At 39.4% G+C, this 144179-nt stretch overlaps 1 protein-coding gene and 1 pseudogene across 1 annotated transcript; one reads left to right on the top strand and one right to left on the bottom strand.

Annotated features, from left to right (window-relative positions):
* Positions 1–18972: 18972 nt before the first annotated feature.
* ENPEP (glutamyl aminopeptidase) lies at positions 18973–99089 on the bottom strand. The gene is made up of 20 exons (XM_087816032.1): positions 98407–99089; positions 87373–87514; positions 85303–85434; positions 71459–71579; positions 68592–68746; positions 67850–67963; positions 64977–65111; positions 62638–62703; positions 56703–56768; positions 56427–56575; positions 46892–46971; positions 38144–38280; positions 37980–38035; positions 32614–32764; positions 31557–31630; positions 31343–31447; positions 31084–31254; positions 28480–28620; positions 20775–20853; positions 18973–19762 (listed from the first exon to the last, which is right to left on the bottom strand). The coding sequence occupies exons 1-20, from the start codon at positions 99000–99002 to the stop codon at positions 19610–19612; spliced, it is 2823 nt and encodes a 940-aa protein (XP_087672158.1). The 5' UTR covers positions 99003–99089; the 3' UTR covers positions 18973–19609.
* Positions 99090–140138: 41049 nt separating this feature from the next.
* LOC148094414 (thymosin beta-4-like) lies at positions 140139–140261 on the top strand (annotated as a pseudogene).
* The last annotated feature ends 3918 nt before the right edge of the window (positions 140262–144179 follow it).

Genomic DNA, 144179 nt, shown 5'->3' on the forward strand with positions numbered 1-144179 from the left:
GACAGGGGTGACGTGGCATTTGTACATGTGTTGAAAAAAGTAACACAAGAAAGATGTAATAGATATGTTCTGCATATCCTATGTTCCTTCAAAGGGGATAAAAAGAGCAAAAGGCTAATAGAAGTTATTAGAATGATTTATAAGACTTAAAGTCAACTTGCATATAACAAAGAACAAAGAAGGTAAGCATAAATCATTTTCTCCACTGGGTATCATTTCATTATCTATTGTTTGAGGTCCATCTAGAGGGTCCATATGTGTCATACATGTAAGTGCTAAGCTTTCAATCAGCTTCACAAAGTCATGTAATTGTTGATGACAAGTTGGAAAAAGAACTGATGATTCCCAACTCTTAATTCTCAAGCTAATACTCATAATTTTGGGTCTTTTAGAGATATATTATTTTTTCTTAAATAATGAAAAAACTACACAGAAGATGAATCATTGTCCTCATCCTCAAAAATAACTTTGGAATTATTGTTAAGATAGTATTTGCAATTATAAAGACAATATATCTGCAACACTTTATTTATTAGAAATTTTTGTCTAATGCAATAATATCTCTTTAAACAGAAATGTGGAAAACAAAACCATAGTCTTTTAACAATTGTCTCTGAAGTTATAAAATAATCTTTTCTCAGTTTTACCACCTATAAATGAAGATTTATGTAGAGTATATAGGAATGTTATGCAAACATTGATTTGTTATCTATTATACTTTGAAAATGAAGAAACTATTAAGCATAATTATATTTTTTCTTTTTTTAAATATGTATTGATTGATTGATTTTAGAGTGAGAGGAAGGTGAGAGGGAGAGAGAGAGAGAGAGAGAGAGAGATGGAGAAACATTGATTTGTCATTCCACTTATTTATGCATTCATTCACTGATTTTTGTATGTGCCCTGACCGGGGATCAAACCTGCAACCTTGCTCTATGGGATGGTGTGCTAACGAACTGAGCTCCCCGGCCAGGGCTAGCATAATTATATTTTAAAAAATATTTTCATTTTTCCAATTATGACTAATCATATTTTTACTGGAATAATATATATTAAAATGTCAACCTTAAGTCTGAAGCAAACATTTTTTTTGACATTACACAGGCTCAGTGCTCTGAGCTCTTCCCCAAGAACGCCAAAGCCCATTCTTAAATTGTTTTCTTAGGAAGATCTTATGTTTAAGAATTTTTCTTATCATTGCTCCTCCAAGCTAAGCCTCCCAAGTTATTTTTCTACCATCATTATTTTTATTTTATATTACCAGTGTAGATTAAGTAGAAAAATATATAAGGCACAGTATTCATAAATACATCAACATTCAAACAAGGATACTTGCCTTTCAAAATCTTAGTTAATATGCCAAGATTTTCAGATTGTAGTTCAAAGTTCTTAAATCCTTTGCTTTCTAACTGAGGAAGAATGTCTGCTTTTTTCGCATCTTACAAAATATGTTCCCAGCCTATGAGCCTCCACCAGTCCCTGGGATCCACTGGGATTAACATTTATAAACTGCAAATACACAAAAAGCCAAGGGCCAAGGCATTCCAAATAGATATAAATTTGTTTTCCTTGTGGTGGTAAAATGAGATAATCTTAAGTATCATTAAGGGGAATAGAGAACACTTATTTTCAATGTATGTTGCAATTAAATGTCTAGAAAATGTCTAAGACAGAATATTTTTGATCATGATAGGAGTACCCACTTTTCATATTGGATGATTATTTATGTGTGACAATGTTAAATATGTAAAATACTGAAAAAATAATGTATTTAGTTCCCTTCTTAGAAAGACTGTGGGCTTTTAAATTTTAAAGCCATTGTTAAACTAGCCATGTGTGAAGATTTAGTTTTAAGGACATTATAACATAAACCAACTAAAATATTGCCACAATGTCTTTTACTACTGAGTATAATTTTTTTATTGCTATGTACTTATTTTCCATAATGGGAGGTAATCTCAGATAATTTTTTTAAAAGAAGAAAATTTTAAATGTAGAATGAATGAATTTCTATTTACCCAACTGTCTCTATAAGTTTATATGCCAGTATAAAAATATCTTATTGTTGTTGGCATGTAGAATATTTGTGAAAGTTTAATATTCTTTTTAAAGAATATTTAAAGTTTAAAGCGAGTTTTCACAGTGTTTGACTTCAAAGAAAATTAGTCCACCCTCATCTTTTGTAATCCTTAGTCCTAATATATTTCAGTTATGGTTCTTCCTTTATGGCTCTGATATTTACACTTAAATACATAGAATAGCATTTGGAATGACAACACTGCAATGATGGATATAGAGCTTCATATTTAAGAATATAATTTCATAGACACTTTGATACATTATTATGGTTTATAAAAGACTGTGATTAACCCAGGACATTATAACACTGTAGAAACAGGTACTACTTTAAATGGTGCAATAGGAAAGAAGATTCAGTGTGGAATACTCTAACCATTACCAGGGATTCGTAAGTCACCTATCCTCTCTCTTCATTCTTAAGTGAAGACAAGATCAAAACCACCAATTCAATAGCACAAATATTCAGACTACATTCTTTCGAGAAGTGTTTTAGGGAAAAGTGTTTAGAGAATGCAGTTTGGAGAACATCTGGCCCATCCACATACAAATAAATAGTAGTAAATACTTGACTTAGAGCTGCCAGAATTGACAATTTATATTCTAAACATGTGTCATATATTGGAAGACTTTAAAATTTTTCTTTAAACCCTGAGCTCCTATCATGGTTTCCCAGTGATAAATAAAAAGTAGAAACGTCACTCTTTTCAGTAAAGGATTTGAGAAAGCTTTTTAAATACATAGTTAAAAAAACACAAATGTAATTAAATTATTAGGGAAATTTTTATTTTAAAAAGATCACTAAATTGTGAACTAAAATTAGAACCTCAGCTCCTAACAGTATCCAGCGTCAGGTAGAAATTCGCTAAATATGTATTGAATGAATTATTTCATGAATAAAATAAAACTATCATTTAAAAACGTAACATCTGCCCTAGCTGGTCTGGCTCAGTGGTTAGAGCGTCGTCCCACAGACTGAAGGGTCCTGAGTTTGGTTCCTGCCAAGGGCATGTACCTCGGTTGCAGGCTCCATCCCTGGCCTTGGTCGGGCGCATGCAGGAGGCAACCAGTTGATGTGTCTCTTTCACATCGATATTTCTCTCTCTCTCCCTCCCTTGTGCTCTCTCTGAAAAGCAATGGGAAAAATATCCTCGAGTGAGGATAAAAAATAATAATAAAATTTTTAAAAATGTAGCATCTTTGGTATTAAATTTGGGGTTAATTCAATGATAATAACACAATGTTTATTTTGTTTTCAAGGGCCAAATCTATATCATTAAACATTAACATTTAACAGGTGATCAAAACTTAACCCTTTGCGACAGCATGGATGGACCTGGAGAACATATGCTAAGTGAAATAAGCCAGTCAGAGAAAGACAAGGACCATATGTGGAATTTAATGAACAAACTGAACTGCCAGGCAAAATAGAGACAGGCAGACAGCTCTGCTTTGGAGGGGAGGCGTTGGGAGGGTGGATGGATTGAGTAGAAAAAGAAAAAGAGAGAACTCATGGACATGGGCAACTGTGGATTGCGGAGGCGGGTGTTGCAGAGGGGGTGAAGGTGGAAGAGGGCATGGAGGGGATAAATAGTGATGGAAAAAGTAAAATAAAATAATACAATTAAGCACAATTGTATAAATACTATTTATTAATTCCATATTAATTTTTGCTTAAAAATATTTTTCTGGCTGAATTCTAAGTATTAAATATATCAAATAGGCTGCAAATCTAAATGAATTGCTGAGGGTAAGTCGCCAACAACTAAAAAACAGAAATGTATAGCAGAAATGTGAGTAGGTCTGAACATCTGTCCCTTATATTACTAACTAGAATAAGGGTCTTCATTCAACTGAATGTGGAGTTTATTTGCATTTGTTTCAGACACTTGGAATCTAGCTATTGTTACTGTGATTGTTGTTGAACTTTTAATAGATTAGATGCTGTGCCTGTAATTTCTTGTCTAAAAGGACAAATGTGTGAAAGTTACAATAAAATGGAAATGATGGTAGATATCCAGCTTGAGTATTACTCCCTTGAATTTAATCTATCTTATGTTTCCAAACTTTCTTTTCTTCTCAGATGCTTTAAAGAAAACCTCTGAACAAATCTTCAGTTGACACTACATCTTTGCTGAGATCTCTCTCATCAATTCTGAATGTATTTTTACTCTCAAATTATGTTAAATGTCCAGATCCAGTCTAAGACTACTAAATGTATAGAACTAAGTAAAGGAATACTAATTTACTAAGAAGAATTGCTCCCTCTAGTGAATTCACAATATTACTTCACTTTTTGGCACTGCTGCACTGAGTAATTTAATAAAGGATATAAATGATGACTATTTGGTTGATGATAGTGGTCTGGCCTACTTTTGTGATATTACATTTTAATGTTTTCTGTGCTTGAATATAGGGAAGGTTTATAATGATTGATTAGAGTGCTTGCTGGATATTTTAGAACACTACATTGAAAAACCCTGCATTGAAAAAATAATTTATTTCTAAAACTCTTCAGGTTACTTTTGAAGCCCATTTGGAACCATGTAGTTTTGAGGGCTATGGCCATGTTGACATTAGCAAAGTTAAGTGGGGGAATTAAAACAACTGTCCTAATAATTAAGTGTTATGGTGGGAATAGGTTTAACTGGAAATCTAATTCTAGATGAAATGGCTGTCTTTGCTCTGGTTACCATATACCTCAGAAAAATTAGACATTATCAGCCTTACTTCTCTTTCCTAGTCAGAAATGCTGTGCAACCTATGATACAGATATAAAAATATTTCAAGGCCTTTGGAGTTTTACTTAAATTTAAATTACTATGCCTGAATATCAAGTAAAATACTGGGGCTGCCGTGAAAGGAAGAGCATTATTTCTTAATTTGTTAATGCAGATCTGGTCTTAAAAGAATTAATTTCAAATCACAGGAAGGAGAAATTAAAATTGAGAAGTTCTGAGGGTGATTAGATTTATACAACTGATTAAATTAAATATGGCAATAATAACAGGGCAAAACAAAACAGAACCCATCAGGAGATTCATTCTTTTTCAAAGCAGGATTCCATTTTCTGTGAAATTTAAATTACCTGGATAATTATTTGTATACTGAACCACTTTGCCTCAACAGGCAAAGCCTTTTTACAATGTGATCTCAGCCAACCTAGCAGATGGCACGGGTTATCAAGCCCATCAAGTTATTGTTTTTTTCTGTACCAATAATAATAGGGTACCTCCAACCTTCCAAGTGCTCGGCAAATATTAATCCATCCCTGTAGCACTCCTAGGGGGAAGCTGAAAATTTTAATAAATAAAATAGAGTCTAGATTAATTTATTTGAAAGCACCTGTGAAAGACAAGCAGAGAAACTCACAAAAATTAAATGACTATATTAATCATGTGAAGGAGGGTCGTATTGTTTCATGAGTCACTCCCCCTTGAAGTAATTTCGGGAGGAACTCATGGGAGTCAGGGGCCCGGCAAGGTTTACAAGGTTTGGATGCCACTCTCTTTTCCCAGGTGAAGGAACAATGAGCAGTATTGCCATGGAGACGTGACTCAGTCCAGGCGAGGGACCCGCGGGCCCTTCCCGCGCGCCGCCTCTGCGCGTCCCTGGGCCACCCGCGGGTCAGCGTGGCGGGCACCGCGTCCCGAGCGCGCCCAGCTCGTCGTCGGGGTCGGGTCGCCTCCTTCCCCTGCGAGGCCGAGGGCGCCTTTGGCCGGGAAGCCTGGGGCTCGGCCCCGGTCCTCCTGCCGGGGGGTGGGGGGGCGGGGCGGCCCGGGAGGAGCGGGGAAGGTACCCTCGGCGGCCCCCGAGAGCAGCGAGGGGCGTGCGCGCTCCCCGAGGGCGCGCGGGGTCTGCGCCCGCACCAGCCCGCGCCCGTCGGACTGATGGCGCCCGGTGAAAAGTCGCGGGAGGCGAGTGCGTGTGGAACTCCCTGCAAGGCCCGTCGCTCCCACGCAGTGACTCGCCTTTTCCTCAGTCCCCAGTTGGGGTCGCAGCTCTCGGCGGCTTTCCCCAGCTCCCTAGCACTTTCCTTCGGGGAACAGCTGTCCGCCCGGGACGCTCGCCGAGCCCCCGGGTCGCTCCCGCGGACGGGCTGTGCGCGCAAACCTTCCCTCCCAGGGGCGCTCCTGAGCCTTGCTCCCCGTAACATTGCAGCAATAATTGGTGAGAAAGGACATTTTACTTATTTATTAGTCTTTAATTTCATAAGGGATCGAGAAACCAGGGGTTTGGATGAGTATGCGAGAGTTTAGAGGAAGGAGAGACGCAGGGTTATACAAGAAAATATTTATTTGGACCATTCCCAGCCTTTCTCCTGCCCTGCTGGAGAAAGGAGCCCCTTTTGGAAAGATGCGGTGAGACCCAGGTAAACTCGCTGTTTCTCAGGTGGAGGAGATATTTCTATTTTCCTCCAAGTATTTCTACTTTTGGCCACTCCTTGTTTAGATGGAGAGAAACGCCTAAGTGAGAGCTAGACTTCAGTTCCTCAAACCTGTCTGTCTCCATTTAGGTTTCTGTTGGTTGGTGTGTTTTTTTCCTTGCAATAAAATACTCACATCCTTCCCATGATTCAAGTATAGCTCATTCAGTGGATGGTCTCTGTCTACAAAGAATTTGAGGTAGTTTTTAAAACTACACATATAAAAAGGAACACAAATAAAATATAAGTATTAAGAACACTCAAGGTGTGGTGAAATTATGCATCATTGCTAAAGTCGATTAGCAGATTTGGCTCTGAGCTTCCTCAATTTCCTTGGATGAAACATACTCTCTGCTCAGAGCAAATACAGTCATGTGCTGCTTAAGGACAGGGGTCTGTTCTGAACAATGCATCAGTAGACAGGTTCATCACTGTGCAAACCTCACAGACTGCGCTTGCACAGCCTGGAAGGTGTAACCTACTGCACGCCTGGGCTCTGCGGGACGGCCCGTTGCTCCTGGGCTGCAAACCCGTACAGCGTGTTACTGTCCTGAGCACAGTGGGCAACTGTATGTATGTAACACCACGGTAAGTACTTGTGTATCTACACATAGGAAAGGTGTAGAGAAAATATGGTGTAAAAGATAAATGGTTCACCTGTATAGAGCACTTACCATGAATGGAACTTGAAGGGCTAGAAGTTGCTCTGGGTGAGTCAGTGAGTGAGCGGTGAGCGAAGGCCGAGGACATTACTGTCCACTACTGTAGGCTTTAGAAACTAAATTTATAAACTAAATTTAACACTAAATTTATAAAACAACATGAGGTTGAAACAAGCACAAGAGAAGATGATGCACTAAAGAAACGTGGTAAATGAGATATATGAGGCTGTGTGTATATATATATGCATAGCACTGCATTACTGTTTTACAGCAAGCTTTTATTTAATTTTAATGTTATTTTTAACATGTCTTTACTGATTTCAGAGAGTGGAAGGGAAAGAGAGAGAGAAACATCAAGGATGAGAAAGTCATTGATCAGCTGCCTCCTGCATGCCCCCCACTGGGGATTGAGCCCAAAACCTGGGGGGGGGGGGTGTGCCCTGACCTGGCATCAGCCCCAATCTCCTGGATCATAGGTCGATGCTCAACTGCTGAGCCACGCTGGCTGGCCCAAGCTTTTATTTTTATAAGTAGAAAGAGTAGACTCTAAAATAACAATAAAAAGTGTAGTAGCCCTGGCTGAGTAGCTCAGTTAGTTAGAGTGTCATCCTGATACACCCAGGTTTTGGGTTTGATCCTAGGTCAGGGCACATACAAGAATCCACCAATGATTACATAAATAATTGGAACAACAAATCGATGTTTCTCTCTCTCTCAAATCAATTAAAAAATATTTTCTTAAGTGTGTTAAATGGCCTGGCAGGGCATTGCTCAGAGGTTGAGCATCGACCTACGATCCAGTAGATCACAGTTCGATTCCCAGTCAGGGCACATGCCCAGGTTGTGGGCTCCATCCCCAGTTGGGGGGTGCAGGAGCCAGTGATCAATGACTCTCTCATTCATGTTTCTATCTCTTTCTCTCCCTCTCCCTTCCTCTCTCTGAAATCAATAAAGATATATTTTGAAAAATAAAAATAAAAGTGTATTAAGTGAATGGTGATTACCAGAAGAAATGGGGGGGTGAAGTGGGTAAAGGGTGTCAAATACATGGTAATGGAAGGAAACTAGATTTTGGGTGGGGAGCACACAATAAAGTACACAGATGTCAAATTATAATCTTGTACACCTGAAAATTATATCGTTATTAACCAGTGTTTCCCCCAATAAATTTAATTAAAAAATTTTTTTAGAAAGTGTAGTATTGTAAATACATAAACCTGTAACATAGTCACATTATTATCAAGTATTATGTACTGTACATAATTGTAGGTGCTATGCATTTATACGACCCACAGCACAGTAAGTTTGTTTATACCAGCATCACCACAAACACGTGAATAATGTATTGCACAATGACTTTAACACAGCTACGACATCATTAGGCGATAGGAAATATTCAGCTCTGTTATAACCTTATGGAATCACCATCATATATGTGGTCATTATGGGGCATATGACGATAGTAAAAAAAAATAAAAGGCATTTTGGTTTCTGCAAGGCCTCTTGTAAAATCCTTAACCTGCCACTAGAGGCTGCTCTTAATTCTTAATATGTGAAGGCTAATCTAGTGAAGAGTTTTTTTCCACAGTCAGTAAGGAAGGAACTGGAAATTACTTTGTAAACTGCATTGCTTTGCTATTTACGTCTTGATGATTTTTTCCTCTATTAACAGACTTTTCATTTTAAATTTTTATTATTTTTGTTTCATATTAGTCCTGTTTCATATTTTGTTAATGGTATTTAAATAGAAGATGAAGGCACACTTACTTTTGACTTACGCTTTTATATATCAGCACTGTATGTAGGGGTGTTTTTTTATTGTTGTTACTAAATTTCCTTTTTTTGCAATTAGAAATAAAACCTTTTTATTGTTTATTGAGGCCCGATTTATGACCAAAATGCATTGTCTATCACTTTTCTTATTAATCATTATAGTGAGTTAAATGGTTTTTCTCTTTTACCTATTCTTTTTTAAATAAAATAAAGGATATTCAAAAGGAACTTTTCAAATAAACAAGATAAATTATATTTCAAATAAGCAAATACTGAATGAGTAAAGGGGGAGCTGTGCTCCACTTCCTTGAAGGTAGAGTATCTACATTCATTACGTGGACTTCAACACAGGAGACTTTGTACTAACTCCTATTTATTAATTTATTTAATCATTTATTTAGATCAGTGTGACTCGTGGATATTTATTTTCTACTTTGGGTTATAATTCAATACTACTTTATTTATCAAGGCAGTCCAGCTTTGGCCATTGGAACCCTTTCAATTGTCTCCTTGTGTCCCTCTGACATACCTGCAAATCGTGAGGTTTTTGTTTTGTTTTGTTTTTCAGCACTTTCTTACTTTCTGACACTGTAAGATGCTCTGGACTCATCTTGTATATTTCCAGCCCCAGTCCTAGAATCTGTCATTTCCCCAAGGAGTCCTGGTTTAGTTTATTGGAGAACAGTCTTAGAAACAAGATATGGGTGCTAAATGTGCTCAAGACTATTGAGGTGTTATTGCTTCTAGTTTTTGTCATCTGATAGAGCAAAGAAATATACGTGTGTACACTGATCTCTCTCTATACACATCTCTATCAACATCTCTATTTGAAACCATCTGTGACTATATTAAAATATACATGAGTTCACACTGATGCCACAAACTCTAATCTATTACCACATGGATTTTTCTAGCCTCCTTCCCTTGCTTATCTCTGATCTCCCATTCCAATAGTGAAAAACCTGGCTTCCACCATCTGCCGTCCATTTGCATAATTGTTCAATTCTACCACACATGTGTAGCAGTATTAGATTTGTTAACCAGAACTTCTTTGGGAAACAACTACATCAACTACGGTACAGAGCTTATGTATTGTTTCTTCTGCCCTTAGTCTTATAGTCTCCACTAATTTTCACAGTCCCAGAGATCAGCTCCTTTTCCTCCACCCCATTCAGTGAGGTTGTAAATAGATTTATGATAACAAATTTAGTCACATTTTGTATTCTGAATGCTATGGCCCCCCTAAAGGAACTGGTAAAAAAAAAGTGCATATTAACATTTATTCTTTGTGCTGTAAAATTCTATGGGTTTTGGCAAATGCAAGAGATTGGACTTTAGATATAGAGTTTGGAGGCACCCCTATATATATGACAGATAAAGCCATGCAGGCATGGAGCCCTAGGGATAGCAGCTGGAATGAAAAACAAAAAGAAGGGGCACAAAATCCTGGGACAAACCAATATTTAAGGGTCAGGCGAAGGAAGGGGAACCAGAAAAAGAGAGTGAGGAAGAGTGGGTCACAGATGTATGAGAGGCCGCTCACACAAGAGAGACAGCCCTAAAGAAGCCAGAGGAGAAAATGTCAAGAAGGAGAATGTTAAAGGTTGAGTTGTGTTCCCTCTCCCAAGTTCACATATTGAAATCCTACCCCCCGCCCCCCATACCTCAGAATGTGACCTTATTTGGAGATAGAGTCTTTACAGAAATAATCAAGTTACAGTGAGATCATTAGGGTGGGCTCTGATCTAATATGACTGGCATCCTTATAAAGAGGGGAAATTTGGGCACAGAGACACATGCAGGGATAGTGGCATGTGAACATGAGGATAGCTGTGTGCGTCCTGAATCGAGAGCCAGACCAGATCCTTCTCCCTCAGCCCTCCGAAGTAAACAGCTCTGCAGACACCATGTCAGGCCTTCACAAATGTGAGACAGTAAATTTCTACTGTGTAAGCCACCGAGTTTGTAGTACTTTGTTATGACAGTGTTAGCAAACTAGTAGAGAAGGAGTGGTCAATTATCTTGGTTAATGGTTGTTCATTTAAGAGAAGAAATGAAAAATGGCTCATTGACTTAGTGATTAATAGGTCAATGGTATTTTAGCAAGAATGATTTCAGATGTGGAAATCATATGGTGGTGAATTGAGGAGTGAATACTTGGTGACCAAGTGAAGACTAATCATCAGTTTTGCTTTAAATAAACTTGGTGATGCAGGGGAGAAAAGCAGTGTGTCAAGGTTCTCATCACTTGAGATTTCTTGCCTATTTGTACTTGATTCTGTTGCTACTTCTATCCACCTAGCATTAAACAAATCAAATTAGTATTTCAGTCCGTATTTTCAGTATATTATTTCTCTATTCAAAGATTTTAGTAGTTCTGTTATGACTTTGTTAAATAACATTTGCTAAGTGGAGCACAGGGTGCCGGATAGCTAGTTGCAGTTCAGCAACAGATCAGAAGAGAAATGGAAATAAAGAAGTTCTTTACTCACAGGTCCTGGCAGAGGAACACCACACACCTTGAGGGGCCATAAGAGGAGGTCAAGGAAAAGACCAAGAGGAAGAGAGAATAGGGGGAAGTGGGCGGGGGGGGGGGGGGGAGAGAGGCACATCGCCTGGGGAACATGCTTTGTTAGGTTCATGGGTGGGGTGATTTGATGGTCCCAGGCTAAGGTGGATTTGGTCAATTCAAACTAAAAGAGCAGGGTTTTGGCAAGCTCCACAAGGGGAAAGTCCTGGGAGGCAGGAGAGGCTGTTGACCACAGGGCCCCTGGGAAGACATACTGGGAACTGACATTTGCTCAGGACTCTGCAGGCTGTTATCTAGAGCATGCGCTTTCTTGAGGGGGCTGGTGTCAGATTAAGGCTCTCGCGGGCCATTTAGCCAAACCAAATGCATGCCAGGGCAGCAAAACAAGGGAGTTATTAATTTAGCTAAACACTCCTGACGCTTTCCTTAACTGCCTATGAGATAAAGGCCTCAGGTAGACTTCCAAGATTTCACATATTCTGGCCCCCACGGCATCAGTTCAGGTTTGCTCTGCACCGTCCTGCTCCTGCTCCTAGTCCCCGCTGGGCAGGGGGGTTACTCCTTTATCATGGGGCCCTGGAGGACTGATGACTGGTTGCCTTTGTTTGGATCATAATGACTATTATATTGATCTTAGTAACTGGGGCAATTATTTAATTTTACCTCTCTGTTTTAAAATGGAGAAAAACATTGGGACTCCTGGAAGACAAATTAGGAGATTTCTTCTCTTCACATGCTGATATGTGACCATAATTGTGACTATTCTCTTATCTTTCCTTCCTTTTCAACTAAAGAGCTTCCTTCCTCTCTCCTTCCTCTTCCTTCCCTTTTCTCTTCCTTCTTTTCTTTGTTTTTTCCTTCCTTTCTTCTATCCAGTAACCATGGTTGACCCTTTCAATTAGCCTTAACACTTGATTTTCCATAACATGTCCCCCTAGCTACATAATTTCAGGGGCGGGGGAGGGAGAATGTGAAGAAACATTATATTGGGGCTCTTTAATGAAAGTGAGAGAAACTCAATTTAAACTGATTTAAATATAGAGAAGATTATTTATAGACACACGTATTTCAAAGATCTAGGAAATGTATATATATAGGCAGCTCGATTCAGAGGCTCAAATAATGTAGCCAGGACTCTATCCCTCTCTTAACTCTGCTTACTTCTGCTTGGCTTCTCCATGTGGAGAGATCAGCCCTGAGGATCTCCTAGGTTAGCAACCCCAGCAGAAAGAGAACTTCTCTTCTTTAACACCCATGTATCATAACCCAGTACGTTAATTTTCTCTGCTTGAGTCGACTGGTCACTCGAGCTTACCACTGTCCTCGAGCTTACCACTGGGGATGGGTACTATAGTGGGAGGGAGGGGAGGTGGGGGACATGAAGCACTGTGACTTTTAATTCAGTCAGGATCACATGGAGTCCTGGCTGATGAAACATTCAGTTTAAGAACCAGCTTCATCTTTGAATGAAAATTTAGGATCTTATGAACTAAGAGGGCAAAATTCTTGAATCTGGAAGTAGAAACAATTTTAAGGAGACAGATTTCTGCATCTTGGCAGAAGGAAAATTGTCATTAGCTATTGCAGACAATATAAGGCTTCTGCATGAGCCAGCACTAATGCTGTGCTTTTGTTTATTGAGGCTCCAAAGAACTCTTTAAATAATAGTTTTACTGAGATATAAGTCATACACCTTAAAACTCACCCCTTCAAACTATTACAACTCAGTGTTGTTGCTGTTGTTGTTTTTTGTATATTTACAGGGTTGTGCAATCGTCAGCATCGCTATCACACATGGATCATTTTCATCGCCTTGAAAAGAAGGCACTGCAGTCACTTCACATGTCCTTTTCCCAAGCCCCTGCCAACCACTTACCTGCTTTCTATCTTTGTAGAATTGCCGATTCAGGGCATTTCATATCAATAGAATGTGCAGCCTTCTAAGTGGCTACTTTCACTTAGCATGATGTTTTCAAGGTTCATCCATGTTAAAGTATGTATCATTACTTCATTCTTTTCTGTGGCCCAATAATAGTCCATTGCATAGCTCTACCACCTGTTGGTTACCCATTTGTCAGTTGATGGACGCTTGGGATATTTCCACTTTTTGATTGTTTATGAACATTAATATATAAGCCTTTTATGTGGACATGTGTTTTTACTTCTTTTGTGTATAATTTTAGGGATGGAATTACTGGGTTATTTGGTAATTCTACATTTAATGTTTGAGAGAACAGGGAAGTCAACTTTGGTTATCAATGGTGCCTCTGTATCCCAACACAGAGGGACACACTGCTCCAGTTCCTTTCCTTTTATTACAGGGAATGTGTTCCAGATACCACCTATTGTAACTCCTTCTATATTCCAAAAATTGTCAGGTCCTGAGTGGACTCTTTGAGGGTCAACCCAGTCCTTCAGTCTGTTCCAAAGGATTCAGCTTGCAGCTTTTTATACGCTAAGAAAAATGGGCAGGAAAGAAGCACAAAAATACAAAGCAAAACAAAATCTGTAGTTCCACTTTGTACCTGTCAGGGGTCAGTTCGGGAAATACACTAGATGTTCCAAGCGAAAAAGGATTTATCCAGGGAACCAGGTCCAGTGGTCCCTTGGTTTTCAAACATCTTCTTAGGCGATCATTTTGGTTTACGAACACCATAAACCTGGAAGTAAACGCTTCGGTTCTCGAACACGCCTCGGAAGTCGAACATGCCACACGGCTTCCGCTGAGGGCAGGATCCTGAGGCCCAGCTGTCGGCTGCTGATCCCTCGGTTTTCCAACATTTCAGAATGTGAAGGGTCTTCCGGAACGGATCACATTCGAAAACCGAGGGACCACTGCACTTACATGTCACGGAAAGGCCTGGAGAAGTGGAAGTGAGAGAGTGAGGGCCGGGCTTTCGGTTTCAAGGCTGCATAGCACCACTTTCCTGACCCAGATATCAGAAACCCCTCGGTACCCAGAAGTGAGGAAACTCCCAGTGTCACATCAGGGCGACCCTCACCCAGAGGCAGTGAATATACAAGAACATGGAATTCACAGGCTCCCAACTCACATCTACCCCAGAAACTGCTCTCCCTTGCCCTGTCCTCAAAAGTGCTCTTTTATAACCCTTCTCTCCTTTCCTTCCAAATCTCATTCAAGTGTGTGACGTTGGCAGAACGTAAATGGTATAAACCTAGGAAGGGCTGTTTTTAGGATCCCAGCCTGGCAACACAGGAGGACCGGGACGTAGAAGGTGGTAGAAATGATGGCCCAGTGTCAGTAGACGATGTCTAGCACATCTTTAAATCTACCTAAATTGTCATCAGGTCATACACATTTTACTCACGTATGCAGCAAATATGAATATTGATGGGCTCTGTAGGAACATCAGGTGAAAATGTTGTGAGTTGCTGGCATTAGTCCCTGCCTCCCTGCTTTCTCCTGCCCATTGGCGTCCTCCCACCTCCATTACTTCTTTGACTCAACTTTTCCAATTTTTCTATTGTCTTCTAAATTCACTCCTAAATCTAGGACAACCAGTACCTTGGCTTGTCACTCCTAAATCTAGGACAAACGAGGCTTGTCCTATAACAGATACTTTATAAATTGTAGTGATGTGAATGAATACCTTACCCAGTACTCCGTTCACTGGCATTCTTTTCCCCAAGCTTCTCTCAGCTCTTCCGTTCACATAACTCCAGGCAGAGTGCTCCCAGTCAGCAGCATCCTCCTCACCTGTCACCATAGGAGGGCTGAGTCATGCCTGCAGCATCTGTTCCCAAGTTTAAGGTTAGGCAGCGATTTCCCCTGCGGTAATTTGGCCACACAGAAGACAGTGGGCAAGGTTTGGAGACATTGTCGGTTGGGGGAGGTGCTCCTGGCAGCTAAGGATGGAGGCCAAGGGTGCTGACGAACATTCCACTGGGCGCAGGGTCGCCCCCACGACAAAGGGTCAACAGGCCCCAAGAGGCAACGGTGAGAAACCCTTACTGAGAGTGTGGATGGGGGGGGGGGGGCATGAATGTAAAATAAGAGAAGATGTGATCCAGCAGGGGTCGGCAAACGTTTTCTGTAAAAGACCCAGATAGTAAATATTTCAGGCTTTGCGGACCATATTTCTACCGAGACCACTCAGCACCGCTGCTGCAGCAGGACACTGGCCAGAATCAATACACCGATGAATGTGTGGGGCTGTGTTCCAATAAAACTTTGACACTGACATTTAAATTTCATATAATTTTCACATGCTATGAACTATTTATTTTTTTCTTTTTCTTTTTTTCAACCATTTTAAAATGTAAAAACTGTTTTGAGCCTGCAGGTCTTACAAAGGATAAGCAGGCAACGTTTGTTAACCCCTGATAGAGGAAAGCGAGGAATGAGAACTGGAAACAAACAACTACGGTAGAGCAGTTCGTTTGGGGTTTATATCCGACAAGGGAGGCTACACGGTGCTGAGGTAACAGAGAACCTCAAAAGCTCGGTGAGTTACGGTGAGGAAGGCATGTCTCACTCACCGCGCCTGTGCCCTGCGCTGGTGGCGCTCTGCTCCGTGCTGTTTGCATCCTGAGTTCAGGCTGAATGAGCAGCCTCAGCTGGAGCACTGCTGGGTCTCGGGCAGAAGGGAATGGAGAGCGTGGCAAAGCGTGCGGGGCTCTGAACATTTCTGCCTGAGATCCACATACTTCACTTTCACTATTTCACTAGCCCAAGCAGGTCACATGGCCATGCTGGACTTCAATCGGGTGACATAACGGAATCCTCTCCCAGGGAGGGGAGTGACGATTTGGGAACAATCACATCGTCTCTCCTTAGTGCCTTCCGTTGCTTAGGTTGGGTTATTCCTGAACCAAGTTTATTTTATTCTCCAAACCACTGTCTTAAGTGGGAACTGGGGGATATCATAAGAGCAACAATAACAGCACCTGTCAAACGTTCAGAAATAGCCAAAGTAAAACTGATGAACCGCCAAAGTAGTAATTAGTAAAAATTTATTGTGCACACACCAAAAAGACAGTTCGAGAACTGGGAGCACTCAAACCAAAACATGGAATGAGGCTCCGGGGTAGGTTGCTATAAAGCAGCTTATAGAGTGAGAAGGCAAGTGTCTGTTTATTTCTCAGAGTGGTGGGTTATAATATTAGAATGTTCTTACATGATAGGGAATTGGTTAGCGATTACCTCATAGCAACCTTGGAGAGCACTGTTTAGTTTATGATTTCCAGAGGTATAAACAAGAAATGACCCAGGTCAAGTTAGTCTTGAAAACGAAGGTAAATTAAGCTTTGCTTGTACAGCTAACCGGGTTTTGTCTGCTCAGGGAGTTTTCAAGGCTGGTCTCCGTTTGTTTTGATTTTAACATATCTAATGTTTATGGAATGGTCGTTTCCCACACATGCATCCCTTACATGCATTTTTGCATTTAATTTGCATAACCCACTGAGTTAGTTGTTATTTTTATCCCCACTTTATAGATGAGGAAACGGAACAATGAAGAGATTAAGGGCACTGGACTTCCAAGTAACTGAAATTCAAACCCAGATCCCTCTAATTTTAATGTGCGCATTTCTACTCTAACATAGTGGTTAAGGACATAGGTTCTGGTGATAAATGCCCTGAGTTCAAATCCTGGCTGGTGCCAGATACTACTTTAATGGCCCTGGGCAAGTTCTGTAACTTCTCTGTTTCTCCATCTGTAAATTAGGGATACTAACACTACCACCTCATGGGGTTTTTGTAATGTTTAAATATAAAAATTAATGCATATGGAGTGCTAGTGTTTAGAACAGTACCTGGTAAGTAAAAAAGTGTTTGCTATTATTATTATTATTGTTGTTGTTGTTATTTAGCAATGTTTTGGAAAACTCTATCAGTAATTCTACTCCCTTTCCTTTTGTTCCTTCCTTGTTCCTAACCTCCTTTGAGAATTACTGTTCCTGAGATTTTTGTTTCCATCTCATATTTATCTATTTTGAACTAATACTTCACCAGCACGGAAGGTAAACTGTAGGAATACCATCGCCTTCAGACCAAGCTGTATATCTCTGCTTTCCAGACCTTCCTTGCTTGTCACATTTACATTCACGGTTTATTATTTAAGCTTCTGGTTTGTTTTATGTGGTGCACAGCAATGATCTAAAACACAGGAGTAGGCTGCCTAGAGGGAAGGCAGTAACATTGGCCCTGCTTCTTGCTACATGACCTTGCCGGTCATTTTTTCCAGTTATATTTTTAAAGTTGATGGTTTTACTGTGGTTTAATTTTGGAATCAACATACTAATTTATTCCCCTGTGAAAACTGTGGCCAAACCAAGTCAGTACAGTAGCAAGTTGTGCTTGGCACAAGTCTATCTATTGGTCATCTGCCTTTTAAAAACTAGACACTGTTTGAGAAGGGCCTGATGGGCCAGTAAAGTGATTATGGCAAAGTGTGCACAACTAACCAGTTCATTCTCAGTTTTAGTGCTTAAAATAGAATAGAACAGAATGGCTTATAGACAAGTTGATATTGGTTTTACTTACCATCTTATATTTTTTCTTAAAAAATTCATTTATTACATAAAGCAAAAAGGTAAGCCATCCTAATTCCTTGAGTCTAAATCCCCATGAGCATGCTATAGTTTTCCTGACAATTTATGGTGTTGATGTGTTTTCTCTTCTGAAAAAAATTTAAAATAACATTTTTAAAGTTTTGGTCTAGAAATTTCTTCTTGTCTTTTAATTTCTTCCCAATCTTCATTTGAATATTTCAGTTTAGCTGTGTGGATTGAGAAATGGTAAGAGACAGCAGTGAGAAAGTTTAGGAAGTTTGAGAGAACTCAGTTAGGGCCTGTTATTAAATAAAGCCAAAGCTCAGATTTTGATAGTTTTTATTTGCTTCAACTACCATCAAGCCAGCCGCCAATTATCTTATACTTCTGAAGGTTCCAAATAAATTTAGATTTTCTAGAGACAGCAGATTAGAACATAGTAATTTACCATCTTTTCTGCTTATTGGACTTAAATTGTGGATCAACTAGGCATCAAGTAGCATATTAAACATAACTGATGTCTTTAATCAAGTCACGGGTATAAATTTGACCCGTGCTACTCCGTATGGATTAGGATAGGGCTTTATACGTAAATGTTCCTATAAGAAGATATATCCTCAGATATGCAGAGTCATGCTGGAGACGTCCATGGGTTTCCTCATTTTCACACTTAGATTGCTAGGTTAGGTTGAAGCTAAATTCTAATTCCATTTAGTTTTATAGCATAATCAGCCTCTGCTTCTTCCTGACCAGTTTCCAATTATTTCGCCTTTTTCCTCTAAAATCCATGGAGCAGAGTTCAGCACTATCTTCTCTCTAATTTCATAGCATATTTGAGGGAGCTTTGCAGGGAATGGAACAAGTTGGTGCAGTACAAGCATGGAAAAGCTGAGTTCTTGAACCATAGTTGCATTGCGCTGTGTTATTTGGGGGACACGGCAGTTATTATTCAAGAGTAAAGTGACACTGAAAAACAATATGCATTTTTTCAAGGTTATCATTCAGATTTATTTTGAAAAAGGAGTGGGTAGTTCTCTTATTGATTTTATAAGAGCAAAGGCAACAGTTAGCCATTTCTTTGGCTAATTCATGCAATCCTTGAGTAAAATATAAGCCCCGTTACTTTGGTAAGATTTACAAGAATAAGACATATGTGAATAAAATGGTATTAGACCTGTATAATTCTGAATCATAAAATAAAAATTAAGATGGTAATATTGGTCCCCCTCAAGTACTGTTATTCAAACTTTAAAAATCAATCAAGAGAAAAGGTTCGTGGTGTTTCTTTGGTACTAAAAATGTAAAGCTAAGACCAAACTGTTCTATTTTCACAGATTTAAGATACAAAGAATGATATTTAAAGACATTTAAAATGGCTATTAAATTCTCTTCAGTTTGTAAAGAATCTCCTATGAAGTACACTTAGAAGAAATCCCTGAGTATGTTAACTAGCCTATTAGCATCTTCCCTCATAAACAAAGGCGGACAATATAAAACTTTGCAAAACATAATACTTAGCAAAAGCAGTATCTGTGTATAAGGTTCCTTCCACAGTGCTTGTAAATTAGGTCACCAAATGCTTAATAGTAGAAACAACAGATTACAAAATTAAAATGCTACTTGAACACATTAACCATTCCGACGTAATCCCAAAAACCATTCTCTTATGCTCTCTCTATTTTGCTTTAGCCATTCAATATTGTTTTTCACGGTTTCCAGCACTTGCTCCCTCGGTTTTTCTCCTGCTCCAGCTTCTGGGTATCTTTTGAAAAAACTCTCCATCTATAAAAGAGAGGAAAATAATTTTAAAAAGTTATTTTAAGCTCAGTTACTCTAGAATTTCATTTACAGAACTGGATGTGTTTCCTCCTTCCCTGGAAATTCTGTATCACTACACAACATTGAGATGCATCTTTTGGGGCATCATTTAGATCGAGCCCATCTCTCAGCATGGCCATGATCATCCATGGCTTTCAGACACCCAACAGCATGGCAAGCCACGATATACTCTAACATATTGGGGAAGGACGGCAGCATGCTAGCAGCTGGCACGCCCATTCCTGTGTCTGTTCATTTCTCTGTGTTCTGTGCATGCCTTAGGACAGTCCTAGGAAAATCTGATCTGCAGGATGATGGCTTTGCTTAGTCTTTCATTCCAGGGGTCAGGAGCATTTAATCTACTCTCAGTTCACTTATTAAGGACTCAAAAAAAATTTTGTTAAACTTGGTTCTATCCCCCCAGTTTCCTCCAAAACTCAACCATAGTATTATTTGCTATTTACAGAAATAAGAATTATTTTTGTTTCTTAGTATAAAGAAGAATGTTAGTATTCTAATATCTAATACACAGATATTGAAAAGCCATACAATGTGTCCAACGTTAATATACATTTTTCCCTCTGGCAATTGAGATGTGTGAAACCTAAAAGATTTGGGTTAAGTTTTGAAATTCCAAAACTATGAATTCTGAAAGGAATCACGTCTTGACCAACTTATTCCAGGGTAACATTTACCAGGAAAAGAGAGACATACTGTTTGTGTGTTGCAAGCTGAGCAGTCTCATGCAGATTTTTAAAGCTCACCTTTCTCAGATTTTAAAGTTTGTTTATCTGTTTCTTGCTTATTTGATTTTTTTTTTTAGTTTAGAAAGAATAGGTATACATTTAATTAGATACAGGAATTACTCCTTTCTCCTTGTCTTCTCTGATCTGAATAGAGAAAATACCATCTGTGTTTTTTAGAAAAGTTTATTTTGTCATTTCTCAGACAAGTATAGAGAAATCATTCTGCATACCTGCCAGAGCTGGAGTTCAGTGTTGAATGGCTCCGCTATCGTGACAATCCGGCCAAGGCTTCTGTCATTGAGTGTGAATCTGAAGAGATATTTAAGGCAATAAAAGGGCATATCAGTATACAGAATGAATTGGAAGGAATAAACAGCAGATTAGAGGAAGCTGAGGATCCAATCAGTGAATTACAAGACAGGGTAGAAAAAAAATCACTGAATCAGGAAAAAGAATAAACAATTAAAAAACAGGAGGACAGTCTAAGGGAGCTAAGGGACAACATGAAATGAAAAATAACAATATCCACATCATAGGAATGACAGAGGAGGTTGAAAGTAAGCAAGGATTAGAAAACCTGTTTGAAGAAATAATGGCAGAAAACTTCCCTAACCTAGTCAAGGAAAAAGTCACACAAGTTCAGGAAACACAGAAAGTCTCAAGCAAGAAGAACCCAAAGAAGCCCACACCCAGACACATCACAATTGAAATGCCAAAAATTCAAGACAAAGAGAGAATCTTAAAGGCAGCAAGAGAAAAGCAATCTGTTACCCACAAAGGAACTCCCATAATGCTGTCAGTTGACTTCTCATCAGAAACTCTATAGGCCAGAAGGAAATGGCGTGAAGTACTCAGGGTAACGCAAAACTATCATTCAAAATAGATGGTGAAATAAAGAGCTTCCCAGACCAAAAAAGGGCTAAAGGAGTTTATCACCACCAAACCATCACTGCAGGAAATGTTAAAGGGACTGCTGTAATTAGAAGTAGAATTAGAGAGAAACATAGGCATAAAGAATTAAAATGCAATAGATAAGTGTCTATGAATAATAACCTTATATATAAATGGATTAAATGCTCCAATAAAAAGACATAGGGTGGCTGAGTGGATAAGTAAAACAAAACTCAAATACATGCTGTATACAAGGGACCCATCTCAGAACAAAAGACTCACACAGGAAATGAAAAAAAAAAGCTGGGGTATCAATACTTGTATCAGACAAAATAGAAGACCATAACAAGAAAGGTCACTACATAATACTAAAGTGATTGATCCAACAAGAGGATATAACCCTGATCAACATATATGCACCCAATACAGGAGTACCTAAATTTATAAAAAAAACTTCTAGAGGACTTTAAGGGAGAGAGCGACAGCAATACAATCAGTGGGAATTTAACACCCCACTGATTTCACTGGATAGGTCTTCTAGACAAAAAATCATCATGGAAACAGTGACCCTAAATGACACACTAGATCAGATGGATTTAATTGACATTTACAGAACATTCCACCCCAAAGTTGCAGAATATACATTCTTCTCAAGTGCACACAGGATATTCTCAAAAAGAGACTACATGTTAGGACACAAAACAAGTCTCTACAAATTCAGGAAGACTTATATCAAGCATCTTCTTGGACTACAGTGGCATAAAATTAGAAATCAACTACAATAAAAACACTAAAAAAAAATTTAAACACATGGAAGCTAAATAGCATGTTAACAATGAATGGGTTACCAAAGAGATCAAGAAAGAAATAAAAAACTTTCTGGATATAAATGAAAATGAACTCACAACAGCCCCAAATCTATGTGAGACAATGAAAGCAGTCCTGAGACAGACTCATAGATAGAGAGCAGGCAGACAGCTGGGGAGGGGGTGGAGGGCAATTGAGCAAAAAAGAAAAAGACAACAGTGTGGTGTTTGCAGGGGTGGAGGGGAATGGGTGGAGGTGGAAGAGGGTATAGAGAGAATAAATGGTGATGAAAAAATAAAATAATTAAAAATAGTAAATAAAATTAAATCGCCTGGCCGGGCGTGGCTCAGCGGTTGACTGTCAACCTAGGATCCAGGAGACAGAGGTTCGATTCCCGGTCAGGGCACATGCCTGGGTTGAGGGCTTGATCTCCAATGACTCTCTCATCATTGGTGTTTTTATCTCTCTCTCCCTCTCCTTTCCTCTCTCTGAAATCAATAAAGATATATATATATATATATAAATAAATAGAATAAATAAAATAAAAGATTAAATCAAAATTAAAATAGATAAAAGCCTACATTCCCTCAAGTTATTCCTCCTGACTGATTTATGATAAGCTGGCACCTGGCTCCCGGCCATTCCACCATGCTGGGCAATTCCAAGGTCCACATGGGTGATCGATGTAACATCTTAGCTCCTCAGTTTCTTGACCTCTTCATTTCTAGTGATATTTTTTCCTCACTACTTCAGCCACCCGTTCCCCTCGCCATACCTTTTGATCATCCATAAGTACTTTCCCACTAAAATGACTTGCTTATGCACCCTCCATGGCATAGTTTACCTTTCAGTCTCCACTCCAACCGTTCCTTCACTTTATCTGGATTTCTGGCCACTGGCCATCCTTACCCCTACTTTCTCCTGGACCATCAGCTCTTCCTTTTCTTTTGCTTATTTCCTTATACAGTTTAGATTTCACAGTCTACCATTTTCAGTAACATTTTTGCCTAAACCCTAAACTCTCTTATAATTTGTGTCTAGTGAAAACTCCAACTTTGGATGAAATCAATAGCCATTTTCTCTGTGTTTGCACCAAATGCCAAGTTCTATCAAGGGAGGTCACCCAGCTTCTCCAAAATGTCTCACTATACCTTAGCGGATATGTATCTTAAATAAGCTCTCCACTGTGACAGTCCTCCTACATTACTCTGCCCAATTAATTTTCTTCCTCTTTGAGTTGCCTTCTTGAAATGTTTTCACTCTCTTCCAACCTCCAAACACTCCTCTTCTTTCCTTCCTCCCAACAAAGATGACCTTGCCATCTGCTTCACAGAGGAAATATACAATAACTCCTATATCTTTTAGCCTGTAAATATACAAATATGCCTGTTTTCCTCCTATCACCTGTGCAGTGTTTCCTACTTTTGCCCCCTTTCTTAAAAACTCTATTTAAAAAAATATTTTTTCTGTCTTACATATTATATCTCTTTTTCTTCACTGGACCTTTCTTATCAGCTTTTAAATATATTAAACATCCTAAAATTCCATATTTTAAAATGCACCCTTTCCTTTGATCTGGCATCTCTCTCAATTTCCTTTCTCTCACCTCCCCATTTGTAGTCAAACTTTTCAAGATATTTCTCTACAGCTCTTGTCTCTATCTCCTCACTTAACTCATTCATCTTTTTTCTTTTAATCTGGGTTCTTCTCCCATAATTCCACTGAAAAACTCTTTCTAGAGTTATAATAGCTTTTATGACAATAAATGTAATGAGCATTTTTTTTAGTCTTCAATTTATTCAAACTTTAAGTAGCCTTTGATAAGGAACTATATGAAACATCTTTACTTGACATCTCAAAAGAGAATCAAAAGCATCACATAGAAGCCCTGGCCGGGTGACTCGGTTGGTTGGAGTGTCATCCCACATAGCAAAGGTTGAGGGTTCAACTCTGGTCAGGGCATATACCCAAGTTTTGAGCTCCATCCCCAGTCGGGGTGCATGTGAGAGGTAACCAGTTGACGGTTCTCTCATATCAATGTTTCTTCCTCTCTCTCTCTCCCTCTTTCTCTCTCTCTAAAATCAATAAAGACATATCCTCAGCAGAGGATTAAGAAAACGAAAGCATCATATATAACAAACCAAACTCATTATTCTCCTGCGGTCAATTTTATCTTTTCTAAAAATCTAGGCATTATCTTTGACACCTCACTTTTGTCTCTCATTTCTAATCTGCTACCCAAATCTAAATGTTGTTCTTATGTCTTTGTCTTCATCATTATATCCACAGTCTAATCTACTATTATCTTTTGCTGAAGCTACTGCAATACCTCTCTAACTGCTTTCCCAGCTTCGCTCCGGCTCCCATCTAGGCCTGTGCTTTCTCTCCCCCTTCCTGATAGTGAGCCTTCAGCCAGGGAGGCGCCCCCTCTGTTCACCTGCTTAACTCCTGCGCTTCCTTCAGAGTTCAATGCAACCATCACTTCCCCAGGGAAGCCCTTAACCTCCAGCTTCTCTTGACTTGGTCAGCTTTCCCTTTGCACCCTTTCAGTGCGCCCTGAGCCTCTTCTGTTTGTAATTATTACAATTTAAATTATCCGTGCATTTGTGTGATTCTTTAGTTAATATTGGTCTCTATCACTAAATGCTAAGATTCATGAGAACAGGGAGCCAGGTTTGATTCTCTTTATATTGTGTCTTTAATGCTAAGCATAGTGCTCAGCACATAATCGACCCTGATGGGGTTTACCGGGTGAAAGAATTATAATTAAAAATGAGATATCAGGTTTCATGTACTCAATTAGCAAGAGTATTTCAAAATGACAACACTGGCTATTGGCAAGGATTAGAAAAATAGGTCAAGTTATTAGGAAACATTTTTCTGGGTAACAATTCTATGTTACTTCTAGTATTATTTGTATCTTGAGGAAATTGTCAAGGACATTCAAAAAGAATAAAGAGATTCAGTTTCAAAGATGTCCATCAATACATTATTTATATACTGGAAAGTGTAGAACAATTCTGTTATCCAACAGATGGAGACTGACTAAATAAACTAAGATGTGCCTACATACCCCAATACAATTGAACATTAAAAATAACATTGAAAAAGGCATACTTCAAGACATGAAGAGGCATCTACAATATAGGATGATATGAAAAAAATCTTATAAAACCATTTGTATAATATGATTCTGTATCTGTAAATAAATAAATAATCAGCCATAAAAAATGACTCAAGGACAAATGATAGTGTGACAACAGAGGTTATTTCTAGGTGGTGGAATTACGGGTGATTTTCATATCCTTATTTTCACTTATCTGCATTTTGTGCGAAACAACATATACTCATAATAAGAAAATGGGGATTTAGGGGGTGGGGGTGGGGACTGGATGAAAGAAGGTGAAGAGATTAGCCAAAGAACATATATGCATAACCCATGGACACTGACCACAGTGTGGTGAAGGCCAAGGGAGAGGGGCTGGGTGGAAGTGGGTAATGGGGGAAATGGGGGGCATCTGTAATAGTGTCATAAATAAATAATAAATAAATAAATAAATAAATAGAAAAAAAAGAAAAAAAAGAAAATGGGGATTTAAAAAAGGAAACCACACTAAGTTGCCATCATGCTATTCTACAAAATAAAAGAAAGTCTGCTGATTACAGATAAGAAAACATTTTTATCAGTAACCTTCTATAATTTCAGTAATACATCTCTTGTGTTTTGTTCTTAGAAACTAAAAATTAAAGGATATGTTTGAGAACTAATGATGAATAGGTTGAATAAAAACTACAGCTACCTGTATGAATATTAGAAGTGTAAGAACAAAATATGTTCATTCCCAAGAAACCAGTATCACATAAAGTGTAGCATTTAAGGAGAAATATGTTATATATTTATCATATTGATTACCTTTAAACTAAAATAAGAATTTAATTATATCTTAAGTATTTTGAAATATATAAAAATAATCTTCTTGGACTTAGTATTTACATAAGTATTATGTTTCTCATGATTTTGATGCACACAAAACTTTTATTAAATTATTTTGCTTATGAGGTAGTGTTTAGTGCTTTTAGTCATATTCCATTGACTTAATATTTCAGCTATAGTCATAAATTAAAACCAAACTTAATCATACCACACTGTTGATTTATTGGGTTCATCCAACTTCCCAGTTTCATCTAAGAGTTTAGTGGAATAAATAAAATAAAAGAATAAATTCTGAAGTATCTTTGGAACTTTGTGGTTAAATCTTAGACTGGATAGGACATTATGGTGTGGCCATCAATTGTGATAAAAATCACATGACAAAAACTTTGGTAAAAAAAAAAAGCAGCCTATTTCAGAATGACAATAAATTGTTCATAAATGGAGGCAGTAAAACCACTCATTTTGAAGTCTGGAAAATGTTCAAGAGTTTTGAAATATTTGGATAAAACTCGGCTCATTTCTGTTTAATTTTTCCTATCCAATTTTAATGGGAAAATTTTATTTATTCAAACTAGCCATAATTAACATTGGACATTTTGTGTGTGTGTGTGTGTCTGACATGTGTTTATTATGTAACGTTATGCTTGAGGCTATTTGAAATAATAGCCAATGAGAATTAGATCACTAGACTATGAAGAAAGATTAAAAGCTTTGGGTGAGGGTTTTGGAACTAGCACTGGAAATAGTTTATCAATTTCTTTTTCTTGAAAAAAATTCAGTATTATGTCTAATAGATTTATTTTAAGGTCAGATGACAACATAACACCTGATTTTTTTCTACTTCTTAATTTTTTAAGAGGAATAACAATGAATTAATTTTTTAAAATGAAAAATTTCTTATTTGAAATAAATTACACTAGGGCTATTTAAATAGACCTTGAGAAATACTCTACTTAATAAACAATTTACAAAATTAACATTATTTACTTGTCTTTTCACAATAGTTCAAAAGTAAGCATTATTCTTCATCTACACAGGTTTCTTGCAACATATACCAAAAAAAGTTTTATAGCCTTTTCAATTAAAACAAAATACACAGTATTTCTCAGTAGGCATATATCTTTCAAAATGGAAGGTATTAACTTGCATAATATGTACTGCTACCTCCAGATAACAACATGTTCTGAATAGGTAGATTTATTAATTCTAAACCAATCATTTTCTTGAAACAACTATAAACAGATGAACAAAGCATCAGGTGCTCATGCATGTGCATCAATCAATCTTTACAGAGATGGATGGGCCATTACAATGAACCACTGCAAGAACAGAGAAGGCAAAATATTATCACAAATAGGCCAAAAGCAATGTAGTCTCGGTTGCAAGCTAGAGATTTAATCCGGATCTCAGAAGGATGAGAAATGTGAATCATCCTAATGGCACTCTGGTGAATCATAGGGTAGCAAAGAGAATATAAATCAAAGTTATCATCATAGTTAGCATTTCTGATAAGGCGGTCAATTAGGCAGGGCTGCTGGGAAGACAGAAATGACCAGAGGGGACAGCAGAGGCTATTTCCTGGTGTGGAGATTACAGATGGCCAATTTCTTTTGGTCAATGCTTTCCCATTTATTTGGGATATACAATCTATATTCTGTTTTATACTCTGTCAAAGAAATATCTTTTTAATGGAAATACGCATTAAACTTAGACATTCAGGACTAAGAATAACAATATTTCTTTTGTATGGGGCTGAAGAAATAAAAAACTGGAGAAGGCACCTCTTTGATTAATTTGCTATTTTCCATTTTTAAACTGTTATTGCCCAGGAAGTATAGTTTCCTCTTAGGAACTGTTCAGAATATCTAAAGTTTAATTATCTGGTCAAGGGAGATAAAAGTTATCATTCATGTATGCTCAGTAAGATATAGGGCTCTAATTTGAACCCAGGTCCAAGAATTCTTATTTAGTTTTCATTAAATATTAATTGAGAACTAAAGGTGTGCCTGGTATGATGTTAGGTGCTATCACAACAGGCAGAATTATATTGTTTTAAGCAAATTAAAAATAATGTGATTTAGGCATCTCTCCAGGTCTCAGAATTCTATGGACCAGATGGAAACAATACTTTCCAAAAACAAATTATGCTTCCCTGGAAAGAAAATATCAAGATCCTTTACCTCTGATAATATGCCATTTCAGATACTGAATAGATGTCAGTGAAAGTACAGTAAAGAGAAAAAGGAAGAATTGTAGATAGTATCTGACAAAGAGAACAACAAAACATTATCTGATCATCCCACCTGTTGACTAGATATTCCCAGTTGAGCTGTATCCAGTTCCAAGCCATGCTCTTCCCATAGCTGTTATATGAGATATATCGGATGACCGTAAACACATCCTGACTTTTAATAAGGTTTGAGTCCTTGAGCAAATCCAAATACCTAAGAGGAGCCAAAAATTCAAAATGAACTTTTAATGTTCACCCTTAGCTGAATTCCAATAGAACATAGCTTTCATGCCTGTAATTCAATTCTTGAGGCAACAACCAACAAAGTTAATTAAATATGACAAATAAGAAAACATAATTTAAACTTTTCTAAAATATTTCACTGTTTTTAAAAACAACCTGTGCTTTTGAGGACTAGTGAAATGTAAACTATAAGAACATTAAACTTTCAAAACATTGAAGTATTTTGAAAGTACTAAAAATTTAAAAACACAATTTTAACTATTAATTATTTGCGACAACATGGATGGATCTTGAGAATATTATGCTAAGAAAAATAATTCAGACAGAAAAAGTCAAGAACCTTATGATTTCACTCATATGTGGGATATAAAATTGAAAGCAACAAATGAACAAACAAATCAAACAAACAAAAAACTTATAGACACAAACAACAGTATAGTGGCGACCAGAGGGCAAAGGGGGTGGGATTGGGATTATAAAGGGTGAAAGGGGTCAAATACATGGTGACAGAAGATCTGACTTTGGGTGGTGGGCACACAATCCAATATGCAGATAATGTATCGTAGAAATGTACACTTGAAATCGATATAATTGTATTAACCAATGTCACTCCAATAAATAAATTTTAAAAATACAAAAAATAATTGTATCTATTGAATAGAGGCACTTTAACCCACTGACCTATTATCCCACTGAACTATTATCAAGGAGCTAGTAACTTAAGGGAAAATATTTATACTCTAATTTTCTGTGGGATAACAGTAGTCTTATTTGTTCTTTCATGGATTGTAAGAAACAGATTCCTAATGTAACCTATGTAATGTTGGATTAATTGGCTATAATTATAGTATAATGCAAATAAGTCTAAATCATTAGGTTAAGTGAGCAAACCAATAGATTTTTATTAAATTTAGGCTGCGGCTGTATCTAGAGGAACATTCTCTAGTCCACGGAACTTCCAGAAACTGCAAAGGAGTGGGGGGGCCCTGAATTGTTGTGCAATTATCTTTTACCCTTTAGTTCATAAGAGTTTAAGCATCAAAGTACTTGCTAATTTTCTCATCAGATGCAATCAGCACAATGCCATCAAAGTAATGGGTCGCCCAGCCAGGCGTGGCTCAGCGGTTAAGCATCGACCTAGGATCCAGGCAGTCAGGGTTCGATTCCCGGACAGGGCACATGCCCGGTTGCGGGCTTGATCAATGACTTTCTCCTCATTGATGTTTCTATCTCTCTCTCCCTCTCCTCTCCTCTCTCTGAAATCAATAAAGATATATTTAAAAAGAAAAAAAAAAGTAATGGGTCAATATGATGTTCTATGGACTGTCAAGATGATCAAGTTCTGGGTAGACTACCTTAGAGCAGTGAGCAGGAGAATTGACATATAGCCCTGAGGCAAGATGGTGAAGGTGTATTGTTGGCCCTGCCAGGTAAAAACAGTTTCTGGTAGTTCTTACAAATTGGTTATTGCATGGTTATTTATAATTTACATTCTGCCTCTGCCATGAACCTGTCAGTCTCTAAAGGGTAGATAGCATGCCTTATTCATTTTTAGCCCCACAATCTATATACCTATACATAGAAAGGATATCATAAGATTTGGTTAAATGAATGAAGTAAATAACTCAGAAACCATAACTAAATTTAAAAAATGAATTAAGGCAGAAGTTAGTTGACTTCTGGTATAGGTGTGGAGTAGAAGAAGATTCATAGATGAGCTTCAAGAAGTCTTTATACCTTTTGAGTGGAATATAAACACACTTTATGTATGTGTATGCATATTGTGGCAGACACTGCTCTGCTGACAGAAACCAGTTTTGTTCTGGACTTGGATCAAGGTACCCTTGATGGTAGGAAAACCAGATTCCTACCCCAGCCTTGGAGTATCATGATGGAGCCAAGTCAGCCAAAGGAATTCAAGTTCATCCTAGTCCACAAGTGATCACGTGGAAGACCCAGAGTATGACTCAGAATGATCAAGTGTGGCCCAGTCTGGATTATGAGGGGAAGCGGAGGTAACAGACCTCTTAACATAAAAAGCAGAGCCTTGTGAGGAAGAACTTTTTTGATACTGTCGTTCTTCCATTGAACATATACGTATGAAGACAAAATGTCTGGAACTCTGGAAGTCATGAGACACCCAACACGTTGAGGATGACAAAACAGAAAGAGAAAGAACCTAGGTCCTCGATTAAAACATTGAACCACTGCACACAACTGAAAACTATCTTCCTCGAGAATTTTTTCTTATGAGATTACATTTCTTTACTGTGTAAGCGACTACTACATAGATAGTCTGTTTCTTGCAGGGAAAAGCATTTTTCATAGATTTTCTTGGAAACATATCCTACTTTAATGCCATCTATAAGAGACTGTGATGCATAACCCAGCATATACCATTCAAAGAAGTAAAAAAAGAAAAGCTCCAATTTACCTTGACAAAAGAGTAATATTCTTGACTGAGGCTAATGCGTACAGCAGCTTTTCTTTTTCTTGAGCTAATGAAGTTTTCTGATATTGACTAAGAGTGTAGTTCCATGAAGTCTCATTGCCAGAATTCTGCATTCCATACCGATACACCAGAAGTCTGAGATTTACAGGAATCCTAGAAGAATAAACAGTGTTTCAGAGATCTTCATTTTTTGTTTCACAGTTTAAAGTCTTCTAGAAATGAACACATGGTGAGCAGTTACCTTACGTTCCCGGTGAGCCACAGCTGAAATAACTGGGAAGCATTGCCCAAGGCTTCGCTGTCTCCCATCTTGCAGGCAAACCCCAACACAGAGGCACGGAGTAACCTTAGAAAACAAACACACGCAAAGCAGGGCCGTAAGCATTTTCCAACACATTTTAAAACACACAAACAGACACTGAATGGATATTAGTTTTAAAAATGTAAAAAGTCACTTTGTGAGGTGGTCTCCAGAATCATTCCATGACAGAGAGTCTGCAACCGGCTTCACTTGACCTCGGAAGTACTCCTAAAATAAAAGCACCACATACAATGAGTAATAATTCATTATTTGTCAACAATCTTTCAAGTATTATCATCTGCAGCCCCCTGGTTATAACCTTTTTTCTTCCTAGTTCAGAAAACTGTGGGCCTGTCATTAGGAAAGGGATAGATTCAGTTATGATCACATTGTAATATTGCTTCAGTCCTGAAGATAAGAACATCCTGAACATTCTCTGGTGTTTTATACAATGTTGGGTAAACCTCTTTTAGCTTCTGCTTTTCACTTAACATTTGTAACAAATAGAATAACACTCGACATACTCGCTCAAGTATTGATGAAATAGTAATAATGACATTATCTCAGTATTTGTGTATTGCCTTTGGATTTACAAAGGACATTTATATTATAAAATCTTAACTATCCCATTACCATAGGCAGCCAAGTGCTGACATTCTTATTGTACAAAGAAAATTAAGACTCAAAGATATTAAACCATTTGTCCAAAGTCTTTCATTTACTAAGTGGAAGAGCCAGAGATTCGAATTTAGAATTTGTGTAAAATTACAAGTGTCTTGCCAAAGTGTTACAGAAATCACAAAGTATTTAAAATGGCTACCTCATAATAAAATCTCAATGTGGAAATAACAGCAGTTATATTTTGGGAAGAATAAATTCATTTTGACCTAGATGAATCCATTAAAAATAGGACCTAGTTAGTATATACAATTTAAAATGTTGCCTATTTTAAATGAAATATTAATTATTGTATCCCTTGTAACACTAAAATATATCTTAAAGAGGTATACTGAACCAGAAATACTGATACATTTCAAGTTGAAAAAATAAATAGCATCTCTTTGCTTTGACTAGTCAAGTCATTGTACTTTCCTTTGATTTCACTTGGCAAGGAAGCTGTTTTTGTCTCCCAGGAGCTCCTCCTCTCAGAAATTTTCCTATTCTGCTAATGACTAAGCATTTACTTTCACAAGATAAACCATTAACATTACCTCAATCACAGGGTATAGCTCTTTATCATCTTCAAACATGCTAATGATATAGGTTACAGCTGAAATGACTCTCTGCCATGGTAAAAAGTCATTTTCCGTATTGAGATACTTGGTCAAGTTCAGAGCCACTTTATAATCTAGAAGTTTAGCTCTAAGGAAGGAAAAACAAACCACAGTTAATTAAAAAGATAAATTAGTTTCCATGTAACTGAAAGAACTAATATAGGGACTATAGAATTCAAGGTTAATGAGAATCCTTCTATTACACCATTAAGAAAAATGCATGTATTGTTGAAGCCTAATCAAATAATTTTGTTCACAATGATATATTTTCAAACATTCAATACTAAAGGGGAAGACAGAACATTAAGATGTACATTCGAAAAATCCCTGCGGCAAATTTTCAGATAAAACAAAAGCCATTTAGCTATGTGGTTGATGAATAAAACTTTAAAATGTTTGGTTCAGAAGCTAATTATAATAGACAAATACGATGATAAATATCTTATTGAAATTATTTGCATTGGAAGAGGAAACATGAATAACTGTACTCACAAATCATGAATGCTTAAAACATTCCAACTGAACTTGTATTTCCCATAAAACATCTTCTTTTTAATACATTTCCCAATAATATGGCTAAATAAAAGTGAATTTTGTTCCTCCAGAAAAGTTACTATGGACATTTAGAAGTTTAAAGAATCCAATTTCTTCCTCCTTAGAAGGGATTCTGGACCCCCTGAAATCATGTTCTTAGAAATCTCTCATGCTTCAGTGTTTAGCCTAGGTTTTAGAAGGAATTTTATGGGAATCTTGTTTTTCCAAATTACATTTTGAAAGTTTAAAGAACACATTTTAAATTATTGAATTAGTGATAGTGATGCGCTGAGTGCTGTTGTACTTGAGGTCATTTTGTGAGTAGAGAATGTAATTACATCATGAATTCTCCCTAAGAGTTTGATTAGATGATGAACTAGCATTGGAGAGATAAAGAAGAATAAACATCTTCGACATCATATGATTTTTACTAATGAGAGATGATACAGAGTTTTCTTTTCAATTTGGAGAGCTGATTTCTCTTATTTTCTCAGTTCCTGAGCTGAGTTAGCAGGAGTCATATTTTGGAGCATTCAACCTCCCTAGGAAAAGTATAAATAATATTGAGAAATAGAGTGTTTTATTGAGAATGTTTGTTAAGTAAAAAAATATAGAAGTTGTGTTGACATTTGAAACTTGATAATTTTCTAATTTTAATGATTCTCTATTTTCTTCAAGGATAGAGCAACAATTAGGTCTAGTCAGTGTTTTCTTTGGATACTTCTGAAGAATAGTTGTTGCTCTAAGGATCAAATTAGCAAAGAGGCTAATGAAATTTTAGGAAGAATGGCAGATAATTTGGTCAGAAATCAAGTGGGCTGCACATTTCTGGCAGGTGAAAAGATTGGAGGGGTCTTGGTTACAAGGACCAGAAGAATTGGCTAATTGGGTATCATAAATCAAAGGAGGGAATCTGATGATCCAAAGGTGAGAGGCCCTGACTAAGCACTATGTATTCAAATGTTGAAAAATCAATATCCTGTCCTAACCTTATTTTTCCAGCACACTTGATAGCTATGAAAGCATTCCACTTTGATAGTACTTGCTTTCCTTAAGTCTAAGTCATATGGTCAGAACACTGGACTGGGAGTGAATTTTTGATGCTTGATATTACAGAAGATAATATTTTGAGAATTAAGATAATGTATTCTGCAGCTCCTCCCCATGGAATCAGTGATATCTGATACTTCAGAGGAAAAGCAATACCATTTAGAACCAAGATTCTCAAATTTGAGCATATATCAGCAACGCTGGGCAGTTGGTTAAATCACACACTCTTGGGCCCCATGCCCAGAATTTCCGATTCAGTGAGTCTGAAGTAGGGCCTAAGTATCTACATTGCTCACAGGTTGCTAGGCAATGCTGATACTGCTGGGACTACAAGTGAAGAACTATCTTTTCAGTGCAAAGGCATCTATAGTGCCCCACCCAGATCTCTTTACAACGCTGCGTTGGCTAACAGCTGCCGCCTGCTTCAGGCAACAGCCCTTGACCACATACACCTATTTTGCTTCTAAGAGGTTCTGCAACCCCTACTCCTAACCATTGATCGATCGCCTGGTTCAGGAATGCAACAAACCTGCCTGGGTCCCTCTAATTGGTCCCACTCTGTGGGACAATTCATAGCTTCCCAGTAGAATCTGGCAGAGCTAGGCTCCAGATGAGGCCATAACTTTGCTCAGCTTCCCCCGCCCCCCAGCCCCATCCTGCTTCTTGCACTCTCTACCTTGAGAGATACTCTGGTAATAACTACATGGACTAGAACCCCCATTTCAGATGCTGCTTCTGGGGAACTCCACCCAAGAGCATTCTTATTCAATTTTGAGTCTCAAGTTCCATTTCTTTTTAAACCCATAGCAAATAGCAGTTCTGAAAGACTTGATTGAGAATTTTCTTTGTTCCAAAAGCTTCCATTTAGACAGTGAGAACCAGCCGGAAGGCCTCGAATCATAGACTTTCCTGTAATTGCTAGTGTAGAAAGGATGGAGGTTATCACTTAAAGAAATTCCCACCAGACTCATGGAGAAGGAGAATGAAGGGGCCCTCCTATCTTGGGCTGGGGCAAGCAGGAAGCTCGGGAGTCTTGTAACAAAGGTTTGTTTCTGCTTCCCTGGGTGTGGCCTGGAAGGACTGCACAGTCCTCAGAGAGAAGTCCAAGTTCAGCACAGTATCCTGTTAAACACGGCTCTTCAATGGGATAGTAGAGCAACTGAGAGAGGTGCCCAGGTGGATGGGACTGACCCCATGTGCTCATGCTCAGCAAGGCCCCCAGGTGCTGTGGAGAGTCTGGGAAAGTTTCCATATATCTGGTCTCTCAGCATTAACTGGCCAATTAAATTCAGGTTTCTGTCTTAAAACAGTCTCTTTGCAATCAACTAGACCCCCTTTATCTTTTCCCATTTTCCAACTCCTCCTTAAAAAAAAAAAAAAAAAAAAAGGTGTGGGGGGGCATCCAAGAGACGTAGGAAAGTTCTTTATCTGGTTCTGTATGGTCCTCTGGTCACCTCTGCAAGCTGGTCAACTTGATGTTCACCTGGGGGTGTTTATTTGCTAGCCTGTTCCTCACCTTGCATATTGTTGGAGCCACTGGTCCTTAAAAGCTGGCTGGAATTCCGTTTGCATCATTGGCTTAGTTGGTCCTTTAAGCTGTGCTCTGTGCCATGCTTCCCTCTCCCAGACACTCCTGCTCCCACCCCTGGGCTTGTTAGGCAGCTCTCCGCTTTCCCTTATGTTAGTCTTTACCCCTCTCCTGGCTTTAGCACACAGAGGGCTGCCGAGCACAACAGAAGCGATCAAAAATGACAAACCCTCCTGCAACAGGGGTACAACAGAGGATCTTCTTGTGTCAGTTTTGGCAAGGCCCCCAAACTAGGCCCTTTGGCCTACACTCCAAAGTAAGATGCAGGCCCCCCCCCATCGGGGCTCACATGGTCAGGAACAGGTTTTGTGACCCTTTGCTAATAACCCACCATCATCCTAATAAAGAGGTTGGAGGAGCTAAGGGGGAGAGAGGGACACTGTAGACGAGGGCTCTGGGGAGTGCTGTCAGTGGACTATGAGGTTGTCCCCTCACATCAAGCCTAGGGAAGGGGCCTGTAATGGGACCACTTGGAGAATTTTATAGGTGTGTCCTGGAGCTTGGAGGCACAGTGGTCTGGTGTCTGACACTCTGAGGATTCTAAAGGAGGAGACACCGTGTCTGGCTAGTGCTCTGACCTCAGAACCAAGAGAGGGGACTGCATGGGATGGCTCGTCCTTTCTGACTTTGTTGGGGCAAAGAATAAATGAATACTTGCTAAGGACCAGAAATGGGTCAGACGTGTGCACTTGCCCCTCAAGGTAACTGCAGGAGAAACACCCTTGGTCATGGAATGGGTGTGAGCAGAAAAAAACAACACACCCCACGAAGGGAGTTTTCACCACACAAGAAGAGTCAGTGTTAAACATCGACGAGGTTGAGAGGAGCAAAAGCAGGCCCCGTGTCCCGAGTGTTCCTCTCTTCGCTGGCTCTACTCACTTGAATGCTGGGGAATCCAGAGGCAGCATGTGTGAGACGCAGAAATTCCATGCAGGGAAATGGAGGGGAAACCAAGGCACTGATTTCCCACCGCAGGTGGCCGGCCTGAAGCTGGCCGGAGTCGGAGGCTTGAAATAACTTTAAATGAAGTTGAAAACGTTGATGGTTTCATTGGACTGGGCATATAATGAACTGAGCCTGTTTGGGAGACTCAAGGGGACTGGGTGAATTTTTACTCCATTTCTTAACAAATGTGTCCAGCTTGGTATTTCATCCAGGGCAGTGAGAGAACTAGCTAGCTCCTCAGATCTGGGCACAGGGGAGTCAAGAAAACATTTCTTTTTAGATGCGCCCTTTTAGTCCTGTTTATGAAACAGGAGAGTTACACTTCTTTTTGAACACGTGAGTAGGTCTGCATAAATTCACCCAGGCACTTACTTGCCTAACTACACAGTCCTCCTTTTTTTCTTCCTAAAGTTTCACAGTGGCCTGGCCCCATCTCTAACTAAGCCTGGTGGAGTCTGCTCCTCTCCGAGTCCTGTTTTGCTCATGTGTTGCAGGAGGTTGGACTGTACCTCAATAGCTCAGGTCATATCTCAGGTATTTTCTGGATTGGTTGTTGTGTGATTCTTCATGTTTTTTAATTTTCAAATTTGTTTCAATTTCTGCCTTTCTGCAGTTCTTCAGAATGTTACGGGGCTACGGCCAAGGAGCTGAGAAAATGTGACTTGTGTGAGTTGTTGGTTTTACGCATAGATCCTCAGAGGGAACTGTTCAAGAGGTTTTCACTCCTTAAAGCACAAAGAACTGTGTGTGTTGTGTTGTGATGGGAATTAGTCTATAAAGATATTACAACATCTGTGTAATTTTTAACAGCAAAGATGCTAAGCTTTGGAAATGATCATTATGTATTCACAGGAGAGTTTTCCTGGAAAAAAAAAAATCTAAATGGTTCTATTACATTTTAAAATATTAATCATCTTTTTTCACCACTTAATTTCCCAGGTCTACGTGGCGCCCAGGCCAACACTGTAACCACTGAGAAACACCAACCAAGGATAATATCAGTATTTTGGCTATGAGGTTCATACGTACTTTAAAAAAAAAGTTAAAGAAAACAATTATGTTATAAATAGTGGCTTTGAATATTTTAAACTAAAATTCATTCTTAAATTTTGTTGTAATTCATTAAAAAAAATTCATGACAAAATCCACAGTATTTTAAGTGATCTAGTCTCATTCCAAAACCCACCTTGCCAAGGCAAAAGCATCATCAATAAGACTTGCACGATCAGCAGAAGAAAAACTCTGGAAAGAGGAAGAAAAAGAGGTAAAAAATGTGGTTCTTAAAGCAAAGTGTTAAGATGCTGTTCTTAGAACAAAAGTAAAACAATTCACAGTCATTGCTACTCTTACCTCATGGTTGGAGAAAAGATTGGTAGCGATCAGTTCCCAAGTTGGTACTTCATAATTTACACGATAAAACCCAATGTGATCTGGGTTTATTTTGAGAAAACCATTTCCACCAGGCTTAGGAGAGTTCAAAGTTATTCCTGTGGTAGTAAATAAACACTAATGAGAAACATATTTGCATATAATGTAAACACAGAAATTAGACCCAGAGGGTAAAGAAAGAAAAGAAATATTAGCTCAAAGACCTGAGTTTGATTTGGATCCTGAGCCCCAAAGCCTAATTCTTATTTAGTTGCCCAACTGTAGAATGTCACTGTAGTGCCTAAGCTGAAAAAAAAAGGAATGTAAATTAGCGTCCTGTAATTTGTGACTTATACTTTTTACTGGCAGAAGCTTGCCAAATGTGTAAAATAATTTTGTGCCTATCAATCCTTCACTAAAAGAAAACAGTGCCTAAAAATAGAGAAGTTATAATGGATTAATTAATTACACAAAAAATATTCACTGGAACAGCCTGGGGAGGCGACAAAAATGTAAACATTTAAAAGAACAGTTTGTTTATTTAAATCAACATTCAAATGGGTGGAAATGGCTATGGCTAAGCAGAATAATGACTGGAGAATCAGCAACGCTTTAAAATGTCCAGAAGGCTTGCGATAGAACTGAAATCCAAACATGACATTCTTGACTTCAAAATCCATTTCATACTTGCTCTTCCAATTTTATTTATCTTTGTAAAGTCTTCTACTTCCTTATTTCAATTGATTACATCAATGCCTTTTCATCAATGGATTTTCTGAATTAACTTTCTAAAGTAGCATCCACTATTTACATAAGGCTCTAGTAAATAGATTTTAGAAGCTCAACACTGAAGGAACAGAGGCTTATGTTTTAGGTAAAATACACCCTTAAAGTAATAGCTATGCTCCGACATGACCAGATTTGTTAGGATCATGTGTGTGTGTATAAACATGGTTTGCATGGACAAAGTACAATTTACATAAGGGTGTGGGAATACTTAGTATATTAACATATTTGAGGAATTGCAAATAGTTGGATGTAGTGACAGTGTAGGATGTGATATTGGGAAACAGGAGATGAGGCCTGAAATAAGGGCTGGGCTTCAGTGTGGAGCCACGCTAAGGAATCCATCTGCTGAGGATGGTAAGATGGTGAAGATTTTTAGCAGAAAAACAGGCTTAAGTTTGTTTTCTAGAAAGACAATTTTGATAGCGGTATGAGAGACCAATTGCAAGGAGATTCTAGAGCCCACTGCAATGATCTAGGGCAAGAGAGAGGAGGGCTTACACTAAGGCAGAGACGGTGAAAACAGAAGAGAGGCGATGTATTCAAGAGACACACCGCAGGCGAAATCAACACCGTTCTTTTTTCTGTTCTTTTTCTTTTTTAGCATTTAAAGAAGCCATTTATTGAGTTTATCGTTTTGTTTTTGCATATTACTCTTTTTTTTTTTTTTTCCTGCCGTGGAGGGTTAGGGGAGGGAAAGGCCTGCACGGTGGGACGAGCATGTCACGCTGCAGAGCAAGGAGAGGGATCCGTTTGGGAGGAAAGGCGATTTAAATTTTGGAAGTGGTTGCAAGGTTTGGAAGATATCCAGGACACGGTAGTTTCTCCTAATATATATGTGTGCCCTCTTCAACAGGACAGTATGTTTCTTTAGGACCTTTCAGAATAGACACTTGACAAATTATAAACTTTTACCTCACTCATGTAGTATTTATCTTTCTTTGTCATTCTCCCGTGGACAGGTTGTTAAAAGGAAGCTAATCTTTTGGCAACCGCACCCTCTGAATGTTTGTATCAGGAGGAGAGCCTCTGGCGAAGCACAGGGCCATGTGTTAGGGGAGAAAGAGAGTGGGCTTGCGGGGCTGACAGATGGAGGAAAAATCCTTGCTCTGTGACTTACTGGCTGTTTGATCTTGGCCAAAGCACTTGACCTCTCTGTGTTCCAGTTCACCATGAGGGAGCTAGGGATAAAATTCCCTCACAGGGCTGTTGTGAAGATTAAATAAGATAACACAGTAAAGTGTTGGTCATATAGTTATGTGTCCAACAGATGGTAGCTATCCCATTATTATGAAAGGGGATATGCCTCCAGTTCTATAAATAGCAAAGCAAATATAAATAAAGTTGAGAAGTTCCTGGCAATCCATCTAAACACTGCAGTATTTTAGTGTGCTTTATATATACCTAGTTAAGCCTGTCTAAAGTTACTGTGATTTTTCTCACTTTATAGATGAGGAAGCTGAGATCCAGGAAATTAGTAGTTAGAGACTTTCCAAGTTCATGCTTCTTTCAGAACAGTTGTCAACAGCGAAATCCTGTTGGGTTGTTTAGTTACACAATGAAGCAATTAGGAGTAAAATAGTGATGCTTATTCCAGAAGTAACATTATGTTTTTATCTTCTGTGTGTGTGTGTGTGTGTGTGTGTGTGTGTGTGTGTGTGTGTGGCTTCCACATACATGCACGTGAAAACACACAATACACAGAATGGACCCTTACTGTTTTTATGATTAGTAATCTTTTTCATTTGAAATTATATTGTAAGCACCTGCAATTTTGTTTTATATACATAAAAATGTAAATTTAATGGTCACATACTCTATTACTCAATTTATGAAATACTTTGTTTCTTTTCATGCTAATTTTGTGCACAGAAGTGTTGAATGAACTATTTCTAGGTAGGTGTTCATTCTAGAAAATTATTTTTTTTCTTTCTATTTTTCTAGATGGTATAGAAGACAAATAATTACCTTTTCAAAATTTCATGCAGAGGTTATTTAATTTCAACCCAAATAGATTTCAGTAACAGAGCACACATAACAGTTCTTTAATGTACTATTTTATATGAATAACTATAACAAACTTTAGACAACTGGACAGCTTGTGATAGCCTGAGATTCCTAGGAAAAGAAACATTTTTCTTTGGTGATAAAAATTCTGTGCTGCATTAATCCTTATGTGAATTCTTTTTCAGTGTAAAATGGGCAGCTTATATCTTATTCAATTTTGTGTGTCACTTAATAGTAAAACAGCTGAAAGATACAAGAATAGTACTTTTTTACTAATGCACACAAACTTTACTGGAGAGCTAAAAATTTCAAGCAGATTGCACTATCAGGATTTGGGGTCAAGAAGAGAATTTCAATCTCTGGAATTAAGACTAACATGAAATTTGTAAAATGGATTGCTTGTCCATTTATGATAATGTTTTCAACAAGTTACTTATTCAAGAAAGTATTAATGATTGTGCCCCTTCTCAATTTCAGCACATGGCTTAGAGAATCTCCCAGGAAAAAAAAAAAAAAAAAAAGCTGTAGTATTGCTATGTAATACATAATATGCAGGAATCTGGAAAGCTGCAACCTGACAGTGATGATGAAGGATTATCATTGGCAGTGGTTTTGGTGATGGAGAAGACCTCCTGCAAAGAAGAGTTGGATAGTGAAGGTCTGTCAGTGTGCCTCCAGCCTGCCCAAGGAAGCAGGTGCCCAAGTGAGCTGGTATATACGTGCCAGATCTTTGGACAGAGCTGCTTCTACAGAAAACAATGTATGTGGCAAAGACTTGTTAGTTATTTTGCACACTGTTCCCATTTCCTCCTGGGTGCAGTTACACTCTAATTATGAGCTTCCTTTGCAGTTAGGTGGCAATGTCTGATTGAAAACTGGCCATAAATGTGGGCAAAAGTAATAAATGCTCTTCTAGGCCTGATCCTTTCATTATCTTTCTCTGCTACCTGGCGAAATGCAAAAGATCTAGCAGGGGTGCCCCAGATGAGGGGCAGGGGGGAATGGAACCATAAGAAGAAAGAAAACAGAACTGCTAAGTCATTTAGGGGGGGAAGAGCCACCTAGGAGACATGGCATGTCAAGAACACTTTAATTGGACTGTTGCATGAACAAGAAATTTTTATTGCGTGGAGTCACTACTAATAGCCTCTAAATGCAGTGATTAGACTCCCCTGGGTAGTGGGATGTGTAAGGCTATCACAGCTTGATGACATCTCTAAAATAACTGATCTACCTTAGTTCTTTCTTTACCCTTATTAAGTACACTTTCTTCCTGGGAAGAGAAGCCTAATTACCTGAGTATTCTGGTTCACTTTGGCAAGTATATCTTTATTTGTGTAAATTAACAAATTAGTATTCTCATGTATTTGACTTATCTGAATAAATCTTCCAAGACTTGGTTGACCAGAGCTGAACTGATGAAACTGAGCTTCTCAACCTGCAAAACTGAATCCTTAATGATTCAAAGTCTAAACATGCCATGAAACTCAACTTGAAAGAATAAAGATAGTCTCTTGCTCTCTCTTTGCTATTAAATTTAAAAATATATTCCCATTATTATTTTGATATGAAATACTTATATATAACTACTATCAAATCTTAGTAATATCCTACTTATTTGATAGTTAGGATTTGGCTCTCTAAACCATCCAGAATGGATTCTCAAATTTGAAAGAATTACGAAGACAGTTATCACACGGTCATGGTGAAGGACTGTGTCCTAGATCCTCTCCTAGACCCTATGTATCTAGGGATGCCTATTTTAAAATATTATGTTTTAGCAAGATTAATTATCTGATATCACGTGATATCCTTCAATTCTTCTGGATGTTAGAAAGCAGCAGATTAAAAACAAAAAGGTGGTATGCTACTAAATGTAGATGCACTGCCAATAGCCATAATAGTGGCTAATACTAAAGATAGAGAGAGGTATGAAGTATACACAGGTAACCTCTAAAAGCACAGCAGTGGGGCAGACACGCTTCCAGTGAGCAGTGAGTTCCTAAACTCAGTGTTACCATGTGCACAGCACCCTACTGGGAACAGGGCGGGCAGGCGACAAGGAGAGTGACCTGTAGTTAGTATATTCCCAGAGCTTGTAATTTACTTAAAAAAGAAAAGTCAGAGCATATGAAACGTAAACAACAATGATGATGTTTTAAATATAAAGTAATAATACTAAGCATAAGGATTAATAAATCTGACAGCATAAACTCCATTATAGATGGCAAGAAGAGAGATTTTTTTTTTAGGGCAAGTTAGAATAACCAGAGAAGCTTCTGTGATAGAGGTTCTCTTCTTGAGTTATAGATTGCTTGTTTATTTTTTTAATGTTTAAAATATTATGTAAAACACAAATGTAAATAAAAGGCCTTGGGGGAAGTCCCAGCATTGCCTGGGAAGTTTCTAGCTGATGACTCATCAAGGAAACCTAGAGGAGGGAGGTGAGGTGGGTAACCTGAGCTGACAGCCCACTCATTGCTCTCAGGACTTGATCTCCTCTGTGCCCTGAGCCGAGAGCAGAGGAGGCCCCCAAACAGGAGACAGGAACTTAGAGCACAGCCTAAGAATGGAGCCGGCACTTTGAAGTAGGAAGAGATGTCTAGTTTGCTTCTGGCTAAGTGACCAGTCATGATTCTGAAGTTTCAGATAAAAATATGTTTTGTCACCAAAGCTCTGTGGACATTAGAGTTTATTAATTCGTTCATTGATTGGTTCATTCACCCATTCAATAAAATACTAGGTACCTGCAGGAGATACAGAACAAACACACACACACACACACACACACACAGATAAGCTCCATTTCCCCAAGGAATAATCTATGGGAAGGGGACAGACAGGTAAGTCATTAGTTATAGCCAAAAAAAAAAGTGCTAACTCTGACAGAGGGCTAGAGTCTCTGTGAGAGCCCTGCTCTCTCACTTTCATCCTAACATGCTCTGTCCAGAGCACAATTCCTGTCTCCACTTGGCCAAGGCTGTTGCCCATTTAAACTCTACCTGTAGGCCCCCTACCTCTAAGCCTAGATGCCTTCTTTAGTAATCTTTCCTGAACCCCCAAATCTGGGTCAGTGCCTCTCCAGTGAGCCCCTTTGGATATTATCACAAGAGGCACTTATGACACAATATTATATTTGCCTGCTGACCTGTCCACACCCTCCCTAGATAGTAAGTGCCACAGGATAAAGACCGTGCATTTTCCCTTTCAGTATTGTCTCCATGCCTATCCCTGTGTCTGGCACTTAGGTTGTCCTCAATAAATCCTTGCTTGAAAGAGCTAATTAATAATTTAACTAATTAAAGACGAAATTCATTATTCAAATATTCTGTCTAATATGTATATAAAACATATAAGAAAGATGTTTATTGTTGTTAACGCTTGAAATTTATTTAATGAAGCACTTGAGTAAGCTTTAGTTATCTGAGAAATTCACTTGTGTGGAAACCTCACTCCATAAAAAATGATAGGCAAATTGTGTCAGTGTAGGTGAATTATTCATGCTATTAAATTTGTAAACAGCAAGTCAAGCAGCTTCCAAGACATTTCTCCAACCTTCAATTAACCAATGGTGATCAATGGTGAAAATATGCAGTAATAGTTAAACCAAGTTCACTGAAAGCCTCCCAGTGGAATCCTGGCCTCGTTATGCCTTGAATCAGTGCTATTACACATTTTGAAAGGTGCCTTTTTCTCTGATTCTCCATTTTCCTTTGGCAAATGTGCTTCTGAGTAAGAAAATGGTCAGAAGACAGTTTAGGAAAAAATAGAGCTTGGTACTCAAACACAACATAATCATAAAATGCCGAGACAAAATTGCATTGATCGGGGAATTCTGGAAAGATTCAACAGAGTCGTTGACCACTATAATTAAATTGTTTGCATAAATGGCCAAGAAAAAGTTTTGTTGTAAAAGCAACAGAAAGGGATCTTAGCTTGGCAATTGCAAAGCTGGTAAAGATTACAGTAAAAGTAAAAATAAAAAATAAAAAATCACAAAAGAATTTATAATGAAAGTAAAAAAACCCAAAGTTGAAAAGCACCTATTGTACCCACACAGACTTGCACACAAGCGTTTATAGCAGCATTATTCACAATAGCCCAAAGGCAGCAACAGCCCAAATGCCCATCAACTGCTGGATAGATATATAAAAGGTATATTGATATGACACAAGTATAATTTGGCAATAAAAAGAAATGAAATACTAACACATGCCATGAGATGAACGAACCTTGAAAACATTATGCTACGTGAGAAATCCAGTCACAAAATACTACATATATCATTCCCTTTATATGAAATTTCCAAAGTAGGAAACTCTATGAGGATAGAAAGTAGATTAGTGGTTGCTTAGGGCTAGGGGTGTGGGAGAATAGAGGGGTTTCTTTTCGAGGTAATTAAAATGCTCTAAAATTGACTGTGTGGCCCGGCCGGGTGTGGCTCAGCTGCTGAGCGTCGACCTAGGATCCAGGGGGTCGGGGTTCGATTCCCGGGCATGGCAGGTGCCCGGTTGCGGGCTTGATCCTCGGGCCGGGGCGTGCAGGAGGCAGCCAATCAATGACTCTCTCATCACTGATGTTTCTCTCTCTCTCTCCCTCTCCCTTCCTCTCCCTGAAGTCAATAAAGATATATAAAAAAGAAATATTTTAAAAATTGACTGTGGTGATGGTTACATGTATCTAAGAATATAATAAAAACCATTGGGCTGTACACTTTAAAAGGGTGAATTGCACAGCATGCAAATCATATCTCAACAAAGCTGTTTTATATAAATAATCTACTAGAAATATGGTAAAATTTTACTTGCCAGGGGAAATAATACCTAATTAATATTTTAGAATATTTTGCAGGAGCAAATAGGCATATGCAAATAAAGAATAGGCTATCTACTTTTATGCTCAAGAAGCCGTGGTTGTAAAATTGAATGCCAAACGCTATTCTGACAGGTCCTAGTGAGGTGGGGGGAAGGAGAGTCTCTATCTCCTGTTCTGTGTCACCTGCAGGTTTGTGTTAGATAAGAAATGGTTTTTGAAACACAAAATAAGTACAATGGTAAAAGTATAATCAGCAGGATTCTTCTGGGATGGGTGCTAAAACATGCCTTACTTATTATTTTTTCAGCAATTTGGATGAGACATGTGATAAGGTCTCTTTGTTTTTATATAACTAAAATTTTTCAAGAAAGAAAAAGACAAATCAATGGAGACAGAATACAGAAATTCATTTCAAATCAATTTAAGTGAGCAGAAGACTCACAACTGAATTTTAACACAGGCAAGTGCCAAGAAATTCATTTAGGGAGATGATGGATGGATGGATGGATGGATGGATGGATGGATGGATGGATGGATGGATGGCTATAGATACAGAGAGTGCCTTGAGCTATTGATGACAACTCACGGCTCAGAAAAGATCATTTGAAGTAATTAAAGATTCTAATATGTTGATTTAGGAAAATGATAAGTCCAATTTGATGACAGTATTTTTAAAGAACAGACTTGTCACATAACACTTTAAGGAATTCAATGCCTTACTAATCTGATAAAAAGGAAAACAAGAAAGGAAGGAAGGAAGGAAAAAGAAAGGAAGGAAGGAGAGAAGGAAAGAAAGGAAGAAAATTTATTTATTGATTGATCTATTTTTTTTAGGAAGAAAATTTAGATTGATTTTTTACTTGTTGAGCATGGAACCCTTCTCCTTTGGATATGGGTATTTATTATTGTGCCAATCACGATAAATCATTAAAAAATATATTTCAAGGTAGAAAAGTTCTCATCATTGTAGATAAGGATTTGTACTCATCAATAAGTAATTTTAGAGATTCCTTTTAGCTGAAATTTGCACTGTAAGTTCCATCTTTACTGTTATTTTTTACATTTATATTAGTTTAATGAGCTATATTAATCCAAAGAAGAAATCAATCAATTGATATTTACCTCCTGTTTCTGTCCTGTTGTAGAATGAAACATTGGACACATTATCTTCACTCCATTTAACTGGAATATTCCATGTGTAACTGAAGTATTTTAAAAATAAAAATTTAACTTTTATTACTAAAAAAATTAAACATATCCAAAGTAAACATAATTAGAAAGCAATAGACAAGCATATTTTCCTTATCGGTGATCATCCAGTGTACAGAATACAATTAATATGGTCAATACAACACTCTTCAGTGATGAAGATAGGCCACATACTTGTTTTCAATTTCTATAAATCTCTAAAATTTGTAACTTTGGACTAAAAACAATAGCTGAAGATGAAGCTGAAGATTATTTCAATAGCCTTGAGGGCTTTGAAACAAAGATATTGCACAAATATAACACCTCACAGAATAATATTGAGCACTCATACACATTCTTGCACATACAGTACTCTAATAGGCTATAGTTTCTGTCAAAGAACACAAAGCATTTTTAGAACTCAGAAGACAATCTTAAAATGCTGTAAAGGAAATAACACATTTTAGAAACTACATTGAAACTGCACCAACACTATCACCTCTAAATTTCTCATGCTCTAAAATGTCTCCTATTTAGAATCTTGTGAACTAGTGTGATACAAAGGAAATATCATCAAGCAAACACGTTTCGATTTTCTTTAGCTACTTAGTATTTTCCTGTGGTGCAGAGTGAGAAGGTTAGCTTTGTATTTTGATACAATATATATTTAACATTTTAGCCTTAAATGACATCTGCACCCCTGTGTTCACTGCAGCATTATTTACAATAGCCAAGATATGGAAGTAACACAAGTGTCCATCAACAGGTAAGTAGATTAAAAAGCTGTGTGTATATACACGATGGAATATTACTCGGTCTTAAAAAAGAATGAAATCTTATCTTTTGTGAAGCATGAATGGACCTAGAGGGTATTAGGGTATTATGCTAAGTGAAATAAGCCAGTCAAAGACAAATGCCATATCATTTTACTTACCTGTGGAATCTAAAGGACAAAATAAACACATAAAATAGAAACAGGCTTGTAGATAAAAAGAACAGACTGACAGTTGTCAAGAAGGGGGAGTTTGGCCGGCTGGGTGGAAAAGGTGAAGGGACTAAGCAGTGCAAATTGGTAGTGACAGAATCGCCACAGAGATGTAGATTCCAGTACAGGTAGGGAATATAGTAAATAATACTGTAATAACTATGTATGGGGCCAGGTGAGTACTTGAAGCATCTGGGGGGCCCACTCTGTAAAGTACATGATTTTCTAACCACTTTGCTGTGCATCTGAAACTAATACAGAATAATATTCAATGTAAATTGTAATTAAAAAATAAGAACAAAACAAGAGGTCTTAAGTGTCTTTTTGATTGTTCTCATATCATCTCCTATTAGTCAGAAAATACAGGAAATCTAGAGAGAAGAAGAAATTGTTTGGGTTTCAACTCAAAGTTTGATTTTTTTTTTTTTTATTCATCTGTTCAAGCCCCTGGTAGAGAATAGGGGAATGTTATCTCCCATTTTCAATATATAATAAAATTTATGTAATTTGGGGAGAGTATATTTTGCCATCTACATGAAAAAAATTATTCTGTTTCATAAGTACTGAAATGTTTTATAAGATTGAGTTTTTCCTAGCTCTTTCTCGGAGGATTTTGTTGCAGTGGAATGTTTTTGGTTATAAGTTTCATAGGACCAATACAGAAATTGTTTCTTGGGTCCTGCAACAGATTGTCAGTGCTCCACCCTTACCGCCTTGAGTCCCTGTCATTTTTGGACACCCCAGATTCCACTGTGCTTTCCCTGCCAAATGCCAGCGCCTGGGCCTCGCTGTCAGAGGCCTGCCTCTGGCTGCCTGAGCAAGGAAAGCCAGAAGTTCCAGGGAATTTACATTCTTGGATGCGGCCCTTAGCCAATGATGGGCGGGCATGAGATTCTTGCCTCACTGTCAGGCTCTCTCCGAAGCACTGTCTTCTGTAGGACCTGACTGATATTGTACCTTTTTCTTCTTGATTTCCCACTTCCCAGTCTCCTACCCCTCTTTCCTAGAAACACTTCCTAATGAGTGGCCTTCAGGAGAATGGTCACCTCAGGGTCTGCTTTTAGGGAAGCCAACTGAAGAGTGATCCCTTGTGGCTTCTCAACAGAGAGACAAAGAAGCATTTTTAAAAATCACATCCTACCTACACATTTTGCTCTTTTACTGCTCTGCTGATTTGGTGCTGTGTATAAGCTGCTAGCATTTCAATCCTCTTTGCCTTTCTCTGATGCCAGCCTGACTGAAACAACAGAGTGCAGTGTCTGAATGTCCCATGCGCATGCTCAGGATTTCACATTTCAACTGTTCCTTCTAAAACACGATGTCTGGGACTTGCTGTGCCTAAAAGTGGGCATAAGTTATGCTACTAAGGTCATGTTTAAAAATATTGTTCTGCCCGGCCGGGCGTGGCTCAGAGGTTGAGCATCGACCTAAGATCCAGGCAGTCAGGGTTCGATTCCTGGTCAGGGCACATGCCCAGTTGAGGGCTCGATCAATGATTCTCATCATTGATGTTTCTGTCTCTCTCTCTCCCACTCCTTTCCTCTCTCTGTAATCAATAAAGATATATTAAAAAATAATAATAAAATAAAATAAAATAAATAAAAATATTGTTCTGAGGTCTGTCTGTAAGAATATCATTAAGACAAAATGAGAGAGGAATGAGGCTATATAATTGTATCGTTTTAGAATCACAGGATCTAATCTAATTAAAGCTGAGTAAAATAATAGCCTAAAGGGTACAAAATGTCAAGCGATGGAAATTACAAAAATGAAATAATAGAGTCTCCTAAATGTTATCTAGAACTCAGGAGTATCAGATTTCATTTTTTAAAGTATAATTCACTTGTCTTTATATCTAACAATATAACAGGCTCTGGCGGTATTAAATATGGCCAATTTAATTTTCACTGAGGAAACTGACTTTGATTGACCTAAGATAACACCTACTCCTCTCCTTCCTCCTTGAGTGGACTGTCACAGACATGAGCTTGCCCGACAGAGAATTCCCCGATGGAGAGGTGAAACTGGCCCATTTCTAAGAGCTGGTGGAGGCCACAGTGCTAAAACCTTAACTTGTACGTGTGGGCCATTTGGGTTGTAAAAAGTTTCTGGTCAGTAAGAATTCCCTAATCTCGGAATATTTAGGCAATGAGAAGAGGGAGGATGCCATTCAGTTTATAGTACAACTTAACCAACCACATTGTCTACCAGACAGGAATATATCTGAACAGAGAGCAGTGGACACTAGGGTTGGAGAAAGAATTCATTACTTTTTGGGGCACAAAAGAAGATATATTCAATCTAAGTTTTCAATCAAATGAAAAGTAAGGAAGAATGACTTTTGATATGTCTCTTGTCTCACTTATTTGCTCAGGAGCTATTACTGATTTTTAACAAATGTTCTCAACAGGGAAGCATCTGTTTTCTAGGTTTATTTTTCTATGCATATATAACTTTGTGGTTGTTTTTTTTTAAAGGAACAAGTGGATTGACTTTGCGATAAATGATCACTAAAAATCATGCAACTATTAATCTAAATAAAATAAAAACAGTCTCTGAAGGTAGAAACTAAAGAAAGTATTAGAGAGGAATATAAATGTTACTATAGTTTCATGTTCTAAATCTTGGTGAACGCAATTTAAAGATTTATTATGACTTAAAAAGTAATTTTAGACCCGATGATATATTTAGTTCACTTGGAAATAATTTTTCTTGCTTGTGTGGAAAAGCAAGAGCATAACCAAAGAGCAATTTTTAAAACATCCAATTCTTCTGGTTCAAAAATAGTGTTAACATGTCTTTGGCTCAAGGAATCAGTGAGCATATATGACAGAAGGGAGCAATTACTGTGATCTCTCCCATTGGAAGTTTGTTTCTCAAGAGAGAAATTATTTTTTTCATTTTAATATCCAAAGGCTATTAAATAGAAGTTTTAAATACAGCCAATCTAATTTGCTAGAACATAAAACAGTAACTATAAAATAAACAGTTTATAGTTAACAGGACAATCACAGACTTCAGGGTGTTGATTTTTGTCATTATATTACCACCTGATAACAAGTGACCTCTGTGTTTCAACTCAGTCATATATTAAGAAGGAGAAAGAGTGAAAAAAAGTTTTTGTCATCATAATTTTTGTTTTCCAAAGTAAACAAAGTATAAAGAAGTATGTACAGACACTCCCTGACTGATCTCACTTGGTCTAGGAACTAGATTTCCCTTTGTTTTGGTGAGAACTATTAATTTTCAGAGCTTGGATTACACTAAGATATCCAGTCTCTCTGAATTTCCTTTACCCTGGGAGAGCTGACTGTCTGAGATTTCAGGAGGAGAGGCTGGAACAGGCCTCCACAGGTGAGCATCCCTGGCTTCCTGGGTGTTTCTCCAGTTCAGGTACCAACCAGGACCTTGGAAGTAGCTGATTTAATAATTCTCAGTGCTCCTCGTTCTCTGAGGCCTTGGACACGAAGCACGTGGGCAATCCGAACTTTTGTAAACACTCGAGAGTGCTGTTAGTGCGACATCATCCCCAAAGCCCTGACTTGGAAGCCAGAACCCAGGCTCTGCTCCTTTCTGCATGGACCACATATCAAAGCTGGTCTACAAACATCTTTCACGTCTCTAGAAATACGGCCATGAACACTACTGAACAATATTCTAAGAGGAGATTGCTCTTTGCAGGTTCCTCCAACTCAATTGCCTGAGCATAGCCTATCCTTTAATTAGGAATCTTAGCTCAGCTCATCTTTGGAACATGGGCCTCACCCCTCCGGCATGGCCACTCTCCCAGGGCGCCGATCATTCCATTGTCTCTCCGATCTCTCCCCAGTATTGTCCTAACCCATCTCCCTGTCCCACTCTTGCCTCTGTGATTTGTCCTCCACAGTGCAGCCAGAGGGGAACTTGGAAAAATGTAAATGATCCGCCAATTCTCTCCTTAAAGTCCTCGAATGTGCACACAATCTTGAACATGGCCCGCACGCCAGGCACCTGCCTTCCTCTCCAGCCTCATCCCTCGCCCTTTCCCAGTGCCTCTCTGCCGCCCAGTTTCTCGGAGCCAGACTGCCTACCTGCATTCAAATCTACCTCCATCACCTATATGCTGTGTAACCTCGCACAGATTATCATCCTCTGCCTCCATTTCCCCATCTGATATAATAATACACCATGAAATATTTAAAACATTGCCAGCTACATAGAAAATGCTCAATGAGTGTTGCATATTATATGTATAATGCTCCTTTTAACTCTGGAGCCCTCATATATGTAGTAGTTTCTGTTTTGAATATCCCCGATGGTCAACCCCCCACACCAATTTACTCAGCTTAAATATCACTCCCTCAAGAACGCAAGTCCTCTGTAGCCCTCCCTACCCAGCACACGGCCAGGGCCCCCGGCTAACTCAGGCTCAGCCTATCAGTGGATACATCAGTGGAGAGAATGATTGCTGTGAAGCTTTCAAATGGAAGCTTGTTTCTCAAGAGAGAGATACTTTTAAATTTTAATATTTAAAGGCTCCAGCAGTATTAAATTTGGCCAACTAATTTGTTAGAACATAAAACAGTAACTCTAAAGAAAGGAGATTATAGTTATTAAATGACACACTTTCTGAGACACCTTCATATCCTATAATTCTCCTGCATGTTATCCTAATTGCTACTGAATAATTGATCTGTGGTGGTTTATATATGTGACTATAAGGCCGGTGAGACTATTGAAAAAGAGATGGGGAGGGTAGAAGTCTTTTCAGTGAAATTCAGGCAGTGGAGATTAGAGGCTGCCTGAGTGGGGTGGGTGCAAAATCCCTCTACCCAAATTGTGTTAAGAAGTTGAAAGGAGAAACAATGAGAATCAGCATGGGTGAAACCGGAGCAATGTCCATGGGGACCAATGTCACACTGTGCTGCTCCCAGGTACCCAGGAGCAGTCTAGGAGAGGCCCAGCTGGGTAATGGGGGTCTGGAGTGATAACCCCAAAGGGGCACACCCAGGGGCTGGAGGTCCTGAAATCCTGATTTTGTTCCCTTATACTCCAGAAGCATATATAAAAATAGCCATTCAGTTATTCAGAAATGGATATAGTACTAAGACTTTTGTACAAGTAGTATTTACACGAGTGATAACTTGTGAACCCATCGGCTGTGTTGACCATATTTTGTCAGCTTTTACATATTTGAATGTTTTTTAAGATCTGGAAAATTAGAGAAAATTACATATTTGATTTGTAATTTGAACTGAAATTCTTAGAATACTTTATTCTTTAATTCATAGTTGTATTTGTCTAGAAAGGTATGTAGTTCAAGGTTTGATTCTCAATATGTTGAAAAGGCCCAAGAAATTTGATATACTATATTTATAAATTTTAACTTGTTAAATTCATAAAAATGTATAGGAAGGTGTTCTGGCTTGTTTTTTTTTTAATTAGATTTATAAACCTGTGACTTTAGGTGTTTGTATTTTGAAATTATAAATGGAATTTAGCAAAATTTTAAGTAGTAATGTTCAAAAGTTTCTTATAAATGATGTATGCAAGAGAATTTGATTGAGTTTGCAATTGCTGTTTAAATGCTCAGGACAATTTTATTTGTGCAATTAGTAAGTAAAAACATCCTTAATCAAAAACTAGAAAGAGTGCTATTGAAAAGCCATAGTGCCTTTCTCCACCCTTCCTTCCTACAGGCCAGCACCTCTCAGAGGCATCCTCTGTTAAATGCTCCTGGGCTTAATTATTCTGATTTCTAGCTCTAAAACTCTTAATACTTCTACTTTTTTTTTTAAAAAAAAAGTATTTTCATTGATTTTTAGAGAGAGAGGAAGGGAGAAGGAGAAAAACATCAATGTGAGATGGGAATATCCATTGGCTGCCTCCTGCATGCCCCTCACCGGGGATCAGGCCACAGCCCCAGCATGTGCCCTGACCAGAAATCAAACCAGCAACCTTTTGGTGCATGGGACGACTCCCAACTGAATCACACCAGCCAGGGCTCAATACCTCTATTTTTTAAGGTAGTACTTATTAACACCCACGAGAGAGAGTGATTTAGTTACTTATATTTACTTTCTTTTCCATTCCCTTTAACAGTCAAAATTTAATAAAGTAAAATTATTATTATTAGACGTTTTGTAGGTTGCAATTGTTCCTTTAAATAATATACTCATTTTGATATTTTTGTTTCATAAATTTGAGTATTGAAACTCTCTCCTAACTGTAAAAGAAGGGTATCTTGCGGAGTGCTGGTAATTAATCAGCTAAGGGGGCTGGGGAGAATATAGTATTTGTTGATGTCCATAAACTGGCATTACGACCAATTATTTCAAGCTACCAGCATGATGTTACTGAGTTAGGACTGGAGCCATCTCCAGCACAAGACTGAATTAGCAACCCAACACTTTCTTCCACCTTTCTCCCTCTTCCAGCTCTTGTGTCAACTATTTTTTTTGTATGACAATGTTGACTATTTATATTTACAATCTACTCTGCCACCGTAACAAAATTTCTCTATTTGTTATCCATTGGTTGATTATAAAAAACTTAAAGCCAATAAATACCACTTATGAAATTATACTATACACATATTGACCAAGAAGTGTTGGAATTATATTTCCATCTCTATGGTTGAATTTCACAGCCCCTGAGTCACTTAGATAAAATTTCCCCCTAGCACCCTAACATAAGGGTCAAATGGACTCCTTTTTCTCAATGGTATCAGATCATTCTACCTGCCTCATACCTTTTAATCAGTTTTAACATATAGCCATTTATTTATTTATTTCCCTCATTACAGTTGATCAAACTGATGAGCTTTCACCAAGGCCTCAAGTTTTCCCATTCTCCCAATCACTCTCTTTCCTGGAGATCACCTACCTTACCCAGTCACCTGCTCTGATCACGGCACTGAACCCACTGGCTGGCTGTGAGCCTGTGTTTCCTTTCAGGGCTTTCTTAGGCTGGATGCACTGTGTCCTGGATCCCATCTCTTCCTCTTTTATTGATGTATTCATATTTTTTCTCTCTCTCCTCCAAACCCTTTGAGGGCAGCCCTAGTAACTTTCTAAGAAGTGCTGTGTGGAAAGCACTTTCTGGGGCTGTGTGTCTGAAAATGTCTTCACTGTGCTTTTTTGCATGTGGTTTAGTTTCACTGGGTAGAGAATGAGAGGTTGAAAATATTTTTTGCTTCACCATTTTAGATGATTGGTCTATTTTCTTCTTGCATCCAAGGTCGCTATGAAGAAGACTAATGTCACACTAACTCATGTATCCTTGTTTTCTAAAACTTTATGAAGTAGCTTTATGAAGATGTATGTGTGTACTCAATACAAAAACATGTGCACCCAATGGGGCCCGTTCAGCAGAATCTTTGTGTCCTTTGTTGTTTCTTTGATACAATTTGCCCCTCAAGTTTCTGTTTTCTTTTTTTGTGAGATTTCTATTAGTTTGCTGCTAGATTTTCCATATTTGTCTTCTCTTTCTTGTTTGCCAGTTCTGTGTGAGTTTGCTTTATATTTTTAGAGAATACAAAATTTATTTCTAGTTGTCTATTAATTTACAACCAAAAATTTAATCTTCCAGAGACCTTTTGTCTTCTCAGTTTATCCTTTCAAAGACATTTTTCTCTTAATGAATGGGTATAATAGTTTCTTTGATTTCTCACTCTGTTCCATAAATTCATTTTCTGTTTCCTCAATTGTGTGTCTTATAGAGACAAGTGTTTTGTTTGGTCATGTGCAATTTTACCTTTTATGCTTTTAGATTCTTTTCATATGTGTGTGTGGGGGGGTGTTTAATCTGTTTTTATTGATTTCAGAGAGAGAAAAGGAGAGGGAGAGAGAAATAGAAACATCAGTGACGAGAGTCATTGATCGGCTGCGTCCTGTACGCCCCCTACTGGGGACTGAGCCCCCAACCCGGGCATGTGCCCTGACCGGGAATCGAACCGTGATCTCCTGGATCATAGTTCAACACTCACTCTGACAGGGCTTTTCGTGTGTTTTTGGGTCCTTGATTGTTCATTTATATTTAAGAAAGAACAACCAAATTCATTATTCTTGGTGTTTTGTGTGTAATCCCACTGCTGTTGAGTTGGGAGTTCTAGGGAAAGGGAAGGTCGGCTTTCGCTTCTACAGCAAGTCTCTTTCTATTGGCTGCATCTTCTTCCATTTGTATTTTGTCAATAGATCTCCTTCTGCTTTTCTTCTAGAATTCAATGGTAGATATAACCTCTTCCCTTTATTTTCTTTACTTTTATGAGTTTATTTTTTTTCCCAGCACTTCTGTTTATTCAACAGTTTCAGGGAAGGACAGGACCTGGGTGCACGTCGAACCTGGAGACCACTGAGCTATTTTTAAATGCCTCTGTTTTCCTAAAGACACCATGCTTTTATCTGATCACCCATCAATCATGTCCTGAAGAGCAAGATCTAAGCAAATGGCCATTACTTCCATCAAATTTCTGCTTTTCTCTTGAAATGCATTATAGATCCTTACCCAAGGTCTGAATGTGGCAGAGAAGGATTAGCTCTTGGGTCCAACAGAAAGCGTTTCTGTTTGACGGTCCTGTCTTTCACATCAAGGACAGGATAGCCCATCTGTTTGGTCCAGGTGTCCATTACTTCTTTCACTGGTAGATTACTTGCCTAAGGTTTAAAAAACATGGAGGGTAACTAACAAATATGGGGAAATAAAAAGAATCAGCTAAATAAGTGATTGATAAATCATTTGTTAATAAAACAAAGAAATATTTGGGGATATACTCTTTCTTACCTCTTCAAGTGCTGCCCAAAAATCTGAAGTTTTTGCATTCTTAAATTTGTATTTTTCCAAGTAAATCTGTATGTGAAAGATAACAAGTACTTTAGAAGTCACCGTTTGCTTTTCTTATACTTCCACAACATGAGCCGAACCCCCAGATATATTGCACTCAAATGTATAATATAGCAAGTGTACCTGGAATGAAAGCCAAATGATACATTGTATGAAAAACATTTTTAAAACACTGTACAAATGCCCTAGCTGGGTTGGCCCAGTGGTTAGAGCATTGGCCCTCGGACTGAAGGGTCCTGGGTTCGATGCGAGCCAAGTGCACTTACTTTGGTTGCAGGTTCAGTCCCCAGCCCTGGGGGGAACTGAGCGGGAGGCAACTAATTGACATGTCTCTCTCAAATCAATGTTTCTCTCTCTCTCTCTCTCTCTCTCTCTCTCTCTCTCCCCCTCCCTCCTCTTTTTCTCTCTCTCTTTCCCCCATCCTCTCTCTCTGAAAAGCAATGGGAAAAGTATCTTTGGGTGATGATTTAAAAAAAAGACAAACAATGGGGGGGAAAGGGACATTTATAATACTTTCAACAATAAAGATAAATTTTAAAAAAGAGAAAGAGAGAATTTCATTTTTTCAGGACAAGTAACATAAGATACTTAAGGTGAGTCAAGTATTCAGCAAACAGTCAACAGTCCACAACATTTCTGATTCACTGTGAAGAGGAAGCCATAATTCTGTGATCTTTATTTAGTGGTGTTGACCTGTCCACTTCTGGCTGCAACCCCAGCCTTCATTTATAGTGATGTTTTCTCATCTCAGACACTATGTGACCCCATCACACACACAGGTGATTGAGGTGATACACGAACAAAACAAGTGAGCTTGGCTCTAAGTCAGGCCTCTGCAAACTTCTATAAAAATCTATATACTAAAGATTTTAAGCATTGTGGGCCACAAAATCTCCATTTCCACTACTCAACTCTGTCTCCCGAGCAGAAAAGCAAACATATTTAAGTGAATGAGCATGGCTGTCTTCCGATAAAGCCTTATTTACACACACTGATATCTGAGTTCTACATAACTTTCATGTGTCTTGAAATAATCTTCTTTAGATTTTTTTTCAGCCATTTAAATCTTTAGAAATAATTTTGTTTGCATACCTTACAAAAATGAGTGGTAGGCCAGATTTTACTCACAGACAATAGTTTACAGGCCCCTGCTCTAAAGAAATGAATATACAGCTTTTTGAGAAATGATGATGGTTGTGGTGGTGGTAGTGGTAGATAAATTGGGGAAATTATTCACCTAAAGAACAAATATTTTTTAAATGCAAATTTTTAACTAGCTGACTTCCCCTTTTGACAATTTTATTCACAAAATCGCTCTATATATGAATTTTCAGCTATCATGTGACATATCCCTAGAGAAGTTCCCGGTCTTCTCCTAATCTCATAATTGAGCACCACCAGTGAGTCTCCAGGAAGCCTCACAAAGCTCCCACTGAATCACTCCTCTGTTACTCTCTGGAGTTGTCCCATTTAAAACATGGAGTCTTTGATAGAAACAGAAGCTTCTTAAGTATTCTTTGAGCCTTCAAAGAAAATAACTAGTGGTTGACTTTGCACATATAATTTTCACTCTCAGTTGCTATAATTTTCAGGAAGCGCTGTACCAAAGTCACATTATCTTCTGAATTCCTCTTATTTTCAACTATAGAGATAAAAACAGCATTAGCTGGACTGCTCCACGAAGCCTGACAGGGCTGAGGCCAGTTTGGAATGTGGCCTTCAGATTTACTCTGCTGGTTAGTTCACCAGTCGGCACTGCCACCAGAGGGCAGGCAAAGGCAGGGAGAAGGAATGACAGGCACAGACTCCATGTCAACTTTGGGTATTCATTCCAGAGTTTGCACAAATCATTCATTCCATCTTAATAAAATAATTGGATAGTTGGAATAGTCATAATTATAATCATAGATGCCTGTTAATGACAAATTTTAGTGAATAGTAGCTTCTTAAAATTAATTTAGAGTTTATCAGTATTTTCACAATGTCTTGAGCTTAGAAATAAGCAATCTTGAAACTAGAAGAGACCTTAAATATTATTTAGTACAGCTCCCACATTTAGGGGCTGAGGGAAGGAAACTGGTGCTTAAAGAGGTAAAGAGATTTGCCTGAGATGACCTTGATGAGAATTCTGAATCCTGGACCAGTTTGTAGAGTTTTTGTCACTATAGTTATTACTATTATTATTACTTACTTATTTGAGAGAGAGAGACATCAATTTGATGTTCTTCTTATTTATGCATTCATTGGTTGCTTCTCATAAGGGCCCGGGCCGAGGATCTAACCTACAACTTTGGCGTATCGGGACAACTCTCTAAGCAACTGAGCTACCCAGCCAGGGCTGTTATTATTATTTTTTTAAAATTGCATTTTCTTGTTTCTACTGAGCTAGAGGCTAAATGGACATTTATATAAACATTATATTAAAGGTACTCATTTTAGACATACAGATGGCCTATAAACATATGAAAAGATGCTCAGTGTCACTAATTGTCAGAAAAATGTAAATTAAAACCACAGTGAGATATCAGCTCACACTTATCAGAATGGCCCCCATCAATAAATCAACCAACAGCCCAGCTGGGCGTGGCTCAGCAGTTGCGCATCGACCTAGGATCCAGGCGATCGGGGTTCGATTCCCTGTCAGGGCACAAGCCCAGTTTCGGGCTTGATCAATGACTCATCATTGATGTTTCTATCTCTCTCTCTCCCCTCCTTTCCTCTCTCTGAAATCAATAAAGATAATATTACTTGGCCATAAAAAGTGAGCTCTTACCATTTGCAACAAACAGAATGGATGACCTAGAGGATATTATGCTAAGTGAAATAAGTCAGTCAGAGAAAGACAAATACCATATGATTTCACTTATATGTGGAATCTAAAGAACAACAACAAAATGACTAAATAAAATTGAAACAGGCTCATAGACACCGAGAACAGACTGACAGTTGTGAGAGGGGAGGGAGTTTGGGGGATTGGGTGAAAAAGCTGAAGGATTAAGAACTAGAAATTGTTAGTCACAAAATAGTCCCAGGGATGTAAAGTACAGCACAGAGAATGCAGTGGGTAATACTGTAATAACTGTGTAGGGTGCCAGGTGGGTACTGGAAATATCAGGGGAACACTTTGTAAAGTATATGATCATCTAAACACTGTGCTCTACACCTGAAACTAATGCAAAATAATGGTAAATGTAAAAAAAGGTACTCATTTGATTTTGTCTAGATTTGTACTTCTGAATGTTCTATATTAAGAAATTTCCTTCTTCACCTTGAAAAATCACAATTCCAGTCAAAATTCCACAATGACCTAGGTCAACCAATAATAGTCTCTCATCAGGTGGTATCAGTGAGCACGAAAGGAAGGCGACAATGTTTCCATTACTAGTACCACAGGAAGGGAAAGAACACTTTCCAGCTGAGCCATCCCCGTCTTACCAGGGGTACTGCTGTAACCAGGAGGAAAAGGAAGGATGGATATGCTTCTCAGCCCTTATTTCATGACCATATTCTAGGAATGTCCCATTACCTATTAGGTGTTTTTGTTTTATGTACGAGCACAGCCTTAAAGATTTTCCAGTTGATGGTTTTGTTATTTCCCCCCTCATTCTGTATGTGCTTTGCTGTCTAACCTGGGCTTGGGGAAAGGTTTTGAGCATGAATGAATACAGCTGGCCATCCCTAGGTTTAGTGCCACAACTGGTTAGCTAAAGAGTCACTTTGGGCATAAAGTTAGTATTTGCAAGGGAAAGATCTTGAACTATACCACAGATTGTGATAACTCAACGAGGGATTCTGTTTGGATACTTGAACTATGTGAAGGAAATGTTCCAGTTGGTTCGAGAGCTTATTGAAGCTTATTGAGTGTGGCTTATATTGTTGATATACCAATTTCAAATACTAGCTAGTGTCTGAAAATGAAGGGAAAAGAGTTCATGGTCTGCATTTTTTGGGGTAAATTCACTATAATAGTAAGAAAAATTATCTATTCTTTCTAGTTCAGCTTCTAGCACCATCTATAGTCATAGTTAGGGTTAAGGAAGGCGGTTTTAACTTGAAAAATATTAGTTTTAGGCAGGACTGGGTTTTTAATTCATTATACCCCAGACACTGGGTTAAAGAATATGCAACAGCATTACTGAATTATTAGAATAGCTACTTACTTTTAAAGACTCTTTTGGTATTTATCTAAAACAATTAAATATGGAAAAGCATTTAATTTAAAGTCAGCTTTGAAGAGTCCAAGAATGTGTTATTCATGAATTTAATTTAGAATGAAAACCATGCAAATGGAATTATAACTTAATTTTTAAATAGGAATTGTCTGTTTATTTCTAGACTCTATATTAGTTATTATAGACCACTCATTCATTCAAGGAACATTTTTGGGATCTCCTAGCGTGTGATGCATTCTGTAGGCACTGGAGTGGATGCCAGGATCCGGATGACAGCGTTCCCCACGAGGGGTGCCTTCAGCGGGAGAAGATACGATGAAACTTGAAGTTGAAGCTCACAGAAAACTTACAAGATGTTCTAATGCGCATCTAAGAACAAACACTCAGCTTCTCCCTTTCCACCTGATGCCCACACAGACACTATCGATGCACAAAAGGAGGGAACGGTACTGATGCGCTCCCTGAATATTTCTTAATTCTTGGTCTTCTTACTTTAACAGTGGCCGGGCATTTTCGTATTGGGTCGAAGGGGGCCATTTCCTCTTGGGGCAGTGTAGGAAGCACTGACGCCCCAGAAGCGGTGGTGGTGAGAGTCAGAGGTCTGCGGGACAGGCCCGGCCCTGGGAAGCCACGGCACGCATGCTCCGCGGGAAGTGACAGGGCCACTGCTCTGACCTGCGCCCCACGTTACGGGCTGGACACCATCTGCCTAACTGCCGAGGACACCAGGGGAGACGGAGGTGGGAGGCAGACACCAGCAAGGCGGGTCCATGTCCAGGCCGCTGCGGGGCCCACTGCGGACAGGGTGAGGGCCACATTGTCGCTACTTGGTACTATAAGACCCTGAGACAACTGGCTTAGAGTCTGCTAGAAGGACAGAGTGAAACCGAAACATGTGATGGGAGAAATAAGCTTGAGTGGGATATGTGAACTGCTTCAGAAAGTCTATTGTCATTTCCATTTCCAAAGGAAGCAGGCCCTTTGTATCCACCGACTCCACCCTACTAGGAACGTTTACCTTAACCATTTTCAAATCCAGTCATAAGGAAAAAGCCTTTCTAAAACCCGTAAGAGAAGACTTTAATAGATAGGTTTATATTTTTAGGTCACGTTGCTACAGACTAACTTGTCTTCCCCAGAAATTCACACTTTGAAGTCCTAATCCTCAATGCCAATGTAACGGTAACTGGAGGTGAGGCCTTTGGGAGGGGTATTTAGGTTGAGATGGGTCAGTGTCCTCATAGGAGACACAAGCTATCTCCCTCTCTCTGCCATGTGAGGACACAGCGAGAAGGTGGCCATCTGCAAGCCAGGAAGACAGCCCGAGCCCAAATGTGAATATACGGCACTTTCATCTTCGCCCCCTGAGCCTCCAGAACTGCGAGAAAATAAGAGTCTGTTGTTCAGGCCACTCAGTCTGTGGCATTTTGCAGACCCACCCGCAGGTAAAGGAGATACAAAAAACCCAAAACAGACGAAGTCATTTGTTTAAAATACCCCATGAAACTTTTGCCACAGGGTAATTACTGTGTAGGCACTTAAGTGGATGTGAAATCACTTTTTAATGTTTTATTATTTACCCCTGAGTAAGGAAAGTAAAAGTTAAAAGGGAATTACCCTTAATTAATTATATTATCTTAACATTCATCAGCCGCATATCGATGTAGTTTACTTTTAATATCATTAAAAATAAAAAACCATACCTGACATCCTCTTTGAAATTTCTGTGGTGTTATCCAGTCTTCAATCATCCTCAGAATGGAAGCTCCCTGTGATGGAAAAGAATGAGAAATTAAACTAATAAAAGACACGTAAGGGACAAATATCAGTAATTACTGTGGTGACTAGTATTTGATGATTATATTTGTGAGACTTCTTGAAGAGGATTCTGCTAAATTACATGGTTATAGCTTTGTGACTTTAGGGAAACAATGCCCCTTGGCCCGCCCCCTGCACCTGTGCATCTGAAATAACTTACAGGTCAAGAGAAATCGAAATGGACAAAATACCCAGCATTTCAGAGACTTGAGGTTCAAGCAATTATTGCAGTTCACACAATGAACCAGCAGAGGGGGCCTTTTTAATGAAAGGGAAGGAGAGAACGTTTCAGAAATGCTGTGTTCTTTCACGAAAAAGAGAAGCGGTTTCAGGATGCAATTTTGTCTACTTATAATGTACATTTCAATACTTGAAAAAGAATTATATTTAACAGAGGGAAGTAGATATTTGAGAAACTACCTTGTCAAATAGTATAATATAGATGACAAATTGATTAATTGATAGATAGATGATAGATGGATAGATAGATAGATGATAGATAGATGATAGATGATAGATAGATAGATAGATAGATGATAGATAGATAGATAGATAGATAGATAGATAGATAGATAGATAGATAGATAGATAGATAGATGATAGATAGAGATAGATAGATATAGATAGATAGGTGATAGATGATAGATAGATGATAATAGATAGATAGATGATAGATAGATGATAGATAGATGGATAGATGATAGATAGATGATATAGATGATAGATAGATAGATAGATAGATAGATAGATAGATAGATAGATAGATGATAGATAGATGATAGATAGATGGATAGATAGATAGATAGATAGATATAGATAGATGATAGATAGATGATAGATAGATAGATAGATAGATAGATAGATAGATAGATAGATAGATAGATGATAGATAGATAGATAATTTAGGCATAAAATCCTTCCCTTCAAAAGTGTCTTATCTCGGGGTTTTCTTTAGTCTGAAGAATCTGATGAATCCCCCTGCTCTCTACATTCTTTTCACATGGTATAATATTAGCACTAAAATTTCCTATTAACAGAATTTTAAATCAATGTTCAAGTAACTAAGCAGAAAAACATTTAAGCTAGTATTTTTTTACTATAATTTATTGAGCACTATAAATTATTTTTGTACATAGAAGAATTAGAAACATCTATTTATTTCTGACCTAATATCATAAACCCATGGAGTACCCAGGACTCAGGAAAAAAACTGACTCAATTAATATAAGCTTCCTCTTGTGAGTTACTGGAATATACTCTGGACTGGAAACTTTCATTTTAACAGAAAGATGAAAAAGAATCACTGACAATGTGAAAGAAATAAAGGGAGCCTGAAAATGCCATAGGAATAGGTGAGAGAAAAAGACAAAACAGATGATGCTGTATATTTCAAATACTAGTATATAGAAGGCTTTTCTTTTACTCCAGTCAATTTTATCTAACATGCACTTTAATAATTATAATATTTTTTCTTATATAAAACTTTAGGTTATCACTCAGAATAACAAAATGTATTAGTTTTCAGTGGCTTTTGAGCAACTTAACATAGTGTGTAAACTCTAAGAAGCTGAGGTGGAAAAATCACAAAATTATGCTGCATTCAGGTCTGGACCTGTTTAGAGAGGAAGCTATAGGACGTGTTGTGGAAGAAAATGGGCAACAGAAACCTCTGGGTCACTACAGATTTTTCAGCCACTTTTCATAGAATTATAATGGATAAAACTGCCCCGTTTACAACATGTTAACAAAGTCATCATTAAATCTTATCTAAAATCAGGTAAGAGTCATTCCTCCAAACTGAGATGGATTTAAATACTTATTATAAGCACTAAAGGATTCTAGTAGAAAAGGTGTCCACATTTATGGCATTTCTTGTTGACCACGTGGGGAGAAAAAGATCTACTGCCTTTAAAAAAAATCAAATAAAACAATTTAAAACTTGAGGCTTAAAGTGTAAATGTTCAATTATCAGAATGAGAGCTGTAATAAACAAAAGTAGAAAGAGAAATTTGAAAAAATCTGCTTCAAAATCCTGAGACAGTGATCAGCATTGATCGGTTTCGCTGAAGAGTAGCTATTGAATACTTGGCACTCAGGGTAAGTCCTACAGTGTTTCCAAAGCCCATTCACATAATCTAACCCTCTTACTGTCATTTTGGGGCATTTACTGAAACAAAAGTCACTAAGCAGGAAGATATGAAAAACTATGCCATATTTTCCCCACCTTGCTGTAGGATATTCCATCAAAGGCAGATGTTATTTCATCAGGATTGGTCACGTTGACAACAATTGGGTGTGAAGACATCAAAGAATCATCCTCTTGTACAGGAAGCACATCTTCAAGCAACATCTGGTCCCGCTAAAATGACAGAAAGAGCCAAAGAAATGAAGTGCTTCCTTTACACTGTTCATATTTCAGCATCATGTATATAACACACAGTGGGGGAAATAAACATGAATGACTTCAATTATTTAAAACAAACATTAGGTGTTCAAATTAATCCTATTTTACACTAGTTGGTCTACACTGATTCTATTATCTACTCCTGTTTTTAACTCCTTTGACTTGCCTCTCTATTTCAGGCCAAGAAGACACAAGCATCTGTGAATTCTGTTTCTGGCTTTCGGACACGTGCCGAACTTTTCAAGCCCTGTTTCCATATCTGTGCAGTGGGAATATCACCTCACAGATTTGCTCTGAAAATTAAGTGAGGAAACACACTGACTTACCAAAAATTGATGTTTGGGTTTTAAAAAGAAAATTCGTCAACTAATCATTGGAATTTGGATGATATATAATTAATTGAAGAAAACATTAACTTTTGCTTTAGTTCTAATTAACAATCACCTTCTCATTCCAGTCCTGTTTTCTCACCAAAATAGAGTTGTTGAGTGGTCTAGAGCTGTAGTCAGAATTCCTCAGTTCAAAGCTCAGTTTTCCCATTTTCTCAACATGTAAGTTTAAATAAATTCCCTTACCTGTTAGATAGGGTAATGATGGCATTTAGTTTTTAGAACTGTGCAGCTGATTCAATGAGCTAATGCAGTTGGCACAGTACCTGGCATAGAAGGAAAACTTAACACAGCTGCTATTGTTATTTTGATCCTTTATCAATTAGATTCTAAAATCCAACTTTTTAAAATCACTATAATAAAAAAAAAAAAATCAAAATTTTTATTGGACTTACTGACTTAAAAATATTAGTTTACATTTTCTGATTTCGTGATTTCCTTTTATAATAGGCAAGATACTATTGTCAATCAAGGTAAACTGTGAGGAATTAAGAGAATAAACTTTTCAAATGAGGACTTAGAAGTACAGAGCTTCCAAGTGCACAGAAATATATTTCTGCCTGAGGTTACAGAATATTAGAGTGATGACTGTCAAGTGAGGACTGTCAATCAAGGTAATTATGACTTGGACTTTTTTTCTGTCCCTGTAAAACATTTAGGTAAGTAGACAGAATCCTGTTCTCAGTGTCAGAAAATTTGACTCTGGTCTTAGTTGTGCTACCAATTGTCTGTGTGACAATGGAAAGTTATATTCCCTTCCTGAGCATCGCATTTTCACCTGTAAAATGAGGCTCCACTATTGTGGTACTTACCAACCTCTCTTATGGTGCATCTTTATCTGTCCTCTCCACCCACAAGACACTAATTTGGGAACTCCTTAAGGGCAGAAATTTTTTATTCAGCTTTGGGTTCTTTATAGTGTTTACTGAATGAGGAATGGATGAAGAATGAATGAGTTGAATCATGTGATTAAATTTCATTTAAGAGCTGCTTACTAAATTCTTCTGGAATTTAATTGGTGTTTTTGAAACACTAAAATTGGAATGTTAAAATATTATGGATTATATATAACAGCATTAAAATGTTATAATTTCTTATAATATCTTGCTACAAGAAGGACATTAGGTTACTTTAAAGAAAATAAAAGACAATTGTTTTTCATTTAATAGCTTAATTTCAATAAATTATGAAATCAGCAATTTTCAGTATAGATGAGTAGTTCTCAATCAAAGGATTACATTTTTGTCCTCCAAGAGGCATCTAGAAATATGGGAAGGCATTTTTGGTTTTACAACTGGAATGGGAAGATTACTGGCATCTAGTAGATATAGTAGGTAAAGGCCCAAGATGCTGCTAAATATTCTACAAGACACAGGACAACAGCCCACAATAAAGAATTATCTGGCCTAAAATGGCAATAGTTTCATGGTTTAAAATGCTTATGTAAATTATATTTATAAAGAAACAGCTATTACAAATTAACATTCACTTTTTAAAGTACTAAGTTGTGGAAACTGTAAGGGCTTCAAGCATTTAACATTGTCTTTTTATTCTGTCCAGCAGAGGGCAGTAGTCTATACAGAACACAGCTGTAATTTCTCTCCTTGCACACATCTACAAGCTTATTCTCTCATATATACAGATAAGAATGCTTTCACTATCTAAATATAAATACAAACAGATCTAGCTTTTTGGAAAGAAGTATCTGTAGAGTTCATAGAAGCTTCTATTCCAGTCCCCTCAGGGACACACAGTATAATAATAGTAATTACATTTACAGTTTGGGAGCTTTTAAACTGAACTGACTCAGAAAGGATATGTAACTTGCTCAAGGTCACATTCCCTGTAAAGCATCTAAGAAATGATGCATCTAGGATTTGAACCTGAATTGAACTAAGTTTATGCTTTTCTCTCTTTGTCACACTATTTCAGTGACCTGTGAAAAGTCAGTCATTTGCAAAATTAGGCTTAGACATTTTTCAAAGGGTTAGCACTACAGATACTTCCTTGAACACAGGGTTGGCATTGTCTAAGCTAGCTATTTTTTCCCCACCTTGACACATGTTTTTGAGTGACTCTGTCAAGGATATACTCAGACCCTGGTGGTCAGCTGCCTTCCAGGGCCTGGCCATAGGCTCTGAGCGAGGTACAGTTGAGTATAACCATCTGGCTCCACCCCAATCTCACAATGGAATTCCCAATTCACCACTTCCTTGGCTTAGGACTCAGGGTCATAGTCCACATGCTTCCATCTGCTTTTGCATTAGAAAACTAAGATTTGGAGTTTATGTGTTTAGCACTCACCATTTGCCAATTTTTTTCTGCATGGTTTACTCCCAGGAACTCAAAGAAGGAAGCGAAGCCTTCATTTAGCCACAAGTCTTCCCACCAGTCCATGGTCACAGTGTTTCCAAACCACTGAAATGATAAGCAACAAAGTGATAGTTAAATTCTTGTGCCTTTGGTAGAGGCCTAGAAAATTTCAATACATTTATTTGCTCATGTAAATTTTGTCACTTGAGACAGAAGTGGTAGGCTTTCTTAGCACTTATCTCCTGGTTTTAAAAAGATCTTAAGCCCAGCCAGGCGTGGCTCAGCAATTGAGCATCAGCCTAGGATTTAGGCGATCGGGGTTCGATTCCCGGTCAGGGCACATGCCCGGGTTGCAGGCTGGATCAATGACTCTCTCATCATTGATGTTTCTATCTCTCTCTCTCCCTCTTCTTTCCTCTCTCTGAAATCAATAAAGATATATTAAAAAATAAATAAATAAATAAATAAAAACATCTTAAATTTTCCTGTTTCTTGCCATTATTTAGGTATTACTAGGAATATTCAAAGTTGTAGGTAGGCTTCTTGTATGTTCACTAAAGGCAAAACAATGTGTCTTAAAAGTATCTCTATGGTAAAATATTTATTAGAGCTAAGAAAGACTTTCAAGCAGGGTTTTCTGAGTTGGCTATTTTTAATTCGCTAAGCTAAAATCTATTTCAATTATTACTGTGGTCTAAACCATGTTTTAAAATTTGATGCTAAGAATCTATACCTGATGCACAAGTTCGTGGGCAACCACTGTGGCCACCCTCTGCTGGTTTGATGAGGCTGATTCCTGGGGGTCATAGAGCAGGTTTGTTTCTCTGTACGTGATGAGCCCCCAGTTCTCCATAGCTCCGGTGCCAAAGTCTGGAATAGCGATCTTATCTATGGAAAAAGAAAGAGTCCAGCGAGAAGTACATTCTTTCCATTTGTTCATAACATTTCTTAATAACCTACGTTCTCTGGATGAATGTATTTTTAAAAATCTAAAAATAACTTTTCAGTCTTCATGCACTCAAAATTTCCAGGCTCTTTTCCTGTTGGCTTCAGATATCAATGTGTCTTGTTTCTTAATGGCAGTTTTATTAATTACACATTTTGACTAATGGCTATGCTCTTTTCAAGCCCTCTGTAATTGTTCCTCTTTGTGCTTTCATTTTTATTAGCTCAAAATCATTTTCACTTAGATAATACAGAGTATCTGTTTGGTGGATAAGCTGTGAAAAATTAAGATAATAAAGTTTTCAAATGAGGACTTAGAAGAGGTTCCAAGTGCACAAAAATATATTTTTATCTAAGGTAACAGATTAGAAAATATAAATTCTACTTTTTCCCTAACTCTGTACAATTTGAGATCAACCTGATTCCTTACAAATCAAGTAATTTACCAACCACTTGTATGGATTAAGTTAGCTGGACCAAGATGGAATTGAACATATTCTCTCTAAATTCCCTTCCAGGTCTAAAATGTTGAATTCTATCATAACTTCCTATTCCTTATTTTTGTGGGGCCTATAATCTTAGACATATTATCTGACAGGAAGAGGCAGTGTTGATTAGTTCTATGTTAAGTCCAAAAACAGAAAATATTCTGCTTGATTACTGGACAGAATTCTCCAGTTAATAAACTATAATAAGAATATAATTTATTTATCATTACACAGAACTTACATGAGGCACATAAATAAAAATAAATTAAAATTTCATCTAATATATAAGAAAGGCCTTTTCTGGTTGAAATAAAGATTCTTAAAGCATTTTATAGAGGAATCAAAATGTATATATCACATATGAAGGTCAAGATTATAGCTGTAGTTTCCTTTTCATGTTATCTTCATTCTTAGGTTTGGTTATTCTTTTCATAAGAATACCACTTAAAAGCTAGAGGAGGCCCAGCTGGGCGTGGCTCAGGGGTTGAGCATCGACCTAGGATCCAGGAGATCACAGCTCGATTCCCGGTCAGGGCACATGCCTGGGGTTGTGGGCTCAATCCCCAGCCGGGCATGCGGGAGGCAGCCGATCAATGACTTTCTCATTATTGGTTTCTCTCTCTCTCTCTCTCTCTCTCTCTGTCTCTCTCTTTTCCTCTCTGTGAAATCAATAAAGACATATTAAAAAAAAAAAAGTAGAGAAGTATTTCCCACAAGGGCCAATATTTTCCATGGTATTATGGAGTATAATCTAATTTGGGGAGTATAATAAATGCAGAAGTCATCTCTAAGGAAAGTCTAAGATAGAGAATATTGAAAGGATTGAAATGCAGGTAGAAATATGAAGGCAGGGAAGGAGGAAGAGAAGTTGTAGTAGTTAGTAGAAGTTGTAGCAGTTATTATTGTAGTAGTTATAGTAGTAATAATAGTTGCAGTAGTAGCAGTACTTGCAGCAATTGTTGGAGTAGAAGTAGTGGTGGTGGTGGTGGTGGTGGTGGTGGAGAGGAAGGGACAAAGCAAGGAGAAGAGAGAAATAAATTGGTGCGATTTCCACCTCCAAGGTTTTCTTGGGTGGTACAAGTGAGATAAAGAGACTTTAAATTGATGTGCTGAACATTTTATTAAACATTATTCTGATTTTGATGGAAAGTTGTTTCTTTTCCTGTCTCCTCTATTGATAGTAGTTGCTGAGCAATCAAAAAAGAAATTGGATCCACTGCCATTGAAGAGAAAATCAGGCATCTATGAGCTTGCTTAGAGCCACAGCCATTCCCATGTAGAGAATCTGGCATCCCAGGCGCTTGGCATCGAGAATTATACCAAAATAAGGGCAGAAACAGTAAGAGAGAAGCCAAGTGTTGGTTGCTTTGTTTCCTTGTCACCTTTATTTCATCCCTACAGACATCAATGTGGGTGTTCCATTTAAAGTCTTTGCTAATACCATTCAAGCTTACTAATAAAGAATTTCTGCTATTAATGGAAGTATCATATCAATATCATTTTTTTAAATATATCTTTATTGATTTCAGAGAGAGGAAAGGAGAGGGAGAGAAACAGACAGAAACATCAATGATGAGAGAGTCATTGATCAAGCCCACAACCGGGCATGTGCCCTGACCAGGAATCGAACCCTGATTGCCTCGATTCCAGGTCGACGCTCAACCGCTGAGCCACGCCCGGCCGGGCACCATTGTTTCATTTTAAGTGCTGGAGAATCTAGAACTAGTCTTGTACAACAATAGAAAGACTGGAGGCACATGGGGCTTCGGCAGCCTCATTTATTCCTCTTATTTCCCAACTCACTGATGGTAGGGAGGCAAGTAAGCTGTTAGGATGGGTACTAATTTTGAAATTAACTGACCTAGATTGCTATTTCTGGCTCCATCATTATGAACATCTGCAGTTTTGTGCAATACCATACTTTAATTTTTATTTGGAGATAAAAGACTACATATTTATCAGGTAAGAAGAGAGTATCAACATTATTCTTGGAGGAACCCAAAACGGATTCTTTCCACACCTCCTAAGTATTAGGCACATACTGTAGGCATAAACGAAAAAGACAAGGATGAGTATTAACTAAGGACGATAGAACTGGAGGAAGGGAGTTAACTTAGGCAAAAATAAAAGCAATATTAAAAATAAGAAAATAAAAAATGATTCTCACCTAATTTAGGAAGCGCGTACTCCATAGCGAAGTATTCTTCATAATAATCAAACACACTTTGAGTTATGTTGGCAGCATATTCACCTGTGTGCTTTTGCTCTGGCTGGACATACACAGTAAGCTGTTAAACAAAACACAAACATTCCGTGAAATGACTCTTCATTTGGTAAAGCACACGAAGTAGTGGAAAGAAGGTGGGCTTTAGAGCCAAATAAACCTATATGAATCTCAGTTCTGCATGGACAAATCTCTTCACGTCGCTGAGGCTCATGTGGAAAGTGAAAAAATACTGCATAGTTCACTGAGTGATTTCAATGGCTAGAAATAATTTAAGGCAATGGTTGGCATACTGTTCAATACATTTTTTAAATGTTATTGCTTTTTTCCATTTAGAACATATATTGCCATTTTAATGTCTATGTATCTATGTATCTACCCATCTATCCATTTTCCTATCTACCTACCATCTATCTATAATCTATCAATCGATCTATCATCTATCTATCATCTCTGTGTAATTTGTCTTTGAGGAAATCAATCATGTGATCTTTCTCATCTAAAGAGCCCTTGGAGCTCGATCCCCAGTTGGGGGCGTGCAGGAGGCAGCCAATCAATGACTCTCTCATCATTGATGTTTCTCTCTCCCTCTTCCTTCCTCTCTCTGAAATCAATAAAGATATATTTAAAAAATAAAAAAATAATAAATAATAAAGAGCTCTTGGATACATGTTTACCATAGGCTCTTTAGATGAGAAAAATGACATGATTGATTTGTTCTATTAAATCAATAGAATAAATTGTTCTATTCTATCCATCACTACCCAAATGACTGTTTTGATATTTTAGCTATTCTATTCCAAGAATCTAATATATGCTGATTCAAAATTTTCTTGAGAGGGAGGCACCTTGATAAGCTACATCATTCTCTAAATCTTTAAACCAAGTATAGATACCCTCAAAACCAATTCTAAGCACTTATGACCCACAAGAGCCAACACAATGTTGAAAGAGGAAAAACAAAGTTGGAGGACTGATACTATCTGATTCCAAGATTTACTATAAAGCTCCAGTAATTAAGACAGTGAGGTATTAGCAAAAGAATACACACATAGATAAATATAACACAATAGAAAGACCAGAAATAGACCAACATAAATATAATCAACTGATCTTCGACGAGACAGCAAAGGCAATACAATGGAGCAGGACAGTTTTTTTAAAAAGCAAATAGTGCTGCCCAGCCGGTGTGGCTCAGCGGTTGAGCATCAACCTAAGATCCAGGAGATCGAGGTTCGATTCCCAGTCAGGGTACAAGCCCGGGTTGTGGGCTCGATTCCCAGCAGGGGGCATGCAGGAGGCAACAAAGACTCTCCTTCATTATTGATGTTTCTGTATCTCTCTCCCTCTCCCTCTCTCTGAAATCAATAAAAAATATATATATATTTTTAAAAGTGCCTAAACTGAACATACATGTGCAGAAAATAAAATCTTTCACAAAAATTAACTCAAATGGATATTGACCAAAATGTAGAATATGCAATTATAAAACTCCTAAAAGATAACACAGGACAAAAACTAGATGGCCTTGGATGTAAAGATGACTTCTTAGATACAACACCAAAGGCACGATCCATGAAAGAAATAATTGGCAATATGGACTTTAGTAAAAACTTCTGTCCTGTGAAAGATAATATCAAGAGAATGAAAAGACAAGCCACAGGCTGAGAGCAAATTATTTGCAAAAGACACATCTGATAAAGGTATGTTCTCCAACATATACAAAGAATCCTTAAAACTCAACAAGAAAACAACCAGATTAAAAAATGGACCAAGGACCTTAACAGATACCTCACCAAAGAAGATATACAGATGGCAAAGAATATATGAAAAGATGCTCTACATCACGTGCTATCAACGAGATGCGAATGCAAAAACGAGATACCGCTACACACCTACTAGACACTACACACCTACTAGAAGGCCGAAATCTGGAACACCGACACCACCAAGCGCTGGTGAGGAGGAACAACGGGAACTGTCACACATGCTGTCGGGAATGTAAAATTTACAGCCACTTTGGAAGACAGGACAGCAGTTCCTACAAAATATACTCTTACCGTATGATCCAGCAGTCACTCTCTTTGGTATTTACCCAAAGCAGTTCAAAAGATGTCCACACAAATACCTGCACTTGGCTGTTTACAGCAGCTTTATTCATAACTCCCCAAACTTGGGAGCAACCAAGGTTGTTTCCTAGCAGGTGAATGGATAAACTGTGGTACATCCAGTCAATGGGAAATTATTTTGTTTAAAGAGAAATAAGCTATGGAACTACGAAAAGACAGGGAGAAAACTTAAATGCCTATTACTAAATGAAAGAAGTCAATCCGGAAAGGCTACATCCTATATGATTCCAACTCAGTGACATTCTGAAAGAGACAAAACTATAGGGACGGTAGAGCGATCAGTGTTTGCCTGGGGTGGGGGGCGGGGAGGAAGGGAGGAACAGGTGAAGCACAGGATTTTAAGGGCAGCGAAAGTGCTCTGTATGATATAATTATATATGTGCGTGTGTGTGTGTGTGTATAATTGTACATTTATTGACACCCATAGAATGTATAAGCAAGAGTGAACCCTGAAGTAAACTATGGACTCATGGACTTTGGGTATTATGATGTGTCAATATAGGTTCATCCTTGGTTAAAAAAAAAAAGATACTAGTATGTGAGGGAGCAGAGGATATATGTGTAATCTTTGACCCTTCCCTTAATTTAGTTAAATCAATTTCATTGTAAACTAAACTTACACACTGCTCTAAAAATGTCTTTTTAAAATTGTTGTGAAGGCTTTAAATAAAGTATATTTGCTGAATTTAAGAAATGATTCAAAACCCTTAAGTAAAGCAAAAGATGCAGTCTTCTGGTTAGCTCCAGCCCAGATACCTAACCAAAGTAAGTGACTTATTATTTTTTTTTTTTTTAAATTATGTCTACTTTCCTTCTATATTATTTCAAATGCATCGCTACTTCTGGTTTTCGCTTAGGCACACATCTGAGCCGTCCTTTCTGGGAAGCGAAAGACAATGGCGAGGCCAATCGTCTCAAGGGCGAGTCCTGAGGGGCCACCCCCGGAGTTGCCGGCGCCAGCTCACTGTTCTCGCTTCCGCTGGGCAACTGGCACTCTGTTTTATCTGCGTAAGTGAAGATGCGATCGTCTTTATCTCCAAAGGCAACACAGCTCCCTCAATGATCATCCCAACATTCTCTGAGGCTTTTCTTTTCTTTTTAAATTTGCCGTAAGTGGTGATACATCTCCTCTCGGCCCCCCTGTCCTGCAAGGACATGCATTTTCCAAGAGGTTGAATGAAACGAAGGGTCCAGCGGGGGGCCACTGAACAGAGCAAAGGTAACTGCCCCGCATGAAACCAAAACCGTCGCGTTCGGACAGCACTGCCACGTTGCAAATGGAGCTTCTCAGAATTTTTCATCTGTGAACTAATTAGTGTGACAAAACCCCCTCCGAATTCCCACCACGTCTGTTGCTCGCCATTAAACACTTCAGGAAGGGCGGCCCCTCTGGACTCGCTCTGCTGCTGTCTACACTCTACTTCTGTGCGGCACGTAACATGTGGAGGGTGAGAGGGCTGAGAAAGGGGAGGGGGGTCACCTGAGGCCTCCCACCCCACCTGGAGCACTGTGGGGGGTGAAAGACAATGTGCTCTCTCACCCAGATCTCATTTCCCACGCCGGTGGGCTGACTCCCTTCAGCAGAATGCCGCTGAGGCCATACAATCCAGTTTCTCTGACTCTCAGCATTTCTGTCGTTGGCAGCAACAGGAACACAGAGTCCTTGAGCGGGACTGATGTAATGTAAACTCAATCAAGACAAAATAGTCCCTTTCTCTTTTGTTTCTGAGAAACACCACCCCACAGAACTATGTCCTGTCTTTGCATCACCTGTGAGCCACCACTCTTATCTTGAAGGCTCATAGATCACATCTATGACCATTGCTTTCATCAGCTGAGCGAGGCGACAGCACGATATTAACCTCGGAACGTCATTAGCGAAGCGGGCCTGGGAGTGTGTCCTCTCTGCCGTAAATCACAAGCACGCTTTTACTCTCAGGGCGCTGCCAACGTGCCAGCATTGCCTGCTCTCTGGGGCCTCACAGGAGTTTCTGCGGCATCGTTCCACAGCAGAAGGCCTGTGATGTTTGGATTTGGAGATTTCAAAAGTATCCTCTGTCCTCGTGCCTTCATTCAGCTCAGCCCTTCTGCTCTCTGACCCCGTCTTCCGCCCGGGCTCCGCCTGCACCCCCCTCTCCTCTCTGCGGGCTTCCGACGGGGGCTGGCACCCCTCCATCATCTGCTAAGCCTCAGCGCTCTGTCCGTGACAAAGATCAGAAAATTGGCCCTGAACTGCCATCGTGTTTTAGTAAGAACTGTCGTCTTTCAGTTTACACGCTTGCTCTAAGGAGAGGGCTTTTCAAACACATTCAAACGGCACAGAGAGGGGGCAGGCAGGCTCCGGGGCTCTGTTCCTTCTTACCGTCGAAAAGGGTCGTGTACGGATTATTCAAGGACTCTACCGAAGGTTACACATAAAGTTTATACAAGACTTATGACTTTATGTATACACTTTATACATAAAGATGAAGTTTGTTAGACTTCAAGAACCTAACTTGTATGCATATATTTTCAGTTCTTAAAAACAGTAAATTCCCTAAGCAAACTGGGCCATCGAGGTAGGCCCCCGCCGGACACCGTTAGTCATGCCTCAAACCACTGAACCTGCTGAGCCGGCGCTTTCTAAGGCCGTGTCCAGCTGACCGTTCTTGTGCGGGGCCTGACACGCCTGCGTTAGCATTGTTGCTGCTGCTTTTCTCTGATCGTGTTGGAACCTACGGTAAAGAATCGTTTTGGAATTCTTAATATTTTCCCTTCCGTTCAAGTGTCTCCAGGGCTTTAAGAAACCGGATGTAAGCCCTGATTCATGAACGGTCACTGTCACTCCCTTTATGTGTCCTTTTGACAATGATTAGACACACCAGATCTCCCTCGCTTAGAACAACCTAATGAAGCCATTCAATGATTATTAGGTCTCTGAAACCAAAACCAAGGAGAAAGCCCAGGAGTGTAATCAGCATGATTAATTATCAGCTTTACTGAGTACTTAAAAATTTCCAGGTAATATAGCTTTTCTCATATAGTGTCTCACTCTATATATCAATTCTATGCATCTGACATTATTATTAATAATAGAACATAGTATTTTGCATCACTGATAACTTTACCCCAATCCTTTTACTAGTCCAGCTTCTACAAGTATAAAGTTGAAAGAGCTCTGAAAATCAAAAAACTTTTTACATGTTCAAAATAAACTAATTTGGCATTATCATCTAATCCGAACTGATAGGAGTTTTTTTTAAAAATAATCTTTATTTTTCTCTCTATGAAAATATTGCTGCAGAAATATTACTGTTTGATTACAAGGTGCTGCCCCAGATCCCCCTGTAGTTAATAATAGAGTATTTTTACCATATCACTTTGCACAAATCTGAATTCCAACATTCAACTAGCCACAGGGATTTTAAATAAGGTTGTAAACGCTAATTAAAATTTGAGTTTGAAGAGTTTTAAAAATAAACTTCCTCATTGTATACATGAGAAAAATGAAGTCTAAGGCAGGCTTGTTTTTAACTATATCAAACTGCCTCTTGTCTCTATTCCCACCAAGGAAACCCGACTTCCTCTAGCTGCAAAGTGAGCTAACTACTGTGCCCATCTCACAGAACTCTTGTGAGCATCAACCACACTAATGCCTACGCAGTGCTTGGCACGTATGAGTTTCACGTGGCTTATCAAGAGCATTGGTATCATTAGAGATAATACACAGAATTATTAACCTCTGTGACTTTCTCTGTCTGTACTTCCCCATATGTTGGGGATCTCCACACTGTGGTATCCACGTTACCATTAGAAACATTAGGAGAATGCAGGGGGGAAAAGGAAAAGTTAAGTTTTTTACTTCCAAAATACACTTTTCATGCTCACACAATAAATTTGAAAACCAAAACCATTTGATTTGTAAGAGCCCATTTGGAAAGGCTTTTAGCAATAAAAACAGAAGGCCAAGAAAAATGCAAACCAAAGAATAGACTGCAAACCAAAGACAGATTGGAAATAAAATAGAGTGAAATCTAGATATAGCTTTGTCTCAAAAAAACCCCCCAAAAACAAAAAACTAGGTAAAAGTCACCTCGGCCAGGAGAGAGGTAGTAAGTACACTTGATGGCACAAGAATCTGGAAGGGGGTGTGTTAGGGTCTGAGGTGAAGGTGCCGCTGAACTTGGAAAGACCACGGGAACAGAAAGGGATCAGCTTGAACAGACTGACAGCCACCACGGCCACTGTCCCCGGTCAGCAGCCGGTCAGTGGGAGCACTGCAGGTGACAGTGCCCTGGATCCACGCCCTCCCTGTACTCTTCTGCTGAGCATCTTCTATTGGTAAAGGTGACCATCCATCCAGGCTTGCCTAGGAATGGCCCAAGTCTGTTGCTTCCCTGTTTATATCTCGTCATAATTAATAATTGATAGCACCTCATTATTTATATTTTATAGATGATAAAATGTATGGTCACTTTGCCTGTCGACAACAGCCGGCCTTTCTACTGCCCACCATCCAGCAGAATAAGAACCTGTTCCTCTGTTGAGGTTTTGCAGAGTCTCATCTGAACTGCTCCTAAGAGACACATCTCTTTAAGTGGCCTAGGATATTGCAGGACCCCTAAAACCGAAGGTGAGGGCTTTGGTGTTCAAAGGGATGGTGTAACCAGCAAAAGCTTGAAAACATGCTTGGGCGACACTACACAGTGGAGATCACCTTTGTTTCACATCTCTATTGAGCTGCATGTATCTTAGCACATTTCACTCCCTTTAGGGCTTAGTATCTTCCTTCTGCACGTAGTAGGTGCTCAGTAAAGACCAATAAAACAATCTGATGGAAGGAACAATCTGTTTCATTATCAATGCTGAGGTAGCAGGATGGGAAAGAGAAAATAATTTTATAGTTTTTAATTCCATAAATGCATATGTAAGTTACATAGTTGATATCACTGAATATGTTATCAATGTGTTTAATTTTACAAGTTTACATTCTTTGAAACATTTTTTTCAGCAGTGGGCAGAAAGTTAAAAGGGAGTAAAACTTGGTGGAAAGGAACAGTGATACATTATTTTTTTTCGGGTTTGTGACGGCCTTATCACAGGACTGTGATATCTTTTTTCTAAATTTTAATTTGCTCCTGACCCATAGACAGATCATAAATATGCAAACCTTGGCTTGATGTTTGGGTGACTAAGAACAGTTTTTCTGCTGTAACTATGAATATTGAAAACATGTTCAGAACTCAGCTGTTGTGAAGTACTGTTTGAGAAGAAACCAAGCACTGTCATTTAGGACATACAAAGCATTTCTCGGCAGCTCACTTTGTATTTGAGTCAAAATGTGTTTGATGCATGGTGATTATTATTACTGCAGTCAAATTTTTTAAAAAGCAAAAATAAACATTTAAAAAAATCTAACTTACTTCATAGAACTTGATATTATTTTTATTAATAGTTTTTTTCATTTTTAAAAAATTTAAATAAAAATCATTTGCAATCTTCTATGGCTTCCTAAATTAAACATATTCCTTTGGAGAAAATTAGAGCCCTTAATTTAGAACAAATCAGTAAAAAAAAGAATTTAAAAACTTATAAAATGTTATCAAAATCAAAATCCTTCAGGAAACAGCAAAACCATAACAAAAATATCTTTATAAAATAATACAATGAGCCTATGTTAAAGTAGCTCTGAGGGAAGTAGAAAACTGCCATTAGAACATGACAAAAGTTGCTGCAGGCAAGACGCACTGGGGCATGAGACAATGACCCATCAAAATTTTAAGGAGAAATAGGACATTTACATAGCCTTGAATTATTTCTTCCTATGTGTTTATTAATCACTGAAGAGGTTATAACCTACATCCATAAATTCTTTTATTTATTTATTGTTGACACTATTACAGTTACCCCCCATCCCTCCCCGGCCCTTACTCACCTCCTCCCAGCCCCTGCAGCTCCCCTCCCTCTGCCATCTCCACACTGTGTTCTGTGCCCATGGGTTATGCATGTATGTTCTTTGGCTCATCTCTTCACCTTCTTTCATCCAGTCCTCTCCATGCCCCTCCCCTCTGACCTCTGTCAGTCTGTTCCATGCTTCTATGCCTCTGGTTCTATTTTGTTCATCGGTTTATTTTGTTCATTACATTCCACATATAAGTGGGAGCATATATCCATAAATTCTTTGATAGTTCTCCAACGAGAAAGTGCAGCTTAATTCCCTTCCCCTTGGGTGTGTGCTGTACTTAGTGATTGCTTCTAACAAATAGAACATGGAAAAGAAAAACAGTAATTTACAGTGGAGAAACCCAGCAGACATCACCTTAACCAAGAGTTCAAAGTTAGCATCACCAGCATTGTCATCTTAATAGCATGTAACTCCTGACATATGATATATATTATACGATAAGAAGGGTACCACACTTCTGCAAAACTTTCCTCAAATCCAAACCCCAGTCTAAGCATGAGAAAACATCAGACAAAACCAAATTGCAGGATATTCTACAAAATGTCTGACCAGTGCTCTTCAAAAATGTCAAGATCATAAAAAAACAAGAGAAGAGAGAAAATGTCACAGATTGGAGGAAATTAGGAGACATGACTAAATATAATATGGTATCATCTACTGGTTCTTCAAACAGAAAAAGACCATTAGTTGGAAAAAACTGGTGAAATCCAAAAAGGCTGTAGTAGTTAATAGTTTTATACAAATATTAATTTCCTAGTTTTGATGAGTGATTGATAAATGGTTATGTAAGATTTCAATACTGGAGGAATCCAGGTGGACACTGTAAGAGAACTCTGTTGTATCTTTGCAACTCTTCTGTCAGTCTCGAAGAGTTTAAAAATATATCTGAGTATTAAAACAATCATTTTTTTCTAATAAGACTATTTTCATGTAAGGGATGCATAAATTAAAAAACCTAAAACAGCTCTAAAAAATAAAGTGTATTTAAAAACCCATGACATCCATATTTTCTGTCCTCGATCAATCTTCCCAATCCAGACAAACAATGGACTGAGACAGAAGCAAGTTAGAAGACCTAGGCAAGTAGGAAGGATTCAGTCACAGGTATAATTCTAGGTGCAACTCTTCAGGAATCATCCTGTAAGAATTTTTGGAAGAAGGCACAATATAATCTTGTCCTGATTATTAGAATTAATATGTTTATAATAGCCTAGCTAAATGGATACTTTCAACCAGCATTCTCTTAGTGAACAATTCCTCCCAACTTCCTCTCCTCATGAAAGCCAGGGGTTGACATGATCTCTAGCAAGGTAAATGCTCCTCTTAGCACATCCTTCTTTACAGAAGATACAGGTCAACTGACCCAAAGAAATTCAATACTTAATTAGAACTTCATTATTTTTCAGGAACAGAATCCCCCTTGCCATTTAACTTGTCCTGAATCTGGTTCTTAGGAGACTAGGGAGAAGTTAAAAATTCTGGCAAAGTTACTGAGGATGAAGCTCGAATGTACCTCAGATAGGATCACAAATTTAATAATTTCCCACGGTCTGGGAAAATGTATTTGCCAAGGATGTATCTGATAAGGGGCTAATTTCCAAAGTCTACAAAGAACTCATACTACTCAGCAAGAGGAAGACAAAAAATCCAATTAAAAAATGGGCAAAGGACCTGAATAGACACTTCTCCAAAGAGGACACACAGATGGCCAAGAGACATATGAAAAGACTTTCAACATTATTAACCATCAGAGAGATGCAAATTAAAACTATAATGAGGTATCACCTCACACCTGTCAGAATGGCTCCATCAACAAATCAACAAACAACTCCTGCTGGCAAAGGTGTGGAGAAAGGGGACCCTAGTACACTGCTGGTGGGAATGCAGACTGGGGCAGCCACTATGGAAAACAGTATGGAGGTTCCTCAAAAAATTAAAAATGGAGCTGCCTTTTGACCCAGCAATCCCACTTCTGGAATATATCCTAAGAATCCTGAAGCACTCATCAGAAAGAACTTATGCCCCCCTATGTTCATAGCAGCGCAGTCTACAATAGCTAAGACATGGAAACAGCCCAAGTGCCCATGAGTAGATGAGTGGATAAAAAAGCTGTGGGACATTCACACCATGGAATACTATGCAGCTGTAAAGAAGAAGAATCTCGTACCCTTTGGGACAGCATGGATGGACCTGGAGAATATTATGCTGAGTGAAATAAGCCAGGCAGAGAAAGACAAACATCACATGATCTCGCTTATACGTGGAATCTAAAGAACTTAATAAACTGATGAACAGAATAGATTCAGTGACATGGAAGCATAGATGAGACTGACGAATGTCAGAGGGAGGGAGGAGGGCGGGTGGGTGGAGGGGGAGGGAGTAACCAAAGAATTTATAGGCATATATGCACAACCCAAGGACAGGGACAATGGTGGGGAGAGGGACTGGGGAGGAGGGTGGAACGAGGTGGAATGAGTCATTGGGGGAAAAAAGGGACATCTGTAATATTTTAAACAAAAATAAATAAATTAATTAAATAAAATAATTTTACATATGGTAACACGGGGACTCTTCCTTTTCCCCATTTGCTTTTTTTCTTCCAAATTTTCTACAATGTATGTGTATTATATCTATAATTTTTAAAACTTAAAAATATATTAATAACTCACAGTGCTCTGGATTTGAAAATGGATTGCAGTATATCCCAATGGGAGACTTTGAGCTGAACTATCAAGTTAATAACATGCCCATTGGGGATTTAGTTCCCATGATATGACTCCTGCAAGAGCAAGAGAAGCACATTTTAACTTGAGTTAATTCACATAACTAAAAAATCATATAATCTCTCTACATTTTGTACAGTTCAGGGTATTTTGTTTTGGTTTCTCTGGGACAGAATTCAGTGGTTTTATTTACTTTAAAACTCTTAATCAATCAACTAAATTTGGAAAAGACTTTAGGGATAGATTTCTTGCCAATAGTTGTAAAAAAATCCATCAATGGCTGGCCTCAATTGTTGCTAAATTACTGTAAATTACTCTCCAAGTTACTCTTTTTTTTTTCAGGATTGAATCAAAATGTAATACAACTAACATTTTAAAAAGGCAAAATGCAGAGTTAAAATACTTTTGAGCTACCTTCCAAACTCAGTTACCTTTTTTCTTAATAATTTTTTAGGATTAGGTCCTCCAATATAATTTTTTCTCATGAGCAATGAAGACATTTTAACATAATGAATAGTTTGACTGCTAATATCTGCTATTTTCTCTTCAAGTAAATAATTACAAAGAACACAGGGCTTGAGTCTGTGTTTATTGATATAAAGAACTCTTGCCAGAAGGGTACACATACCCAAAAAAGTTTAATCAGGGTATTATAGATCTTTGGATTACACAGTATAAACTGATTATGAATAGGGGGTGATTAATGTACCAGAATAATACTGTAAGAAGCAGAGTGGATAAGAATACTCTTTTGATTCATGGATTTTCTACTAAAAATGTTGTATTACACAATAACTACTTATCTTCTTCTTCTTTCTAACTGGCAAGGTACTTTAGGGACTTTGGATCAAGATGGTGTAATAAATTGAAACTTCGATGTACCCCACTGCTCATACAGGAATAGCAGATGCATTGGAAATCATGTTTTTAAACTTTGAGTATTGTTTCTGATTGTTTTGTCATAGCTTTCTGTTTTTATTTTATTGTGGTCATATTTTCTTGAATCTGAGTGTAATAATTAAAGTTTGTGTGTGTAAATGTTTAATTTTGTATGTTCTTTTTACAATTATCTTTTGTTTTCTCAGTTATCACCATTTACCCCACTGTGTCTTGGGTTTCCTTTTTTACGTTGCCTGTTTTCCTCACATGCCTGCCTGGCTTGGGCTATCTGTTCAGGTCTAAGAGCCTATACTGTGTATCTGAGAACCTGGTGTGGGTTCCCTCTGATGTTACATTTAGGTGGATTTAAGTAGGGTGGGGGTGTTTTGTGTTGTATTTTGTTTTTCATAAATCTCTCTGGAGTGAGAAATTGTACTGGGAGCATTTGTGCTTAGGTGTCAGCTATAGGATTTCAATTTAGAGTGAGTGGGTAGGGAGCCAGGCAGGGAACCTCCTAAATGTCAAAGAGCTAGAATTTATGGTAAATTTTCACTCACACTAAATGCCTTGAAGTTCTCCCTTAAGGCCTGTTCAACTTTTGAGGCAAACAGCCCACAGGTTTTTTGCAGAAGGGCAAACTCTGGCTGCCTGTCATCTATGGATGGGGCACTTTCACTGAGATCTCCTGACTTGGAGTCTCTGGAAAATATCCAAAGAGAGCTTGGCTTTCTGTTCCTCTCTTATCAAACAGATGATCAGAAAGTAGCATATCTTCATTTCCCACCCAAAAGAGGAAAACTTCACCGATTAAGATAAAATGTTATGTACTCAGCTTTGAAAGAGCCATTTAAAGAAATGTTTACCACTTAAAGGGTATCTGGGGATCTTTGCCAAACTGTATTTTCCATGATGTCCTTCCAAATCCTCTATATAGTAAAAACCCATCATTACAGCTCGGCTAACTAACTTCCACAGGCTCTAAAGGCTCACCCAGCCAGTATAGCTGCACAGTAATATTATCTCTGAGCCAATGGGAGCGCTCTTTACCACATCTGAAGGCCTTATCAAAGCAACATACGTGATAAAGGAAAGACAAAAGTTGGATGAGTCATCATGATATACAACACCTTTGAAAAGGTCTTTCAAAGACCTTTGGAAAAATGGACATTGCTCCATTTGCTGTAATCTGGGTACAGAATATAGGCATCACACTGAAAACCCAGGTGCAAGATATCTCAGTACCAACCTCTACTATGCCCACACTAAGACCAATTTCCCTGGGAGCTAGTTTCCCAGGAAACAGATTCCGTCCCTCAAGTGATTGGTAAGGAGGTCAAGATATTTTCAGAATATCACACTTTGGATTCAGAAAGATTTGAGGACTCTGAATCTCCACCACTTGCCCACTGGGTGATCTTGAACAAATTACTGAAAGTCATTAAATTTTAATTCTCTCATCTTTAAAATGGGGGTGATGAGTTCTTCCTTATAAAATTGTATCAAAAAGATTATAAGAATAGGTATGATTATGTGGCACGGAGGAGGAATTACAAACTACATAAGTGTTTAGGAAATAAGCAAAATGGAGGCCTCCAAAATGAGAAAAATGATTGCATAAAAGTATTTAGTTCGTCAAAAGAAAGTTGTTGAATTAGTCACCTTGATAAAGAATAAACTTAGTATTTATATGTTCTTTAATAAAATGCTTGTTGACCCTTTGTTATTGTCCTATTTTGAATTAATTACATACAGGAATGCCACCAACGAACTCTCAGAGCTAGTCACTGGATATTGGTCTACCTCTGGCTTCCTCCGCCATCCCTGGCCCAGCTGGGACCCCACCCAAACACCTATACTCAACCGTTTTTACTAAATTGGTCATGTCCCAATACTGTGAGGATGCCCATTTCTATGTTTGTTGTGTTTATTTTTCACCTGTGTCGGTCTAGTTCACATTTTTCTATTTTGTTCAGGGTACCATCAAGCTCACAGACCTGGGTAACTAATGGGCTTTTCTGTTCTGTTGTATGAAAAAAACCAAAATTTTAAAAAGTAGAAAATGAATTACAAGTGCATAAGTGATAAATTTAAAAAACATATAGTGTGACTCACAGGTATTCCCCTCTTTGACTTTCTCTCTATGGGATGAAATTGATGCACAGCAAAGCACACCAGGTAAGTGCTCATGGGGACAGACTTCTGGAACGTTGTTCGAATCCATTTATCATCCACCGGCTCTTCTTTCTATTGAAAATCAAAGATAATCTTTTATTATCAAAAAACCAATCATGTACAAAGATAAATGATTGCTCAGAACCTGACTTTCTAGTACTTTCTAGTATTTTCAGTACTGTGAAACAGTGATTGAACTATACACTGTCTCTCGGGGAGAAACACAATTTTGACTGTGACATAAACTGGACAGGAGTTCAGTTATCTTTCTACATGAAACACAGAATCCTGCCCATAATATTTAAGGAGACACTGTGATTCCTTAACCAAGACTTAGGCTGGTGCTCAAAGCCTTGCCCAGAGGAAGAACTAAGTAGGTATTTGCTGATTTGAGTACGTGCAAGAGGGCAATGAGTTATACCGGGCAGAGTAGGATGTTATATTCTATTTTCCTTCTCTGGTTGTCTACATTGAAGACCCAAGGTGTGGTCACTAAGGTCACTGTCTGGGTTACCACGGAGAGAGAAGGATTCCATTGCTTGGTGCAGCTCCTGATCCCATCTCTCTGGGTTTCTCTCCACGCCAGCTTTGCTTCCTTACTGCCAACCACCTGTCAGACTACTCCATCTATGACTGCTTTCCCACCTCCTGCTGCCCACTGTTTACACATTCCCACATGCCCTCCAGCCACACAGTAAGTCACAGGACAGCGAGGAGCTTTAAAAAGGGATTAAGCGAGGGAGGCTGAGCCAGAAGTGATGCCCAGTTGACAGGGCAGGCGTGCGCGCACATGTGCTTGAGAGGGGGTGTTGCAGCTCCAGCGAAGACGCTCTGCAATGAAGACCTACTGGTGTTAGTTTTGATCTCCTGATGACCCAGACGGTCTCATTCTTCCAGGCCTTTCGGAAGTATACTCTGTGAAAGTTAAAGGTCCTATGGGGAGGTCTGAAGCAGAAGCTAGTAAAGGTTGCTCTTTCTCCCACCTTCCCCTTGCCCTTTCCACACCAAGACATTCCAATGGCAATTTACTCGGACCCACTTTCTCACTGGTGTCTCACACTTGAAGTTTATCCTGTCCTTTCTTCTGCAATCGAAACTCAACTGCTCAGGCGCCTGGCACCGGAAGAAAGCAAGTTGACAAACTAATTCATGTGGAGGCATAGATGGATGGTGGCAGTCACTTTTTAATCCTCTTAAGATTTCATTTTATAGTGTTCTTGGTATTTTGGAGGAATATTTATAATAAAAAGAGATGCATTTCAGGGATGATATTTCACATAGTAGATGAGAAAGATGGGATATATAATTTTGACAGGGTGTCTTTCTGATACTAGGTAGCTGAGAATTCTATCTAAGGACAGGCTTGGCCCTTTTACATGTCAAATGTTTAAGGTATAATATACCGAAACTTTGAGGTAATGACGCTTTAGTTAACTACATTACCTGTTATGGGGATGAAGAACAGAAACAGAGGAAAGGGTCTTATGTTAATAATCATACAGATAGGACTTATTGTGGTCTTTTTTTTTTTAACATTTAATAAGCATGTCAAATTCATTATGGGTATGCTGTTCCTTGGGATTGGCTTCTACATTCCAATATTTAAGTCATGATATTTTGCAGTATCTCTATTTTTAAAACTGGCTTTATATTCAAATACAAACCAAGAATAGTGACAAGGCCCTTGACTACTTTTCAGTCTGCAATTCCTTTACTTTGCCATGAATCTGTCATTCTTTCAGTTAAGCAGAGCCCAGCCGATCTATGGCTACTGTGTTCTCTCCTGCTTAGAAAGCCCAGCGTGGCTTTTTGACTGGATTGTGATCTCTTGTGTTAAAGACTTCCAGGAGTCAAAGGAAAGAGATAGCCAAAATGTATTTTGAAACCCCTAAAGTGGTTAGAGCACATTTAATTTTAGAATTCTATGGGGTTCTTTCATAGCAAATCGGATAATTTACCTGATATTTTAAACAGACTGTCTTCATAAACAAAAAGTTTGAAAATACTCACCTCCACTGGCATATTTGAAAGTGCCTTATAGTCTTTGGTGTGGATGATAGATATCGTATAAGTTGCCTTTTTGTTGGGCTCATCAAAACAAGGGAAGGATTTCCTGGCATCTGTTGGTTCATGATCAGTGGCTGCTATGCTCCTTGGAAACAAACACACAAACAAACAAAATATATGTTGTCTCTTCTGACAGCCCCTATGTTTCTATCCCTATAGAAAAACTTCAACTATGTAATTATATCCCTTACATTTCTTAAAATGAGTTTCCACCCACAAACTATCAAATAGTTGTCAAAGTCTTTTCTGGAATGTTTAGGTTTAACAGATAAATGAAAGTCCAGAGATAACTTCAGATATTTTCTATGACTACTTGGATATTTTGGTGCCATAATTAAAAATATGTGAATGATAGATGAGCAAAAATAAACCTACTTATGAGCTATCACTCTCTTCATTACAAAGTTGTCGAACAAGTAGATAATCACAAAACCAACTCAAGGGCTTGTCTCCAACTGCCTTGTGAGAGTGAGCAGCGATGTTCTGTCACAGAGCAGAGGAGCACGTCCCAGTCCCAGCTCCTGTTCCTATTGGCACATTCTTTCTTAATGTTACACCAGGGACAAAACCCAGCTTCATTTCCATGCAAAGGCAGTGCTCCGAGTAATCTCCCAGGTGAAGCAGACTTTGGCCAGGTTTAAAGCACATTTTTGAGCCGAGAGCATTTTTTATGGCTCTAACTAGGCACATGCTTATGTAAGCAAAAATGTTTATATTTAATGTTTCCATCATTTCAAAGAGGAAATACTTTTTCTGAGAAATTACTCAAAAAAACAATAATAGTGAATATATACTTTTTATGTAGTCATATCACAGTAAGATAGTATTATTATATTACTCATTAGAAGAGTAAGCCAAGTTAAAAAGATAAAAGCAAGGAAAGAAAAAAATGTTGACTTATATTCATTAATAATGTGTAAGGAAAATATTTTGTCCTTCAAGATCCTCAGAGACTAAGGAAGGTATATCACAAAGATTTCTAAGCTAAATTATTAGATCACTTATTCATTCAACAAATATTTATTGAACGCCTTCCTTCTATACACTACACACACACACACACTCTCACACATACACATTTGCTAAGCATTATTCTAGGTGCTGAGGGAATGACAACAGCGAAATAAATAGATATACAAATAGATAAAAACAAATCCATAAATGAAGAAGTAAATTAAAAAATAAGGAGCATGGTGGGAGCTCTATACAAAATAAAACAGGGGGAGTGGCAGAATAACTCAGGAAAAGTAGTGAGCAACACCAAGTAGTCAGGGACAATCTCTTAAAGTAGGGGATGGTTTGCTGAGATCTAAATGATGAGAAAAAGCCAAACAGGTGAGATGAAGGAAAATGTGTTCTAGCAGAGGGAACAGCAAGTGTACAGCCTCTAAAGTGGAAAAGAACTGCATGTGATCGAGAACCTGAAAGGTGTCCAGTGTGGCTGAGGCACAGTGAACCAAAGGGACTGGGAAAGGAGGAGTTTCGAGAGGCCAGCAGAGGCCACTATAAGAATTTGGATTTCCTTTGGGTTCAAGGGTCTTTTATATGCATTAATTTACTTAGAAAATAGTATGTCATAGCTCAATATCCATCTACAAGAAATTAAAATATTTGAATTTCTTTAAAATATCTCTCTAGATATGAAAATTACTTGTTAAAAACTCAGCCAAGAAAACTAATCTATGTTAAAAAAACACACAACTAGCCCGGCCAGGCGTGGCTCAGCAGCTGAGCATTGACCCAGGATCCAGGTGATCGGGGTTCGATTCCCAGTCAGGGCACATGCCCAGGTTGTGGGCTCCATCCCCAGTCGGGGGCGTGCAGGAGGCAGCCGATCAATGACTCTCTCTCATTATTGATGTTTCTACCTCTCTCCCCTTTCCTCTCTCTGAAATCAATAAAGTCATATTTTTTACAAAATGGTGGCAGCAATAACATTAAAAAATATATATATATATATATAAAGAAATCTGTACACTTCCCTGGGGTGTTAAGTTTTTCTAGTGAGCTATACCAAGCTCCAATCCTATGTTTTGTCAGCTGCCTTTTTCTTCTGAATTCTTCTGGCTTCTGATTTCTTCCAGAGGCAGATGAAAAGAAAAAGTCACTCTGCAAGAATGTTACAGCTTAGTCACACCTCAGAAATAAGCCAGCTAACTAATTTGGGAATATGTGTGTGTGTGAGTTTGGGGGCGTGTACATGAGCCTGTGTGTGGGAGGTGAGGGTGAGAATTGATAGGGGCACTTATAATGTCCCAAGATTGAGCACCTGAATTAATCTGAAATATAATTATATCACTTATAAATTATAGAACACATATACTTATGTGAGCAGGGATTTAAGTTTCCTTTTTCTTAAGTTTCTTTTTCCTAGGGCTTTGCACCCATACACTCCCCTTGATTCTGGAGAAAGCAATTCAGGAGGTGGCGCAGCTGTGGACAGTGTGTCCTTGAACAGCATGGTGAGGCCGACCCACCAGGAGTCAAGCTATCATCTTATGGAGACATTGCCGATGACCAAGAACAATAGCTGATGCCTGAGGACCTCCAGGGCTGCACAACAGCTGCATTCTATTCCCAGCCTCAGTTTACCCCATTTCCCTATATAACCTCAAGGCCATTCCTTAAGACAGGTTTTGGATGTTCATATGCGCTCTGTCTTCTTGGTTGGCTGGCCTCCTCAATAAACGCCTCATATGATTCAACCCTGCCTCCGCTGAATTGGGCACAGCGACAGGCAGCCTCAACATCACTGGGATTTCCCGGTAACAGAATTACATGTTCCTCAGCATAGCCAGGGGGTAGGTTTTCAATTACTCTTTTCTAGTCTCTACCTTATGCCCCAGCACCCAAGAGAGAGAAGAATTTTCAATCCTTGCCTCGTCTCTCTTTAAAACAGGTTATGTTTGAAATCTCAGAGATACTGTACTTTGGAAGTGAGTCTTTGGGTGGTGTGTTTGCTGGTCGTCAGGGAATGCTGATCACGGCAAACTCACTCAATTACAGTGATCTGGACGTACACTGGTGTAGATAAAGTGACATTCATTAACAAGAAGGGTTATAAAATGTGCATTGTTTTTTCTAAATTGTAGAGCCAATAAGATTTCATGGGGGAAATTCTCTTCTAAGAGTAAAACTTCCTAGATTGTAATTCTACTTCAGCCTCTTAAGTGTGATCTTGCACAAGTTACAAAGCCTATGATTCTTCGTGCCCTCATCTACAAAAGCTGGTTACCAGAGCACATCTGGCCTCTTCACAGGGTTGAGGGGACAGAGAAGGGGTGGGTCACAGGTAGTAATATATTTGAAACTCTCCTGAATTTACCTAATGGGATTAGGATACACCTCATTCTATTTTCTTAAATTCTACAAGGCTAACTATACTTCCTTTTTTCTTTTTTTTCTTTTTTCTTATTCACACACAGCACATGCAACTTTAATCAACCAAAGGAAAAGTCCCAAAAGTAGATGCCACTTCTTGGTGGAGACACCAACACTTCAATTCACATATCTTAAAAAAAAAAGACTATTTCTAGGATTGACAGCACTGTGAATCCTGTATTCAGACCCTGTAGGCTCCACGCAATTGAAGATGCTTTCAGCCTGCAGACCACACCAGGTGCCCAGGCCAGCCTGGAACAGCTTTACACAGCGCTCCAAAGGAAAAGCTGTAAACCAGCCCGAGATGAGGAAGCCGAGTCCTAACCAGGGAGCCACCGCAGGCCCAGGCGTAGGTGACCCTAACTGTGCTTTCTGATGTAGCACCTTCCACAAGCAACAGACTTCAAAATTCACTCATTAGACACCAGTATTTGTCCTGAAACAAAGTTAGTTTTTTAAAATTTGTGTGTAAAAACTGTAGGCAATATAACAATTAAAAAAAATAACTTATTTTTCTCATGAAGTCTTGTGTAACTCAAAAGCTCCTATTTAAATATGCTAAATTCCATCCCAAGTTTACTAACGTTTTGTAAATATGTGCAAATTTGAAAACAAGGTATTTGGGATAGCAACACAAAACAGATTGCAACTTCTTTAGAGAGGTTTTACTGGGTGGTTAACATTTTTTTCTTTTTAAAATCAGCTGAATTATGTTGTAAATTAATGGGAAAAGTCTGGCTAACAGCACAGTATGTTTAGGAGTGGCTGCAGGGTCCGTCCGGAATAATTCCCATGCCAGGCAAACTGCTGAGTAAAGCACTTTTCCCTGAGGGCCTCTCTATGCTACATTAATAAGCCCCTCTCGAGGCCCAGCACATTAAAAATATAATTCTATGTAGCTTATTAATTTTTAAAGAGCCACCCCTTTGACTTCTCTGAGTATGTCACATCAAGGTGACTTTAGAGAAAGCTGAAGAAGAGGAGGTGACGGTGCAAGTCACAGGCCAGTTCACCCAGAATCAACTTTAAAAAAAACACCAAACTACTTGATTATCTCACAAATCATCTGGCATACTATTTCCAATGAAGACTCTCAGGCTATATTCAACAATTTAATAACTTAATTCAGGAAAATAAGTAGCAAGGTCTAGGTGAAAACCTTAAACAAAAGGCTTCTGATGCGAGCGAGCGGTCACGGCGGCTCGGCGTCTGTGCAGACTAAAGCGCTGCTCCCGATTTAAGCAGGGCAGCCGGTCAGAGCGGGACAACCCTCCAGCCTGTTCCGATGCCAACATGCTTTTGGTGGTTTGAGTGAATCCGTTAATTATTTAACTTTTTTCCCCGATTGTTTTTTTTTCCTATGTAGAAGACATTCAAGGTCAAATTACTAAGGAAATTACTATGGGGAATTGCTAAGCTCCTGCAACAAGTAAACAAGACCAAAAAAATCAGTTTTTTATTGATCATGGCTACTGATAGCTCGACATATCAATCTAAGAATATAATGAACTGACATACGACTAAAATTTCAAGATCAAAACTACAAATGAGTAAACACATCCACGCTTGTGAGAACATAGCACACAACACATTTAGCACCATCCCACTTATTTCTTTTTAACCTAATCTCCACTTAACTCCTAAGTCTTTACGACAAGCTTTAACCTCGTGCTTCAGACTTATTTATCCCAGGGCCTCCTAGACGTCTCCTCCTGGGTGTCTGACAGGCATTCAACACGCCTGACACCCGACTTAGGACCTTTCCGTCCCAACCTGGCTCTTCTCTTCAATTTCCGATTGACGTGTGGCCTGTCACTCACATTTGGTGTGTGGAGCATCCTAGGCCCGTAACTTTTCCTGAAGCCTCTGCATAGCCCATCCATTTGCAAATCCCGGCTCCCTCACCTCCAAACAGTCTTCTCCACTGCGTCTTCTTCGGCCTTGAAACCACTGTCCTGCCTGACCTTCCTCTCCTCTTTCCTGGGCCACTGCACTGTCTCCCACTTACCCAGGTATGGATTTGGCTCTTTCCTTCACTATCCACATCTAAACAGTCACCAGTTAATTTTTCCTTCATAATGCCTGTCATTAGTTATTCTTCTTTTTCTCTCTCATGGGTTTTCCAGAATAATCTCCTATTTCTTTCTCCCCGCTCTGCTCTTCTGACTTGGTGCCTTTCTTTTTTACCTGCTTTTACCTTCTCATTTGCCTATTAAAATCCCACCATAATATCAAAATTCAGTGTCAACCCTACCAATGTTATAAAGAACAACCAGAAAACTCAAACTAGAAACCATCTGTCCTCCTTTTAAATTCTTATAATTTCTGTCAATTCCAATATTCTCAGTCTTTAATGTGTGGAGACTGTGTTCCTAAATTTAAAAAAAAAAAAAGATTTACCAACTCCGCTTCCCTTCAACAAGATGGACAGAAAGGAAGCCAAGGGAAATTTTCCACCTTGACTGTAGCCATGCAACCTGTCTCAGCTTGTACCAGAGGACACCGGGAGTATAAAGACCTGTTCGAAATGTTTCTATATATTCATTCAATAATATCTGAGTAATCACTGTGTGCCAGGTAGTTAATAAGAGACACTCAGCTTACTCTCAGAGACCCACCGAAGAGTCTACAGTGAGGTAAGTTTGGGAAATTGCAGCTATGGCAGTCTCTGGGAATTCATAATGGACACTGTCATATAGAAGTCTCTGAAAAGCCTCACCATTAAAAAACACAAAAAATCTTGTTGTATTTAATATTACTGCCCAAACTAATTTGGCCACAGAATCCCTCCCCTGCTTTTGTTCTGGCAAAATCTATTAATATCCCATGCAGCTAGAGCTCTGTGGAAGACTTTTGGGAAATGCTATGGAAGAGCAATTCAAATGCCGAGAAAGAAATGCTCAACCTGGGAGAGAAAAATATATTTCTATATATTTGAGATCTGAGTTGAGTCCCTGTCTGGGAAAAGAACAGCTGAAAAGAGTGTGGGGTTTTGGTGGTGTGGGCAGGGAAACATTTCAAAGGTTCCAATCCTTTAAGTGGTCTTCCTCAGACCTTAAGGAACAGACCAGAGAGTAGTAGGAAAAGTGACTTTTAAGTTTTTCAGACTTTCTTTTCCTAAGCCTCACTGCAAGTCTGTCCCCAGCAAGATGATGCGGATACTATTGATGGGAAACTCTAAGCTGGCTCCACCTTCTTCTACAACTCCCCTTTATCTCAGAATTTTGAGGGAAAGAAGCTCAGATAGTTGTCTCCCTTCTGTGAAGTTCAAGCCCTGGTTATACTGGCAGAAATCAAGTAATTTTGGTTACTACTGAGTTCAGTCCTGTTGAGTTTGCATTATGGTTGCAACAATAATATCCCAAACTGCTAATACTCAATCCTGGAGTTAAATTTTACATTAAGGCAACAAAGTCAGAGAATATAATTTTGATTGCATACTTAAAATGTATTACTGTAGTGGTATTTTAAATTGTATGAGCTTCGAATGTTACAAAGCTCACTCTATAATGTGAAAGAATGGTGCTGCTCCAGTGAATTCACCCTTGCGGTCCTTGTATGGACACTGTGATAGGAACCCCTAGAGGCATGCATTGTCCAAAGGCTTGAAAAAAATGCATTTTTCTCATATGTTTGAAATATTTCCTAACAGGCAAAACCAAAAGTATTCCATTGAGCCTAAATGAAGTTATTGAGTACGTGCCAGAACTATTCCAAAGCGTGTGTGCAGTGCAGAATTGGCAGCATCCTGTGTAATGTGAGAGCCTCGAAAGCTACCAATGAAAACAGACAAACTTGGGAAGCCCAATCTTCCCTGAGAACCTAACAGCACAGGGCTTCCTCGCCAATCTTGCTGTCGCGTACTATTTTCTGCCCAACTATTAAGACAGCTGAGTTTCCCAGCGTCAGCTCTCATATACATATTTTATGGTAAAATTAGTTGGTGTGGTAAAATGATCCAAAGAATCAGAGAAGTTTGTTTCATATTTTTTGGCCTTCCTATAGTATACAGAATTTTTATAAAACATTTTTATGGCTTTACTTGGAAGAAATTTCTATTGTTTTCACAATCTAAGAAGTAGTTTTAAAGTCTGAGAAATAATCATCTTAAAGCTCTGACTCATTTTCACTTTATACTAATGAATTTTTAGAATCTCTTGAAGGTGGATATTCTTCAGAATGTACACTTTTCTTCCACCAAAGTGAAAACAGTTAAAAAAAATTGTGTCACTGTTAGTGCAGCTCAGAGAAATAGGTACTTTCATTCATTGTTGGTGGAAATGTAATTTGGGACATACTTTTTGAAGTCAGTTTGGAGACACACACATACATACTCATGTGCATGCACATTTTATATATACATATATAACATATATATGTATATGTGTGCATACATTCATACATATGTAGCTTGGACCATCTTCCTAAAGAAATATTAGAAAATGTTATACATTATTATAGAAATGTCCATTACATTTTTATAAGTATTTATAGGTATAAAAAAAAAAAGTAGGAGTGTTATAGTGTAGTAAGAAGCTAGGAAAATTCCAGGACAAATGGAACAGGAAATCTAAAACAGATAGTTAAATAGCAGTTTGCAGCTACCCAGTAAATCCTATCTTCCCTAAACCAAGAGCACTTAAGAGTGAACAGTTTGTACTTCTCCTCCCCAAACAGAGGGCAAATAAATAGCTTAAATCACCTTACTCAGGGAGACAGATAACAAAAATCCAATTAGTGCCATTTGCCAACCACACCCAAGGACAAATTAAGAGAATAAATCTCATTTTGTTATATCAGCATAAAGTCCATGAATATTCTACTGGTTGTCCCCTAAGACTTCCCCTAAACACCTAGCCTCTAAAACGCCTGAAAATTGTAGGGTTGTAGGGTTCTGGCCCTCCAGGGAGCACACCCATGCCATTCCTTTCCCCCTCTCCTTCCCCACAGGCACATATCCCCTAATCTCTAAGGAACCCCATGAGACTTGGAACCAGGGGAGCAATGGGGCAGCGGGCTAACCCCTTGAACCTGTCTCCAAGGCCCCCTTTTCTCTGACTTCCCAGTGACCAAAGCAGCCCAGCCTGGGCTCTCCTGTTGCTTCTTCTATGTCCTTCCTAGTTTCACTGTCCTAAGTGTGCTTTTGCTGCGGTCAATAAATTCTTGCTTGCTTTTCTACACTTTGTCTCTTGATTGAAACCCTTCCTTCAAGAAGACAAGAACCAAGGTCTCAGCATCTCGCTGAGAACAGGAACAACTTAAATGCCCAAGTTTAATGGAAAAGTTGAATAAATTACACTATATTCATATAAAGAACTATCATGTATCCATTAAATCATTTATGGAAGAATAACAAATGACGTGTTAAAGTGTTGATATATCCTAAGAGTTAAAGTGTTGATATATCCTAAGAGTATGTCATGAAATGCTATGTATAATGCATATGTATAATGTCATGCTTATCTGTGTCCAGAAAAAAAATGATAGAAGAATGTTTGCCTAAATATTAATGACTATATTTGAGTGATGGACTTATAAATAGATTTTTTTCCTATAATGTTCTCTGCCTTCCAAGTTTTCTGCAGCAAATGTGTACTATTTATGAAATAAATAAACAAAATAAATGTTATAAGTTTCTGGATATATTCATACCCTTTATATCCTAACATAAGGAAATAAACAGATAGACACTTAAAGTCTTTTCTGACTTGTTTATACTAATAAAATACTGGAAGCAACTCAAATGTCCATTAGGGAATTGATTTCAAAAAATAACAGTGCATTCCTGCAGTGAAATATTGTACAATTTAAAAAATTAGACTCTTAAAAGTATTTAAGAATGGGTGGGAAATGCTTATAATATGTTAAGTTAAAAAGATATAAATATGTAAACATAATGTTATTACAATTTTGAACACCTAGAAAAATATTAGAATTACATTAACATGTGATTGGGGTTGCCACTGGATGGTGAAAGTATTCATAGGTTCTTTTGATTTTCATTTTAAATAATTTTCTATGCTTTCAACATTTGTAATTTTTATAAACAGAAAAATGTAAATAAAGAAGTTTGTTTGGCTACTAGTGATATTAAGATACACACACCATCTATAGCAGCATGATCCCTTCAAATATTTTTTTCAAACTAGCATCTCCACCCAGTGGATTAGTGTACCACACAGTAAGATGGGGATATTTAAATATTCTATTTTAGTACTTTGGTCTCTCTGACAAACAGAATTTTGACCAAAAGGTTTGCTTTGCTCTATAGGATACTTAGAACAACAGAAGAAAGGGATGTGCCATGAACTGGCCCCAGATTCACATTTCTGAGCTGTGATACTAAGGTTTCTTAATCATTTACCTGTTCAGAATCTAAGTAAGCAAAGGCCAAAGCAGCTTCAAGTTCAGTGACACCTCAGGTGTAGCCTTCCACCCTGATACAGGGGCCGCACCCACAGTGTGAAGGTTTTTTAAGATCATCGAGTTTATGCCTTTAACACAACTCTAGTAACAGCCTCTGATTGATGTTCAAGGGAAGTAACATCTTCACTGGACTCGGGAAATGAAATTGCGTCTACACACACACACTTGGAAGACTGTGGGGAGGAAAATGTTTTTATGTCCTTTATATATCTTTTAATGTCCTTAATATATCTTTTATGTTGCAAAAGTCTTAGCATTACCATGCATATTATAGCACTGTGGGCAATAAGTCCAAAGATTTATCTCTGCGCTGCCACTGACGTGTGGACTCGGTATTTATTGAAAGTTTACCTGTAAACGTTTCTGGCTAAATGAGATAAAAGGACACAGCCCTGCCTTCATTCCTGGATAGATCCACAAAGACAATTCGAATTTTTACACACTCTTTCAATGTCTTTTCTCCGGCAAAACAGTCAAAATTACAATTGGCATGTACTGACTTCTGCTTAAATGTAGTGTAATAGCATTTTAAAGGTTCAGCTTAAAATCACTGCCTTAGAGCCCAAGAATACCACCTTGTGAAATTTACCCAATACATGCATTTTAAAAATCTGAGTTAGTTTATATAAAATATTAAGGATGGGGTTCAGCACATTAGGAGTTTTCCAATGGAACAAAAGGCTTACACTGATGATAGGTGATAAATAGATGATGATAGATAGATAGATAGATAGATATAGATAGATAGATAGATAGATAGATAGATGATAGATGATACAGACAGATAGATAGAGATAGATAGATAGATAGATATAGATAGATGATAGATAATAGATGATAGATAGATAGATGATAGATAGATAGATAGATAGATAGATAGATAGATAGATAGATAGATAGATAGATAGATGATAGATATGTATATATTTTTTACACTCTGTGCAGCTCACTCAACACTTTCAAGCTTCCTGATGGGCATGAACATAAAACGGCGAGAATTTTTGCTTCCCAGAGCAACAACAGGCAGCACCGACACCAAGCAGGGATACAGAGCAGGCCAGCAAAAATAATTACAAGGTGGAAAGTGAAGAAGAAAGAAAAAGAAGCGGCAAGCAAGCGTGTGAGTTGAGGGCAAACGGAGCAAAAATAAACTAAAACATCAGCATTTACTTGACTTGGCCTTTCTCCACGTAGGTGGTCCTGTAGAAGCCCACGAGCGAGCCGTTGAGGCGGCCGGCGAAGTCCAGGCTCAGGCGGTAGAGCCCCGCGGCGCCGCCGGGCGGCAGCTCCTCCGCCGCCTCCAGCACCACGAACTCGCGCGGGCGGTACTGGAAGCAGCGGCGCACGCCCACCGGCGCCCCCGACGGCCGCGCGAGCAGCGGCGGCGCGCTCACCCTGGTCTCCCGCAGGTGCAGCCACAGGTGCCGCGTGGGCGCCGTCAGGTTGATGGCGATGCTCACCGTGCCGGTGTAGGTGTCCCGGTCCATCTCGGGCTTCACCTGCAGGTCGTAGTGCACGGGCGTGATGAAGTCCGGCAGCCTGAAGTTCCTCCAGGCTCCGCTGTCATCGTCGCTGGGGGGGCAGGGCAGAGGGCTCGCGGTGGGGGGCGCCTCGGAAGGGGCCCCTTCGGGGAGGCCGCACGACCGGGTCAAGCCCACCGACAGCCCCACTATCAACCCTACGGCCGCCACCGCCGCGCAGATGATGGCCACGTGCTTCCCTCGAATGCAGTATCTCTTAGAGCCGTCTCCCTCCGCAAAGTTCATCTTTTTCTGGTTTCCGAAGTCAAACGCTGCGCATGAAAAGCTGTTAAATGGAGCTAAGTAACGTCAGCAGGCTTCCCTGTTCCGGCTGGAAGGACTGCCCCGCTCAGGCAGCGGGATCGCGCTCGCCCCGCACCCCGCGCTGGCTCCTCGGGCCTCGGCCTCGGCGGCGCGGCTCCGCTCGCCCCCGGCACTCCCGGCCGAGAGCCCAGCAGGGGGTGGGGCGGAGGAGCGGAGCGGGGAAGAGGGGGACTGACCAGAAAGCTGTCACAGCTCCCTTATAAGCAGTGCATCCCCACCCCACCCCTCGGGCGCTGGAGGGAGTTAAATATAAAACTGGGCTTCACTTATCAGCCGGCCGGGGGAGGAGCCTTTGCCAAAGCTCTGTCAGCAGCTTTCAGAAGGAGAAGGTTTGGGGAAAGGGTGTGCTTTGCAATTAGAAAAAAAAAAAAAAAAACGCAACCTTTGTCACTGGGTCTCTGGTTTCGGCCTGCAGCGCTCACACCCTCTCTCTTAATCAAAAGGGCTCCTTGAATTTCAGCTGTTTTATCGGGTAGCTGGCCAAAGAAGCTGAGTGTTTCCTTTTCCTCGTGTTGTGTAAACATTCAGACCCTGCCTTTTGCCAAAGTCCTATCCTGGAACTGGACGCTCAGAGGGATGCGTAAATTAAAGGACCACTTAGGGATGCAGGAAGCATTTGTTGGACTGGTGGATTAGTAAAGTGTAGCCGGACAACCCGAAGCGAGCACACCGGCTGCGAGGTGAAAGAGATGGGGGAACGTGAAGGAGTTGGCCCAAGCAGCGCTGGAAAGGACTTTAAAATCAGAACTATATGGAAGGTCAATTTGTTAGATAGGTTAGATAACTGATCTAGATTAGATAAATTTATCTCTGCAATTTGCCTCCAAGCCAGATTTTCTTTAGACTTTGATGTGGTAGATCACATCTGGGAACAGATTCTGATGGGAAAGGAGACCTGCTGGGAGATTCATTAACTGTGCAAACCCATTGCTTCGGGATGACAAGGTCAAGGAGAGAAATCACAAGAACGACCCCCTTGTTTATGAGTAGCTAAAATGTAGGCACCTGAGCCATCTCTAATAGGAGCAATACAATAATAATTATTTAAAAATTTGAGAACTTTCTACCTGCCGGATACTGTGCTAAGTACCTCATAGAAGTTATTTAAATCTTCCCAACAACCCTATAAGAATGGTACTATTATGATGCCCATCTGAAAAATGGGAAGACTGGCATTTAAAAAGGTTACGTTATGCAATGCCAGGAGGGGCTCAGCGGTTGAGCATCAACCTAGGATCCAGGAGATCTCTGTTCAATTCCCCGTCAGGGCACATGCCCAGCTTGCGGGGGCTCAATCTCCAGTTGGGGGCGTGCAGGAGGCAGCCAATTAATGACTCATCATTGATGTTTCTCTCTATCTCCCTCTCTCCCTTCCTCTCTCTGAAATCAATAAAGATATATTTTTTAAAAAGTAAAATAAAATAAAAAGGTTATTCTCAAGGCCACACAGCTGGTAAATGGCAGAATTAAGGTTTGAACGCAGGTTGTCTGAATCCTAAGTCTTTAACTCACTGCCTCCATTCTCTGAAGAGGAGAAATCTTTAAAGGTTAAGTAACTATGAAAAACTTGGTCAATATTTCCCAAAGTGCAGTCTGTGGATATTAATAGATATACTTACAGAGCAGGCGATGCTGGGTTAAAAAAAAAAAAAGTTCTTTCACTGCCCTCCATTCTCTCAGAGCCTCCAGATGGTAGCACATATTGTGAATGTCCCAGACAGAATGTACTATTGAGTAGTTTCTACATTTAGTAGAAACATTTCTCAGTGTTTTTTCTATATCTGTTGATATGATCACATTGTTACCGGGGAGATGATAAGGAGACCTTGGTTCTTGTCTTCTTGAGGGAAAGATTTCAATCAAGAGACAAAGTATAAAAAAGCAAGAATTTATTGGCCACAGCAAAAATATACTTAGGACAGTAAAATATGGAAGGGCATAGAAGAAGCAACAGGAGAGGCGAGGCTGGCCTCTTTGGCTCATTGGAAAGTCAGAGAAAGGGGGCCTTGGAGACAGGTTCAGGGGGTTAGCCCGGGATGAGCTGCCACTGCCCATTGCTCCCCTGGTTGCAAGTCTCATGGGGTCCTCTCAGAAGGAAGAAGATGGCACTGGTGTGCTCCCCTGGGGGTGGGGGAGAGCTCCCACGCTGGGTCCTTTGTCTCTTTCTTGCAGGCGGGAATCTTAGGGAAGGTCTTAGGGGAGAAGCTTAATAGAATATTCATCAGCTTTCCAGGTGTGCTCTTTCAGGGTGCTGGTCTCCACTGCTTGGTCGGTGCCAAGGCAGGAGGTCACTAGTCAATGCAGCTGGCCCGGAGGCAGCACAGAGCCACTGGTCTGATTTCGCTGCTTAACTGGGCCTGGAGCTGAAATACAACTGAGGCCTCGACGTTATTTTAGGGAGGAAAAGGTTGGGGTGGCTCTAAACTGCAAGACCAGAGATATGCTGGGGGAGGATAGGTTACCCTGGGGACAAAGTTCTTGTTCTCCTAGTTTCACCCCTTGCTAGGCATCTGGGGCTTCCTGCCCTGATGAGTTTCTGTGCCCTAGCCGTGGACACAAACAAACCTGACTTTCTGTACCTGGCCCATCTAACACAAACCATTTACTCTCAAGTGCTCTTGGTTTAGGAAGATAGGATTTACTAGGTGGCTTCAAACTGCTTCAAACTATCTGTCTCAATCTCCCTATTCCACCTGTTCCACCTTTTCGTAGCTTCTTACTATGCTATAACAATATGATTTTTATTCTTTATTTTGATAATGTGGCGTATAACAATAATTGATTTGCACATATGGTACCAACTTTGCATCCTGGGAATAAACCCCACTTGATCATGGTGTAGAGTTTTTTTTAATGTTTTGTTGAATTTAATATTTTGTTGAGAGTTTTTGCCTTTATGTTCATCAATGAAATTGGCCTATAATTTTTTTTTTTTTATTTTTAGTGTCTTTTTCTGGTTTTGGCATATAGTACTGCTGGCCTCATAAAATGAGTTTGGTGGTCTTCCCTCTTTTCAATTTTTTGAAATAGGTTGAGAAGCATAGATAGGTATTAATTCTTGGAATGTTTGGTAAAACGTACCTATGAAGGCATCAGGTCCACAGCTTTTGTTTGTTGGGAGCTTTTTTGATTACCAATTCAATTTCATTAGTAGTTATAAGCCTGTTCTGATTTTATGTTTCTTCCTAATACAACATGGACAATTCTATGTTTCTAGGAATTTGTCCATTTCTTCCAGGATGTCTACTTTGTTGGCATGTAATTATTTGTACTATTTCCTTATAATCCTTTGTATTTCCTTGGCATTGGTTTTATAGCTCCTTTTCCATTTCTTATTTTATTTATTTGGGCCCTCTCTCTTTTTTTCTTGATGAGTTTCTCTATAGGTTTATAAAGTTTGTTTTTCTAATCAAAGATTTTTCTCGGTTCTTAAGATAGGCAGGTATTATTATGAATTTCTCTCTTAGAACTGCTCTGGCTGAATCCCATAGAGTTTGGGTGGTTATGTTTTTATTTTCATTTGTCTCAAGGTATCCTTTAATTTCTTTATTGTTCTTGTTGCTAACCCATGGTTTAGCAACCACGTGTTATTTAAGCATGTTATTTAGCTTCCATGGGTTTGTGCATTTTTCAGTGTTCTTATAACTGATTTCTAGTTTCATACGATTGTGATCAGAAAAGAAGCTTGATATGATTTCAGTCTTTGTAAAGTTGTTGAGACTTGTTTTGTGGCCTAACTTGTGGTCTACCCTTGAAAATATTTTATGTGCACTTGAAAATAATGTATATCTTCCTACTTTTTGGCAAAATGTCCTAAAATATCAATTAAGTTTCTGTGGTCTAATGTGTCATTTAAGGCCTTTATTTCCTTGTTGATTTTCTCTCTGGACAATCTATCCATTGATGTCAATGGGGTGTCAAAGTCCCATACTGTGAGTCCATTACTGTCCTTCACTCCTTTTATGGCCATCATTAATTTGCTTTATATATTTAGGTGATCCTATGTTGGGTGCATAAATATTTATGATAGTTATATCCTCTTGTATAATTTATTCCTTTATCATTTTGAAATGCCCTTCTTTGTTTCTTGTTATAGCCCTTGTTTTAAAGTTTATTTTGTTGATATAAGCATTGCTACCTCAGCTTTTTTTTCTTCTTTCATTTTGAACAAAATCTCTTTTCCAAATCCTTTACTTTCAGCCTGTATGTCTTTTGATCTGAAGTGGGTCTCTTGGAGGCAAAAGATGTGAGTCTTGTTTTTTTTGTTTGTTTGTTTTGTCCGCCTTATGTGTTTTAATTGGAACATTTAGTCTATTTACATATAAAGTAATTATAGGTATGTAGCTATTGCCATTTTATTAATTATTTTATGATTGTTTTGTAGTTTTTCTCTGTTCCTTTCTCACTCTCTTTCTCCTTTCTCTAGTATGTTGATGACTTTCTATAGTGCTCTGTCTGGATCCTTTCTCTGCATTTCTTTTATATCTTTTGTACATTTTGATTTATGGTTATCTTGTGCTTCCTATATACCAAGCTATGTTTATAGCAGTCTATTTTAAGTTAATAGTCACTTAAGATTGAACACATTCTGGCCAGCTGGCGTGGCTCAGCAGTTGAGCATCGACTTATGATCCAGGAGATCGCAGTTTGATTCCCAGTTGTGGGCTCGATCCCCAGCAGGGGGTGGGCAGGAGGCAGCTGATCAATGACGCTCTTTCATTATTGATGTTTCTATCTCTCTCTCCCTCTCCCTTCCTCTTTCTGAAATTTAAAAAAGATCAAACACATTCTAAAATCACTACACTCTTCCTCACCCCATCCACATTTATATTATTGTCATTATTTTTTACTTCTTGTGTATTTGTGTGTATCCCTTAATTTATTGTTATAATTAGACATAATCTTACTTTTGCCTTTTAACTTTTTTATCAGCTTTAAGGTTGGTTGATTCTCTGCTCTTATTATGTGTTTGCCTTTGTCAGGGAGAATTTTTTTTCTTGTGTTTTCTTATTCATATTTTTTATTTTTCCTTCTTAATCAGGTCCCTTTAACCTTTATTGTAATACTGGTTTAGCAGTGATGAATTCCCTTAGTTTTTTCCTTGTTTGAGAAAGTATCTCTCCTTCGATTCTAAATAATAGCTTGCCAAGCTGGGCGTGGCTCAATGGCTGAGCATTGGCCTAAGGTCCAGGAGATCGCAGTTCTATTCCAGGTCAGGGCACATGCCCAGGTTGCAGGCTCGATCCCCAGCAGGGAGGGTGCAGAAGTCAGCCGATCAATGACTCTCTCATCATTGATGTTTCTATCTCTCTTCCTCTCTCTGAAATCTATAAAGATATATTTAAAATAAATAAATGAAAAAAATAAATAAGTAAATAATAGCTTTAGTAGGTAGAGTAACCTTGGTTGTAGGTCCTTGTTTTTAATCACTTTGAATATTCCAGTCCCTTTCAGATTGCAAAGTTTCTATTGAAAAATTAGCTGACAGTTTATGGGAGCTCCCTTGTATGTAAATAACTGCCTTTCTCTTGTTACTGTTCAAATTCCCTCTTTGCCTTTCACCTTTAATATTTTAATTATGATGTGTCTTGGTGTTGTCCTCTTTGGACTCCTCTTGTTTGAGATCCCCTGTGCTTCCTGGACTTGTATGTCTATTTTCTTTGCCAAGATAAGGAAGTTTTCTATCATTATTTCTTGCAATATATTTTCAATCACTTGCTTTCTCTCTTCTCCTGGTACCCCTATGCTGTGAATGTTGGTATGCTTGATGTTGCCCCAGAGATCCTTTAAACTGCTCTAATTTTTTAAATTCTTTTCTCTTTTTGCTGTTCTGACTGGGTGTTTTTTGTTACCTTTTCTTCCAGATTGCTGATTTGACCATCTGCTCCATTGACTCTGTTGTTGATGTCCTCCAGTGTAGTCATCATTTCAGTTACTGTATTCTTCACTTTTGACAGATTTTTTTTTTTTCTATCTCCAATTTTACTTTTTCTCTCTCTGTTAAAGTTTTTGATGTCTTCATTTTTCTTTCCCGAAGTTCATGGAGCATCTTTATAGTCCGTGTTTTGAACTCTACCTCTGGTACTGAATATTGCTTGTCTCCATTTCATTTAGTTATTTTTCTGGAGTTTTTACCTGTTTTTTCATTTTGGATGTCTTTCTTTGTCTCCTCAATTTGGCTGCCTCTCTGTGATTGTTTTTATGTATTAAGTAGATCTGCCATGACTCTTGGTCTTGGCAGAGTGGCCTTATGTAGTAGGTGTCCTGTGGGGTCAATTGGTGCAGTCTCCCTGGTCACCTGAGCCAGGTATTCCAGGGGTGTCCCTCTTGTGGGTTCTGTGTGCCCTCATGTTGTAGTTGAGCTTTGATTGCTGCTGGCATGTCAGTGAGTGGGATTAGCCCTCAGGCTTACTGGCTGTGAGGAATGACCTTGACTCTAGTGGATGAGCTTTTTTACAGGGGCTGACCCTACAAAGTGGGATTCACTTTAGTGGGCTTCTGATACCTGCTGAGTCTGCCCTTTGGGTTCTTCATTTGTGGAGCTGGTTGGCTTGTGCTCTGGTGTGGTTTGAAACCAGCCACTATGAGTGTTGGTTCTAGGGCCTCTTGGAAGTGTCTGTTGTACGGACCCAGCTCATCCACTGTCTGTGTCCAGCATGAGGCCACCAGGTAAGAGCTGCAAAGTGATCTGTGGTTGGTTTCCACATGTGTTGGGCATGGGGCTGCCTGAGAGACATCAAGGTGCCTACTGACACTTGATGCCACTAGTGTCAGGTTTAATGCCTTTCCGCAAGTAGTAAGGGGCACACTTAGGTGAGCCACCGCTTGTCTGGTGTTTTTGGACCTTCAAGAGATTTTAGGAAAGTCCACAGCTTGAGCTGATGAAAGTCTCCTGAGTGGAAAACCCGCTGGAAGTAGTTCAGGTTGGGTGCGCAAGTTAGATGAAGCAGGGTTTCAGGGAATCACCAGGATGTAGCAAATGGTGTTAGCCAAGTTAATGGAGAGCTCAGAGTTGGTGTCCACATGGGCCTACAGGCTGGGTGGAGGGAAGGCTCAACAAAGAAACAATGGCACCTACCAGCACTTCTGTTCCTGGAGAGAGATGCCCCAACTTTCCCTTCTAACCCTCACCCTAAATATAGACAATTCAGCTGCTTCCCATATGTCCCTGCTGCTTTTCAAACTGTTTATTGCCCCAGGATTGAGCTCAGAGTGAGTGAGTCTGTGTATGAGTGGGCCTGTGCTTGGGCCCTTTAATACCTGCAGCAGCCAGATATCCAGCAGCCCCCCATCTTACTCAGATGTGATCCCTGCTGGTTTTCACAGCCATATGTAATGGGGACTTTTCTTCCCAGCACTGGAGCCCCAGGCTGGAGAGACCTGTGCGGAGTTAGGACTCCCTCACTCCTTAGGGGGAAACCTCCTCAGCTGAGACACCCCTCCCCTTTCTTAACCACCACGCCTGGTGGGAAACCTGTCCGCTCCCATTTTCAGCCTCCTATTAGCCTCCATGTGGCATCTTCTTTATATTCTTAGTTATAGGAATTCAGTTATAGGTGGTTCTCAATGATGGTTGTTCTATAATTTAGCTGCAATTTTGGTATAGTTGTGGGAGGAGGAGAACACAGAAGCCTAATATTTACTTTTTAACATATATACTGAACAAAAATTATAAGATAAACTAAAATGTGGGTATTAAAGAAAAATGTTAGTAAATGCTCTTATAGGCATGTATGTAAACCCCTGCTTTGCTCTTAGTATATATAGAGGTTTTGAAAGATTCAGAAAAGCAAGGAAAAGAAAATGATTCATTTTCCTATAATTTTCAACTGCTTTTTCAATGGTTCTTTCATGTGCAATAATACGTTGGGAGACAGTGGCAGGATAGAGAAACAGCAGGGGAAAAATAGCAGTGATAATGTAGTTTAGATTTCCATAGTTCTAAAGAATTTCAAAATTATCTTTTTTTTGTCAAAGTTATCTTTATAAATTTTCTCAGTGCTCTAAATTCTGAGTTACAAAATTTCTGCCCAGCCGCGTGGCTCAGTAGTTGAGTGCCGACCTATGAACCAGGAGGTCAAGGTTCAATTCCCGGTCAAGGCACATGCCGGAGTTGTGGGTTTGATCCCCAGTAGGGGACATGCAGGAGGCAGCCGATCAATGACTCTCTCATCATTGACGTTTCTCTCTCTCTCTCTTCCTCTCCCCTTCCTCTCTCTGAAATCAATAAGAACATAATTTTTTTTTTAATTTCCTAAAATGCTTAATTCACTGAACATTTCCTTTCAGCTTTTATAGTATCAAAATTCTTGGCAATATTTTCTTTTCTCTTTTCTCTCCTATCTGCAGAAGGCTGCAAATACAATGTTGGTACAGGGTGGACATCTCACCCAATGTTCTTTTATCCCATAAGGAACCCAAGTGAATTATACTAGCCTTGATGATTTTGGGTCACGTTCCCCACAAAAATTCTAATAGATACATTTTTCACATTAAGTAAAATTATTTCTTTCAGAGGAAAGGCCTGTAATTTTCCAATCTTTATTCATTAGCACTGGCTGTTTTATTTGAAAATTTCTTTATTACCACATTAATCTTAACAAATAAAGTTGTCTTTAATTTTTGTTTTCTTTGGTGATAAAGATGTTAACTGTCATACGATGATAAAAGTCATCCAAATGAGTAATAAATATGCCATTTCTTCTGTTGGTGTACTCTTTTCTTGACATCTTTTCCATTTTTTATTTATCGCTTTTTAGTATGCTTTTGTCTTAAGGTGAAAAAGGTCTTTACAGACGTGATTAAATTTAAAATCTTGAGCCCTAGCAGGTGTGGCTCAGTTAGTTGGAGCTTTGTCCCATACACTGAAGGGTCGAGGATTTGATTCCTGGTCAGGACACATGCCCAGGTTGCAGGTTCAATCTTTAGTTGGGGTGAGTGTGGAAGGCAACTGATCGATGTTCCTCTCTCACGTCAATGTTTCTCTCACTCTCTCTCCTCCTATCCCTTCCTCTCAATCTAAAATTCAGTAGAAGCATGAATCCTTGGGTGAGGATTGAAAAAACAGTAAGCCACAATCAATTGACTCACTTAAAAAATAAATAAATAAGAATCTTGAGATGGAGAGAGTATCCTGGTAGTAGAGTGAATCCTAAGCACAATCTCATGTATTGTTATAAAAGGAATGCAGAGAGAGATTTTTACACACAGACACAGGCAATGTTAAAACAGAGCAGAGGGAGATTTGAAGATGACCATCTTAAAGATTGGAGTGATGCATCCACAAACCCAGGGATGCTGGCAGCCACCAGAAGGTAGAAGAAGCAAGGAGCTGATTCTCCCCAACAGTTTCTGGCAAAAAAAAAAAAAATGTGGCCATGCTGATGCCTTAATTTTGGCAGTAATATTGATTTTGGACTTCTGGGCTTAAGAGATGTGAAAAAATAAATTTCTGTTATTTTAAGCCATGAAGCTTGTAGTAATTTATTACAGCAGTCACAGAAAACTAATACAATAGTGTTTAGGTATTCATTCAACAGACCTTTATTGAGAACCACATCTTTCTAGGTATTTCAACTGATGGAAAAGCACTAATAAAAACACAAATGAAAACAGGAGTTTTTCTCAAGTAGAAAGAGGGTCAGAATCAGGTAGAATATTGGCTTTTTACATAGTAGTGTTCTCTCTTTTTTCATTCATTTCTGATTTTCTAGAGATACACTTCAGAACAACTGTTTTTGTTGCTCAGGAAATATATAGATTTTACTCAAGGTTTATGCAGTTAATTTCCAGTTGCCTTTACCATGGGATATTTGTTAATAAGGTTTATAAATTATTTCTTCAGTGAACAGAATGTATGTTTTTCTGTATAAACATTCTGACTCCCACTGAATTTATTTACATTATATATAAAATTTATGTGTGGAGAAAAAGTTATATACACTTCTTATTTGGAAGCTTTAATTCTAGGTGCTTTTTTGTCAATGATGCCACAAATCTTTGGCAAAATAATACTATTTATTGGGGGTATAGTACTTTCCTTCTTTCTTCTGAATGCTTTGCCTCTTTTATTTCTACTCTTGTCATTGATGGTAATCTGGTGAACTTTTGACTTCTACATTTAGAAATTTTTCTTTGATGACTTGATTTCTATTAGCTTTTGAAGGGTTTTGAGATGACTCTTATTCTCGGTTTGTCTGAATGTCTTTTTTATTTGGGTCTGAGATAATTATATGCTTATCTTGCAAGGGTCTTTGCTTGATTGCTTAAAATCTCTTTACTCAGGATTCAAACATGTCTCCATGTCTAAAGCTTACCATGGGTTGGAGCATACGAAAATTTTCAGTGCCTTTTGAGAAAGGATTTGTTTTTTAATTTATGACTCAGAGATGTTTTTAGTTCCAAGTAGAAAAGACTTAGCTAACTATAGCTTAATCTATAAAGACATCTAATTATCTCCCATAACAACAAATCTAGAGGTAGGGAGTATCCTCCTGGTTTGGCCTCTCAGTGATGTCATCAAGTAAAGTTCATCATAGGAAAAACAGTCAATAATATTGTAATAACTATGTATGGTGCCAGGTGAGTACTTGAATTATTGAGGGGATCGTTTTGTAAATTATAGAATTGTCTAACCACTATGCTGTACATCTGAAACTAACATAAAATAATATTTAATGTTAACTGTAATTGAAATTTTTTTTTAAAAAAAAAGAAAAATTTAGGAAAAAGAAACAAATATGTGCTTATCTATCCATCCCACCATATTTTTGGGTGTCACTGCTCCAGTTCTGACAATCATTTTCAAAAGAAAGAAGGGAAGGGTGTGAGAAAGAGTAAAAAGTTTTTCCTTAAGATTCCTTTCCTTTGCCCGGCCGGCCGTGGCTCAGTGGTTGAGCATCAACCTAGGATCCAGGAGATTGTGTTCGATTCCCCGTCAGGGCACATGCCCGGGCTGCGGGCTCGATCCCCAGTAAAGGGCGTGCAGGAGGCAGCCGATCAATGACTCTCTCATCATTGATGTTTCTCTCTCTCTCCCTCTCCCTTCATTTCTCTGAAATCAATAAAGATATATTTACCAAAAAACAAAAAAGATTTCTTTCCTTTTATCGATGAAAAAAGAATTTCCCAGATGCCTTCAGCAGGCTTCCCTGACATTGCATTCGGGAGTCCTGACTCACAGAGTCTCTCTGTAGCTTCACCTAGTAGAGAGGAACGTGATAGAAATGACTGACCTGAAACAACTCCAACTCATCTCCAGAACAACACACATAACAAACTCAGATACTCATTAGCAAATAAGGAGGGAGAGGCTGTTGGGTTGACAAGAAAGACTGCTACACCTATCCAGGAGCACAGCTGGCCTGAACACCTCCTTCCTGTGGAGAGGAGAACGGATCTGAGGGCAGCAGAGAATCTGTGCTGCCTATTGTCTTCCACCTGCTGCCCCGTCCTCCTCAGCACCTTACCTGTCTCCTCACTCCTTCCTGAAATCGTCTTTCATGCTGCCATAGCGCTATGTGAAAATCTCCAGGGAGTCTCCTTCACCAGCTGAATCAGGCTCTTGGCATGGTACTCAAAGCCTCACTTCCATTCTCTCCAAAAAGTTCCTAACCTCTCAAAATCATTTTTCAGATTTACCCCCAAACCAGAATGGCCCACTGATTGTGTTGCAAACACCCACTGCACGGTGCTCCCACAGCACTTCGCTGGTGCTGACGCTCCTGCCCGGGCCTCCCAGTCTTCTCTTATTGCTCATTCTCAGGACCCAGCTCTTCAAGTAAACCTTCACTGATCCAGACCCACCACAATGATTAATCCTTCTCTAAGCTCCTGTAAACATTTATACATGATATTATTCATTTGCCATTTATCTTCAGACCAGCCCCAATCTGGCCAGTTATGCTGTGTATTAGTAAGGGTATTCCAACAGCCCAAACAAGCTGTACCAATATATCTGTACTACATTATTTATTTTTATTTTTATTCTTTTTTTTTTTTTAAATCCTTACCCAAGGATATTCTTTCCATTGCTTTTCAGAGAGAATGGAATTGGGGAGAGGCAGAAACATCGATGAGAGAGAGACACATCAATTGGTTGCCTCCAGCACGTGCCCCGACTGGGGCTGGGTATTGAGCCTGCAACTCAGGTATGTGCCTTTGGCCAGAATCTAACCCGGGACACTTTGGTCCACAGGCCGACACTCTAACCACTGAGCCAAACCAACTTGGGTCATTATTTATTTTTCAATAAGACAACATCTAAAGAGAATATGTTTATTAAAGAACTTTCCTAGATAGCTCTCCTCCAAGCAGTGACTCGGGGATTTAAGCTCCTTCCAGCTTGCGGTGCTGCCTTCTTCAATATATAGCTCCAAGGTTGCCTCAAAAAAAGAAGAGAGCACAAGGAACTCACACTGGATTTTTTTTTAATTTATTTTTCTTTATTTTTGAAAGTATTATAGATGTCCTCTTTCTTCCCCCATTGATCTCCTCCACCCCCCATCCATCCCACCCCCAGGCCTTCCCCATGCCAATGTCTGAGAGTCCATTATTGGTGTGTAAAAATGCCATTGATTTCTGGATGTTAATTTTGTATCCTGCTACCTTGCTGAATTCATTTATTAAATCCAGTAGTTTTTTGGTGGAGTCTTTAGGATTTTCTATGTACAATATCATGTCATCTGCAAATAACGAGTTTTACTTCCTCCTGTCCAATTTGGATGTCTTTTATGTTTTCTTGTTGTCTGATCGCTGTGGCTAGGACTTCTAGTACTATCTTGAATAAGAGTGGTGAAAGTGGACACCCCTGTCTTGTTCCTCTGTTTAGGGGAAATGGTTTTAGTTTTTGCCCATTGAGTATGATGTTGGCTATAGGTTTGTCATATATGGCCTTTATTATGTTGAGGTATGATCCTTCTATTCCCACTTTGCTGAGAGTTTTTATCAAAAATAGGTGTTAGATTTTGTCAAATGCTTTTTCTGCATCTATTGATATGATCAGGTGATTTTTGTCTTTCAGTTTGTTTGTGTGATGTATCATGTTTATTGATTTGTGAATATTGTATCAGCCTTGCATCCCTGGAATAATCCCACTTGGTGATGGTGCATGATCTTTTTACTATATTGCTGGATCTGATTTGCTAATATTTTGTTGAGAATTTTTAGCATCTATGTTCATAAGGGATATTGGCCTATAATTTTTCTTTCTTTGTAGTGTCTTTATCTAGTTTTGGAATTAGGCTAATGCTGGCCTCATAAAAAGAGCTTGAAAGTGTTCTTTCTTCTTGGATTTTTTGGAATAGTTTGAGGAGGGTAGGTGTTAGTACTTTTTTGGATGTTTGGTAAAACTCCCCTGTGAAGCCGTCTGGACCAGGGCTTTTGTGTGCTGGGAGCCCTTTGATTATTGCTTCAACTTCATCAGCAGTTATCAGCCTATTCAGGTTTTCTGACTCTTCCTGATTGAATTTTGGCAGGTTGTATTTTTCTAGGAATTTATCCATTTCATCCAGGTTGTCCAGCTTGGTGGCATATAGTTGTTCATAGTATTTTCTTACAATCCTCTGTATTTCTGTTGGGTCAGTTGTTACTTCACCTCTTTCCTTTCTGATTTTGTTTATTTGGGTCCTCTCTCTTTGTTTCTTGATGAGTCTGGCTAAAGGTTCATCAATCTTGTTTATTTTTTCAAAGAACCAGCTCTTGGTTTCTTTGATCTTTTGTATTGTTCACACTGGATTTTTAATCACCTCGGCCTAGGAGTCCCTTGCATTACTTTCACTCACCGTTGTCTAGAACTAGTCACACGAGTCCTCTTAAAAGTAAAGGGGCTGGGACATGGAGCCCACAACTCAGCCAAGTCTTTGCTGGTCCGATAGCCATGTCCACCCAGGCTGGCCTCCCCTCATTTTAGAATTTATTTTGCTGGTGTATTGCAGTGACTCAGAAGAAGGTCATAAGTAGAAAAAGAATGCTGTGCTAGTTGCTGCTAAAATGTATACAAGAGGTCATTGTATTTGCACTTCAGAATACGATAGAAACAAATGGAAGTAAAGGTAATTGCATTGAGGCGGAAGAAAAAGGAAGGAAATGGAATGACACAGGACCACCTCCATGGTCATTCTTGGGGCCAGATGTCTTCTATCTGCTGTCTTGTTGATGCATCCAGTGATGCCCTGGGTTAGTTATTATGAGCCCCAGTTGCTACTTAACTACATTTTTCTGCCTTCAAATCTAATAGAAGGAATTTAGTACTGTTTATGGGCTCATCCAAACTTCTTCATGAATAATTATCTATTTTAGTTACATTATGAGCTACATAGATCTTTGCATCTAGCCTAGACAACAAATCACATTTGTAATGTTGTTTCCAAGGAAAAATGTACTACAAGATCCAAATATAAGACTCACTTGTTTATGCGTTTGTCAGTCTTCTCAGTACCCTGGGAGAGCACCCTCCCCAACATGCTCTGAGCTGGGGCGGCTATTGCAATACTTTTTGCCCTCCAGTGCTGAAGTGTTTCCCTATTTGCTTGGGGTGTTCAGAAATTGGTCTTGTAATCTAAGCAGTGTAAGGGTTGCCTAGGTTATTAAGTAAATGATGATAAATGTTCAAATAGTGAAAGAACAGAAAAGGAGGAACAGGAAGTGCGATGCACTAATGCCATTTAACAAACTGATTGTTATTCTGTTTTTAAAATAAGTCATAGATTTGAGAACCCGAGTGAGTTACCATTTCATATGATTTGAATGAAGGCTGTTTCAATTACTTGATGCCTGCTGTTTTGTGTGCCTCAACTACAACACTACAGACGTGAAGTAACTGCACCCACACCCACATTCAGAGAATCAGTTGCATCAGTCTCCTGGGGTAACTTGGACAGCACGTTCTGCACCAATCTGTGATTTTAGTCCCAACACTTAACTTTCTGTTTTGCGGCTCTCTGAAGGCCAGCGTTGTTCTTTCCCCCCAACTGCTTATAAAGTTATTTGCATAACAAGTATGCGCCTTTCAGGACAGAACCCCTTATTCATTTCGTTACTTTCCTTTTTTTATTCTCACCCAAGGATGTTTTTTCCGTTGCTTTTCAGAGAATGGAAGAGAGAGAGAGGGAGAGAAACATTGGTGTGAGAGACACATTGATTGGGTGCCTCCTGCACGTGCCCCAGCTGGGGCCGGGGATGGGGAATTGAACCTGCAACTGAGGCACGTGCCCTTGGCCGGAACTGAACCCGAGACCCTCAGTCCACGGGCTGACGCTCTAGCCACTGAGCCAAACGGGCTAAGGCGGTTGCTGTTCTTTAGCAAATGAAACTCGATGCTGCTGCTTCTAAAGCAGTGGTGTCTGTATGTGGCAATAAGATAGGTGGAGATTCATATAACAGTTTTATCAACCTGACTCATGCAGACATTCAAACCTGATAATTAAGGACAAAGTTACACTTGAGGTCCAAGGTAACTATTTTTACTGGCAGTGGCTGACTAATTGCTCATGAAGCATATTTCTCTTTCCTCCTGGACTCACGTTTTCCAGCCTACTTCACAGTGAAAACGTGACTCCACTTTGGCTCATGGACTATGGAAAGAAGTGATATATTATCCTTAGACTTTGCCCATCAAATGCCCCTGTGTGAGCCTATGCTCTCTTCCTTTGCCTGCCAGCTAGATATTGGCACCCAGGGAAATCTGGAACACCACATATTGAAGATAAAAAAGATGGCAGGAGTCTAGGTTTCTCATGACCATATCCCCTCCCTAACTCCCCACCACCCATGGATTCTTATGTGAGCAAGATACATTCTACTTGTTATCAAAAGCTAGAGGAATTATCCTCTAGCATGACTTTAATATTATTTACCATACATATTAGTTTTATTTAATTGCTGAATTTTTACTTCAAGCCAGTAGTTGTCAATTAAGGGCAATTTGCCTCTCCTCAGGGCACATCTGGCAATATTTAACAACATCTTTGATTGTCAGGACTTGGGGAAACAAAAGGGGAAGGTATTGCTATTGGCATCTAGTGGGTAGAGATCGAAAATGCTGCTAAACACCCCACAGTGCACAGGACAGCTCCTCATATGTCATCTAGTCTAAATGTCAGTAGTGCTGAGGTTGACAAACCCTGCTTTAGGCTATATCTACATGGCAAAAATAAACATCATTAAATATTTGGTTAGTTTTATTATATGCCTAATTTAGTAATCTCCTGATCCTGTCCTTGATTAACTTAGGTTCTTGTTTCGGTGCTATGCTCGACTGATAGCCTTGATCACTAATTGTCATTTGTGCACAGTTCTGTAATCTCTGTATTTTTCTTCCCGCTTCCGTAGCCCTCTCACCCTGCCCTCCCTAACTTTATACAGTTCTCACCACCATATGTGTACTGCTATGTCTCCAGCAACTTTCACAGTACCTGACGGAGAGTGGGTGTTTTATAAACATTTGATAAATGTTTTGTGAACAAAGACGGAATGAATGTAAATAAAAGCACAGAGGAAAAAAAAGAATGACTCATTCATTCCTTGTCCTCGACTTTCCTTTCCCTTAGCTTCTAGACACCATATGGCTTTGGTTCGTCTCTCCCCATTGTCTTCTCTTGTCCATTGGATAACTCAACCATCACATCTATTTTGAGAACTCCCCAATTTCATCACCAATCTAATTTTCTCCTGGGAGTCAAGGTCAAACTTGCCAGTCTGTGTCCACTTGCTTATTCCACTATCACTTGCAATTCAGTTTGTCTAAAGCTAAATATTACCACCCCCCACGAAAGCATTGCATTTTCTCATTCCTTTCCATGTTTAATTTTTCCATCAGTTACAATTCTTCTTCCTTGGCACCAGCTAAGACTCTTCCCTCCTTCACACACTGCCAGGTGGGCCACAGGTGTCTCTTCTCTCTCCTGGGACTTCGTGCAGGTTGTCTTGTATTGCTTTAATTTGCCATTTTCCTGGGCAGATTTAAAAAATCCAAAGCAGCACTGATTAATAGAAATATAATGTGAGCCATATATGTGACACTTAATCTTCTAGTAGCCACATTAAGAAATACAAAAGAAGTAAGTAGACTAATTTTTATAATGTATTTTGTTTACCACAATATATTCAAAACATTATCACTTCATATACTCAAAGTAAAAAACCTGTATTCAATATAAAAATTAATAACATTTTACTTTCTTTCATAGTATCAAAATCTAGTGTGTTGCATGCTTATAGCAGATCTCAATCTAGACTGACCACGTCCCAGGTGATCAATGTTACATGTGGACACTGCAGCCCTGGAATTTAGGGATTTTACCTCATGCTTGTTTGTGTTCACAGTTTTTGGCACAAAGTCTGGCACGCAAACATGTTTAGCTAAAGAAGTCACCTCACTTTCACGGAATCGGCCTTTCGTTGTTCTAACATGCTGCAGAACCTATATTGCACTCTGTCTTATGCTTATTTATTTGATGCTTTGAATTGTTTTCTATTTGCTTTGCATAATATGTACCTTTTTTCCCATATAATTTTTTGAGATTAGGGACATTACTGGTGTTTTCGAATCCCTTTGTATCCCCCACATTGCATTGCATGGTGCCTAACTCATAAAAGATATACAAGTGGAATGAGTGGATAAAATGATATTGGTAACACTTAAGCTGAAAGAAAAACTCATTTTCTCTTTTGCCTATAAATTTAAAAGTTTAACTAAGTTTATAGAACAGCATTTTACCAGCTTTTCTCTCTAGTATTCAATTTTATTATGCCACTGTATTTACTGTTTTAATTACTAACCAATGTAAGCTTATCGTAGAAGAAAAAGGAAAAGCACATAAGGTAATATATGTGTACATAAACTATGCCATAAACGCAGAAAACAAAATGCTAGGCACAATACAAAACTCCTCAAAAGACTGGAAAACATAACTCAAAATGTTAAAAACAGTGGTTTTCTTTGATAACATATAGGATATAGAAATTTTTTTTGCCCTTTTGTGTTATTCTTGTTTTGTTTTACGTAGAGCATTTTCTGAAAGATATGTTACTTTAGTAGTTAGTGAGAAATAAACACACACATGTTATACTGGGTCAGGTTCATTAAAAAATCTAGATGTTTGTTAGCATCTGTTACTTCCCTGTATTTTAATGACCACCCTTTTCCAAATGTTGACCTATTAAGTTAAATAAACCAAGAAAATATGTTTACGCTGTCTCTGAAAAATACAAATCCATTTCCTGCCATCATCCCATACTTCTAGTTTATTCGGATAAGATTATTTATCTGTGTTCCCCCTTCTTACACTTCTCCATAAATCATGTTTTGCCTGCTGGCCTCTTATTTGTGCTGATATTTACATTCCATGTGTTCTCCCCTCCCCTCCAACCTTCTTCCCCCCCCCCCCCGGGACACTCCTCCGGGGTTATTAGGCCCGCTCCTTCCCTCGGAGACTTTCACAGCAGGAATTACAGAGCAGGCCAATAGCACATGCACTTTAAGCCTTTATTGAACATATCTGACCTTCGGATACACATGAAGATAAAGCAAATGCTTCACGTTTTAAAACCTGATTCAATTTGATTTTTTTAATTCTCACCCGAGCATATGTTTTCTATTAACTTTTAGAGAGAGAGGAAAGGGGAGAGAGAGACAGCAACGTGAGAGAGACTTGGACCGGTTGCCTCCCGTACCCGCCCCGACCTGGGTTCCAATCCGCAACCTAGGTCTGTGCCCTGACTGAGAATCGAACCCACAACCTTTTGGTGCATAGGACAGTGCTCCATCCAACTGAGGCAACCTGCCAGCGCTCTGATTTTATATTTTTACTAAAGAAAACTTAGCAAAATTTTTCAATATGAAGTTTAGTTTTTCCTTTCTCATTCCCAAACAATATGATATACACAGCAGCCATAGTAATTTTTAAAAAAAACAGAAATAGTATTACTTCTCTGCTTAAAATTCTCCAGGGCTTCTCAATGCAATTAAAACAACATTGAGCCTGGCCAGGCATGGCTCAGTGGTTGAGTATCAACCTAGGATCCAGGAGATCCTGATTCGATTCCAGGTCAGGGCACATGCCCGGGTTGCGGGCTCGATCCCCAGCAGGGAGCGTGCAGCAGGCAGCCAATCAATGACTCTCTCATCATTGATGTTTCTGACTCTCCCCCTCTCCCTTCCTCTCTCTGAAATCAATAAAGATATATATTAAAAAAACAAACAAAAACTTAACAACATTGAAACACTATTCTATGGCAGGCTAAAAACCTACAAAATATCTTTTCTTTTTACCCCATAGCTCCATCCTCTTGAGCTTTCTTTCTGTTCTTTGGACACTCTGAAGTCCCTTTTCTGGGCTATTAAAACACATTTCCCCAACATCTTTGCAAGGCTGCCTCCTTCTCACCATTCATACCTCATCCTGACTTCAGAGAGGACCTCGATGACTGCCCTTCGCTTCACTGTGACTGCCCTTCTCCCTCCTCCTTAGCATTTTCTATTCCACTGCATGATTTCACAGTCTTTGTAGCCTTCTCTCCATCTGAAGTTGTTCATTAATGCATATTATCTGTCTCCCCAACTAGAAGATAAGCTGCACCAAACAAGAGCTTTTTCTTGTATCCCCACTGCCTAGAAGTGTGCCAGGTACAACAGTAGGCACCAAATAAATGTCTCTTGTTTAGGAATTTAAATAAAAATTGGCTTTGAGTATGTACATTAGTTGTGCCATGTTTGCTTCTAAAATTGATGCTCAGGACGTAAGGAGTGCACCTTCCGTCTCAGAGTAAAGAAAGTCCTTTGTCCCAGTCCCTCAGCTTCTCTTTGTCACCATTCTCAACTGCCAGTGCCTTTTCAGGCCACCACCCAAAAGGCCTTGTCCTAATTCTACTTCCATCTTCTTCTTTTTTTTTTCAATCCTCGCTTGAGGAAATTGCTTTTCAGAGAGAGTGGAAGGGGGGTAGAGAGAGAGAGAGAGAGAGAGAGAGAGATCAATGTGAGAGAGACATCCATTGGTTGCCTACCACAAACACCTGGACCAGAGCCAGGGATTGAGCCTGCAACTGAGGCACATGCCCTTGGCCAGAATCGAACCCAGGGCTCTTCAGTCCAAGAGCTGGTGCTCTAACCACTGAACAAAATTGGTTAGGGCCACTTCCATCTTCTGACTTTCACCAAGTCCCTGGAGAGATTCCAGTTAGTTTCTGTAATGGAAAATAGCCTCAATCAATGAGGCTCATTGTTGTCCTTTGATCTACAAAGGTGAAACTATGATTGGAATATCAGTAGGGCTTTCCCTTTCAGTTGAACTGTCACTTATCAATCACACCCATGCCCTCACCTTGAGTCAGAGCGTTCTTCTGCAAAGTTGGTCAGTAGGACTTGGTATGAGTCTGTTGTAGAGCTTAGGTCAAAATGGGAATTATAGCATAGTTTCATAGCAACACAGCCCAACCAATTTTTCTAATCAATTCTAAAATGTTATTCAACCATAACTGCTTATACCTCCACTGATTTAAAAATTAAAATAAATTTGTCTTTTATAAGAACATGGAAATTTAAAGCTGTAATGCAATTTAGATATAATCTAGTTTACAGGTAAAAAGACTAAAACCCAAGGTGAGGCAAAGTAACCTTCCAAAGGTCCCTAAGCCAGGGGAAGGCAGAGCCAAGTTTTGACACCTAGCCCAAAGCTTTTTCCACTCTGTCTAATGAAAATCAATGTTTATTAATTATAAGATTAACTCTGTGGCAATATTTAATCATTTTTTCCCTGGCACAGTGCCTGGCCCCTAGAAGGCAATCAATTGGCAATACCTGAATGAGCAGTGAACATGAAGTTTTTAAAAAACATTTTTGAGGTTAGAGATTTGGCTTCAGTTTGAAATAGTGATTATAATATCTTGGTACTTCTCATTTATCATTCACTTTTGAGGATGTAAAACTCAAGCATGCTTCATACACACAATGACTTATACAGTATTAGTTACATGGTTATCTGACTTTCACTTCCTGGTCACCCTGAGGTGTAGATCCGTCTCAAGATTCATAATGCAGCGCACATACTCCCACTTCTGATGTGAACGGTGCAATGATGCTGTTTCACTTATTCATTGGTAATTATTCCTAAACGGAAAGTAAATTAGGATGGAATTCCTGAGTTCAATTATCAAGAGTTGTTCTTCATGCAGAAATAGTTTTAAAAATACTTGATTGGCATGGGAGTAAAAACAATAATTTAGCTTTAGAGTTAGAAAAACGTTTGTGAGTCCTCTCTTCATGCACTTACGGTATTTGAAAACGTAAATGATAAACTCACAGCATGATGAGAAAAAAAGCCAATTTGACATTGAAGGTCAGATATGGCAGGAAGTAGGAAATGAAATGATGACTTCTTGAAATTTTCCTCTGAAAAGTAATTACTATAATGGTGAATACAATTTTATAAAATAAAATGTCAAACATTACCTAAGATGTCTTGAAATTATGCTTCAGATTTTGGATGACACAGTTCAGCCCAGTCAGGAAAGAGTTTCAGAGCCCAAGGGGCAGTTTTCTGTCCCTTGCAGCCAGGCCAGGCGGGGCCCACCCCCTGCCTTCTCTCTGCAGTGGCCACTCTGCGCCCCTCTCCCCTCCTGGCTTCATGGAGCTTTCTTCAACTTGCCCTCATTTGCCTTTGCTCTGAAGGAAAGGCCGCAGCTTTATAGTTTTCTTCTTCGTGGGTCTGTGTTCGTTCGCCCATGAGTCTTACTTTCACTAGCTCGGTTTAATCTCCCGATGGATGCCCAGGCTCCTGCTGTCCCGTGTCCTGCAGGAAGGAGAAGCCGCGGACGCTGCGCTGCACTGCGGGCAGCTCCTGGGCAGCAGCTCTGTCAGCACCCAGCCGACAAGATGCTTGAACACACAGCGGCAAACCGATCCTGCCACTCTGACGTGAGCATGCCCCGCGGTCCCGAAACAGCCCTGTGTCTTGTGCACGCGTGGCGTTCCCTGACTCAGGCAAGGGTCCGAGTCAGGAGCGGTCCCTCGCGCTGTTAAGCTCTCAGTGAACCGGGCCTGCAGTGCGTGCGGCTCCCTTCCACCCCGCCCAGGTGAGTGGAGGCCGCTTTGCCGGGGGCCGCAGCTGGAAACCCAGGAGCGGTTAAATGAATGTCTCTGGGATGTAATGGTTTAGAGTTTTTATTGTGGGGGATTCTAAATTTTATAATTCTGCCAACCTCCCTTTCTTGAAACTTTCCTTTACCTCTGAAGGTGATTCTGTGAAATGAAAGTTATATGGAAAGGAATCATAATGAATCCTAGGAGAAGAAATTCAAAACCTGTTCATTGAAATTTTATCAAAAACAACACAAGTCCCATTTCTTCTTTTTTTTTTCTTCAATTCTCACCCGAAGATACTTTTTCCATGGCTTTTCAGAGAGAGTGAATGGGAGAGAGAGACAGAGAGAGACAGAGACAGAGAGACAGGAACATCTATGTGAGAGACACATCGGCTGGTTGCTTCCCGCACCCGCCCTGACCGGGGCCAGGGATGGAGCTGCAACCGAGGTGCATGCCCTTCGCTGGAATCGAACCCCGGACCCTTCAGTCCACAGGCCAGTGCTCAAATCACGGAGCCCAACTGGCTAGGGCGCAAGTCCCACTTCTGCCATGAGACCCTGTTAAGCCATCCCAGCTGGTGATTGTCCATCCTCTAAACTGAAAAATACTGTTATTTTTTCTACCACTTATGTAATAACCCACGACCTTTCCTCTATTGGCTCTTTAAGTTGTTCCGTGCCTGTTTGCCTCGCCTTCCCTTGTGCTGCCTTTAAATAAACACATGACTTTCCCTACTAGGTGACAGGCCCTTCCATGCAGGACACTTCTATATTCCTCTCAGCGCCTAAAGCTGTCATTTTTGTGAAATTATTTTAAAGATTAAAAAGATGAATTAGCCCAGCAGGGCGTGGCTCAGCGGCTGAGCATCGACCTAGGATCCAAGAGATCGGGGTTCGATTCCCGGTCAGGGCACATGCCCGGGTTGCGGGCTGCAGCAGATCAATGACTCTTTTATCTTTGATGTTTCTAGCTCTCTCTCTTTCCCTCTCCCTTCCTCTCTTTGAAATCAATAAAGATATATTTTAAATAAATATATAAATAATAAAATAAAAAGATGAATTAATTTCTATGTGGTTGCATGTAAGCTTGTGAAAAATACCTCTGCTTTAGAGGCACCAGGAGCAGTAGTCTTTTTAAAAATTTTTGAACTTTTAAATTTTATTTTCATTAACAGCTGACATTCCATATTATTCTGTATTAGTTTCAGGTGCACAGCATAGTGGTTAGACAGTCATATACTTTACAAAGTGATCCCTCTGATATTTCCAGTACCCACCTGGCACCATACATAGTTATTACAATATTATTGACTATATTCCCTATGCTGTACTTTACATCCTTATGACTATTTGTAATTACCAATTTGTATTTCTTAATCCCTTCACCTTTTTCACTCAGTTCCTCAAGCCCCCTCCCCTCTGGCAACCATCAGTCTGTTCAGTAGTGTTTGCAAAAACTCAGCTGGGGAAGGGAGCTCCTGTGCTCCCCACACTGTATTCTCTTGTACATTCCATTCCAGATCAACAAGGGAATGGCCAGATGATGCAAAGTTCCAGAGCAAAAGCACTTGTTGGGTTTTTCATGGTCTGCTAGGCATTCTCCTTCCCATGGGTTAAGTTGTTGAGAGGAAGTGAGTAGAATTTTAATTCTCTGTGGGAAAATCTTTTCAGATAAGGTGTTTAAACCTGCTGTCAAGATTTAGGACAGATTTGTATAAGAATCCCAAGAGCTTTATTGGTAGAAAAGAGATTGGGACCCCAACCCAGTGGCAGCACCAAGAGCAGGCTTAGCCCCTCCCCATAATCTCCCACATTCTTTGATATAATGTGGATTTTTATCAATATTATGTAAAGTACTATGTGAACAACTTTAAGTTCCTTCTTCCAATAAGATGGCCACCTCTAAACTTCTCTTATGTAGGTATTCTCAAAGCACCACTTCTTCCCCCCAAGATGGAAAATTATTGAAGTCTGTCTGATATTCATTATTTGGGTGGATTTATACTTCCAGCCAAAGCTGAGTATCAGGGATCAGATTTATCCTACCATCTCAAACTACAAAAAAATTGGGGGAGAATGTATAAAATACACGGTTTCAGCACCCCAGACATCAGGCAATATAAGACAGTCATCCTTAAAGACACAAAACCAATTAGATGAGTTTGCCACAGTTTACCACTTTAAAAGTGTTTCCAGCCTGTGGTGCGAAGAGTGGAACACAGGAGGAGCCTAGCAGACTCCCTGGGCTGAGTCGATGGAGTTGAGAATCCAGGGAGACCAAGCCGGCTAGTGTTCACAGGACAGAGCACCACAGAGGAGAGAGGAACCCAGAGAGCTATCGTGTCCCCCTAACTATGCAGTGGCGTACTCATCGGTGCTTGTATGTGAGGAAACTACCAGAGGCAAAGGGAAAAAATCACTTACAAGGGCCAGAGGGAACTGCATGAGCACTCACAGAGGGCTGGGTACAGTTCCTGCTCCCACCAACCACACTGGAAGACCTCAACATTCACCGAGCATTGAATTGGGGGTTCAGAAGGTTTAGCCTCAGCAGCGGGGAATAATTAGCCAAAGGCTAAACATGGCTCTGGTCCCACCTAGCAAATCTAAAAAGCAACACTCAAAAGGATCCAACTGTTTTCTACCAGCTTAAACTGTATCCCAGAACAAAGCTCAAGAATATTGAATATAGCCCGGCTGGGCGTGGCTCAGCGGTTGAGCATCGACCTAGGATCCAGGAGCTCGGGGTTCGATTCCTGGTCAGGGCACATGCCCGGGTTGCAGGCTAGGCAGCCGATCAATGACTCTCTCATCAGTGATGTTTCTGTCTCTCTCTCTCCCTCTCCTTTCCTCTCTCTGAAGTCAATAAAGATATGTTTAAAAAAAAAAAAGAATATTGAATACAAAAATATCCAGCACTCAACATGATAAAATTTACAGTGTCTGGCATCCAATCAGAGATTACCAGGCATGCAAAGAAGCAGGAAAATAGGATCTTCATACAGATTTTAAAAACTATCAATTGAAACCAGAATTGACACACGTTAGAATTAGCAGGCAAAAGACTGAAAACACTAAGACAATTACTATAACTTATTATAAATTATTTTGAACGTATTCTTTACATTCAAAAAGTTAAATAGATACAGAAAGAATAAAAAGTGCCAAACTGAACTTGTAGAGATGAAAACTACAAAACACACTGGGTGGCATTAATGGTAGCTTAGACATTGCAGAAGAAAAAATTAGTGAACTTGAAGGGACAAAAATAAAAACTATCCAGAAATTAATGGACCCAGGTACTCTACTAGGTCAGGGAAGGGCATGGAACTTCCCGAGGAAAAACGTTTCCGTGAGGGTAGAAAGAGACAGAATTGGGGAGCTGAGCCTGTTCCGTGTAGTCAAAGGGAACTGTGGACTTGGGCCCATGGGAAGGCAGACACTAGAACTACTCCCAAATTAGCCACCCAGCTTAGGGAGCGGGGCTGAGGCCTTTGCACTTTGAGAGTGGTGATCTGAGTGACATTGGCAACTGCCACACTGGAAGCTCAGACCAGTTTTGATGCTGACATTCGTGGCCATGGTAATGACTGTCCTTCCTCGCACCTTGAGGAACCGCTGTGGTGACTGCAGCAGCCATCGCCATGAAGGCAGGGGTAACATGACCTCGCATTGGCTGTGACGAATGGAGGCTTTCCTTGGACTGCACAGATTTCAGCTGTATTGGCAGACGCAGGGTAGCGTGTTCTGGACACCCAGCTTCCCATAGCATTTGTGGAGCTCATCGTTCTCAGGCGGGGAGCAATCTGAGTCTGGTTTCAGCAGCAAGCCAAAGGGAAACATGACTGGTCTTTCACAACAAGTAAGCATTCTGAGGAATTCTAGGACATAAACGGCAGGGAGAACATAGTGGGGAAGAGAATATGATCTTCCTGTTAATGTGGGCATGAGTGATACACTTTGGATTGCTCTTGGGACATAGTTATTACATGGCAAGTTGAAATGTAGAAGCTCCAGTTATGTAGAGGTCGAAGATGTGTTTCTTATCTCTTTATATGCTAAAAATCTCTAAGCATCAAAATAAAACAAGAGTAGTCCTAGAATATTTTTGGAAATTCTTCCCAGTTTAAACTTCACCTTAAGATTCCACTAAACTTCATGTATTATTTTGCTTTGTATTGAGTGTCAAAGGAGAAAGCTATTAAAATGAGTATGTAACCAGTTCTATAAACCCTTTTGTCTACTACCACAATTCTGAATGGTTTTATCTTGTACATATATGGATTTTAATGTGTCAAGTACTGTTCCCATCAACTTAACTCACTAAATGCAGCTCACTTAAAAGTCTCAAATCTAGCCCTCTCTATGCATAAAAATCATTAAAATGTGAAACATTCCCTATGGAAAAAATATGAGGTGTAGTAAAAATAAATGCTGTCTGTACAAGACTTAACTTGATGTGGAATTAAAATTGCTGAGTTGAAGATTTCATGGGATGAAACTTTATTTGGATTGTCTTTTGCAAAAACCTTATTCAGACACACAGACAGGCTTACACTCGAATGTAATGATTTAGGGTCTACTACACAAAGATAGTTATAACTACATGTAAAGCCATTAACAAAATAGATCTATAAAAAAGCTTTCTCTGAAGTGTACATGAAAGGAATGAGACCACGAGGGAGTGCTGGGAAGGGGCTGCACCCATCTGAGCAAACCACAAGGACTCCAACAGTTCATTCTCAAGTAAGTCGCTTTCCCGATAGGCAGTCTCTTCTGCTTCTTTATAATGAAAATTGTTTCCAACCATTTTGTAAACTTAAAAAAATTCCCAAACTCCCTAATTATGATTTATGTAACTTTATATAATGCAAAGCAAAATGTCAACTATACTTGCTTTCATTTGTTTTTTAAAAATACCATTATCAATGTTTCTTTTGTATTCAAGGAATAGCTTTCTGTATGAATAATTCCAAAGCATAAGAACTAAAACCACAACACCTTAGCAAATATACTAATGTTTGAGAATGAATAGGTTTGGGTTCTTTGTGAGTTGCATTTTTAAAAGAAAGACCTCTTCAGTGGGTGTTCTCCAATTCTTACTTAAAATACCAAGTGTGTTTTATTTTCATAAAACACTGTAGAATTGGAAGTAACTTCTAAAAGTATTTTAACTCAAAAAATAATTCTTAAGTAATTGTATACTTTACCTATCACTAGTCTTTCTACAAATATGGATCATGTTTAAAAAATCAGGAAATATAGTATTTAAGATATAAGGGAAAACTAAGTATTCAATTCTGCATGTTTTCTTATAGTCCTCCACAGGGCCAGAACCCATTGGTTAGAAAGATTACGTAATAAGTAAAAAGATAAATCATGATATGAGGTATATTCACTCCTTTAGTTCACTTACTAAGATTCAACTCTAATGTAATAAGTGAAGCTATCTTTGTCTGAAAAGTGTATGTAACATTAGGAGAAATAAAAAAGCTAATTTTGCCCTGAGAAATAGCTTATCCACTCATGAAAATATGACCAAGAAAACAAAAACCACAGTTATACTTGTCAATCATCTTTACTTTTAAAATGCGAAGACAAACTATTCCAAGAAGTTATGTTTTAATCTCTAGGGAAAATAACATATTGAAAATCACACTGAGGCAGGAAATTGTACTAAACAGGCAGTTCCCCAAATGAAGTATTCCAAGTTTCAATATAAAAAGAAATTTTTTAGACTATCAAGGTAAAAATCAGTGTAATGTTTTTCATGAAAGTAATTTCCCCCCTGTATATGGAAATATCATTTATCAGAATGAGAATCACCAGAAAAATACTTTTTTAAAAAACTTGCTATTTGAATAATATGAGCAATAACATTAGTTACATGGGAGTTTGGTGCCCAGGCATTGACCCTGTTTACACAAACATGCCGAACACTGCTAGGTTCTGAAATTATTCTTGCAGGGTCCTCAGCTTAAATTTAATGGCACTCACAGCTTTTTGAACTTATCTCAGAGAGTCACAAGACTGAGCACCAGGAGCTCAGACGGGTCAGGAGTCTATTTACATCTGGATTGAATTACCTCTTGAAGAAAAGTTCATCCTAAGGGAAGCCAGTAGGAGCCTCGAGTGCATTCTAGACCCGAGCTCAGCATCAGCAGGAGGAGGACTTCTGAAGAGGGCAGTGCCTGTCACTTGGCTCGGCCTGCCCACCTGGACCTTTGCCTGAGGCTGTGGGGTGGGAGAGAGACAGAGCAGCCTGGCTCAGCCCAGCACCCCTGCTGGCAGCTGTGACATCCGCTGGCAACGGAAGAGTTTGCCAGCACTGGCAACACTGGCCCTGCTGGGTGTTAGCGGGCACATCTGGGCCAGCAGGCTCAGCAGGGCAAGGGGGACCATGGGCCGGACAGGGCAGCCACGGGTAGAACACCTTCAACAGCCAGTGCCTTCACAAGGCTTGGCTGACTCAGGGGTCATAGCCGTGGGGAACCAGCCCACGGCAGGGATGTTAGAGAAAATGCTGGATATACCATAGCAGCTAAGAGTGCTCTGTGCGGGGGACACACCCTGCAAAATCCTCGTGTGACGAGGGGACTTTGAAAGGGCCTGGAGGAACCCACACAGCGAGTGGTGTGGAGTAGGCTGTGAGAAGCAGCTGAGACTGTAGAAACAGGCTGTCTGGGCTTAAGTCCTGCCTCCACTGCTTGTCAGCCATGTCAGCAACCTAATTTCTCAGTTTCCTCGTTAGCAGTATTTATTACCTCATCTGGCTGTTATCAAGAGGATGAAGCAGACTCTTTCTGCACAGGAAACTGTTTCACGACTTTGCTTCTTTAGGACTGCGCTATACGCAGCCAACTGTGCTAGTGAATCAGAATAGGACATTCTCACCATCGATATCCCTTCGTAAGCACACATTATTTTTTCTCAAGCTGTTTTACTAAAATTTACTTTAATCTGAGCATTGCAAAGACTTTGACTGTAAGCTAGATCTAAAATAGAGGCTTTGTTTTCAATAACTCCTTTTACTTCTGTCTCCTCTTTAACGTATCTTTTGCTACTAAGTATTTTGGTAAGAATAAAAAAATTAAAATGATCTAAATGTGTACCTTTGTCTACGCACACATCTGCATCCACACCCACACTCTCCGGGCTCTGTGCGCACCGACTCCCGCGTGCCCTGGGAAGCAGAGCCCCCGGCTTAGCAGAGGCCCTGCAGGGATAGCACTGAGCTCGCCCTCACGGGACGCTCAGCACCATGCTCTCAACACCTTACATTCCTTCCCGTTTTCTAATAAATTTCAAACTTGCCAATAATGTCCTGAGATTAAACAAAACCTCTTTTCTGGGATTTCCCTCCATGTTGTTCCTTTTCATGAGCACTTTTCCTCAGCTTAGGAGATCACTCAGTGTTCCTAGCACCCACTACATTCTCTTTTATTTCCGTGCCTCCACTCCTGCCTTTTTCATGGCCCTGGAATTCCTTGCTTTTCATGTTTGCTTATCCCTCAAACTTACTGGTTCTTCAGAGCTCAGCTCAGAGCGCACCTATTCCGTGAGGCCTCCCCCGGCGCTCCCTCCCCGAGCTGGAAACCACCTCTTTCTCCGAATTGCCAGCCTTGGCCTTGCTTCCCCGGCTTCCACCTGACTCTCCTGACTTGGACGACTTCTGTTTCCAGGCACGCGCCTTTATCGCCTCTGCCAGATTAGGGGCAAGACGAGAATGACATCCGCATTTAAGTCATCACTGTGTCCCCCGCAGCACTGAGCGCCGAGCCTTGCCCTTACAGGTGTGCCGGGTTATTGGAATCGATGTGGAATCGCTCCCCCCCCGGCCCCCCTCGCAGGAGAAGCTGAGGAACACGTTTCCCAGCCTCGTGTCGCAAGGAGAGGCAGCCCCCGTTTTAGAAGAGAAGGGAGCCATTATTTCCTGGAGGCAGCTGAGGCAGGTGACCGAGCAGGTGTGAGGCTGGTTCTAAGCAGCTTCCAGGCAAGCTCCCTGAAAATCACCTGCACTTACTCCTGCAGCCTGGGGGGTCACAGGGAGCCTCCCAGAGCTACTTGATATTTGGGAGCATTTGGGGCTGCAAGCTCTTGAGGAGCGTGTGGTGCTACAGGCTTGGTTCTTGCTGACAGCATCCCTGGCCTTGGCTTCCCTACACTTCCCACCGTTCCGTCGGCCTCTCATTCCTGGCATTAAAAATATTCATACTTAAAATACATTAAGTGGTGTCTGTTTTCATGCCTAAACCCAGACTGACTTGTTTGATAAATATTTGCAGAAGGAATAAAAAACAATTATATTACATTGAAAATCAGTAGATATTTCATTTCTATTTATTGTTCAAAGGGGAAAAATTACCATCTACTGTGACTTGATTATGTGGCAGACAATTTTCAGTGTATTATTTCCCACCTCCAATAACCCTGAGACATCGTTATTATTGTCACCATTTTGTACCCATGGACGTGGCAATATGAGAGCCAACCAGACGCTCTGATTCACAGAGCAGTACTTTTTTCACTCTGCGATGTTGCTTTAGTGCATGTCAGCTGGTGGAAGGAATGTCCTTCTGAAAAATCACGAACAATTTCAAGAACAATTTGGACACCAACATCAGCCAATTTTTGCAAGGCAGTTTTTTCCCCCCAGAGCAACAAATCCAAAGTTTTCTCTCAATTATCCTACTGAATGGGCTGCCTATAATTAATGGATTTGACTTAAATATCTGAATCAATTTTCCTTCAATTATTTAGATAGCCCATGCTTACAGGCTGCTAAAAATGAGCATGTTTCATGGTGTAAAAAGGCAACGTTAGAAAGAATTTTTTAAAAATATCTGAAATTTGAGGTAAGGTGGGTTTATATATCTAAAAAGAAAAAGGAAGGAATTTGTACAATAAAGACCAACCAATATACTTTATTAGTTATGGTTTAATTGCCCACCAATATCTGTTGAGATCTTTTGGAGCTTATCCAATAACTACTTCATGACCTTATGGAAATACTGAAGACTTTGATCTTAAGTGCAATCACCTGAAATGTTTTTCACAGATATATTGTCCATTGTAAATTATACAGAATATTTTAGAGTATGCAATTAGATGTGTCCTTATAAACATTATAGTCATACCATAAACATATGCTCAACAATAAAATTGACTTATGTGCTTGGTTTAAAACATGAAGATACAATTACCAAAATTATAATGGTAGAAAATATGTAAAGAGAATTAATGTTCAGAAGTTAATATTTAACATTTTGCTACAAAATTGGCAGTCCCACAGGGATTATTTTGTGGCCTTGGTTATTTATTCTCTGTACTACTTTTGGACAAGTGAGGGCACTTCTTGAAATACAAAAAAATAAGTTGGTTTTATTTCAAATGGCAGAGTTCTTATATTTGCAAATAAGAAATTATGGCTCAGATTGGATATGTTATTTTTTAATTTCTAGTTTTATTCAAGTTGGATGCTTGCTGAGAAACAAAAATGTCAAATTAAATATCCTCAGAAATGACAGATCTTTATTAAAAAATACATGTTGTTTTACTATCATGGCTCCAAATCTATTTTGCATGTTCATTTACTTCAATTTTTCAAAAAGATGATGTGAGTTGATAGTAAATTTTAGGTGCACAAAACACTTTCACAGTTAAAAGACAATATGTCGATTAAAATAAATTACCAGCAAAACATATAACAATTCAGAATTAAAATCTTCAGAAAGCAAGCAGATCGCCTTCACTATCAGATGCTTCGTAAAGAATAATGACATTATAAAATAAAGAGACACCAGTTATACCTGCCTATACTAAAGTAAAATAGGCTCAAGAAATGCTCTACTTTGCCCGGCTCAGCGATTGAGCATCAACCTAGGATCCAGGAGTGCCGGAGCCTGCCGGCAGTCGAACAGTAACCTGATTGAGGGGGTGAGGATTGGAAAAGAAAGACAAGAGACAGGATGGGATTGGGAGGGCTTCAGTACGTGACTGAGCCCCGAGTTTATTTTTCAGCTTGTAATTATAGCGCATTCAGTAAGGCAGCGGTTTAATCAGTAACCTTTGTCCCAGGTATGTTCCCCACCTAACTCTTTGTCTAGTTAACTAGGACGTTCTGCCCTTATGACCTCTGCTAAGCCTCCTATACAAAGGTATTTCCTCATGTATGCACAGTTAATCTTAGCCAAGTCCTTAAGGAGGGGGAGCGGGGGGAGCAGGGCGAGTGCTAGCACCGCTGCCCACCACTCGGGTCAATGCCCCAGAGATTCCTCTCTTGGTGACACTAGGGCATACGGGCCACCCCGGGTGTTCACCCCGGGGCAGCACCTCGCCCGGCGGGCCCTCCCCAGGGGGAGTCCCGCCGGCTCCCCACACAGGAGATGGTGGTTCGATTCCCCGTCAGGGCACATGCCCGGGTTGCGGGCTCGATCCCCAGTCGGGGGCATGCAGGAGGCAGTGGATCAGTGACTCTCCATCACTGATGTTTCTATCTCTCTCTCTCCCTCCTCCTTCATCTCTCTGATATCAATAAAGAGATATATATAAAGAAAGAAAGAAAAGAAATGCTCTAGTTATAATATTCAGCTAACCCAATGTTACTGTGGCCAAGAGTTTGGTGTGAGGTCCTTGTAAATTTTTTCACCATGGACTAAATAATAACCAATTGATTGGTTTATCAATACATAATTCAGATAGTTCTGAATAAAGCTGGCTTCCTCAAAAGACCCAAGATAACTTAATAAAATAAATATAGTATGTGTAGGTTTACAGATGAAGCAAAGAGCATGATTTATTTAGAAGGGGAAATTCTATCACTTGTGGAGCAGAAAAAGAAAGGTTGAATAGAAAATAAAATTGCTGATAAAGAAAAAAAGCCTCTTGCACTAGCCTGCTCATGAAAAAAGAGCCTGAAAAAACAGGCTAGAAACACAGTAGACCACTGTGGAGGAAGGAGAAGGCTGGAATATGTGATTTTTCCCTCTTCTCTGGCTATCTTAGTCTGTTTATACTTAAAGGCCTCTCTTACATAAGCACAAACTTTACCATGTATTTGATATGAGGCATCTTCACATATTGCTCATTTTTTTTACAAGAACAGCAGTAAAAGCAATTGTAGATGTGCAAAAGGAAAAATAGAAAACATTCATGATCCCACTTACAGACCAACACCTTCAATTTGGTGCACCTACTTCAAATGCTTATTCTTTTCTCTACCTTTTCATTAAAATATTTTAATTTCAAGATGCAGATAGAAATATTCATTATACAGGAATATGATCAGGTAAACAACTTTTTGTAAAATTTTTCTTCCATTTAATGATTATGTAAAGGCAACAGAATGTTGATAGAGACAGGTATTTGGGGGAGACAACTATTAATACATGTGTTCTTGTTTTTTAAATGACATAAAAAATTAACCATTTTATAGCCATCTTCAAAATTTCAACAGCTAAAGCAGATTTTGCTATTCTACCAATTTGCATATTTTCATTAATGGCAAATGGTTGGGTTATACTTCCAAATCTTCTTGTAAATAATTTTCCCAGGGTAGATCTCATCTTTCCAAAAGCAGTTTTTATTCCATGAATATGTCTGACTTCTATATAGTATGCGAAAGTACAAAACAAAGCAAAACCAAACCGATTTTCCAAGTGTGAGATAAAATCTGAGGTTAGCAGTTTTGGATGGTCGGGCAAGCCCAAAAGCTTGATTTCTGTGCATGTAAGCTTTTTCGGTGTGGGTGTGTACCAGGATTTCTATTTTCTTAAGCTACCAGCCTAATTAATTTGTTAGCTCCCCCTTCTCATAAACTTTGAATGCAGAAGGTTGGGAAGGGGTCACTGAGGGCCAACATCAGATGCAACGACTGAGCAAAACAAGGTTCCTGGAGGATTATCATAACTGGATAAAGAAAAAGAAAAATGGTGGGGGGCAAGGAGGGGTCATTCATTCAAATTGGTAAAATAATCTTACACATTTTAACATGCTTGTAAATTAGTCTATGTAGAGTACATACCTTTATTTAAAATAATAAGGATATAAAGATGAGTTCTAGAAACAGAGAAGTTGCTTTTTTTAAAAAATACCTTTATTGATTTTAGAGAGAGGAAGGGAGAGGGAGAGAGATAGAAACATCAATGATGAGAGTCACTGATAGGCTGCCTCCTGCACGCCCCCGACTGGGAAGAGAGCCCGCAACCCGGACGCGTGCCCTGGCCGGGAGTCAAACTGCGATCTCCTTGATCCTAGGCCAATGCTCAACCGCCGAGCCACGCCCGGCCGGGCCAGAGAAGTTGCTTTTAACAGAGTTTGCGACTAAACTAATCTAAGTCCAAAGAGTAAATAAAGAGTAATTAGTATGTGAGATTAACATTCCAAAGCTTCACTCTGCTTGATTACATGGCTGCTCTGTGATCTCACCTCAACTGTTTCCTCAAAATGACCTTTCTTCCCTCTGCCCCGTACGTAGCGTGTTTCTCTTGCCTTGCCCTTTTTACCCCCTTTGACTACCATACCAGGTCTCCTTTCCCTCCTGCACTCATGGGATTTCTCTCCACTTCCTCAGCCACTTTTCCATCGATCCCCAACTATATGGCGTCTCACCAGTCCACTCCACTGAGGAACAGCTCTGCTGAAACTCACAATTTCGCAGAGTTTAATCTCAGTGGACTTTTTTTTTTTTTTAAATATATCTTTATTGATTTCAGAGAGAGGAAAGGAGAGGGAGAGAGAGAGGAGAGAGTCATTGATTGACCCACAACCCGGGCATATGCCCAGACCGGGAATCGAACCCCGATCTCCTGGATTCCAGGTCGACACTCAACCCCTGAGCCACGCCCGGCCGGGCAACCTCAGTGGACTTTTACTCTCGTGTCTCATGCTTTGGATTTTCCACCATAACTTGATATTTTGTTTCCAGATTTTTCTTGACATTTTCTTCCCTTGACGCCAGGAGTTCGAAGCTGGTGCTTACTCGGTGTTTAATCCCAAAGATCAAGGTGGGTGCAGGGGGAGTCAGTTCACATGGCCCTCATCTGCCTCTCACGCGTCACTGCCTGACCACAGAGGCCAGCACATTTATGACCGTGACACCACACTGCGTGATTCCCCACTGACTTCTCCCATTCCCACTCCTCTTCCTAAATATAATTTGTTAGCCGTCTAGTTCTTTTCCTATCTGCAAATTTACCATCGATGTTATCCTTCACTGTAATGACATCAAGCATCCTGTCTATGGAATGGTCCCTCCTAACATTGACATTTTCCTGCCTTAACTTTGCTGCTGAAATCCAAGTGTAGATTCCCAACTGATTTCTAGACATTTCCATTCAGATGTTCCACCATCATTCTCGAGCTTGACGTGTTTAAAAGCAAGTTTATGTTCTCCTACAACAGACAATTTTTTTCTAACTTTCACTTTTTATTAGAGGCATGATTATTCTTGCAGTTGTTCAAACTGACACTTTGTCTTCTTTCGAATCCTCTTTGCTTACCCGGTCAGGCCTCACCTCAGTTACTAAATTTGATGAAGAAGGAAATGAAGGGTTGAAGGAATAGTGTGAGACCATCCATCTGGTGAGTGACCATGTGCTTGCATAAAATCTAAGTCTCCTGATGGTCAAATTTAGTATTCTTTTCTCCAAATTGGGCCACTTTCACATTGAGAATATTTATTACATCTATGCAAAGATTTCTAACTCAAGAAAATTTAGTAAGCAATATTTTCCTGAATCTCAACATAACTTTAGGATGCTGGAAGTTCATTCCACTGACAAAAATAAATGAGCATTAAGCCAAAAAGCTTCATCTTCACTGTCAGATTTACAAAGGAAAGATAGGCTTTATTTTTAAAAATTCGTTGTGAAAATGTTTGATTTGTGTCTGATGAGGAGGGTAATGATTGCAGCAGACATTTCTTGATGAGGGATGTCATTTAATCTTCGTAACAACCCCAAGAGATATGTATGTACTATTATTATCTCCGTTTTATTGACAGGGAAACGGAGGCTCATGGACATTAAGTACAAGGTCACATAATGAAAAGGGCTGGAGCCAGAGTTACAACCCGTCACTCTGCCAGATTCCAAACTCTGTGTTCTCAAATGAGTGCATGCCTGGGCCACATTGATTCCACATAATGCTTGCTCTCTCAGAAATTCTGCATTTTGCCCGACCAGGCATGGCTCAGAGGTTGAGCATCTACCTAGGATCCAAGCGATTGGGGTTCGATTCTCGGTCAGGGCACAGGCCCGGGTTGCGGGCTTGATCCCCAATCGGGGGCCTGCAGGAGGCAGCCAATGACTCTCTCATCATTGATGTTTCTCTCTCTCTCTCCCTCTCCTTTCCTCTCTCTGAAATCAATAAAGATATATTTAAAAAAGAAATTCTGCCTTTTGCAGCATTGTTTGTTAATTTTTTTTAAAAGCCAGGACATCTTTTCAGTAGACTCCACTCCTAAATGACAATGCTAATGTTTTCTAGGAATGGGAAGCAGGGAAGAATTGGCACCTCTCCTTGCCATTCTGCCAGATTCAGGGAAAGAGCAGACCCCTCCAAGGCAAACTGCTTTTTGCCCAAGGAGCTGTTGAGAATGTCTTGTTATTGCCCCTAGAGAGACCACTTCTCTACTGTGAATGATAATTCAGGAAATATGTTCATAAAGGGATCATACCTGGGAGGAGGGCAGCTGGGGACAGTCTTGTAGCTCTTTTCCCCCCAGTATCTTCTGTCCTCGGTTCAAATCCTCATGTCAGCTCAGGCGACTCCTTGTTTTTCAACAGTGGCGCCAGCTGTCAGGTTTGGCAGGGCCTTTTCCTTCTCATTTCTTTCTCCGTTTCAGCAGCTCATATGGTTTTTTCCCTATGGGTTCCTGTCCCCCCCTCACAACCACTAACCTATTGATAAAGAGACTCTGCCAAGAGCACTCCTTGGCCTCCATTAAAGTATTACAGGATCTGGAAATTTCCCAAACTCTATAAATTACCATTATAGTCTATATATAGGGTGTCCTCCCAAAATGTATACTTGCACTTTGAATAATTACAAAGACAGTGTTTCTTAAAATACATTTCATTTTCAAAACTGAGCTATCAGCTGTCAAAGTGTGTATACATTTTTAGGGGGACGCCCTGTATATATACAGCAGACTGTGAAAGTCAACACAGCAGAGGACAATGGGCTAAAGTCACAAATTTTCATACCTGGGCTCTATGCCATCTGAAAGTCACTTATCCACTCTGGGCCTCCGTTTCCACATTTCTAAAAAGAAGAATTGACTAGATCTCTATAGTTGCTCCTATTTGAGGAAATTTCTGATCTCATTTATAGTAATAATAATAATACCTAACATGTATTGAGCATTTAACTTTTCCCAAACATTATGGAAGTGCATTCTTCACAAGAACCTTATATGATATGTTTTAACATTGCTATTATTGCACTTTCCTGTTCAGAAAAAATGAGGCCTGGGAGGATTAAATAACTTACCTAATAACACTTATTAGTAAGTGGTTTTCATTGATATTGAGGCTGCTCACAAATATTCTAGATTATGTTTCCTTCCAGGCACTGGTCAGACTGGACTTCCCCAGCCTCTCACCTCCCCTGAAGTTAGGCATGGCCGTGTAAATTGCTATAAGAACTTAAGTGATGTGTATCATTCTGAACAAAGGTTTAAGGAGTCAGTGTGAAATTTGCCATGGCTCTTTTTCCACTTGTCATCAGTGTTTCAGATATTGATGTCAGCTCCCTCAATGGGTTCTGGAGTGGTGACAGTAGAGAATAGGAACCTCAGCCAATTCACACTGAGCATATAGCATGAGTGAAAAATAAATCTTTGTCTATCTTGGGGTTGTATTTTTGCTAATGTTAGAGGTAACTGTTTGGGCATCACAAGTTGCTGAAGGTCTAGCAAATTCAATTAGCATCCATGTAAAACAAAATTCAGTAAGTAATAAATGACTTTTTTACAGTTACAATGACCATAGCTCTGAATATCTTAATTCCCTGCTGCCTCTCTCTATATATCTATTTAAAATTTATCTTTGTTGTTGTAAGTATTGCAGATGTCCCCTTTTCTCCCCCATTGATCCCCTCCACCCCACATCCACCCCACCCCCAGGCCTTCCCCATACCAATGTCTGTGTCCATAGGTTATGCTTATAAATATATAAGTTCTTTGATTAACCTCTCCCCACCCACTCCCCCACCTCCACCTTCCCTCTGAGATTGCTCAGTCTGTTCCATGCTTCTGTGTCTCTGGATCTACTTTATTCATCAGTATATTTTGTTTATTAGATTCCACATATGAGTGAGATCATGTAGTACTTGTCTTTCTCTGACTGGCTTTCTCTATATATTTCTTAAGATAAAATAACACTTTTAAAACAATCTATAATATTTTCATTGTATAATAATTGAAGAAAATTAAAAGTGACAGTAATTTTAACATTTAGAATAATTCCTTTAAATGTATGATAATTCTCCAGACTTTTGGACCCTTACATGCTTAGAACTAGACAGTCTCTAGATTCTAGATTGTCCACAAGGAGTGCTTTGAGCATAATCTGAAACATGTCATAAATGTGTGGTAGGCAATTAGACAGACATGGGCAGAGCAAGGACAATGGGTGAAGTACAAGGTCACCAGGGCAGAAAGTCCAAGACACCTAGAAATAGGAAAAACTGGTAGAGCAAGTACTGGAGATAAGTATTGTTAATCAGGACCTCGCCCCTAAGGCACCCTCTCCTCCCCTAGATCATCTCCAGTCGTGAGGTCAGTCTCCCTTGATCTTTTCTCCCCAGCATGTGGCTAATCTTGTGGGACCCCCCCACCCTTAGTGGGGAGCAAGGGGGCTGAAGAAGAGCCTCATCTAACTTCCATACAAGGACAGAAGACAACTGGACAGGCCCTGAGAGGTCAGCTAGAAGAAGAAAGCAGTTAACTTTCCCCTCCAAGGGGTTGTAAGGAACCTCCCACTTGACATTGTTTTTCGAATCTATTTTTTCCTTGCTTGCTTAATAAATCTTCTCTCACGGGTTTGAGTTTTGGCTCTGAATTATTTTCCTAGCCAGAACTCAACTACCGAGGCCTAGTTTCACTGTTTACAGAGGGACACTACAAGAAATGTAAATGACAATAACCATTTTTAAATGGCCCCTAAGAGTTTGCCCTTAGTATTACTTCAGCGATTATCTTATAGTACAAGGCAAAAAGGATTTTGCAGGCTTAATTAAGGTTAAGAATTCTTATGAGTTGAATTGTGTCCCTTAAAAAAGATATTGTGTCCTGGCCAGTGTTGCTCAGTGGTTAGAGTGTCAGCTTGGTTCAAGGGTGAGGACCTGGGTGGTGGGTTTGCTCACCGCTCCTAGTCAGGCAACCAACCAATCAATGTGTCTCTCTCACATCAACGTTTCTCTCTCTCCCTCTCTCTCTCTCTGTCTCTCTTTCCTCCCCCACCTTCCCTTACACTCTCTCTGAAAAGCAAAGGAAAAAATATCCTCAAATGAGGTTTAACAACAACAGCAGCAGCAACAAAGATGTTGAAATTTAATCCCCAATGAATGTGACTTTATTTGGAAATAGGGTCTTTGAAGATGATCAGGTTAAGATGTCATCAGGGTGGGACCTAATCCAATAAGACTTGTGTCCTTATTAAAAGGAGGACATGTAGACAGAGATAGAGAATGCTTCTAGAAGCCAAGGGATGCCCGGGCTACCAGCTGCCAGGGGACCGATTCTCCCTCACAGGCTCTGAAGGATTCAACCCTGCCAGCACTTGGCTTTTGGACTTCTAGCTTTCAGAACTGTGAGATGATACTTGTCGGTTGTGCAAACCACAAAATTTCTGCTACTTGGTTACAATAGCCCTAGCAAATTAATGTACTAGTTGGTTGATTTTAAATTGAACAAAGGAAGATTATAAGGACAGCTCTTTAAAAGCTGAGAGTTTTCATCAGCAAAAGAGAGTCAGAGAATTGTAAGCGTGAGAAGGTTGTGATGCACCAGGAGGATGCGAGCCCCTGAGATGGAGGGAGGGAGCCACCGGGCAGGTAACTGAGGGAGATGGGCAGGAGCAGAGAGCAGTCAAGCTGACGGCTAATGGGGGTGGGGGTTGGGGGTGGCGGGGAGAGAAAAGGAAATTCGGTCCAGCAGCTTGCAAGAAACCAAATTCTGCCAACCATCTGAATTGGTCAGGATGGGGGTTCTTTCCCAGAGCCTCCAGACAGAAGAGCTGAACCCAGACACTACTCTGATTTTGAACTTTGATTCCCTCAGCAAGAGAACCCAGTTGAGCCCACCCTAATCTATAAAACTATGAGGTAACAAATGGATGTTGTTTTAAGCCACAGTTGGGGATAATTCATTATGCAACCAGAGAAAGCGAATGCACCATAGCTAGCAAATATCAAGTGCTTTCTGTCAGTCACCATTCTACATGTTTTATATTAAAAAGAGACACTCACAGTATTGCTGTGGAGCTATTGTTGTTGAAAGGCAAGAAACATAAATTCACAGCTACAAACTGTGACATCTGAGCAACAATTAACGGAACACCCGATTCAATGGAAAGCAGAACCAGTGGAACAGGCAGAATGGGAATTTAAAATAAGTACAATAAATTTCTCTATAAAGATAAGAAATGATGTTGGGAACATGAAGCAGGAACAATCAATAATGGGGGGGTGGGGAACACTTAGCCATATCAAATAAGAAAATAACATGTAATTGTTGAAATAAAAGCATAGTAAGGCCACAACAAATGGTGCCTTCTGGCCCCGTGGAAGCCTTGGCACACTCTGCAGCCCCCTGAAAGAGTGAACTGCCACAGGCACGGACGGAACCTGTCAGCTTGTGAAATGCTATAAAAGGGCCCAGGAAAAATACCTTAGGGGGCACTCAGCGGCCATGGAGCAGATCAGGCTCATCTCCTCCAAGCGCCTCACTCTGATTCCCCTGCAGCTACCCCTGAGAAGCCCAATATGGCTGAGACTGGGAAATTCGATAAGTCGAAAATGACAAAAATAGGAATGCAAGAGAAAAATCCACTGCCCTCTTAAGAAACAACTGAACGGGAGAAGCCGGCTGGCACATCATAATGAGGCACCGCTAAAATGCACCGAACATTTCAAAAGCATGGCCTTCTTATTTTGTTTCTTTTAGCTGTTTAACTTCGTAAGATGCAAAGAGGTTGGATCCGTTTAAATGACTGGGCTGTCCCTTTTGACATCAGAGAGCTGCTGACAATGAAACCTGCACCTGCCTTTCCCTTTGCCAGTCTGGCTGGCGGGGAAGGAAGAGAGCTTGCTTCTTGGTGAAGGAAGAAGTTGGGTGGGACAACAATGAAATCTAGAGTAAAAACCAAGCTGGCCCAAGGTGTCCTGCAGGCTGTAAGACACAATTTAATCAGAGTGCCATTTTTTGTTGTTGTTCAAATGATTTTAATTATTGAAATGCATAATTTTTATTATGCAAATAAAGTTTTAAAACCTTAGAGAGATATAAACTGAATTTTTTATAAGATAACCTTCTAACAATAAGAATTCTTAAAATAGGAATCAAGAAGCATTAATTATATCTAACGTATTCTCTCTCTTCGGATACCTCACTGTATTATTGCAACCACGCAGTGTGTGGGAAAACTCCCAGCACTTTATCATAGTTTGTTCACAAACAGGCCTAATTTGCACCTCAATTACTATGTGAACTTGTGATTGCCACACCTCAGGAATGATGTCATGGAGACAGGAAAGTCAGAGAAGGGCAAATAATCAATCAGGTTGAAGGATTCGTCAGACTCATCCAAGGGCAAAGTCTAGTAGCTTTGGAGCCATTCGTTCTTCAGTGTCACGCCTTGGCCTGTTCCCAACCTTGGCTGTTTTTTCTGCACACACAGCTCTGGTCCCAGGATGAGCCCTGAGGAGCGGCAGGTGGGAATCCCGCACCCCTACAGCTGGCTTAACTCCTCCTCATCTGATTTTCCTCCAGTTTAAGGACAGCCCATCAGGCTCCAGGGCAGAGTGTGCTTAGTGACCTGTCCAGGGCCGCGGTGACTTGGGAGACAGAGAATGCAGAGCAGGCATGTGATGGAAGTCAAAGCCGGAGTTTGTTAAGGAGCGAGCTGGTGGGAGTGAAGAACAAAGCACAAGGGGCAAGTGCAGGAAATCAGCGAACTGGGAAAGCCAGATAACGTGACCAGTGAGTCAGGTTGGAGGTGGTCTGGACGGTTCCTATAAACTTCTGTAGGGGCATTTAGAGGGTGCATGAGCAACTTGGGGTGCGCCCCAGTGGTTTCAACCCAATCACCTTCGATAAACTTTTCTGATATTGACTCAGTCGGCCTAGAAATGAAGGCTGTCTCCTAGTCTTAGAGTTTGCATCCCAATGCTCTCCACCAATTCCATTTGGAAGCTTAGGGCCATTTGCCACACCCTTTGCCTGTTTCCACTTAAGTGGGTGGGGCCCTCTCCTTGCTTCCTCTCGCCAGGCCTCTCATCCTGCTGCAGGTGACTGGAATGTGCTCAAGACAGAAGTGTGACCGGAACATCTAAGGACGGGAGAGGACATTGGCACATTCTACAAATCACAAAGACTGGATAAAAGGCATTGCTGGTCACATCCTGAATACAGACCCCCTTAGAATCTTAAAAGCGGTTATTTTAGGTCAAATAAAGTACTATTTTTTTTTATTATAAAGTAATTATATAAAAACCACTGGTAGAAATTTCATCAGAGTCGGTGGTAATGGCTCAATACAAAAAGAAATTTATGAAGGATCTGAGAGAACTCATGTATGAAATCTTCACAATATATTACTAACTGAAATTGCTACCGGTGAGACGAGACCTTAGTTCTACCTTGGTTCTTGTCTTCTTGGGGGGAAGATTTCAATCAAGAGACAAAGGGTAGAAAAGCAAGCAAGAATTATTGACCATAGGAAAAACATCATGGGGTCTCTTAGAGGTTAGGGGATACTTGCCTGTGGAGGCAGGAGAAGGGGAGGGAATGGCATGGGTGTGCTCCCTGGAGGGAGAGCCCACTGGGACCTTCATTTTCAGGGCTTTTAAAGGCTGGGGATTTAGAGGAGGTCTTAGGGGCAGATCAATAAAATATTTACCAGCTTTAAGCAGATGTACAAAATGAGATTTATTCTCTTAATCTGTCGGTCCTTGGGTGTGGTTGGAAAATGGCACTAATAGGATTTCTGTTAACTGTCTCCTGGAGTAGGGTGATTTAAACTACTTCCCTCTGGCTGGGGAGGAGTGCAAGCCATTTACTCTTAAGTGTCCTGGGTTTAGAGAAGATAGAATTCATTAGGTGGCTGCAAAGTGCTGTTTAACTGTCTGTTTCCCTATTCTGCTTATTCTGGAATTTTCTTAGCTCCTTACTATGCTATAACAAAATTAGGTTTATTTTTAGTATCATGTGAGGTGAATGTCCTGAAAGACAACTGTATGTGGACTTTTGTTGACTTTTTTTGGAACGGTGGGGCATCATAGCACTCATTTTCCTTTCTAAGAGCACACCATTCCCTCTGGGGAAATTATATCTCCCAGGTCTGAGCAGCCTTAATGCTACTGTATTCAAGATCTCCACCTTCCCCTACCCAAGGAGCATGCAATTCCAGTTGTGCCAATAGGAATCCCTCTCCTGGTGATAGAGGCACTTATAATTTCCATAGATTGAGCACCTGAATTAATCTGAAATATATTACTTATAAATTATAGAACACATATACTTATGTGAACAGGGGTTTAAGTTTCTTTTTCCTAGGCCTTTGCGCCCGTACACTCCCCTCGACTCCGGACAAAGCAACTAAGGAGGTGGCGCAGCTGTGGACAATGCGTCCTTGAACAGACGTGGTCAGGCCGACCCACCAGGAGTCAAGGTATCATCGCCAGATGACCAAGAACAATAGCTGACGCCTGCAGACCTCCAGGGCTGCACAAGAGCTACATTCCATTCCCAGCCTCAGTTTACCCAATTTCTCTACCTGACCCTATCCCTCAGGCCGTTCCTGAAGACAGGTTTTGGATGCTCATATGCTCCCTGTCTTCTTGGTTGGCCGGCCTTCTCAATAGATGCCTCATATGATTCAACCCTGCCTCCGCTGAGCTGGACACAGCACCAGGCACCCTGAACCCCACCGGGGTTTCCCCGTAACACTGGGACTTTGAATTACAAGAAAATTGAATTAAGATGATGACAACAATAACTTTTGGAACTTTTCATCCTAAAGTAGAGCCCAGAGAATGCCCTGCTGCCTAGCCATCCGGGAACTGTTTAAAGGCCGGTCTTGCTACTATGTCTGGTCCCACCTAGCTCTCCAACTTCCCTGCACGCTGTGAGTTACCCACCGGGAAGCTCTTGCTGGTCCTCGTTAATTGCAACACCAGAATCTCCGCTGACAGGCTCTCTGCACGCTGTGACGGCGTGGCTACATGAGCCATTAAGTTAGGGATCCTACGCCTGAGGCCCGGTGTCTGCTCTCCCGCTGACGTGTTTTGCAATTCTGACAAACTTGCTCAGCTTCCCTGAGCCTTAGCATCCTTAGCTGTAGAATGAGGCGAAAAACCCTCATTCCAGGTTGTAGTTGGAATTTGGCGCACATTTATATGAAAGTTCCTAGTATACTAGAAAGAAATTCCGTATCAAAGTGATCGATTAATAATGAAAAATTGGATACTAGTGATTTAGCCAATGATGATAAGATGGAGTGTTGGGCAATCATCTAAAATCAAAGATTCTGGCCTGGCCAGCATGGCTTAGTGGTTGGGCATCAACTTATGATCCAGGAGATTGTGGTTCGATTCCTGATCAGGGCACAGGCCCAGGTTGTGGGCTCGATCCCCAGTCAGGGCAGTGCAGGAGGTAGCCGATCAATGACTCTCTCTCATTATTGATGTTTCTATCTCTCTCTCCCTCGCCCTTCCTCTCTCTGAAATCAATAAAGACATATTTTAAAAAATATAAAAATAAAATAAAAGTTTCTGTACAGAAAGTTATGCTTAATAGTC

Source organism: Miniopterus natalensis, chromosome 1, assembly GCF_054644295.1.
Source record: "Miniopterus natalensis isolate mMinNat1 chromosome 1, mMinNat1.hap1, whole genome shotgun sequence".
Taxonomy (NCBI): domain Eukaryota; kingdom Metazoa; phylum Chordata; class Mammalia; order Chiroptera; family Miniopteridae; genus Miniopterus; species Miniopterus natalensis.

What these genes read in the sequence shown, in the direction of transcription:
- ENPEP (XM_087816032.1), bottom strand. Translation starts at nt 99,002, where the DNA reads ATGAACTTTGCGGAGGGAGACGGCTCTAAGAGATACTGCATTCGAGGG. An exon ending in CCCACGAACTTGTGCATCAG is followed by an intron (nt 67,964 to 68,591) that starts GTATAGATTCTT and finishes TTATCATTTCAG; the next exon opens with TGGTTTGGAAACACTGTGAC. An exon ending in GATGCTTTTGCCTTGGCAAG is followed by an intron (nt 32,765 to 37,979) that starts GTGGGTTTTGGA and finishes TTCCTTCCTTAG; the next exon opens with AGCTAAACTTCTAGATTATA.